We start from the raw sequence: 144179 nt of genomic DNA, 5'->3' as shown, positions 1-144179 counted from the left end.
GTGCAATGGTAAGTGGCATCACTTACTTGCCCTAGTTAAATCTTTCTCCCTCTCTTCTTTCGCTTTCCTCCCACAACCCCACCCAACCATCTATATGGTTGACCTTTAAACAACATGGGGATTAGGGGGACTGACCCATGTGCAGTCAAAAATCCATGGATAACTTTTGACTCCCCCAAAACTTAACTACCAATAGCCTATTGTTGACCAGAAGCCTTACTGATAACATAAACAGTCAATGCATATTTTGTATGTTGTATTACATAGTATATTCTTATAATAAAGTAAATTAGAGAAAAGGAAACATTATGAAGAAAATCACAAGGAAGAGAAAACATATCTACTATTCATTAAGTGGAAGTGAATCATCACAAAGGTCTTCATCCTCGTCATCTTCACATTGAGTGGGAGGAAGAGGGGTAGTTGGTCTTGCTGTCTCAGGGGTGACAGAGGTGGAAGAAAATCTACAAGTTTATAAGTAAACCTGTGCAGTTCAAACACATGTTGTTTAAGAGTCAACTGTAGTTAGATACATTTGTATAGGTACAACTCACATATCATGCAATCCACTTTATCCCACTGTGAAGACCCAAAGATGAGTAAGACACACTTCTCATTGAATTCCCAGGTAAATGGAAGAAAAAACGATGTAAACAAATATGTACTAGGTCCTCTAGTAAAAAGTAAGCATAAAGTCTCATGGAAGTACAAAGGATGTAATGGTCGTTACCCGCAGAAGACAGAGGAAAGAGGAAACTTCCCAAGAAAAGCAAAATGGCCAATCCCAGGCCCATCATCCCAAACAGGCAGTACCAACGTCCTAGAGCAGCCATCTCTTCTCTTCCTTCTTGGTTAAACTTGGAAAACCACTTCTTAACATTTATAGCAACAAAAATAATAGCTTTTATTTACAAAGATTTACAAGTAGTTTATTAAACCCTTTCAGGGGATTAGGTGAGAAAATTTCAAAAAGTGGTGTCTTATACAAAGATATTAAAGTTGGCAAGTTTTGGAATTCAGACTAGATCCGAGTTACCTAACCCCCGATTCAGGGATTTACACTCACTGCTTCTGAAACAGAGAGCCATTTATCAAAACTTTTAAAACTTATTACTCCTAGAATAGTATTTTCTTGACACTAACCATAAGCAGGTATTAACATAACGATAAATAGGCTTTTGAAAAGGAATTTGCAAAATTTCAAGAAATATAAGCTGTAAGTGGATACTAACAGGAGCATTAGGCTGAGGTCAAAGACAACATTAATATAGGAATTTCAGGCTTTTATTTATACCTTGATTCCAAGCTGCATGAACCAAGGGGAGAGGTACTGTGGCAACTCCTTTGCTCTCATGGAGCTGTTCCTCCAATAACCCCAGGTGCAGTTTTGCTCTCTGACTTCCTATATCCTTTAGGGTACACTTGTAGGATGTGATCCTAGGTTAGAATTCTCTGCTCCCAGTGGCAGTGTGGTATTGTAGGGCTCTGACTTGGAAGTCAGGAAATTTCAGTTCTAGTGCATTCGGCTAATTCCATGAACTAGCTGAGTGATTCATGCAACCTCTCTGCACCTCAATTTTATCATCCATAAAACTTAGTTAATAATCCCAGACTAAGCTTTATCTCAAGGTACTCTGAAATTCAGTCACTGCTTCTGTCCCCCAATATCTTCAGGTTCTTCACCTGCTGTTTTCAGGGACAGAAACTGGAATCTGACTAGGACTGTGCCAGCCTGAGAACAGCATTTCAGTACAAGCCCAATCAGTAGCCTGCAGTCTACAATGCAGGGGACAGCGCAGAGAAACACCCTTTTCCTTTACCAACTGGTAATTGGTAGAAAGGGCACTAGAAATCAGATCTTCCAACTCTGCATCAGTTGCTCTGCCCACTCCACCTCAAAGTTCTAGCCCTTCAGCATGGCATATAAGAATCCCCATTCATTGGCTTTGATTTTTTGTCTTGCTTCCAAACTATGTCGTTCTAATTCATAGTTTTTGGCTTCCATACATTGCCTCATTCCTCTTACACCTATATGCCTTTTTCTCCCCATTGCATGTGATGGCTTAATAGAACCCTCATTGTTCTTTATAGCTCTTTATAGCTGTTCAAATGGCAGCTTTTTAATGGAACATTTCCTGATAGATCCTAGGATGGGCCTTCTCTTTTCTGTAGTCCTCAAGCACTTTTTACTTTTCTCAGACATCCTACCATATTTTGCTTTGTGTCATAATTGAGTGTCAATATATTGTTAACTTCTTGAAGTCCTTGTCTCTACCTCAGTACCCATGACAAAGCCATCCACATTTTCAGCCTCAGGGACACATTGTAAAAGGCAGGAGAGATTAGGCTATGCTGGAATAAAAACACAATCCCCAATATTGCAGTAGTTTTACTCTATTAAGGTTTATCAGAATCTCACTAAATTTCCAGTGCAAGTTTTAAGGGGGTCAGGGTGCAGGGGGTGGAATTTGTCATCATAATCTCTCAGAAACCAAGGCAGATGGATGTTCTACCTCAACAAGAGCTTCTATGTTCCCTACAGCAAGGGATGTGAATATAGAGAATTGAACACTGGCTCTGACGTCTTCCACCCTAAGGTAACCCATGTCATTTCTTCTCACATTTCATGGCCAAAGTAAGTTGTATGGCCATGCTTACTTTTAGAGCAGGATACAGAAGTGTGGTACAACAGTGTGGCTGGAAGGAGGAGGAAAATCAAAGTATTGATGCACATAATAATGATATCACAACACCATGCTGTATCTCACCCTGGACTGTGGACCATTTTGTTTCTTCTGACTGGGACACACTGCCCAACTTGTCCCTTCATCTGAATAGCTCCTTCTCATCCAAATGTTTTCACTTAGAGTTCCTTTAAAGGTTTTGTTGACCTTAACTTGCAATCACCACTACCACCAAAGCTGGATAAAGTGTCCCTCCAATATGCCCAAATGGTACCCTATAGCCATACGAGATCACAGTCACACTGGTTTGTAGTTTGGCTTATTTGACTCTTTATCATTAGGTCAGGAATTGGTAAACTGTAGCCCAAGAACTAAATCCAGCCTGCCATTGGTTTTATAAATAAAGTTTTATTGGAACACAGTCATAGCCGTTCATTTCCATATTGCCCATGGCTACTTTCACCCTAAACCCGTTAAGACCATAAACCCCTTGAAGGCAAGAGTTATATTCCCGGTACCTTCTGTATCACAGCACCTCACAGAGTAATTGGCTCATACTAGACATTGAACAACTATCTGTTAAATAAATGAAGAGATGTGAGTGTTTATTGAATTAAAATCATCTTCAAGAAAAAAAGGACAGAAAAACAGGGAACAGGGAGTATCAGAATTTCAAATTTTGGCAAGACAAACTCTCTCAGATTCTCTGTTCCAGCTACATATCCTACCACTTTTTTAAAAATGAGTAAACATAGGGAACCAACATTAATCTTTTAAGGGTCAAGGCAACTAGAATTTGCCACAGCCTAGTTAGAACAAATTAAGCAACTGTGACACTTACGAAATGTTTTAAAATTACAGAATTGCTAAATCCACATCAATTTGCACTGTAGAATATTTCATTCTCTTTGATTAACAAATCTGACTTAAAAGAAGTGTGGACGCTTCAACACAGTATTGTAAGCCTACAAAAGTCCCGCAATTGATATGAATTGCTTTCAAGCTGGGTATCTACAAGGTAACATCAGTATACTTGCTCAGAGCTTCCAGAAGTAAACACACAGTGCTGTATCTGGGCTCTGGTGATTTTACAGCATAGGTAAAAAAATATTAAAATACAAGTAAACCTGATAAGTACAGCATCCCAGCTTGTTTATAACAGCAATTTCAGCTAGTACAGATCCACAATTTATTTGCAAACAGATTAATTAATGTTTCAGCAGCTGTTTGCAGCCAGTTTGTGATCTCACTGAGCACAGATGACACTTTTTTCCTCTTCTATTCCATAGGGGTAATTTCAGCAATGCTTAGATTAGGTTTTTACTGTATCAGCTCACACGATAAAATAAGTTGAGTCCTGAAGCAGCCATGATGGCTTTACAAGATCCCCAGGCTGCCAAGTCTCAGGTGATTCCCCTGTGCCACTGTTCCTGGGCTTCCTTTTAATTATGGCCTCAAAATGCCAGTTTGCAAACAGATCTGCAAGATGAAAACCTGACATTTAAAAAAATTGTTTTTTCCTTCTACTTTTAGGTCCCTCAGGGTTGGTATTCAGCAATGTGTACCACTGGGTGTAATAAAAGCAAATGCTTGAATATTTTTCAGTAACCGGCCAGAGAATAAACAAATGGAAGAACAAATGCTGAAGAGCCTACAAGTAATGCACTGTCTAAGCTAGGTGGATCGCTACTGATAAAGCAAGGCAGCTCTTCGGATTTCATTTCTCTTCTTGAAAGAAAAAGAAACAAGGAAGACGAGACAAAATCCCCAAAGCCTCACTAGGCTAAATTTCCTTACTCTCCTTTGAACAGACTACACAGATTTTGTTGACTAATTGAGATCAATCCCAGTTGTAAATCACCTAGCTATCCTACAGCTTTAATTAAGCTAGCAGAGGGAGCTGTTTATCAATTAACACTTGTTACAAATTATTAGTAATTATATGGACTTTGTGTATGTACTATAGCTTGCAAGACCAGAACTGCCTTTCCCAGTTGTTAGGGAGCAAATTGAGTAGTTAATGGGCTATTTGGATGAAGGCATCAGTCATCACCATAATTACAGAATTTCTTCTTTGGCAGAAAGATTTAAGGTGAGTTCCAGCACTATTAGCAGTAGTTGAATAAACATCACTTTAAGTGTTTCTTTTGCCAGGGCTTTGCAAGACCGTATTAACTGGTGGACTTTCTAATATGGACTTCAGATCTGTATTTACTTTTTGAGTAACAGACATAATGAAGATGGGAATATTAGGTAAAAGTTGATAATGTATTCAAGCATTAAGGCTACCTATTGCAGTATGCACTGCATTCTGTGATAATTTTAATTGGCTTAATTGAGATGCACAAGCCTGATTAATGTTTAATTCCTTTATATTAAAAAAAGCGTCAAGTAGTTCGACATTTCTTCAATTATGTTAGATCTTTCTAGACTTCAAAGGAATGTTACATTAGACAGCTAGATACGGGGTGAACTGATTAAAGAATAAAGACTGCTCATTATAATCTAAGAGTACAAAATTGGTTTGTGTAGCCTTTGAAAGTCAAAATTATGAGCTAAAACTTGAGCTACAGTAATTAACCCAATTTATAGTCATTCTTGCTTATCTATTTGCTTATGATTAGTAATTTAAAATGATCCATGAGATTGATTTACAGATCTAAAGCCCGTTCAGGGACCCAAAATGTTTTGTCTATGATTTTTTACAAACACTGGAGGATTGTATTTAGTAGCATTAGTAAACACCTAATTATCAGTCAAAAATATCAGTACAAAAAAGATGTGGTAGTTAACTTCATTACTCGACATGCATAAAATACTAAAATATTTGTGAAATGTAATCTACTTGCAAAAATTTTTAAGTTTAACTTGCATTTGCTGTGGCTGTCTGGAAAAAATGAAATCAATTAAAAGTGCAGATATCTTAAGGTGATCAACTCTTAATTACTCTTAATAAATAAGTTTTTTAAGAATACAGCCAGGCACAGTGTCTCACGCCTGTAATCTCAGAACTTTGGGAGGCTGAGGTGGGCGGATCACGAGAGAAGTTCCAGGCCAGCCTGACCACCACGGTGAAACCCCATCTCTACTAAACAAAAATTAGCCAGGCATGGTGGCATGCACCTGTAATCCCAGCTACTCAGGAGGCTGAGGCAGGAGAATTACTTGAACCCGGGAGGCGGAGGTTGCAGTGAACCGAGATTGCACCCCTGCACTCCAGCCTGGGCAACAGAGCAAGACTCTGTCTCAAAAAAAAAAGAGTGCAGATGAAAATGTCATCTGCAGTGTAATTTAACTATGTGTACTCGTTCTAATCCTATGAGAGCCACCCCTCTCTCACACATGCATTTTCCAAAGTGTTCTAAATTCACTTCAGGGAATCATGACAGAGTTTGGTGGAGGATGAGTATGAACCATTAGAAAATCAGGAGATATTAGAGATGTAGAGTGATTAGCACACTTGCTAAATAAATGTTTCCAGGACCTCACTAATACAGCACTATGAAAACTCAAAGCCTTTCATTTGATGAGGGACACATAAAAAGTGAAGAGAGAGAGAAAATGAATCACAGAAAACATTAGGACTGCATTCAAGAGAGTCGTGAGGCTCAGAGCAAATCAGGTTTTCTGGAACCTTTATAACATCATGACTCTATGTTACTTACCATATGAGCGAGAGTGTGTGTGTAACCAACCTCAGAGTTGGTTTCATGGGACAAAAATTCATCCAGTGCTCCATGAAAAGGGGATTCCATGGATAGGTAAGTTTGGGACATTTTGTAGTATATCCCTCTCTTGAAGAGCCATAAGACCCATTAGTATAGTAAATGCTCTACTTATTTTACCACAGAACTTTTTTTTAATCGAATACCAACTAATATTAGTCAACAATCTCAGACCACAGCAGTGTCATCATATGAATCCAAATGAAATAGTGGCACTTGTTTTTCCCAGAGTAATGTTGATCTCTTATGTACAAATCAATGAACTCTTCCCATCTCACCTGATTCATTGAAGGAATGAGTTTACATGCCCCAGCATGGACGTAGTTTAGCCCCCATAGCCTTCTGCAAACAAGCATAGAAGAGCAGTGAGGCTTTCATACTCCTATTATTTCTAGCCATTTGCACTGATCAGCACTTGATACTCTGTGTAATACATATGCTAGAGTTTGCAACCTTAAAAGAGATGGGGAAACTGTGACCTGAAACTGGGTAGGAAAAGATGAGCCATTTTAAACTTGATGAAAATGTAAGTCCTACAAAAATTATTTTAAAGTACTAACCAAACACAAAGTGACAATAATTCCTTTCTCATTGCCTGTGAGATAAATAATCAAAAGCTAGGGTCCCATAGATTGATATGGAAATTACATATAGATGTGTGAATTCGTATGTATGTGTGGGAGAACTAGAAGCAATGATACCTCAGTATTGATGAACACACCTAGCATCCAGCTCTTGCTTTCTAAATGCCACTCCTCACCAAAAGGAATTAGGGCTCTATGACCAAATGACTGGTTCCAGCTCTGTGGTAGGATGTGTACAAGATAAGCCTGGAGCATCTTGCTGGACTAGAAAGTAAGGAAGTATTCAAAAACTGATGGGGGCATGTCAGAAGGACAGAGAATCCGGATTCAGAGGACTCCTCACTAGCTAAATCTGAGTCAATCTGAGCATCAAAATAACTCATTATAGTAACAAATTACAACCCATAGAATATAATAAAATCCTGTGAGCCTATGCAGAAGGAAGGAAGATAAAAAGGAAGGAAGGAAAGGAGGAAGGAAGAAAAGAGGGAGGAAGGAAGGAAGGAAGAAAAGAGGGAGGAAGGAAGGAAGGAAACATTTTCTGAAAGTAAAATGGCAACTAATAAATAATAAATACAGAAGAAATTACGAAACTCAAAATCGACTTTGACAACCACCATAGTAATAATTGTTTCAGTCAAAAATCACTAATAGATGTTAAAATTAGTGGGTGTATCTTGATGAAAAGTAAGATATTTGCATAGTCTCAAAGTATCTCTCCACAAAATACTTAATTACCAAAGGTAACTTTTTAATGGGAAAATCTGGCAGACACCACATTGACCAAGCGATCAAAGTTAGCATGATGGCTAATGAGACTTATTGGCGTCACATGCCTCCTAATGCAATGCACCAAGAGGGATGCAAGATCACTTCTGTATTTCCCCTGCCAAAAATGTACAGTCTGAATCTAACCATGAGGAAATATTAAAGAAACTAACCTGAAGGACTGTCTTTAAAATGACTAGCCTATACTGTTCAAAAATACCAAGTTCATGACAAAGAAAAACTGAGGTACTCTCCCAGGTTAAAGAAGACTAAAAAGATATGCCAACTAAATGCAAAAAATAAGGCTGGATTCGATCTTGAACCAGAATTATTTTTTCTTTTGTCATAAAAAACATTAATATGATAACTGGCAAAATTCAAGTAAGAGTCGTAGATGTTAAATTAAGTTTAACCTAAAACCACCTCCTTTCATATTTTAAGTTCAGCCTAAAGGTTTCTCCGTGAACTGTAACGTATTCTTGTGTCAATCAACAAGTTTTGGCTAATCAGTGGCAGCCAACTGTTCAAACCATGTTCAAATAAGGGAAACAACTACCTGTAACCAATCCAGCTGTTTCTGTACCTCACTTCGGTTTTCTGTCGCTTTCCTTTTTGTGTCCAAAAATCTTCCACCACGCAGCTGTGCTAGAGTCTCTATGAGCCTATTCTGGTGCAGGAGGCTCCCCACTTGATGAATGCCTCTTTGCTCAATACAACTCCGTTAAATTTAATTCAACTCAGGGTTTACTTTTAACATAGATTAGATATGAATTAACACTGTATCCATGTTAATTTCCTGATTTTGACAATTATACTATAGTTATACTATAGTTATATGGGATAGTGTCATTGTTTTTAGGAAATACACACTGAAATGCAAGACAGTAAAGTTGTATGTCTGCAACTTAGTCTCAAATGATTCAGAGAAAGGGCATTTTATATATATATCTGTCCGTATATACATATACGCATAAATATAAGCATTTTATATGTGTGCATATATATATATATAGAGAGAGAGAGAGAGAGACAGAGAAAATTATAGGGCATCCCACTAAGAACACATTTTGGTAAAAAATATGAACATTTGGGGAATCTAGATGAAGGATATATAAGAACATACTATAGGCTGAGCACAGGAGCTCATGCCTGAAATCCCAGCACTTTGGCAGGCCAAGGTGGACAGAATTGCTTGAGCCCAGCAGTTCAAGACCAGCCTGGACAACATGGCAAAACCCCATCTCTACCAAAAAATAAATTAGTCAGGTATGGTAGTGTGTGCTTGTAGTTTCAGCTATTTATGGGGGCTAAGGTGGAAGAATCGCTTGAGCCTGGGAGGTTGAGGCTGCAGTGAGCCCAGATCATGCCACTGCACTCCAGCCTGGGTGACCAAGTGAGATCCTCTCTCAAAAAAAAAAAAAAAAGTACTACGTTTTGCAATTTTAAAAGTGAATTTGAAATTATTTCAAAATTAAAAATAAAAGGAAATAGAAAAGAAAAAGCTATGATCGTGGAGAGGAAGCATGCTAGGGAAATAGCCCTGAGATGTGTATGCTTAGCTAGTTATATACAAGCTTTTCAGTTAGATTCTCCAGGGCTGTGTTGCCTTCTACTTCTTTGAAAGTAGTCCCAGCTGCTTGGCCCCTAACACTGCCTGCCTGTCTGCCCTCTCACTCATGCCCCTGCCAAAACCCAGGTTTGGGGAACTGCCCACAGGACCTGAAGTCTAGAAATAATTCTGTACCTTCTTGAAAGAATACTCACTTATAGCTATGTATACCATTGTGGTGTCAGGGTCACATGGCAAACCCCAGTTTCTACCTCTGGGAGAAGGGAAATGGAGATGGTATAAAATTGCAGGTAAGCATAGAGCAAAGGTCTTAGAGTTACAGCTAGAGGAAAGAAGGAGGAAAGTTTTTGAGTCTTTTGGTCTTTGAAACCAAAAATTATTCTCTCTCTTTCAAAAACCCATTGTTTTTGAAAGGAACAAGTTGTGTTGGGATGGGGTGTGTGAGGGGAGGAACTGCCACAAGGAAAACAAAATGGCAGCTGCATGAAGCAGCTAAGAAATGGGTACCAAGAATAAAAGAAAAAAAAAAGAAATGGAAGAGTTCTTCCATTGGGATATCTGAATGTTCAGTGAAACAAGCTAACAATATTAGGTAATTAATGATAAAGACATCTGCTATGAACAAATTATGATAGATATCATAGACTCCTGGAATTGAACAACCTTCCCACTTGGGTCTTCAGAGATTGAGTTCATAAAAAAAATACTCATTGAAAATAAAATATTCAGCCTTAATATGCATTCTCCATATTCAAGGTTTATTACATATTTTTCTGTCAATGAAATCTCTTTCTCTCACTGAAAGTGGTTACTAGGTAGGATGTTGCTTATTAAGAAAAGCAGATACTTTCAGAACCATAAGGAGAGAGTAATAGTATTATCTCTAGGATCTGTGCGAAGACCTCAAGGAAAACACAGCTAAAATTAGAATACTGTTGTTAAGTGAAGAGACTTAAGAGTGAATCAGAATCAAATGGAATTTAATCAGGATAGGTTTGGGGCTAAACAGCATTCCACTATTATAAAAGAAGAAAGTAGTTCCTAAAACATGGTTTCTCATTCTGTTTCACTACTAAGCCATTGTAAGGCTTTAAACAAGCCACAAGAACACTCTAGAGTTCAATTTCTCTGGCTGCTGAGTGCAGAACTATGTAAAGAAGGACAAGAAGAGAGTAAGGGAGACAAGTCAGGAGTCTATTGCTGTAACCCAGGCCAGGACTAATAGTAACCTGGGTCAGGGTGGTGACCATGTAGGTGTGAAGTGAGGGAGGTGAACCAAAGAGTTCACTCTCACTGAAAGCCTATAAACTTACCTGTAGGTAAGTTTATGTAAATCTTACCTGTAGGACTTTCTTCCCAACTACAGCTGAAGGGAGAAATCAAGGCTATGCTTTTGGCTCTCTAAGCTGTTAACTATCAATCTGACTCATTTATTGAATACACACTAGATGCAAAGACCTGTGCTAGGTGCTAGAACATTTACAGTGTAAATAAGATAGGTATCATCTCTGCACCCAGGACCTTAGAGCCTAGTTGAATGCAGAGACAAGCAAATCAGCAATTACAGTGCAATGGAAGAGTTCACAAGCTAAAGGATCACAAATGAGGTCCAAGTTACCCAATTATGGGAGGATCAGAGAAAACTTGTTGCAAAAGATGGCATCTAGGCTGAGATCTAAAGAATAAAATGAATTCCTTGGTTAAAGAAAAGTGGGCAAGGTAGGGGAAGAGATGATGCCTGCACAGGTAGAATAGCAGGTATGAAGTTTCAGCAACGAGAAATGGTAAACTGGATGAGCTGAAAGTAGTCTAGTATGGAGCAGAACACGTAAGAGATGAGTGAGTAGGCAGGGCAATTATAACCCCCTATTTAAAAGTTTGGTCTGTATCCTGAAAGCAGTGAGAAGGGTTTGAAAAGTTTTAGCAGAGAGTAACAGTTACTAACTCAGTTAATAAATAATTACTGGGCATATACTATGTGCCAAAGATTTTTCTAAGTGCAAGGGAAATAGCAGTTAGACATGATCAGATATTTATACAGGAACAAAAAGTCAAGCTACTTAATAAAAAACTGTGTATAGAAGGGCAAGAAGAGCGAGAGGGAGACCAGTTAGGAGTTTATTACTGTAACCCAAGGGAGGATTAATTGTTGCTTGGGTCAGTGTGGTGTCCACATAGGCAGAAAAAAAGTCTTGGAGAGGCATTGGCTCCCTTAGCCAAGAGTTTCATTGCTGTGTCCAACAATAGGAAAAGAAAGTTTGGTGATAAATAGCATTTAGCATAGTACATACTTCATCTTTGGGAAGAGCAGGCTTCTGAAGCCACCTACTGAAACATTATTGCTTTGACATCAAGCCTTTTTTTTAATTATACTTTAAGTTTTAGGGTACATGTGCACAACGTGCAGGTTTGTTACATGTGTATACACGTGCAATGCTGGTGTGCTGCACCCATTAACTCGTCATTTACATTAGGTATATCTCCTAATGCTATCCCTACCCCCTACCCCCACCCCACAACAGTCCCCAGAGTGTGATGTTCCCCTTCCTGTGTCCATGTGTTCTCATTGTTCAATTCCCATCTATGAGTGAGAACATGCAGTGTTTGGTTTTTTGTCCTTGTGACAGTTTGCTGAGAATGATGGTTTCTAGCTTCATCCATGTCCCTACAAAGGACATGAACTCATCATTTTTTATGGCCACATGGTATTCCATGGTGTATATGTGCCACATTTTCTTAATCCAGTCTATCATTGTTGGACATTTGGCTTGGTTCCAAGTCTTTGCTATTGTGAATAGTGCCGCAATAGATATACGTGTGCATGTGTCTTTATAGCAGCATGATTTATAATCCTTTGGGTTTATACCCAGTAATGGGATGGCTGGGTCAAATGGTATTTCTAGTTCTAGATCCCTGAGGAATCGCCACACTGTCTTCCACAATGGTTGAACTAGTTTACAGTCCCACCAACAGTGTAAAAGTGTTCCTATTTATCCACATCCTCTCCAGCACCTGTTGTTTCCTGACTTTTTAATGATCGCCATTCTAACTGGTGTGAGATGGTATCTCATTATGGTTTTGATTTGCATTTCTCTGATGGCCAATGATGATGAGCATTTTTTCATGTGTCTTTTGGCTGTAACATCAAGCATTTTATTAAGTACTTTATTAGATCTGTCCATGCCTACCTAGACAAACCATTATTAAAAGTACATAAACCAGGCCAGCCACAGTGGCTCACGCCTGTAATCCCAACACTTTGAACAGCCGAGGCAAGCAGATTGCTTGAGAGCAAGAATTTGAGACCAGCCTGGGCAACATAGCGAGACTCCATCTCTACAAAAAAAATGCAAAAATTAGCCAGGTGTGGTGGTGTGCATTTTGAGTCCCAGCTACTCAGGAGGCTGAGGTGGGAGGATTGCTTGAGCTCTGGAGGCAGAGTCTTCAGTAAGCTGAGATCATGCCATTGCACTCCAGCATGGGTGTCAGACCCAGACCCTGTCTCAAAAAGAAAATAAAAGTACAAAAGCCAATAAGAAATAAGAGATTGAACAAGTAATTTAAAATATTCCAACAAAGAAAAGCCCAGGACAAAATGCCTTCACAGCTGAAGTCTACCAAACATTCATAGAAGAATTGTTACCAATACTTCTCAAACTCTTCCAAAAATAGAGCTACAGGAAATACTTTCAAACACATTTCACATTTCACATTTCACAATGCCAGCACCACCTTGATAGCTAAGCCAGACAAAATACCACAGGAAAAGAAAACTACAGGCCAATACCCCTAATGAACACTGATGCAAAAATCCTCAATAAAATATTAGCAAAAAATTCAACAACACATCAAAAAGATTATACATCATGACCAAGTGGGATTTATCCCTGACATGCAAGGCTGGTTTAACATACACAAATCAATCAATGTGACATATCACATTAACAGAATGAAAGATTAAAACCACATGATCATGTCAATTGACTCAGAAAAAACATTTGACAAAGTTCAGCATTGCTTCTTGATAAAAACTCATATTAGTTTAGGTACAGTAGGAAAACTCCTCAACCATAATAAAGGCCTTTTATGAAAAACCCACAGCTAACATTATAATCAACAAAGAAAAGCTGAAAGCTTTTCCACTAAAATCCAACATAAAACAAGGATGCCCACTCTAACCACTTCTATTCAACATAGTACTGAAAGTACTAGCATGAGCAATCAGGAAAGAGAAAGAAATAAAAGGTATCCATCCAAATGAGAAAGAAAGAAGTGAAAATATCTCTATTGGCAGATGACATGTCTCATACATAGAAAAGTCCAAAAATTCAATTAAAACCTGTTATAACTAATAAATGAATGCAGTAAAGTTGCTAAATATAAAATCAACATGCAAAGATAAGTAGCATTTCTACACATAAGTAACAGCCTAGCTGAAAAAGAAGTCAAAAAACAATCTCATTTATGATAGCATCAAATACCTAAGAACAACTTTAACCAAGGAGATGAAAGATTTGTATACTGAAAACTATAAAACATTGATAAAAGGAATTGAAGAAGCCACACATAAATAAAAATATATCCCACTTTCATGGATGGAATAATTAATACTGTTGAAATGTCCATACTGCCCATAGCAATGTAGAAATTTAACACAATCACTACCAAAATTCCAAAGGCATTTTTCACAGAAATAGAAAAAAATTGCTAAAGTTTGTGTGGAGCCACAAAAACTCATGAATAGCCAAAGCAATAGTGAGAAAGAAAAACAAAGTTGCAAGCCACATATCTGATAAGGAGTTAATAACTAAAATCTACAAAGAATTCTTACAACTCAAAAGAAGAAAAACAATTCCATTTTAAAAATAAACAGAGGACCTGAACGACATTTCTTCAAAGAAAACATAAAAATAGCCAACAGGTATATGAAAAGGTGCTCAACATCACTAATCATCAAGAAAAAGGCAAATTAAAGCCACTATAAGATATCACCTCACACCCGTAAGGGTGACTATTATCAAAAAGACAAGAGATAACAGATGGCGGCAAGGATGTGAAGAAAAGGGAACCCTAGTATACTGTTGATGAGAATGTAGATTGGTAGAGCATTATGGAAAACAGGTTTCTAAAGAAATTAAAAATAGAACTACCACATGACCCAGTGATCCCTCTTCTGAGTATATACCCAAAGGTGATGAAATCACCACATAATAAAGATGTCTGCTCTCCCATGTTCACTGTGGCATTATTCAAAATAGTCATGATGTGAAAACAATGTAATGTCCATCAGTAGACAAATGGATTTTTTTAAGTGTGGTATATATACAGAATGGAATATTTTTTTAAAAGCAACTTTCCTTTATTGGATCTTTCCAAAACATTCTAATTAGTTTCTCTAGTGACACAACTCTCTATTTTCACACAGATATTTCATCAGTTTATATTACATTTCATTAAATTTGTAATTATAATAACAAGTAACTGACTTAAACAGACTTGGAAACAAATGGCCTAACAGACTCTTGGTAAACATTCAGTTCAACTGGTGGAAATAAAAGTATGTAAGTCACCACAGAGTTTCTTCCTAGGTATCCAAATTCAGTATGTTAGGAAACCAACTGCCTGAGTTGATCCAGGAATGATGAGTTCTTGGGATTCAGGACTTTTTATTATTATTATTATTATACTTTAAGTTCTGGGTTACATGTGCAGAACGTGCAGTTTTGTTACATAGATATACACGTGCCATGGTGGTTTGCTGCACCCATCAACCCGTCACCTACAATAGGTATTTCTCCTAATGCTATCCCTCCCCTAGCCCCCCACCCCACAACAGGCTTCAGTGTGTGATGTTCCCCACCCTGTGTCCATGTGTTCTCATTGTTCAACTCCCACCTATGAGTGAGAACATGAGGTGTTGGTTTTCTGATCTTGTGATAGTTTGCTGAGAATGATGGTTTCCAGCTTCATCCATGTCCCTGCAAAGGACATGAACTTATCCTTTTTTATGGCTGCATAGTATTCCATGGTGTATATATGCCACTTTTTTTTTTTTTTTTTTTGAGACGGAGTCTTGCTCAGTCGCCCAGGCTGGAGTGCAGTGGCGCGATCTCGGCTCACTGCAAGCTCTGCCTCCCGGGTTCACGCCATTCTCCTGCCTCAGCCTCCCAAGTAGCTGGGACTACAGGAGCCCACCACTATGCCTGGCTAATTTTTTTGTATTTTTAGTTGAGACAGGGTTTCACCATGTTAGCCAGGATGGTCTAGATCTCCTGACCTCGTCATCCACCCGTCTTGGCCTCCCAAAGTGCTGGGATTACAGGCATGAGCCACCATGCCCGGCCGTGCCACATTTTCTTAATCCAGTCTATCATTGATAGACATTTGGGTTTGTTCCAAGTCTTTGCTATTGTGAATAGTGCTGCAATAAACATACGAGTGCATGTGTCTTTATCGTAGAATGATTTATTATCTTTTGGGTATATGCCCAGTAATGGGATTGCTGGGTCAAATGGTATTTCTAGTTCTAGATCCTTGAGGAATCGCCACACTGTCTTCCACAATGGTTGAATTAGTTTACATTCCCACCAACAGTGTAAAAGCGTTCCTATTTTTCCACAACCCCTCCAGCATCTGTTGTTTCCTGACTTTTTAATGATCACCATTCTAACTGGCGTGAGATGGTATCCCATTGTGGTTTTGATTTGCCTTTCTCTAATGACCAGTGATGATAAGCATTTTTTCATATGACTGTTGGTTGCATAAATATCTTCTTTTGAGAAATGTCTGTTCATATCCTTTGCCCATTTTTTGATGGGGTTGCTTTTTTCTTGCAAATTTGTTTAAGTTTTTGGAGACTCTGGATATTAGCCCTTTGTCAGATGGGTAGATTGCAAAAATTTTCTCCCAAGAATGGAATATTATACAGACTTAAAAAGGGAGATCCTGCCATTGGCCACAACATGGATGGACCTTGAAGACATTATGCTAAGTGAGTAATAAGCCAAATCGAAATATATATATGTGTGTATACATATTTATGTGTGTGTGAACTATATACACACACATATCTTTTATATATAATATGTATATATGTATATAATATGTATATATTACATATGTGTATATAATATGTTATATATTTATATGTATATGTAATACATATTATTATATATACATTTATAAAATTCTGCATATTATATATTTACATGTATATATAATATATATTATATATATTATATATAATATATATTATATATATATTATATATATTATATATATTATATATATATATTCCACATGCTTGTGAATGGGGAGGAAATAAGAAAATGTAGAGCAAAAGATACAAAATAGCACATATGTGGGATGAACAAGTTTATAGATCCAATGTACGGCATGAGGACTAAAGTTAATAGAATTGTATTGTTAGGGATTTTTAAAACAGGTATAATGGATTTTAGCTGCTCTTGTCACCAAAAAGAAGTAACTATGTGAGATGATAGATATGTTAATCTGCTTCACACTACAGTAACTATTTTATTATGTGTACAAAACCCAAAACATCATGTTGTAAAACTCAAATATACATAATAAAATTTATTCCAAAAAAAAGTACATGAAATCAAAAAGAAAGTCACTCTGCCAGCATACCTGGCCTCCCTCCATGCACAAAAGTAAATATAACTCTGAAAATGTCTGCTAAACATAACCTTTTGTCACCAGAAATATCGTTGGCAGCTGCTGGTGACAACTTATTTCATTACATTCTAATGATGTAAACTGCTCCCTCAGGATGATTTAGCTTGCTGCAGACAAAATGCTTATTGCTTCTTTACTCATGCAGAACACAAATGATTGCTGAGAACCTCAAACCCAATATTCAGGATTTTAAGCTAACCTAACAGATCAGCAGCATTCTATGAATAAAGGCGATTTAACAAGAACATATTTTACAGCTTGAATTACTGCCATGTTGCATTCTATGTGTGCATCTATTAATCCAGGTTTTATTCTGAAGCCTGGAATTTGGGAAGCCAAGGGAATTTCTTGGCATAGTTTCAACCCTTCCCCTGCCAGAACTGGGTAATTAACAGATTCTTTAGCTAGGGCTACCATTGCTAACTTGTCAGAATGCTACATAAAGACCACATATTGCCTCCAGCTGTGGGTGGCTTTAATGGAATACTTTCTAAATATAAGCCAGGGGACCAGGTGATTCAGAATTATCTGGGGTGATTGTTAAAAACATGGATTTGGTGCACCTATCTGAGACCTACTGCATAAGCATATGCGCGAATGCAGCCTAGGAATCTGTACATTGACAAGCTCCCAGGGAAATGTGATGTGCAGCCAGGTTTGTCAGCTTCCTTAAGGGATCACCTGAGCAGGAGCAGGCACATAAACTCATCAGTACAACCCACAGAAACAACAGTGTCTTCCACAGCGGTGTTCGACAGAGCATCATGTTCAAGCAGCTTATTACCTCTACTTCCAGCTCTGTTCCTGCACTCCTGATATGCTCTCCTTTTGATTCCATCTGTGAGATTTTGGGCAAGTGACTTACCCTTTCTAAGCCTCAGTTTCTTCAAATACGAAACAGGAATAATATCACAATTGACTAGGTTGTTATAAAGAAATAATTTAATGTACATAAGCACCTGACACATACTAACCAATCAATCACTATAACCTATCTAAAAGTTTTTTTGGCTTCATTTAGGTTTTACTTCTCCTTCCTTACTGGACAACCCTACTTTCGTTTTCCCGTCTAAGCACAACATACCTTCCTCCACTCCTCTCTCAAATTTGCATCTCCAGATTCTGAGCAGGAACTCGCCCACGGGCTCCAATGCTACCCAGTCTGGCCTCTTTAGAACCACACCAACACTCTATAAGGCTGAATTCTTCCCTCAAGTATAGTCATGCAGGAGGGAACCTGAGGGGTCTGGAACTCCACACCTGTCTGCACAAGTTAATCAGCAATAGCAACTTCCAAGATGACATTCGTTACTTGCCCCCAGGAAACAGGAACCCCTGAGTCTGTCGTGTGTCCTGCATAGTGGTGTACTGACTGATAGCACAGGGATGATGATGATCATAATAATATCTACCACTGATTAATCACCAAATCTGTGCCAAGCTCTATATTAAGCACTTTCTTTGAAGGCACCTGTGAGATAGGTACTACTGTTCTCATTTTCCCTTTGAGAAAACCAAGGCTTAGAGAAGTTATAAAACTTGCCCAAGCTCACAAGAGGTAACATACAGGGTTCTAATATATGCAGCCTGATTCTAGCCCTAGCATTTCTGTACTTTTCTTTTCTTTTCTTCTTTTTTTTACCATTACACTAAGAAACTTCCAGAGAAGATTCATTGTCAGGTAGATAATACTTGGAAGCATGAAAGAGTATCAAGAAACAATATGATCAAAATCAAAAGCACTTTATGGAGACCTTGCAGCCTCAAGCCAGTGAAAGCCCAGGACAAATTTCCTTGGAAAGACAACATGCTGTGAGATAAATACCAAAAAAAGTGAGATTTCCCACTCTGCCACTTATGGGTGGATGATTTGGATAAAACCACTTAAATGTTTTGAGCCCCATTTTTCTTCATCAGTAAAATAAAAATGTAATGGCACCATGTTCACAGTTGTATATGTAGATTAAATAAGATAACAAATGTGGAAATGCCCTAAAGTGGTATACAAATATTATAAATTATAATTATTCATTCCACTAATATTTATTCAACATTTGCTATGTTCCAGGCACTGGAATGAAACTGTGAAGTAGGCACAGTCCCTGCCTATCAACATAGAGTTCAGAGTCTAGTAAAAAGGCAATAGAAAATAAAGTAATAAATGCTAAAATAGAGGAAAAACAGCCCTGACTTGTGGGCTAGGAGGGGCTAAAGACGCCTCCTAGAGAAGAGGGAAATCTAAGTCAAGACCTGGAATTAACCAAGGAAAGAAAGTAGGAGGAGATAAGGAAAGGTGAAGGAGAGTCAGAGATCTCTACTAAGATTCTAGTTGGCTAACAGTGCCTTTTCCTGGTACATGAAACATAGGGGAAAAAAAGCATGTTTGGAAGAAACAATAATTGTCTCTGTTTTGAATCTGATGTGCCTGAGGTGCCTGTAGATAGCCAGTGAGTACTGTCCAACAGGCAGCTGGATAAAAAGGTGTGGAGCTCAAGAGACTGATTTTGCACAAAGGTCTAGATTTGGAAGTCATTGTCAGGTAGATGATACTTGGAAGCATGAAAGAGTTATACAGAGTAAAAAGAAGAATCTAGTACAGGTAGAAAAAGAGGAGCCGGCTGGGCGCGTTGACTCATGCCTGTAATTCCAGCACTTTAGGAGGCTGAGGCAGGCGGATCACGAGGTCAGGAGATCGCGACCATCCTGGCTAACAGGGTGAAACCCCGTCTCTACTAAAAATACAAAATATTAGCCGGGCATGGTGGTGGTCGCCTGTAGTCCCAGCTACTTGGGAAACTGAGGCAGGAGAATGGCGTGAACCCGGAAGGCGGAGCTCGCAGTGAGCCGAGATTCCACCACTGCACTCCAGCCTGGGCGACAGAGCAAGACTCTGTCTTAAAAAAAAAAAAAAAGAAAAAGAAGAAGAGGAGCCTACAAGAAGCTTTTTATTTTCTTCTTTCCTGCTTTCACACAGACCTTAGTCTATCAAATATTTATTTATCCTTTTCCATGGGCATTTAAGTATACTAAGTCTCTATCATCAAAACAATAAATAGCTTTTGCCTACCCCATAACTCTGTCCAGTTACAGCTCTGTCTATCTACCTCCTCCCCATCAGAGCTGAACTTTTTTTTTCTTTTTTTTTTTGTTTTTTGAGATGGAGTCTCGCTGTCACCAGGCTGGAATGCAGTGGTGCAATCTCAGCTCACTGCAACCTCCACCTCCTGGGTTCAAGCGATTCTCATGTCTCAGCCTCCCAAGTAGCTGGGATTACAGGCACGTGCCACCACACCCAGCTAATTTTTTTTTTTTATAGTAAACACGGGGCTTCACTATGTTGGCCAGGATGGTCTCGATCTCCTGATCTCGTGATCCACCCGCCTTGGCCTCCCAAAGTGCTGGGGTTACAAGTGTGAGCCACCGCACCTGGCCAGAGCTGAACTTCTTAAAATATAAATCTACAACTGGAATCTCCATGTCCACACTTGCCATTCACTTCTCAAACTACTCCAGTCTGTCTGCCTTCCCTGTCTCTCCATTGAAGTACTCTTATCAAAGTCCTCAGTGGCCCATCTGTTTTTGTTTTTGTTTTTTTTGTCCAAAGTTTTAGAGATTGGTAATGTCAGTTCTCCCCCTTCCTTGAAGTGCATTCTACCTTTGGCCCCCTTGACTTCACACTTTCTGACTTTACCTCCCCTCTCCCTGAATGCTCCTTCTGAGTCCCCGTGGTGCTCTCTTCCTTCTGCATCTACCTCTTTCATATTGCTATTCCTCAGGATTCTTTCTTAGGCCTTTTTCTTACTGAATAAACATATTTTCTCTCCTTCCGCTAACCTGATATTTTAATACATACCCAAGTTGTTTGCCTAGGATAGACAGAAGCCCAACTCTGGTTTTAATAGGACAGAAGGAGAAATACTATAGCCACCAGTAATTTTTTAGGTTTGATTGCAGGAAGTTAAAGAATTACCAATCTGATGGTTTCCATTTTCTCTAAAAAGTAGCAAGCAAGATGATCTGCTAAACACATGAGTAGAAGGTGGTAGAGTCCAAGAATATTAGGAAAGAAAAGAATATTGAAATAGTCATCATGGAGGACTGGCAAGAACATTAAGTAGGAAAACATAAAAGGATTACTGAGAGATGTTAAAATCCTAGTTGAAATTGGGAATGATGGTTTTTAAATGTCCCCAATCTGCCTGTGATTTTTCTCTAGTAGTCTAAACACGAGCATGGAGAAGGCCACAGGTGGTTTGATCTAAGGTGGGATTTTCCCAAAAAAAACAATTAAGGAGTAAAGAAATTAAGAACTACAGCAAGAGAGCGGCCAAAGTCCTGGTTTATGGAGGTCTGTGCTGGGGGAGAGAAAAGCGTAAATAGGAGGGGTCTGAGAGTGAAAGTCTTGGTAAGTTCCAAGGAAGGGCTGTCGTTGGCCATAACTGAATAAGCAAACTGGGAAGACCAGTCAGTTTGGTCAGAGCATAGGATCATGGATTTTGTTGCATGAGAGTTTGTATAGTCCGGATGATGAGAAAGCCCAGAATACGGCCATGGTAGTTGCTGAAGATAAATATAGGTGATGGTCATTGGAAATAAAAGGTGAGTTTATACAGTGGAGGGGCCCAGTTAAAAAGTCACTTCTGTGAATTCATCATCCCCCAACTCAAAAGTAATAAAGCCTTTTTCTATACTCTTCCCCAAGAGCTTTTCTGTTATTGCTCTTATTCCACTGTATTCTAATTAGCCTGGTCTCTGTTTATTTCTACTTAACGGTGAGCTCTTCTTCCCACCCACCACAGTACACACAAGGTCAGTGAGCATCCAATGTTGAATAAATGAATGAATGAATAGCAATAGTTGTTTTCATGTGACTTCATATTACAGGCCTTTTACTCCAGTTCCTGGAACATTTTACTGTTGTTATTTATCCACAAATAAAAGATAAGTATGCATTTTATTTCTTGTGTGTGTATATATATATATATATACACACACACACATAATATATATAATATACATTATATATATAATATACAATTATATATATAATTACCTTTCAATCATAAAACATTTTCTTTTTTCTAAAGAAATTATTTTCTAAAGTTTAGATACAGAACCATTATCATTTTTCATCTCAAATAATTTTTTTTATCACTTTATCTCACATCAGAGCCATGCCAAGGGTTCTACTACTGTGGAAATTAAATCTTCAGATAGATCCTTCCTTGATGTAGAATCATTATTTCATTGCATGAATGATTTATTAGTTGCCTTCCATATGTCAGACAGTCCCATAACAAGGCTCTGGGGATAGAATGATGAACAAGACAATTGTTTTCTTCAGTCACACCTATAGACAGATAAGGAAGCAAGCCAATGGCCCAGCAGTGACTGTATCAGTGGTTGCAGTAACCAACAACCCCAAAAATCTCACTAGCTAAAAGGCAGCAAAGCCATGTCTCTCACACATGCAATGCCTATTGTGTGTTTCAGTAACTCTCCATGGCAGCTGCCCTCCGTACATTGATTCACCATTACTCCTCCATATCAACACAAGCTTTCAGAATTGCCAAGGCGGAGGAAGAGAGAGAGGGACTTGAATGCAGAAATTACATATGTCCTTTCTGCTCACAAATTATCAGCCACATCAAACCGTGGCCAAACCTAAATTCAAGAAGGTGTGAAGGTGCAATCCTCTCATATGCTCAGAAGTAAAGAAACAGATATGGGGCCAGGCGCAGTGGCTCACACCTGTAATCTCAGCATTTTGGGAGGCCAAGGCGGGTGGATTGCTTGAGCTCAGGAGTTTAAGACCAGCCTGGGCAAACACGGCAAAACCCAGTGTCTGCTAAAAATACAAAAATTAGTTGGGCATGATGTCACACGCCTGTAGTCCCAGACACTTGGGAGGCTGAGGTGGGAGGATGGCTTGAGCCCAGGCCGAGGTTGCAGTGAGCCAAGATCATGCCACTGCTCTCCAGCCTGGGTGACAGAGCCAGACCCTGTCTCAGAAAAAAAGGGGAGAGAGAGAGAGAAAAAAAAAAAGAATGAAAGAAAGAAAGAAAGGAAAGAAAGGAAAGAAAGAAAAAGAAAGAAAGAAAGAAAGAAAGAAAGAAAGAAAGAAAGAAAGAAAGAAAGAGAAAGAAAGAAAGAAAGAAAGAAAAAGAAAAAGAAAGAAAGAGAGAGAGATACTTCTTGAATTTAGGTGTGGCCATGGTTTGATGTGGCTGATAATTTGTGAGCAGAATGGATGGACGTAATTTTTGTGTTCAAGTCCCTCTCTCTCTTCCTCTGCCTTGGCAATTCTGAAAGCTTTTGTTGACATGGAAGCGTAATGGTGAATCAATGTATGGAGGGCAGCTGCCATGTAGAGTCGCTGAAACACACAACAGACTTTGCATGTGTGAGATACATGGCTTTGCTGCCTTTTAGCTAGTGAGAGAGAGAGAGAAAGAAAGGAAGGAAGGAAGGAAGGAAGGAAGGAAGGAAGGAAGGAAGGAAGGAAGGAGGAAGGAAGGAAAAGGAGGGAGGGAGGAAGGAAGGAAGGGAGGGATACTGGTAAACAGTAAAAATGACTATTACAATGACATTGTAAATTGCTGGAGGACATAATACTTAACCTGAGACTCAAAAGATGAATGGAATTTAATAAATTAAATAGATGGTTAAGGATGACAGTCCTAGTCAGAAGGAGCAGTATATATAAGGAAAGCACGGAAAGTTTATCCTCTTGACTGGTTCTGCTAGCGTTATAGAAGTTGCAGCCAGCAACATGAGTGCAAGTGGTGAGGTAAAGAACCAGGGCTGTAGGAATCAATAATATGCCCATACACACACAGAAATATATGTGTATATATATGTATATGCATATGTACATACGTACTACATAAATATTAAAATGGAGAAATGACAATAGCTGTCCCTGGAAATTTGATGGTAGTGCCTGCCCCACTACCATCCTAGGGGACATGACCACCCAGATGTGCTGAGGATTTCCAAAGTTTCAGCACCAAGCTTCGTGGGTTCCACTGACAAGGACAAAGTTACTTCCCTAGCAATTAAGTCCTGGAGACATAAGTAACAAGTACCTGGCATGGTGACTTCATGCCTGTAATCTAAGCACTTTGGGAGGCTAAGGTAAGAGGATTGCTTGAGCACAGGTGTTTGAAAAATAACAGGTTGGTTACGTATTTTGACCTATTTCTCCTAATATCCCCCAACCTCAGAGCATTCTTTGTACTATACTATTGTACCTACATTATATGGTTACTGTGAGGATCTAGCAGTTTAAAGGCCTTAGCATAGCTGTTTAGCACATAGTAAGACCTCATTTAAACCAGCTATTACTCCTTGGTTCAGAATGAATAAAACGCTTCTCCTGAGCTACATACTTCCAAACCTCCCCAGTCCATAGGAACTTCACCCTCATTTTGCAGATGAGATAGCTGTGAATAATAGCATAACATCCCCAAGGACAGGGTGTTCCACCACAGCTAGCCGTGGTGGGAACAGAGATTTAAACCTAGGACTATCTTAATGTAAATCCTGCTTAAACTGTTTAACTAAATTACCACCAACAGAAGATAAACAGCCAAGCTCATTTAGAATGAGGATGATTTTATATTTGTCTGGAAATTTCTTCATACAGGTTCATATATATTAGGCAAGTACAAACCACGAGCCAATCGTAAAGCATAATCAACACAGTCTGTAGCAATGGCAACCCTCTGGCACAGACCTCAAAGAGATGAAGCTAAAGTCATCCAGTTTAATTTTAAAGTTTCTTTCTCATACTTTTATGACCCCTCCAAATTTTCTTAGTTGGCTGGAAGCAACTCTATTCTCAGAATCACATATCTCTTTCACTCATCTTGAACACACTTGTTAGTGCAGATTAGAACTTGTTAAAGATTAATTCTTAAAGCATCCTCAAGCTTTCTTTTCCAACAAAGGAAACATCAATTATAGGCTCACACATAAACTTTGCCCCTTTCTTGAATACTTGCTGCCCTTTATAAATCTTAGATTTCTTCCCCTTGAGTATTCGTTCAAAGGAGAGATTTTATTGCCTCCAGGGGTTGTTAAACTGATTGCAATACTGCCTATTTAGAGCAGTTCAGTGGGAATTAAGCTGGTTCAATGCTGTCAGACCTAGAATATAGCTGTCAAATAGCATTACAAGTAAAACACCCTTGATAAGAAATAATGACCAAATGTCAATCTGTTTTTCACTACCCTTGCTACAGACTTCTCCTGCCACACACAAAAAAGCAAGGCTTTACGCTTTATAGTAATAGGACATTCTGATATTTCCATTAAAATTATAGCAGTGTTTTCAATAATAAAAAACATAATTCTAAAAGCAATCTGGGCTCAAACAGTGATGGAAACATTATTTTCCCTTTCATAAAGTATTTGGCAATCTGTTTCAAAACTAACAAATTTTATTAATGCAAGTAAGTGCAGAATTGTCTTTAAACCATTTTTAAGTTTTATCATTCATTCATTCCACTAATACTCATTGACCCTCTATGAGTTTGATACTGTGCTAGATATTAGGGTTCAAACATACGGTTACTTGTGAGCAATTTTAAATAGTCTAGATTTAATCCTGCAGGCAATTGGAAATAAATGCAAGATTTAAAGCATAGTCAGATTTATCTTTAGAAAGATTAATGTGGCTACACTGTGTTCCCCCTCATCCCCGTCTTTTCCTAGCATTGATTACATTTCATAATCATTTTTAAGTTTATACCCATATTCCCACTAAATTATAAATCTATGAAAGCAGGGATGCTGTCTACTTTTTTTGTTATGGTATACCCAGAACCCAACACAGTACCTGGTATAGAAGCCATTTGTTAATTTTGTGCATGATTAAATGAATTAACCAATACATATCAAAGGGTATTGAGATGGTATTTTAAAAGATCAATTAGAAAGCTGTTACAGTTTATACGCAATTTATGATTACCTAAAATAAGGCAGTGATATTGTGGCAAAGTAGGACTTTATTGTATATTTAATGTGGATGGCATAGAAAAGTAAAGTGTTTAGAATAACTCAGAAGTTTCTAATTCAACCAAGTGAATGTCGATGCTCTCAGAAAGAAAAAAAAGTTCAGGGTAAAAGACCACTCAACTAATCACTAATAAAACATTATTTCTAAATTTTAGGCATTATAGAAAATACACCAAGATACAAATAAGATAAAATATATAGTCCCCTTTAAAAGGTGTTGTGCACCATTTTAAAAGAATTCTTAAAGTATTAATTACTGAATAATTTAACTGGTGATTTAATCAATTAATGACCCACGGTCACACTGATTAATCCTTCTTTTCCCCTCTCCCACTTCTGTCCTCTCCATCAAGGCAAATTTTTTCTACCCTAAAAGAATAGAATAGCAGTTTACTAATAAATCACGCCAAATCATTTCCTTTTCCTGACAAGAGTTATTATGTCAGTACATTGTAAGAAAATCATAATGTCCTAGATCTCAAAAAGACATTTGAGTTGGTTTTTCACACACTATTCACTTCCCCTACTTTCATTATTATTATATATGTCATTCCACTGCCCAAAAACCTTTAAATAATCTCCCATTGCATTTAAAATTATATTCAAAGTCATTTGCTTTGCAATGCAAACCTCTATAATTTGAATTCTACCTGCCTTTCTAATTTGTCTCACATACAAAACCAACATAACCATCGCAGGCAGTTTTGGTTTTTTTCCAATGTAAGAAAATTTGTCTTATTGCACTGTGGTCATGCTTCCTATCTTTGACCATGAATAGTTTGTTTGCTGTTTCAATGGACCTGTTTCTGAAGGACTTTTACTATTTCTAAAAATCAAACTCATCCCTCCACAGAGGAAGATATTTTCCATTACTGAAAACATTACCAAAAAACAAAAGTGCAATAGCATCCAGAAGAAATTCTAAAACAAGTGTTTTATAAATAATGTGAGTAAGGATAACATCATTACAACAAGTGCTTACCTTTCCAAGGTGACCATTTTGAAGGGACTCTCTCATTTGAAGCAAAGTTTCTCTTACAGCTGCTAAAAAATTGGTCTTTCTTTAGCATCTCCAGATGGATTCTTAGTCTTCACTTTCTTTTACACAAAGCTTATGTAAAATAGATGGTTGGCTCCAGTTTCTGCATTCTTCTTTTTTCCATTTCAATTAATTTTTACGTTTTCTATTTTGCATTTAAAATACAAAATCAATACATTAAGCAAAAGATTTTAATGTGTTTTGTTTCCTCTATTGTAGGAACAAATAAATTAAAATGGAACATAAATTTTATCACAATTTTTACAGGATTTTTCATCGGTTTATTAACAAGTAAATTGTTTTTAACTCACTGGTGTCAAATGGTGAATTTATTTTCTAAAACTAAAACGCCAGTTATTCCTAAGATTTTTGTGTTTTATTACTTTTAATCAAAAGACAAATAAATAAGAGCACTTCCAAATAGGAAAAAATTCTATTTAACTGCTAAATATAGCATAAAATTAGGAGATTTTGCTGTTTGTAAGTGATTATGCTCTTCCCTACCCTAAAACTTAGAGTATAATAAGAAGAAGAAGAAAAAGAAAAAGAAAAAATAAGATATGCCAGGCTTCCGTCACCTTCTCTAGGCACTCTTGAACATTCTATATAGCTGAGAACTAAAAGAACAAATACAGAACTGAAACAAGGAGGACATAAGGCATAAAACCTCCCAAGAATTTTTTTAAGATGAAAGCTTTTAAACATGATATAGAAAAAGAATGTTACCATTGATTAAGCACCTTTCTCTTTTTTTATTATACTTTAAGCTCTGGGATACATGTGCAGAACGTGCAGGTTTGTTACATAGGTATACACGTGCCATGGTGGTTTGCTGCACCCATCAACCCGTCAACTACATTAGATATTTATCTTAATGCTATCCCTCCCCTAGCCCCCCAACCCTCCGACAGGCCCCAGTGTGTGATGTTCCCCTCCCTGTGTCCATGTGTTCTCACTGTTCAACTACGACTTACTAGTGAGAACATGTGGTGTTTGGTTTTCTGTTCCTGTGTTAGTTTGCTGAGAATGATAGTTTCCAGTTTCACCCATGTCTCTGCAAAGACATGAACTCATCATTTTTTATGGCTGCATAGTATTCCATGGTGTATATGCTTACTTTCTTCACAGGAAATGAATTGCGTAGCTTACACACACACACACACACACACGCACACGCTTCCAGGTCAGTCTCTTTTAACTGCTCTCCTGAGTTCAACTCGCAGTTGCTCTTAGCTGTTCACCTCTTTTCTCACTTTGGGTGTGTTGGCTTTATTACAACTGAGTGGTTTCTGACCACTAGATCCCCTAGACCTGCTCTGCAGTCCTTTCCTCATCTCTACTCAGCAACCTTACCATACTCCACACCAGCTTTTATACACCTTCATACTCTTAAGCACAAAGCCCATAAATCATCCCTGCCCTCAACATTTTTGGGAGATGGGGGTTGGAGAGGGGGGAGAAGCCAGCAAAAGTTGAAAGTCCTTCATGTCCTTTTCCTTTTTCCTCTAATTTATCTAAATTTGAGCCCATTGTGCCCATCAACCCTGGTCTGAGACGAATCCCTCCAAGTTCTCCATTTTCTTCCATCCTGTGTTGTCTAAGACCTCATGTCCTCCATCATCCTCTCTCCTCTCCTCTCAACCCCTCCCTTTCCACCAGATTCTTGCCTTCTGCTTATAAGTACATTCATTTTTTTCTTCATTTTCTTCTTGATCCTGTTACTCCCTTTGTCTACCAGTTATTTCCCTTTACTGCCAAATAAATAGTTGACTTCCTTATTTGCATGCCCTCTATTGGATTCACTTCTCATCTCACTCTAATCCAGATTTTGCCTCCACCTTCACCCCTAAAATAGGGACTCTCTAACATAATTATTGTAATGGCAGCCAAATCTGATGTCTCCTTTGCAGTCCTCATCTCACTTGACCTTTCGTTAGTATCTGACCTACAGATCACTTCCTCTTTCTCAGAATTTCTGAACCTTGTTTTAGTGCCATGGACCCCTTTGATAGTCTGATAGAGCGTATGGACTACTCAAAACATTGCCCTTAAATAATAAAATAATATAGTTGAGTGGCAGGAGCCAAGATGGCCGAATAGGAACAGCTCCAGTCTACAGCTCCCAGCCTGAGCAACGCAGAAGACGGGTGATTTCTGCATTTCCATCTGAGGTACCGGGTTCATCTCACTAGGGAGTGCCAGACAGTGGGCACAGGACAGTGTGTGCGCGCATCGTGCACGAGCCGAAGCAGGGCGAAGCATTGCCTCACTCGGGAAGTGCAAGGGGTCAGGGAGTTCCCTTTCCTAATCAAAGAAAGGGGTGACGGACCGCACCTGGAGAATCGGGTCACTCCCACCCGAATACTGCGCTTTTCCGACGGGCTTAAAAAACGGCGCACCACGAGATTATATCCCTCACCTGGCTCCGAGGGTCCTACCCCATGGAGTCTCGCTGATTGCTAGCACAGCAGTCTAAGATCAAACTGCAAGGCGGCAGCGAGGCTGGGGGAGGGGCGCCCGCCATTGCCCAGGCTTGCTTAGGTAAACAAAGCAGCCGGGAAGCTCGAACTGGGTGGAGCCCACCACAGCTCAAGGAGGCCTGCCTGCCTCTGTAGGCTCCACCTCTGGGGGCAGGGCACAGACAAACAAAAAGACAGCAGTAACCTCTGCAGACTTAAATGTCCCTGTCTGACAGCTTTGAAGAGAGCAGTGGTTCTCCCAGTATGCAGCTGGAGACGTGAGAAGGGGCAGACTGCCTCCTCAAGTGGGTCCCTGACCCCTGACCCCCGAGCAGACTAACTGGGAGGCACCCTCCAGCAGGGGCACACTGACACCTCACACTGCAGGGTACTCCAACAGACCTGCAGCTGAGGGTCCTGTCTGTTAGAAGGAAAACTAACAAACAGAAAGGACATCCACACCAAAAACCCATCCGTACATCACCATCATCAAAGACCAAAAGTAGATAAAACCACAAAGATGGGGAAAAAACAGAATAGAAAAACTGGAAACTCTAAAAATCAGAGCGCCTCTCCTCCTCCAAAGGAATGCAGCTCCTCACCAGCAACGGAACAAAGCTGGATGGAGAATGACTTTGACGAGCTGAGAGAAGAAGGCTTCAGACGATCAAATTACTCTGAGCTATGGGAGGACATTCAAACCAAAGGCAAAGAAGTTGAAAACTTTGAAAAAAATTTAGAAGAATGTATAACTAGAATAACCAATACAGAGAAGTGCTTAAAGAAGCTGATGGAGCTGAAAACCAAGGCTCGAGAACTACGTGAAGAATGCAGAAGCCTCAGGAGCCGATGTGATCAACTGGAAGAAAGGGTATCAGCAATGGAAGATGAAATGAATGAAATGAAGCGAGAAGGAAAGTTTAGAGAAAAAAGAATAAAAGGAAATGAGCAAAGCCTCCAAGAAATATGGGACTATGTGAAAAGACCAAATCTACGTCTGATTGGTGTACCTGAAAGTGATGGGGAGAATGGAACCAAGTTGGAAAACACTCTGCAGGATATTATCCAGGAGAATTTCCCCAATCTAGCAAGGCAGGCCAACGTTCAGATTCAGGAAATACAGAGAACACCACAAAGATACTCCTCAAGAAGAGCAACACCAAGACACATAATTGTCAGATTCACCAAAGTTGAAATGAAGGAAAAAATGTTAAGGGCAGCCAGAGAGAAAGGTCGGGATACCCTCAAAGGGAAGCCCATCAGACTAACAACGGATCTCTCGGCAGAAACCCTATAAGCCAGAAGAGAGTGGGGGCCAATATTCAACATTCTTAAAGAAAAGAATTTTCAACCCAGAATTTCATATCCAGCCAAACTAAGCTTCATAAGTGAAGGAGAAATAAAATACTTTACAGACAAGCAAATGCTGAGAGATTTTGTCACCACCAGGCCTGCCCTAAAAGAGCTCCTGAAGGAAGCGCTAAACGTGGAAAGGAACAACCGGTACCAGCCGCTGCAAAGTCATGCCAAAATGTAACGACCATCGAGACTAGGAAGAAACTGCATCAACTAACGAGCAAAATAACCAGCTAACATCATAATGACAGGATCAAATTCACACAGAACAATATTAACTTTAAATGTAAATGGACTAAATGCTCCAATTAAAAGACACAGACTGGCAAATTGGATAAAGACTCAAGACCCATCGGTGTGCTGTATTCAGGAAACGCATCTCACGTGCAGAGACACACATAGGCTCAAAATAAAAGGATGGAGGAAGATCTACCAAGCAAATGGAAAACAAAAAAAGGCAGGGGTTGCAATCCCAGTCTCTGATAAAACAGACTTTAAACCAATAAAGATCAAAAGAGACAAAGAAGGCCATTACATAATGGTAAAGGGATCAATTCAACAAGAAGAGCTAACTATCCTAAATATATATGCACCCAATGCAGGAGCACCCAGATTCATAAAGCAAGTCCTGAGTGACCTACAAAGAGACATAGACTCCCACACATTAATAATGGGAGACTTTAACATCCCACTGTCAACATTAGACAGATCAACGAGACAGAAAGTCAACAAGGATACCCAGGAATTGAACTCAGCTCTGCACCAAGCAGACCTAATAGACATCTACAGAACTCTCCACCCCAAATCAACAGAATATACATTTTTTTCAGCACCACACCACACCTATTCCAAAATTGACCACATACTTGGAAGTAAAGCTCTCCTCAGCAAATGTAAAAGAACAGAAATTATAACAAACTATCTCTCAGACCACAGTGCAACCAAACTAGAACTCAGGATTAAGAATCTCACTCAAAACCGCTCAACTACATGGAAACTGAACAACATGCTCCTGAATGACTACTGGGTACATAACGAAATGAAGGCAGAAATAAAGATGTTCTTTGAAACCAACGAGAACAAAGACACAACATACCAGAATCTCTGGGACGCATTCAAAGCAGTGTGTAGAGGGAAATTTATAGCACTAAATACCCACAAGAGAAAGCAGGAAAGATCCAAAATTGACACCCTAACATCACAATTAAAAGAACTAGAAAAGCAACAGCAAACACATTCAAAAGCTAGCAGAAGGCAAGAAATAACTAAATCAGAGCAGAACTGAAGGAAATAGAGACACAAAAAACCCTTCAAAAAATTAATGAATCCAGGAGCTGGTTTTTTGAAAGGATCAACAAAATTGATAGACCTCTAGCAAGACTAATAAAGAAAAAAAGAGAGAAGAATCAAATAGACGCAATAAAAAATGATAAAGGGGATATCACCACCGATCCCACAGAAATACAAACTACCATCAGAGAATACTACAAACACCTCTACGCAGATAAACTAGAAAATCTAGAAGAAATGGATAAATTCCTTGACACATACACTCTCCCAAGACTAAACCAGGAAGAAGTTGAATCTCTGAATAGACCAATAACAGGATCTGAAATTGTGGCAATAATCAATAGCTTACCAACCAAAAAGAGTCCAGGACCAGATGGATTCACAGCCAAATTCTACCAGAGGTACAAGGAGGAGCTGGTACCATTCCTTCTGAAACTATTCCAATCAATAGAAAAAGAGGGAATCCTCCCTAACTCATTTTATGAGGCCAGCATCATTCTGATACCAAAGCCGGGCAGAGACACAACCAAAAAAGAGAATTTTAGACCAATATCCTTGATGAACATTGATGCAAAAATCCTCAATAAAATACTGGCAAACCGAATCCAGCAGCACATCAAAAAGCTTATCCACCATGATCAAGTGGCTTCATCCCTGGGATGCAAGGCTGGTTCAATATATACAAATCAATAAATGTAATCCAGCATATAAACAGAGCCAAAGACAAAAACCACATGATTATCTCAATAAATGCAGAAAAGGCCTTTGACAAAATTCAACAACCCTTCATGCTAAAAACTCTCAATAAATTAGGTATTGATGGGACATATTTCAAAATAATAAGAGCTATCTATGACAAACCCACAGCCAATATCATACTGAATGGGCAAAAACTGGAAGCATTCCCTTTGAAAACTGGCACAAGACAGGGATGCCCTCTCTCACCACTCCTATTCAACATAGTGTTGGAAGTTCTGGCCAGGGCAATTAGGCAGGAGAAGGAAATAAAGGGTATTCAATTAGGAAAACAAGAAGTCAAATTGTCCCTGTTTGCAGATGACATGATTGTATATTTAGAAAACCCATTGTCTCAGCCCAAAATCTCCTTAAGCTGATAAGCGACTTCAGCAAAGTCTCAGGATACAAAATCAGTGTGCAAAAATCACAAGAATTCCTATACACCAACAACAGACAAACAGAGAGCCAAATCATGAGTGAACTCCCATTCACAATTACTTCAAAGAGAATAAAATACCTAGGAATCCAACTTACAAGGGATGTGAAGGACCTCTTCAAGGAGAACTACAAACCGCTGCTCAAGGAAATAAAAGAGGATACAAACAAATGGAAGAACATTCCATGCTCATGGGTAGGAAGAATCAATATCGTGAAAATGGCCATACTGCCCAAGGTAATTTACAGATTCATTGCCAGCCCCATCAAGCTACCAATGATTTTCTTCAGAGAATTGGAAAAAACTACTTTAAAGTTCATATGGAACCAAAAAAGAGCCCGCATCGCCAAGTCAATCCTAAGCCAAAAGAACAAAGCTGGAGGCATCACACTACCTGACTTCAAACTATACTACGAGGCTACAGTAACCAAAACAGCATGGTACTGGTACCAAAACAGAGATATAGATCAATGGAACAGAACAGAGCCCTCAGAAATAACGCCGCATATCTACAACTATCTGATCTTTGACAAACCTGAGAAAAACAAGCAATGGGGAAAGGATTCCCTATTTAATAAATGGTGCTGGGAAAACTGGCTAGCCATATGTAGAAAGCTGAAACTGGATCCCTTCCTTACACCTTGTACAAAAATCAATTCAAGATGGATTAAAGACTTAAATGTTAGACCTAAAACCATAAAAACCCTAGAAGAAAACCTAGGCAATACCATTCAGGACATAGGCATGGGCAAGGACTTCATGTCTAAAACACCAAAAGCAATGGCAACAAAGGACAAAATTGACAAATGGGATCTAATTAAACTAAAGAGCTTCTGCACAGCAAAAGAAACTACCATCAGAGTGAACAGGCAACCTACAGAATGGGAGAAAATTTTTGCAACCTACTCATCTGACAAAGGGCTAATATCCAGAATCTACAATGAACTCAAACAAATTTAGAAGAAAAAAACAAACAACCCCATCAAAAAGTGGGCGAAGGACATGAACAGACACTTCTCAAAAGAAGACATTTATGCAGCCAAAAAACACATGAAAAAATGCTCACCATCACTGGCCATCAGAGAAATGCAAATCAAAACCACAATGAGATACCATCTCACACCAGTTAGAATGGCAATCATTAAAAAGTCAGGAAACAACAGGTGCTGGAGAGGATGTGGATAAATAGGAACACTTTTACACTGTTGGTGGGACTGTAAACTAGTTCAACCATTGTGGAAGTCAGTGTGGCGATTCCTCAGGGATCTAGAACTAGAAATACCATTTGACCCAGCCATCCCATTACTGGGTATATACCCAAAGCACTATAAATCATGCTGCTATAAAGACACATGCACACGTATGTTTATTGTGGCATTATTCACAATAGCAAAGACTTGGAACCAAGCCAAATGTCCAACAATGATAGACTGGATTAAGAAAATGTGGCACATATACACCATGGAATACTATGCAGCCATAAAAAATGATGAGTTCATGTCCTTTGTAGGAACATGGATGAAATTGGAAATCATAATTCTCAGCAAACTATCGCAAGAACAAAAAACCAAACACCGCATATTCTCACTCATAGGTGGGAATTGAACAATGAGATCACATGGACACAGGAAGGGGAACATCACACTCTGGGGACTGTTGTGGGGTGGGGGGAGGGGGAAGGGATAGCATTGGGAGATATACCTAATGCTAGATGACTAGTTAGTGGGTGCAGCACACCAGCATGGCACATGTATATGTATGTAACTAACCTGCACAATGTGCACATGTACCCTAAAACTTAAAGTATAATAATAAAGAAATAAAAAAATTTTTAAAAAAAGTTAACAATAAAAAAATAAAATAAATAAAATAAAATAGTTGGAATTACAAAGAAAACCAATTTATTGAAAGACTGTTATCAAAATATTTTTATTTGCGACATAACAATACATGTACTACTTTATCAAAGCATTCAATGAGAAGACAAGTCAGTAGATCTAATAATTACCATAATCTCAAAGTATTAATGACATACCTTCAACAATTTAATGTGGCATGAAAATGTCTATAATTTCTACTAATGAAATTCACAGGTACTATAAATACCACTATCATTTGTTACCAATATTCATAATAAATTCTATTTGATATGTTGTTCCACATTCACCTTTAGGTCTTTAATCTATCTTTGGTTCAACTGTGTACATAATGTAAAATAAAGATCCAACAGTATTGGAGATACAGTTGGTGAAAGAGTAAACCAATGCTATATAATGTTCCAAACACACTGTAGTGAACAATCTATCATTTTCCATCCAATTTATGACACCACCATGTATCCATGGCTCTGTCTGCAATATTAATTTTGTTTCTTTTTTTCCATTTGTTCTTATGTGTGTTCTACATTGCACATGTTTCTTCTCCTTATTATTCCTTTTCAAAAAAATAACTCTTCATGAATATTCATTCCAGGTAAATTTTTTAAACCTTGAGTTCTTGAAAAAAATCCTACTAGAATTTTTATTAATATTGTATAATGTATAGATAAATATAGAAAGAAGTTGATATTTTTATAAGTAATGACATCCATGAACTTTATTTATTCTGATCTTTTTGTGCCCCTTAAAAAAGTTTAAAACTTTTCTCTTTAAAAGTCCTATGTGTTCTTCACTAGGTAATTCCTAGATACTTAATTGTTTTTTGTTAATATTGTAAATAATATCTTCTTTTTCATCATACTCTAGTGGGTTATTGTTGGTATAGAAAGTGCACTATCGATGTATGTAAGTTTATCTTGTATCAAATAACACTGTTGAATTCTCATTTAAGCTCTAATTGACTGCTAAACTCTGCTAGATTTTCCATGTTGATAATTATATCATCTGTAAGTTATGACTGTTATGTCTCTTCCCTTCCAATTTCTATATCTTATTTATTTTTCTTATTATACTGGCTAGAATCCCCAGTACAATGTTGAATCATTATTAAATTAAAGATAAAGGACATCCTCAAATTTTCCTGAATTTCAAAAGGAATTCGTCATTGTTAAGTATTGTATTTCTTGAAGATTATTGAATGTGGTCTATATTGTATTATGCCCTTTCTATGGCCAGTTTTCTGGGTTTGTTTTTCAAGATATATATGCTAAACTACATCAAAATTTTTCATATGGATTAAAATCATCACATAATTTTTCTCCTTTAGTCTGTTAATGTGGTGAATTACTCTGACAAATTTTCAGATACTAAACAATCTTTGCATTCAATAGATAAACCCTACTTGATTGTAATGTATCATTTCATAGTATAACATCAGAGTTTTGTTAGTTTATATTTCCATTTAGCATCTTTTCATAGTTTATAAATGGGCTCATAAGTAAAATGCATCACTAATTTTCTTTCTCCCCCATACTATTTTGATCCAGTTTTGAAGTCATTGACAATTTAACTCTATAAAATAAATTGAGCACTTTAAAATGTTTAATTTTATGTTATGTAAATTTCATCTTAATTTTTAAAAATATTTTGGGCAGTTGCCTTTAATTTTCTATTTTGTTGTACAACTTGTTTAAGATAGAGGTGTCCTCTTTCTTGAAAAACTGAATAGAAGTCACCTATAAAACCACCTAGGCCTGGGGCTTTTTGAGGGGAGGGATATCTTTATAACATCAGACTCCTTATTGGTCTTTGACTTATTCAAATTTTCTTTATTCTTTAAACAAGTTTGACATTTTATATTATTGCAGAAATTTATTCATTTCTTTCTTGTTTTCAACATTTTGGTCAACATTCGGTCATGATAGTCTTCAAAAGTTTCATAATATCTTTGTACATGCAACTGTTTCCTTTACACTCTCTATTTTGCAAAATTTAATATGCCTCTTCTGCTTTATTTCCTCATCTGTAAAATGGAGATAATAGTACCTACCTCATAGGGTTGTCATGAGGATAAAATGCAGTAGTAGATGTAAAGAGTTTAGAGTAATATACAAGTACTACACAAGTGTAACAATGTAGTAAGCACTATATAGGTGTTAGCTGTTACTGCCTATCTTAAAATTTTCAGACAATGAGCTTTTCAACTTACTAGTCTTCTCTAATTTGAAGTAATTCTATAGTTTATTATTTTGTCTTGGTTTTCTTTTGTTTTGTTTCTTTTTCCTTCCTTCTGGTTACTTTTTCTTAGTGTATTCAATTTATCTTTTTCCAGCTTTCTAAATTGAAAATTAGTTTATTTGATTATATTCTCATACGTTCTATCAGAGCTATACATTTATTTCTAAGCTCTATTTTGGCTACGTGAAGATACTACATAGTCTTTTCATTGTCTTTCCCTTCTATGTACTTCCCAATTTCCCTTACAACTTTTCTCTGTGATATTTTTATTCAAAAAATGATATCTTATTTTTTTTGCCCTTTGGTCGGAGAACATTGTCTAAATAGTGCTGATTACCTTTACTGAGACTTCTTTGTGCTTGGTAGGTAGTAAAGTTTTTAAATGTTCTACCTGTGCTAGAAAATAATTTATACTCTCTGTTGAGAGTAAGGTTATATTGTTTACATGTGTATGTGTATATGTTAGTTCAAGCCTATTAATTATATTACTTCTACCAGATATTATTTGCTTTTTGTTTGCTCAATTAGTTCTCGAAAGCAATACAACAATATCTCCAACTATAATTTTTAATTTATCCATTTTTTCTCCATAGTTTGTCAGTTTTGTCTTTTATAATTATGTCTTCTTGATTTGTTGTTCCTTTTACCAGTATACCATGTCCTCCACCTTAAATTCTATTATTTAAATAGTGCTTTCATTAAGGTCTCTTTAAAATTCCAGCTTAATGTGTTCGTTCTCTCTTGCCTGCAGGGACCCTGACTGATACACCGATGTAGAAAGCTCTATGCCAATCCTGCAAATCTCTTAACATTCACTTTATAGTTTCTATCTTTTTATCCTTCTTAATGCCTTCCAAAAGAGTTCCTTGTCCTCATCTTCCAATTCACTAATTCATTCTGTGGCTATATTCACTCTGCTATTTAATCAATTTATTTAATTCTTATTTTCAATAATTACAATTTCATACCCAATATTTGCACTATGTTCTTCCTAACTTCTTGCTACTGCTTCATATCTCCAACTTATTTCCTATCAACCTATTAGATGACAGTATGCTTATTTTAAATTCTTATTCTATGGTTTCACTAATCCTGCATTAAACCTGGTAAAGGTTGTTCCATTTGTTTTCTTTCTGTAACAGTAGTTTTACTCCCCTGGTATTTCTTTCCTTCTAGTATGCAGGTTCCTCTAGGAAACAGACCCCCTAGAGAACACTGATCAGTGTTATGTACCTGAAAGTGGGGCACGAAAGCCCAGGCCCTTATTCTCCTTTGCGTGACCTTAGGGAGTATAAAACGGGAGATGTGCCTTCTAGTGGAGAGTGCCTGGCATTAAAATCTAGGTTTGACCACTTCCCACTGGGGTTTCCTGCACCAGAGAACTATGCTTCCTAGAGAACCCCCATCCTGGTCTTTCTTATGGCCTAGCCCTTGTGGTATGGGTAGATGTGGGCCGGGATGAAGACCTCTGGCTTTCATCTGCTCCCATCCCCAACCTGACTCAAGTAGAAGCCTGATGTTACTCCCTTACTCCCACCAGTTGCTGGGCTAGTGCTACCATTTTTCTTTCTTGACACTTCAGGTCATGACCTACTCAGAACAATGGGGAGGAGGAAAAGAAATGGCACAACTGAAAAGTTATCCATTGCCTACTGCTGTCCTAGGCACATGGCCTTCTTCTGCTCTGAGCACCCCACTGATTTCCAATAAAGGGGCTCATCAAATTTCTCTCTCTTCAGGGACTTGTCACAATTCTTTGTCCTTCTCTCAGAGTCAACAACCTTCTTCGTGCTCTGTCACAGCTTCTGTGTTGAGTTCAGGGGAGGTAACTCATGTTACCTCACAACTAGTTAACTGTAAAGAATAATCATCTCTAAAAAGGTGGTGGGGGGCATCTTACAGAAAAGCAAGGATTATTTGGATAATCTTAACTAGCATAATCAATGCATACCTGAGGTTCAGAGCATAGCTGAACACCAGCCCAAGGTAATTTCCACTTAGGGCAATTCATGGTAAGTGCAATTACCAAGACTATCATTCCCTTATGTATGAGAAAGCTACTGAGTGAATTCTCAAGTATTCAAAAGATGTAGGCTGGAAAAAATAAGAAGAACCAAAGAAATCTCCATCTATCTGGAGTACCTTCTGTTAAAATTCCTACTTTCAAGATCCGATTCTACCATTTGACCTTGCATAAGTTATTTAACACTGCATGCTTTAGTTTCTGCATTTGTAAAATAGTATAATAATAGTACCCACTTCGTGGGGCTGTTGTGAGAGTAAAATGATTAATAAATGTAAAGAGTATTAATAACATCTGGAATGTAATATGTAGTCAATAAATGTTGGATATTATTTAAATATTTTCCAATATAATAGCTAGAACAGCAAAAGAGCCCCAGATTAAGAGTCAGAAGATCTGAGTTCTAAATCCAACCCTGGGATTAACTCACTCTATGAACTTAGGCAAGTCACTTCTCTTTGGCTCAATTTCCTTATGCATAAAATGAGGTGTTTGGACTAAAATTTCTCTAATTTCCTTCAATTGTATAATTCCAGTTGTAACATGTTCTTAATTCTTCACTAAATGAACATATATGAATATATAAACATATATTAAGTGGGAATCAGGCTTTTTGTTCTATGAACATTTACCAAGGCAGTGTGCAAAAATAAATAAAAGACCCATGTTGCCATATGGGAATTCAGTAAACTTAAATTTTGTGATTATCTCTGTACCTGGGGGTTGGCCACAAAAGAACAAAAGGTGTGAGTATATTCTGTGGGTGGGAGAAGTTGTTCCATAGCTTCTGCTTCCAAATTTAACTACAGTGTGTACTGCACCACTCCCAGTGAAATAAGACAAATGACAATTAGAAAATTAACCCACTTAGAAAAAAATGTGCCACTCACTGCCAGCACTCATTTAATTTTACATAAGCACGCTCTTTGAGGCTGAAGCAAATCTGACAGATTTTCAATGTGAAAATAAAAGATAAAAACTATTTGTATTAGTCCGTTCTCACACTTCTAAGAAGTTCCCTAAGACTGGGTAATTTATAAAGAAAATAGGCTTAATTGACTCAGTTCTGCATGGCTGGGGAGGCCTCAGGAAACTTATAATTATGGCGGAAGGGGAAGCAGGCACCTTCTTCACAAGGTGGTAGGAGAGGGAAGAGCAGGGAAACTGCTACTTATAAAACCATCAAGTCTCATGAGAACTTACTCACTATCATGAGAAGAGCATGGGGGAACCATCTGCATGATCCAATCACCTCCCTCCCTCAACACATGGGGATTACAATATAAGATGAGATTTTGGTGGGGACACAGATCCAAACCATATTGCCGTTCTTGGAGTTATTTCTAAACAGCGCTAATATCAGAATTGTCTATTTCAGAAAAATCGGATTCATCAAATCAATCTTCAGGCAACAACTGTTCAAGGACAATGTTAGCATCACACATAGGAATGCTATGTTTTCTAAGATCTGACATTTTCAGCAATCAAGAATTACTGTATTTTGTAAGCCAGAATACCACTACTAAAAGCAGAATGCTATAAATAGAATGATGTTTTTCATTTCCAAAGTTGATATACTAGAGCAATGCAAAAATAATAATAAAAGTGAGATATTTTGTGGCAAGGTTATCTCGGGGTCTTGCAGCCACAAGCACCACTGGTGAGTATTCTCAAGGCAAATCCGAAAAGGGTTAACATACATTTCCTCTGGCCAGAGGTATGAATGGCCATGGAGACACAATGCACGCTTGTAACAGAAATAACAACATATTTCAAAGTATGCAGAGGAGGGATGAAGAAGGATTTACGACATGTTTTTGGATAGGACAAACAGTCATCCTACCCAACTTCCAAAATTAGAGCTTTCTTCCTTTGGCTACAGCATTAAATCTCTATTAAAATGCAGTTGACCCTGAGAGGGGCAGCAGGCATTTGTGCCTTAGTATAAATGAATTTAGTCAGTTCTTTGCCCCAAACAAAGGGAAGCAAGCACAAGGAAAGAGTGCCCTCATTAGAGAGAAAAGGCAAGGCAAGGAGATAACTGTAAAAGTCCTCCAATCTCTTCATACTCACACTCTATTTAAATAATATTTAATTGAATTATGTAATTACAATGACAAACAGATTTAGGAACAAGCACAGGGATGCACTACAAATGCACACCTTACAAGGTGGGCTGATGCACATGGGAGCAGTGAGTGGCCAACTAGTAGGAGCACCCAGCCAGCAGGGGCATCCAAAGGCAAGACTGCTGTAGAAATGGAGCATGTGGGCTGGTCAAGAGCTTCAACTGTACTTCACGATTTTTCTCAGGGTTGGGTCTGACTGTATACTATGACCAAACTCTACTGCTGAGAATTCAGAAATACAAAATAACACATAACCCAAATAAGTAAATGTCATCCCATTTTTGAGCCACAGGGTATGACAAGTACATCTACCATGTGCCAAATGCTAGGCAGTGTTAGGTGCTTTATGTTTATTATCTTATTTGCTCCTCACCATAACACTATGATATAGGTACTATTTTTCTATTTTATAAATGAGGAAACTGGGGCATGGACAGGTTAAGTCATTTTCCCAAAGACAGAACAGCGATCAAGATGTGGAACCAGGATTCAAACCCATGTCCACTGACTCTAAAGTCTACGTTCCTTGTTACTACATTTTGCTAAATTTTATATGTGTTACTGTAAAATATTGTCAACAACACATATTAAAAGTTTAAAATTTTGTGGCTGGGTGCGGTGGCTCACGTCTGTAATCCCAGCACTTTGGGAGGCTGAGGCAGGTGGATCATGAGGTCAGGAGATCAAGACCATCCTGGCTAACACGGTGAAACCCCGTCTCTAGTAAAAATACAAAAAAATTAGCTGGGTGTGGTGGCAGGCACCTGTAGTCCCAGCTACTAGGGAGGCTGAGGCAGGAGAATGGTGAGAACCCAGGAGGTGGAGCTTGCAGTGAGCCAAGATTGAGCCACTGCACTCCAGCCTGGGCGACAGAGCGAGACTCCGTCTCCAAGAAAATAATAATAATAAATTAAAAATTTTGCTTAGTCCAGGCGTGATGACTCATACCTGTAATCCCAGCATTTTGGGAGGCCAAGGTGGGTGGATCGCGTGAGCCCAGGAGCTCAAGACCAGCCTGGGCAACATGGTGAAGCCCAGAATCTACAAAAAACATGAAAATTAGCTGTAGCATGGTGGCGCACACCTGTAGTCCCAGCTACTCGGGAGGCTGAGGTGGGAGAATTGATTGTGCCTGGGATCAAGGCTACAGTGAGCTGTGATCACACACACTGCACTCCAGCCTGGGCAAAAGAGCAAGACCCAGTTCAGCACTAGATGCCAGGCCCTGTGCTGTACACAGGGAATATGAACATGAGGCCAGGCACGGTGGCTCATGCCTGTAATCCCAGCACTTTGGGAGGCTGAGGCAGGAGGATCACCTGAGGTCAGGAGTTCGAGACCAGCCTGGGCAACATGATAAAACCCTGTATCTAGTAAAAAAAACACAAAAACTAACCAGGTGAGGTGGCGGGCACCTGTAATCCCAGCTAGTAAGGAGGCTGAGGCAGAAGAATCATTTGAACCTGGGAGGCAGAGGTTGCAGTGAGCTGACATCGCACCACTGCACTCCAGCCAGGGTGACGGAGTGAGACTCTGTCTCAGAAAAAAAAAGGAATATGAACACGAATTCCTAAGGAAATCTGAATCTATTAAAGAATAAAATATGGTAAGACCACCTGGGTTCAAACACTAACTCTATTTCTAACTGGTTGGAAACCTCAGGAAAGTTATTTATGTCTTTGAACTTGAGTTTTCCTAGGTGCAAAATGGGATAAGAAGAGTTCCTACCACATAGGATTGTTGGGCACAGGCAAATATATTAATATTTAGCAGAGTGGCTGAAAAACAGTGGACACACAATAAACATCAGCGAACACGATTATTGTCACTGACACTGTGAGTACTCATGGGAGGTAATCACACAGCATGACTATTTCTGACTCCCACTGTCCCTTTTAAAATTTATGTAGTGGGGGAAGTACTTCCCCCGACCCTGGACAAAATCTCAGACATCATCACAACATTTCTGATTATTCCTAGGTAATAATAATTTTTTTAAAAAAGCGTTCAGGTCACTTTAGGCCATAAAAGCTCTTAATTCAGAAATCAGAAAGTCCAGTCCCTCATAAGAAGTATAACTTGTAACCTGATTTAATGTTAAATTGTCTCCCAGGAGGGTTTTGCTGCAGGCTGGCAGCATTTAGTAAGAAAAAGAGGCCTCTCCCTTGCCCCATCCCCACACACCTTTCCAGCCCTCAGCATTTCTTCTCTCCCCCAGCTTGTTGTCTAGCTTCTGACCCTGCCAGAGGCAAAGAAAGTGGGATGGAGGAGAGGTAAAAGTGGGCAGAAAGTTCTTATTTTAACTGATTCTCTTTTGGGCCAGCTTCTTGCTCTGAGGGCCTGATAGATGTTTAAAGATGACTTTTTCTAACAATTCTCTGGGTTCTTCAGGGCACTCCCCCAACCAAAAAAAAAAAAATTAGAAATATTTGAATACTCTTCATCTGAGAGAAATAATGTATCTTACCCCTGCGAGCCACCTCCTTTCTCTGCCGTCCCCTGTCTCTCCCCCAGGCAGCAATCTTGGGAAGGATTTTAAATGACTCCTGCCTGGCTCAGGCTCCCACATGGCTCACATTTGCTCTAAGGGAAACTCTCACCCAGCTAACTCTGGGAGCGTCTCCTTACTCCTGTCATTAGAGCAGCTGGCCAGCCTGTCTCTTCGCCTTTTAAATTTTCCAAGTAGGATTCAGAAAGCAGCTGTGTCTTCCTCACTTCCAGAGACACACATCTCCATGAGGTCCCTTCGGAAGCTGTCTCTGGACTTCATCTGAAGGGAAAAGCAGTCTCTGTGCTCTTCCTGGCAGGGGCAGGGTACTCACAACCACGCTTTCTCAAAAGAAATCCTATCAAACTTCCCCTCATCTCCACTTTCTTGATCCTTCAGTATCTTTAATGTGGGTGGGGTTTTTTAAGAGTCGAGAAACTCATGAAAACTTGCATTTTTGGATGGCAAACCACTTTGGAATTTCATACTTGTTGCAACTTGGCACCTCAGTTAAAATGTCCAAGTTAATATTTTATTACATTATCATTTTTATTGAAATATGAATTAACTCTTTATGATAGACTTAACTGCTGTGATACAAATATAAACAAAGTACAATGGTAATATAGGAGAATAAACAAATTTTATCCAGGTTTGAGAGTAGGGTGCTGAGGCAATAACATTTGAGTTGCACCTTCAAGGATCCGCTTGGTCATTTAACAAACATTTACTGAATACCTATTATATTCAAAGTAGTATTCTAGGTGCTTGAGATAGATCAGTGAACAAAAAAACAAAGATCCCTGCACTCATGGATCTTTTATATTCTAGTAGGAGGATGGGAGAACAGACAATAAACATAATAAATTATATAATGTGTTCAAAAGTGGTAAGTGCTATGGGGGAAAAAGAAAACTAAGGCAGGAAAGAAAAGCTGATGAAACAGAAAAGAGGAAACAGATTACCAGGGGAAAAGTACTATGAACAAAGGCCTGAAAGTTTAAGGGGAATGCCATAATCAAAGAACTGAAGATAGGGTGGTGTGGCCAGAGTCAAAAGCAATATTAAAGATGTATGTGTGTGCAGCCCCTACCTCAGGCCTCATCTCAACTCAACGATTTGCGCTAAGCACCGTTATTTGCACATTGCCCCCACCTTTTTTCTGGAACTCATGACAGTTTGCTTTTTGTTCTTATCCCTATGGATACATGTCTGAAACCTAGAAAGAAAAAGTACAAGAACTAATTTAACAATTTTTAATTTGAAATTCCATGAGATGGAGCTGAAAAGTCTTTGGTGCCTAACAACAATCAAAAAGAATTGTCAAACACCTATACATCGTAGGGAATCAGATGTGAAAATGCACAGTAGATACGGTCCTTGTCCATCAAACAAAGTATGGCAGAAAAGGGAGAAGCAAGCCCCCCACCTCTGCACAGTCCAGCATGGCTCTGCAACAGTAGGACCCACTGCTCAGGGCCCAGCAGTGACATCACCTGGTGGAAGACACCACAGCCAAGCACTAGAAACAGAAAGAAGAAGCCTCGTGCCACTTGCTTCACAGGCAGTCTAGACAGCAGGCAAAGACTGAGAGGTAAAACAACAGAGATGAGAAAGAACTAGAGGTTCTGCAATAGTGAGTTAGGTTTAAAAAAAAAAAAAAGCAATATGAGTTATTATTGTAACCATGGCTTCATTTCCCACCCTTATCCCAGGTTAACCTGTCTTGAGGAAAAGCCGCCAATAGCAGCAAGGACTGTGGACTGTATTCACTACTGTAACTATAATAGCAAATGTATCTTAAAAGTGCTGCTGTGATGAATCTAATTCTCTTTCCTTTAAATACAAACCAAAGTCTTCAGGACAGAGTTAGCCTTCAGGCTAAAAATTCCCCATTGAAATTCTAATCCCAGCTCTTTCATTGAAATAGCATCAATCAGACCAACACCAGTAAATAAGTTCTTTAAGTTCTTAACTCACTTCTTTAAAAGAGGTTTCCATAATCAGTTTGGAGATAGGTTCCCCGAAAGTTAAGCTCCAGATCCATATGCTGTGCCCAAAGACAGCAACTTAGAAATTATTTTCTCCAACTTTAAGAAGGGGATATGGTTTAATTGACAACAACAAAAAAAGATGCAGAAAAATGTGATTTTATGGGCTGAATCCCTTTTGAAAGGTGGGACTCTGCTGCCCCCTGCTTCCCACTATAAAAACTGCTTAGGGCAGAACTGGCAATCACTAAATCATTGAAGAACCAGTCTCTGTCTGTCTGTCTCTCTCTCTCTCTGACACACACACACACACACACACACACACACGCACATATACACATGCACACATACCCCCAAACCAAAATTACTGACAATACTTTAGCTTAGGGTCTCCAAAGACATCCTCTGTTACCCAAACCCCTTTATTATGTAAACACTGGTTACCTAGACACAGTGATAAGGGCCCAGGATGGCTTCAGCAAGCTGAAGGGCACCATAGATCTGTCTTTAGAATCTTCCGTCTGTGCTCTTCCTGGAATACTCCTTGGATTTTGACCATCATTTCCTTGCTGACAGAGAATCTCCAACACTTACCACCCAAACTTTATTCATACTTGAATATCCGAAAAGGCCTTCAAACTCAAATGACCAAAACGAAGCTTAACATTTCTCCTCACAAACCAACAAATATGAGGCTTTCCTTCAGTGAGCTTGATTTATTTTCATGGTACCACTATTCTTCAGTCACTCTAGTTAAAAAATCGTATTCCATCTTTGATATTTTTCCATCTCACTGACCTCCTGCTTCAAATGAATGGCAGGTACTGCCTTCTTCTATGCACATCTTTTAAACCTGTTGCCTCCTCTCCAGCTACCCATGTTTAGGCCTTCCTTGGGGCGTCACCTTTTCTGTCTGGAATGTTACACTAGCCTTCTAACTGCACTCTCCACCTCATACCAGCTTGTCTTCATTCCAATACATCTTAAAATTGCTGGCAGGTTCATCCTCCTGAAGTACAGCTCTGCTCATTTCACCCCATTGTCTCCCTCATGCCTCAGACAAAAATCCAAACCCTCTAGGCTAGCATCCAAGGCTCTCCATGACCTGCCACCCACTGATTCTTCTACTGCATTCAAGTGACCTGCATATAAGGCACATATTGTTCCCTAGAGACAGTGCATGATTTTCTTCTGTGCCTTGCTCCTGCTGATACTTCTTCCGTGAATGCTGTTCTTCTACCACTCCCATCATCTTCAGTTCTTTAGCTCCAAATCATTTGCATCATTCAAGTCCTAGGTTAAATACCACTTCCATTGCAAAGCCTTGCCTAATTCCTTCCATTGGAATATATCTTTCCTTCTCTGAAGTCTAATCACATTCTATCTGTTCCTTTCTTTTGTTCAAATGAACAAATATGTGCTCAATTTCTGCTGTGTACAGGAATATGCCTGGTAAGGGCAAAATTGGGGCAAACCAAAACAGACATAATCCCTATCCTCGTGGATCTAACAGTCTAATATCTGCCACTTTCCAATTTGTATTCTCTTTCTGTGCAAGTCTTACTTTTCCTTCCAGACTGAAAATTTCATAAATGCAGTATGAAATTTTACATTTATGTGTATTTCATTCATTTTATGCCCCTCTCATACATAATATCTAGCAGAATACACTGCATGTGTTTTAATACATATTTGAATAAATTAATACATGTGTTAAATGTTACTAGATAGATGAGCTTCAGGGTCATTACTCACTTCCCAAGCAAAAGTAACTGATTAACTTTTTTTTTTTCTTTTTCGAGACAGTCTCACTCTGTTGCACAGGCTGGAGTGCAGTGGTGTGATCTCAGCTCACAGCAACCTGCGCCTCCTGGGTTCAAGCAATTCTCGCACCTCAGCCTGTCAAGTAGCTGGGATTACAGGCACGGCCATCACATTCGGCTGATTTTTGTATTTTCAGTAGAGATGAGGTTTCACCATGTTGGCCAGGCTGGTCTCAAACTCCTGACCTCAAGTGATCTGCCTGCTTTGGCCTCTCAAAGTGCTGGGATTACAGGCGTGAGCCACCGCGCTCGGCAACTGATTAACTTCTGGGTCTAATTTTATGGATTCCCTGGTTTTAAAAATTATTAGCCATTTTAAGTGTACTCAGAAAAGAGTTAAGTGCTCAGTCACTGGAATCAGAACCAGGCATGAATTCCGCCACTGCTCCTTACCAGCTGTGTGAGCTGGGGTGGGACTGGAAGTTACTTCACCTCTCTGAGCCTCAGTTTCCTTATCTGAGTTTGGGTGAGCACTAAGTAACATACTAAATGCAAGGCAACTAATGCAATCATGGTACATTCATGTTCAACAATTTGAAGCTATCATTATTTATTTCTGTTGTCTTCCTTTGAATCATAGCATGTTGATACTATTTCCCAGAGCGTGTTGCTATTCCAGTGGTATGCTTGCTTCTTCAGCTTCTCTGACAGATTCCGTTGGAAAACTGACACGACAGTAATTCCCAACCCCTTTCTTTCTTCCCATCTTTTACTATAGACAGATAGGAATGGCCATGTGACCCAGTTCTAATCAAAGAGACAGAGGCAAAGGTCTGTTAGAGAATTCCCAGGAAAATATTTGCTTTCCTGATAAAGGAGACAGATAGGTCTAGGGACAACCTTCCCTACTATCCCTTCTTTCTATCTTTAATGTAGATACATTACCTGGAGTTGCAACTGCATCTTGAGATTTTGTGGGGAAGGCCAAAAAAATTGAGACGCTGACTCAGACAACACTGAGCAGCTGATCCGATACAAATAGTCATCTAACTCCAGACTTCTTGTTACGTGAGAAAAGTAAACCCTGTTTCTTTAAGCCAACATACATAGACTTTTGTTGCTTGCAGCCAAATACAACCAAGATGATTCTCAAGCTCTCAAGGTAGTTTAGGGTATATGTAAGAGAACATTTTTAAAAGATAATGTAGCTCTGTTATTCAAAGACTCTTCAGTGCATAAAAGTCAAATATCTTATCAAAACATCATATAGGAAGAGTCTTACACATCTAGAAGGGATTCAAATTAAGAGTCATTGTGAAACTAATCCTGAGGGAAAAAGCTGTAACGACCCATTGAGAAAACCTTGGTTGTGTTCATTGAGTGCCTGCCATTCTAAGTGCTGAGGTACCAGTGCCGAATTAAACGACAAAATTATTGTTCTCATGGGGCTTACATTCCAGTGAAGGAGACATGTGATAAGCAAATAAATAAAATAATTTTAGATAGTGGTGAGTGGTAACAGAGTGATGGGATAGAGAATGACTATATGAGAAGTCCTCTCTGAGGAAGCTGCAATTTAACATAGCTGAATGATGAAAGGGAACCAGTTATGCAAAGGTTTGGGAAAAGAGCATTCTGGGCAAAGAAAACAATAACCACAATGGCTAAAAGACAGAAACAAGTGTTGTATATCAGAGGAGTAAAAAGGCCAGTGTACCTGTGGCATAATGGGTAAGGGGAAGAGTGGCAAGAGATTAGAAAGACAGGGGCAGGATCACATATGATATTGCTGGCATAGTACCAAATTTAGATTCACAGGAAGCTTTTAGAGAGGGCACGCAGAAAGACCTCAGTGTTTGGCAGTGGCCACATGTAGTGTGAACAAATATTCATGTGGACACTCCTTGGGGTATATGGAAAGCTGGTATAAGGAGTGGTAACTTCAGGGAAATTAAAGAAAGTAAGCAAGCAGGTAGAGGTAAGGACAGGAGAGTTTGACCTATTTTTGTTACCGGACAAAAGAGCTTGACCTGTTTTCCTTACTATACTCCATGAGTACTCAGACAGCTGATGGATCCTAATGAAACTTAGGGATACATTTGTAACTAGAGGAGAAAGAAAGCTATTCAACACCTTTTCTCCCTCTCTCAAAATCTTCCTTGGAATATTGCCTCTCTTAGTTCCTGGGAGGCTCCTTCATGGGAAGCGACCGATTGAAGAACAGGGCACTGTCTCTGTGTTACATACAGTTAAATCCTCACTGAACATCATAGATGGTTGCTTGGAAACTGCAACTTTAAGGGAAACAACTATAACAAAATTAATTTTACCACAGGCTAATTAATATAAACAAAATTAAGTTCCTATTTCATATATCTACTCACAAACCACCACCAAATATCTAAATAAAGACAAAAAACACTAAAGACATTAAACACAAAATAAATATGAGTATACATATGTTTAAGAAAGATTAATAAAAACAAGTAAGATAATTATTTACCCAATTTTTGGTGAATCAGTGAGTGACCCATAGTGTTGGTGGATTAAATCAAGGAACACATTTGCAGAGCAAAAATTGTTAAGGACTACCTCCTCCCACCATGCAGTTCAAAAACAATCACAAATATGGCAGGCTCGCTGAGTACTTCCATACCGCATCATTTATTGTTGTGCATTTGTATGATTATTGTCTACTTTACAAATTTTGACTTTGATAGAAATTTATATTTGTTCATTTATTCATTCGTTTGTCCAACCCACTTATTCCAATTCAGGGTGGTGGGTGAATGGAGTCCATCCGGGCAGCTCAGGACACAAGGCAGGAACTCATCCTGCACAGGACGCCATTCCCTTGCAAGGCACACTCACACACACGCATTCATTCACTCAGACTGGGACCATTTAGACACTCCAATTCAACTAGTATGCACAGCTTTGGGATGCAAGAGGGAACTGGAGTGCCAAGAGAAAACCAACACAGACATGGGGAGACCATGCAAACTCCACACAAACAGTGGCCCAGCCAGGAATCAGTGTTTGTTTTCTCATCAATACTATAACAAAACAATATTATTTGAAGATGTGTTGTACTTCCTAACAATCATACACCACCACCGTTAACTATGAATTTTCTCCTGTGGGGTTTTAAGCATGGATGAAGTTAGAAGAAATAATCTGCGATCTCTGAAGCATGAGGGAAACCCATGAAGTCTACAGGGCATGTTTCTTATGTACAGTGTATCTAGAGGCAGTTTCTAGGCCTTATACAATTTTGTTTGGAAATCAGTGTCGTCAGATAGACTTGGGTAAGTAGGTCATTCCTGAATTGTAGTTGCCTCCTAATTGTCTTTAAGATTCCTAAGGACAAGGATTGTATCTGTTTTGTTCATAACCATATACTTAGCCGCAAGCATCAGTATCTGGCAGATAGTAAGCACCCAATATCAGTAAGATGAATAAATAATGCTTCAAGAAAACAAAGTCATACAAGTTTATACAAATTAAAGAGATACCAGAAAGCAAAATAAAAGTCCCTACACACATTTTTTTAAAGTCTATATATTTATAGATGATACATCTAAAAGAAAAAAAATAGCTGTAGCATTCACTCATCCAACAAATTCCTTTCTGGGGCATGTATTATGTGGCATGCACTGTGCTAGAAGCTGGAGATAGAAAAAAGAGTGACACAAGAACTTTCTGGGAAGCAGAGGCCCACAGTGCAGAGTGGAGAAAGAAACATCTCCACATTTTTGTGCACGTTCTGATGAAGTAAGCAGGGGGTCAGGGGGCTCAGAGTTACTGGTGAATATAGAGAAAGAAGGCTGAGAAAACCCAGGAATACTTCCTAGGGAACAGCTGAATCTAAACTGCATTGTTTTGTTTTTAGGAAAATCTTACTACCTTTAACAGAACATTTAGAATTTTGCTCTAAGTTAGTTCAAACTCCACACCTAATTTCCTTTAATATATCTAGACCAGTGGTTCTCAACTAGGAGTGATTTTACCTCCCATTTGGCACTGTCTGGGAACATTTTTGATGGTCACACTGCTGCATGCTATTGGAATCTATTAAGCAGAAACCAGGGATGTTGCTAAACATCCTACAATGCACAGGACAACCTCCCACAACAAAGAATTAATCCAGTTTTGGCCACATAGTGCCAAGACTGAGAATCCCTGATCTAGAATGAGAGAAGAATTAGGAAGTACCATGCAAATAAAAACATATATATGGTTTAATCAAGGTTTCTCCAATGTAATTAATGTGACCACGGAAATCATTTAATTAGATGCCTCAACTGTAAGTCAATAAAGTACAAATAATAAAACAATCAGTTAAATTTTTTGTGATGACTATGAATAAAGTACTTAAATATCGTAAGTACAATTCATATGTTTATATTAATCAGTTATATTCCTAACATTATGTATGAAGCCCAGGGTCTCAGGAAAACATTGCTTAATTAGAATTCCAAATTGAAGAATGTCATACTTAGACAGGATTTTTTATGTATAGCTTTCAGTTTCTAGGATAGAAAAGGCTTAGCCCACTCCTTTTGAGTTTAAAATTACATTATATAGTCACATGTTCAGCATTTTTTAGCTGGATACGTTTGTTCCCCATAGGAAGTTTACAACTTGTAAAGGGAGTTTTATGCAGAATACAAATTGGGAGTATTACATGACTATCTCTTGAGGGCACTGAGTTGTGCAAACAACATCATTTTATCTGACGTAGTGGCTTTGGATTGGTTTATCTGTTCATCCTAGGGCTGTCTGGAATTATAGATCAGGGACATCACTGTCATACCCCAGCTGCTGCAGAAAGCTACTGGAAGAAAAGGAGATTTATGAGTATTCTGGTTATACTGAACTAGGGACACAGGAGTTATACAACAAGGAGCCCGGTGGCTCTAAATTGTAGGCATTATGCAAAAAGAAAATGCAGAGTTGGGTGTCAAGGGAGTCCTCCAGGAGCAATAGGACATCTTTGTAAAGTCTCTAAAGAGTAAATTTAACAGTTATTAAAGAACAGCACCCTGTTGTTGCAGACACTGAACTTTATATCACCAGAAAGGATACAAGGGATTTTCAGGAAAACATCTGTCATTTAACCGTGATAGTGACCCTCAGCACTGACAAGCAATTCAAACCCCACTTGAGTACAGTGATTTAACCCTTTGGGGTGGCTAAGTTTGAAGCTCTATTAGCAGGTTATTAATGTCCTTGTAAGTTGAGGATCTTTGATGCCAAATGAAAAAAAAAATCATTGGGAATAAGTGTGATTAATTCTTTTATGAGAACTTCATAAATTATTTCCTTTCAATTATACCAAATTATCAGGTCATGATTTTGTTAATTTTGACCAAAGGTCTGTGCAAACCTTAAAGAGAAACAAATGGATATAACGTAATCTTCAAAACATGTTATGAAAGATCAAAACAAGGTCAAAATGAATTTAAAAAATGTTTTTGCCTTAACTTCATGTAAGGATTTACCAGGCCAATACTTCTTTTTGTCTTAATTAAAAATGAACAAACAAATAAGCTGTTTTGTTGTTGTTGTTGTTGTTGTTTAAGTAACAATAGGAAAACTAAAATGTTAAGGGGCCAACCAGGCACCCTAGACAGTGCTAGGTGTTTATTTATATTCATTTAATCTTTTTAACAATCTAGCAAGGAAGATAACATTATCTTCATGTGATAGATGAGAAAACAGAGGCTTTTCTTAAATGTTTTTCCCAAGATGGACAGAACTAAAAGATGGTACAGCTGGGGTAGGAGTGGGGAACAGCAGGTAAGGAAGGTTCGTTAAATCCCAAGGCTAATAAGCTGTGTTACACTATGCTGCCCCAAGGAATTACATTTTTATTTGTGTCAGACACGTGAATGTTAAAAATCTTTACTTGAAAGAGAAATCATTAATACTCTAAGCTGATCATGAGCTCCCCTAAGCGCCATACCCATATATCCGATTGCTTGATAACACAATTTCAGCGTCCCACAGGCAATGCCAATTTAACATGTCCCAAAATTGATTTATCATCTCCCTCATGTAAACCTGCTCTTCTTGTTTCTCTTGGCTCAAGAAACAGTATCAATATGTGTCTCCTTGCAAAGGAAAATGGATCATAAGGAAATGTACAAAAACTATTAATAGCGCTATTTATCTTGGTGGTTAAATTCTAGTTATTTTTATTTTATTCTTTATACTTCTCTACATTTTCCAGATTTAACATTTACATTATAATGTACCATATCATTATAACCTACTGTTTTAAAAATAAAGAAAAAAGAAATTCGTAGAGTAAAAAAAAAAAGTCCACACTCTCCCAGTTCAACTTCCCTCTTCATACGTAAACACTATTTATATATCCTTTCAGACATTTTTTCTAGGCAAATGTATTTTTATTTCTATGCATCCTGTAGGAACAGTTTGGAATTTGTATACTTGCATATATACATATATATCTCTTTTCCTAAGTGAAACTCTAATATATACTATATATTATATTGTAACTTGCTTTTTTCCTCTTAACAATGTATCTTGGAGATTTTTCCAAGTCAAAACAGAGAGATCTCTCTCATTCTTCCTAATGGCTAGAGTATTCAATTTTGATGCCCGTACCATAATTATTCCCTTTATTGTTAAATTTGTTTCCTATTTCTCATTATTACAAATAATGCTGCAAAGACCATTCTTATAGCTATATCCTGTTTCATCAATTCTTAAACGAAAAAAACTTAAAGCAGCCACATGAATACAACTAGCTTCCAGGATGGGAATTGTGTTTATTCTATATGGCCATGTTCCTAGGCAAAAAAGCAGGGCTTCTATTAGAGAAAAAGGGGAGAATGGATGTTAGCGTATATTAGTGTATTACTAGAAGTATATACCACTTAAATTTATTCAGAAACTCATATGCAAAGTAAATAACCAAGAAATTTGTTTTACATGAGGAACATTTGACTTACATTTCTTACTACAAACATACAACAAAACTACAATAAGTATATCAAAGATAAATACAAATTTTATCATTTTTGGTGTTTGGATGCATCTTACAACTGATGGCTTGTTACCATCACTGTCATCCAGGTGGTATTTGTTTTGTAAACTCTTTGTTTTTGACGTTTTCCTACAGGAATAAAAAAAAGCATTAGCCTTAATGCATTTTACATTTTATGAAATAAGTATCTTTTCATTCGTGTGTATTTCAGACATTTGTGATTTCTGGCAAATACATAGCTATTTACAGGTGGGATTGCTAGATTAAGGGGTATGTACACTTTCAATTTTACTAGATACTTCCAAATTGTCCTCCAACTTATACAGCCATGGATCATCTTGGAAAGGGCTTTTGTTTTCCTCACCAACAATGACTATTATAATTCTTTTCATATTTACCAAGGTAATGGTTGATAAATTGGAGCTGTTGACTTAATTTACTCTTTTGACTCTTATACGTATTGCAAATATTCCCCCCACCCCATCACTCTTCTTTCAACTTTGTTAGTGGTATCTTTCACCCTTCGGTTTTTTTCTTCATGTACCAAATTTGTCAAACCTTTTCCTTATGGCTTCTGGGGTTTATATCTCGCTTAGAAAGACCTCCACTCTGAAATTAGAAAAGATTTTTCCTACATTTTGTTTTCGTACTTGGGTAGTTGTGTTTTTTGTTTTTGTTTTTCTTTTTTTAATCATTCATAGGCTCCTTTTCTTTTACCCATGATTTTTTTTTTCTTTTTTCCTTTTTTAAGACAGGTTCTCACTCTGTCGCCCAGGCTGGAGTGTAGTGGTGCGATCTCAGCTCACTGCAACCTCCGCCTCCTGAGTTCAAGCGATTCTCCTGCCTCAGCCTCCCAAGTAGCTGGGATTACAGGCTCGCACCACCACCCCCGGCTAATTTTTGTGTCTTTAGTAAAGAGGGAGTTTCACCATGTTGGCCAGGCTGGTCTCAAACTCTTGACCTCAAGTGATCTGCCTGCCTTGGCCTCCTAAAGTGCTAGGATTACAGGCATGAGCCACTGTGCCTGGGCTTTTACCCATGATTTTAACATATAACTATGTATCTACATATTACTTGAGTTTGTTTCTTTAATGTTTCACCGATGTATTTATCTTTGATATACTTATTGTAGTTTTGTTGTATGTTCGTAGTAAGAAATGTAAGTCAAATATTCCTCATGTAAAACAAATTTCTTGGTTATTTACTTTGCATATGAGTTTCTGAATAAACTTAAGTGGTATATACTTCTAGTAATACACTAATATATGCTAACATCCATTCTCCCCTTTTTCTCTAATAGAAACCCTGCTTTTTTGCCTAGGAACATGGCCATATAGAATAAACACAATTCCCATCCTGGAAGCTAGTTGTATTCATGTGGCTGCTTTAAGCAATGAGATTCATGTAGAAAAGTAGGTACAATTTCTGGGAACAGTCCTTTTCTCCCTCTCCATTGGCTGGAATATACACAGGATGACTGAACATAAGGTTTGTTTGTTTGCTTGTTTGTTTGCTTTGAGATGGTGTCTCCCTCTATCGCCCAGTCTGGAGTGCAGTGGCATGATCTCGGCTCACTGCAAGCTCTGCCTCCCGGGTTCACACCATTCTACCTCAGCCTCCCGAGTAGCTGGGACTACAGGCGCCCGCCACCACGCCCAGCTAATTTTTTGTATTTTTAGTAGAGACGGGGTTTCACCGTGTTAGCCAGAATGGTCTCGATGTCCTGATCTCATGATCTGCCCGCCTTGGCCTCCCAAAGTGCTGGGATTACAGGCATGAGCCACCACGCCCGGCCAAAGATAAGGTTTTAAAGACAGCAAAGTAACAAGATAGAGGGAGCCTCAGTCTCTGACACCTTGAAGGGTGACACCAGCCCTGCCTTGTCTATCTGAACTTATATATATGAGAAAGACACTTCAATATTCCTGAAGCTGGTATTTTTAACTTTCTCTCGCCACCACTACTAACTCTAAGTAACAATTGGAATGGTAATTTATGAATTATCTGAAGATAACTGGCATACAGACAATATTTTTCAGACAGGAACACAGTGTTTATTCAGGCATTTTATTTCCTCCATTAAAATGTATCATTTTCCTCATAAGGATTTTGCATTTTTCCCATTGTTTATTCTTAGACAGTATACAGTTCCAAGTTTTGCTGCAAATGGGATTTTCAAATTACATTTCCAATTGGCCAATGCTATATTCTATATACAGATTTTCTATATAGTACAGATTTTCATGGTGAACTATTAAACAAAACTACCTTTTGTCATTTCTAATAGTTTTTCAACTGTTTCTCTTGGATGTTTGTCTCTACAATCACACTGCTCAAAATAAGGACTATGTTTTCTCTTCCTAATACTTCTATTTCTTAGGGTTAAATGATTGTTGCATAGGCAACAGTCATTATTGTCTTAATCCTGACTTGAATGCAGATGTTTGATGAAGCTTTCTGGAAGACCTTCCTAGTCCTTAGCCAAGTTACAAAGGCTTTATTCTATTCTCAGCCTGAAAAATTTAAATCTGGAATGTGTTCAATCTTAGGAAATGTTTTTCGAGCATCTATCAAGCTTATGGTATTTTTTTTTAAGTTAAAGTAATAAATTTCCTAAAGGATTGAGTTACATAATCGTCATGTTGCAGTTTTCAGATAAACCCTACTCTACCATGACACATTATTTTGGGATATTTAATTGGTCATGTTTTTTCAACATGACCAGTTTCAACAAATTACATTTGTTCGTAAGTGAGACTGGTCTATAGCTATCTTTGATGAACAATTTTCTGGAATAAGGATTATGCTAGCCTCAGAGACCAAATTGAGATGTTTCAACATTTTGTATAATCTAGAACTGCTTAAATAAAATAAAGATTCTCTTTCATAAGTTTTTATTTCCTTTTAAATGCAAGCATTACAAGGACAGTGTTTTCTTTTGTCTGATTTTTAAAAATTGATTTATTGCTATCCACTTGCTAATTTTTTGTTTCATTGCATTGTGATGACAGGATGGACCCTGAATTCCTACCTATCAACAAACAAAAAAATATTGTGGTTTTTGCTTCATGGTCATTTTTTCATGGCATTTGAAAACAAATATTCTATAGCTATTAAAATTTGTGCACTATATAATTCAAAATGTTTCCTCTATTTTGAACTCTTTATCTGACAATTTCTAAGCGCTGTGTTCAAATACGTAGCTATGATTATAAATTTGACAATTTCTTGTTTACCAAGTTTTTCTTTACATAATTTGATACCATGCCGTGCAGGTTGTGTTTTATGAGTTAATTTCTGAAATCCTTGCATGTTCTAAAATTGGTAGAATGTCCTTGCTGTGCCCTTACTCTTGACAGTTTCACTCAAGATAGAAGTCTAAATTCAAAACAGTTCTCCCTCAGAACTTCAAAAATAGCAGTATGTTGTAGCACTCCAACGAACAGATGACAAGTCTGAGACCAATGTGATTCTTTTCCCCTTATAGGTACACTGTTTCTCTTTAGACATTTTGAGATTTTTCTAAGCTTGGGATTACACATATTTTGTCAGTATTCATCCTGCATGACTTTTTCATTGTTTTTGCTCAGCACTGGAGACTTCTAATATGAATCTTTCATCAGAAGATTTTTTTTTTTTTCCTATTCTTCACTTCTTTTTTCACTTTCTGGAACTCCTCTATATATTTATACTGTAACATACATACATACATTCAAAAATATTTATTGCATAGTATTTACCTGGCACTGTGATATATGCAGGGTATTCAATGGTGAATTCTCTATACATATGGCTCTTAATCTCATGAAGTTTAATTTTTAAACAGATGGTGTTCTGGGTTTTCTATGTCTTTAAGAGATACATCTATGTCTTTTACTGTAACTTCCATCTTTTTTATCTTTTCTTGTAAGCTCTGGAAGTATCTTCAGCTCAAAATTCTAGCTCAGTAATTTGATTCTCAGCCATGTTTATTCAACTAATCAGCCTAAAACAGAGTTTATTTTCACAACTGTTTATTTCCAAGATACTTCTTTATAGCAACTTGCATTTTTAAAATTAGTACAATAACCTCTAAAATATTTGAAGATTATGACATATAATATGATGAGGATTACATATGAAACTATTATAAGTAGTAGTAATTATTATTCCATATAATACTAATTATACTTGGTCATTTTTTCCCCCTGAATTGTTTCCCCAGGAATTCTTTCTGCTTGTTAAGTTTGCTGTGTATTTTTCATGTTGCTCTTTTCCTTAAATATTTGCTGTTTCTCATTTGTCTACTTGCAAATGAGAGCCTAGGAGTCAACAAACTTTTTATATAAAGGGTAGGCTTTAAGGCCCAAACACAGTATCTGTCATATATTGTTTTGGTGTTCTACAACCCTTTAAAAATGTAAAATCTACTAAGAAATAGGTAGTGGAAGGCCTGTAGATAGCAGTTTTCCAACCAATAAATTTCTCAGTATCATTATCTGGAGTTTATTTTCTGGGCTTGAGTGAAAAATTCCCTGAAGATTGCGATTACAGGAAACCTAGCATTTTAATTGTGTGAGGAAGGAGAAAGGAACAGTCAGAAGGAAAATTGGGAAATAGACAGCTGGCAGATTTTTCTTTGTGTGCTTGTTTTCTAAGTATGAGGAATAAAGCTCCTTGTGGTAATCACAATATACCTAGGGCATTGCCACACTTCGATGGCCCCTATTTGTATGCTCTGCATTATATGCTCTGCACATATACTCTGTGAGTCTCACCTTATTTGGCAAACATCAAATTGTGTTACAGCTTTAGCTTAGAGGAATTCTGTGGACCAGCAGCTCTGAGTCAGAGACCAGAATAACTATCTAGTCCTTCAAAAATCTGGCTTAGCACACTACAGACACCCCATCTCAGAGCTGTCTCTACAACTGGAGGTAATTCTTTAATTATCATCGGCATGTGGCTGTCAGTTCCTTGGCTCTCTTGGTTTCACCAAGATCTAATTCCTTGTTTTGTATCTTCTAGAAATATTTCACAGCACCCTTCTTGTCTTCCTAGTGTGATTATAAATCTATCCTTATTGCTGAAATTTGTATTATTGTATCTCCTCTACAATTTTAATAGAACTTTAGAATTTAATGACTTGAATCAAGCATGCCATTTTAATCTAACTCTCTTAAATCTATACTTTATACTGATCTAATAAATAAGCTACCCATAGTACCCTTCCACACTCCATGCTATTTCATACTTCCCTGTCGCCAAGGGGGCCATCTGTCACCATCAACAGCACCTCACCCTGACCCCTAATATAATATTTTTCAACTTTGTTTTAAAACAAAAACTGGGAAATTTTATCATTGTGGGATTCTCCGTAATATTTTCTGAAAGCATTAGAATTCACAACAGACCTCTGGGAATTAGAGGACTGGGAAAGAAGAAGGGAAAGTCAAGAAGAGATTAGACTAGTATGGCTGTCTCCGAGGAGGCCTCAAATGGTGGCAGGACCTACTGAATTTACCATTGCCAAGAATCTGCCCTTCAGCCTTGCAGATTCCCTGGATTTGTTTGAATACCAAATAGAGATACAGCACTGAGGGTAGGGACCATAACTACCAAAAAAAGTCAATTGTTTATTTATAAAATGAACTGTAACTGTCACACAGACTAGAACATTCCTGCCTGGACGGTTACTCCATTTTCTGTCCATCAACAGGTGTCAAACTGTAATCAAAAGTTTGTATGCCAGACGCGGTGGCTCATGCCTATAATCCCAGCACTTTGGGAGGCCAAGGCAGGCAGATCACTTGAGGTCAGGAGTTCAAGACCAACCTAACCAATATAATGAAACCCCATCTCTATTAAAAATACAAAAAAATTAGCTGGGCATGGTGGTGTGTGCCTGTAATCCCAGTTACTCGGGAGGGCTGAGGCACAAGAATCGCTTGAACCCAGGAAGCAGAGATTGCAGTGAGCTGAGATAGTGCCACTGAACTCCAGCCTGGGTGACAGAGTGAGGCTATGTCTCAAAAAAAAAAAAAAAAGGTTGCTTGTAATTAATGCCACTAAATGGTACATTAAAAAATGATTAGAATGGTAATTTTATGCTATGTATACTTTACCACAATAAAAAAGTTTGCTTATATTCAAAGTAAGGACAATTTGGTAAATAAATCAAATGTTGAATAACATCTAAAATAATCTGATAATATCCACTTCTACAATAAGAACAATCTTGCCAACAAAAACAGAGTTCTTAAATACATTTCAACATGCACTAACATTTACCTTTGTAGTTCTTTTCTCTGTTTCTACATGTACAAGAGTGGGCTTATTATATGGGAAAATTACTACTCCTACTAACTTACCAATATAGTTGTAAGTATTAAATGAGGGGGGAAAAGTCCCCATTTTCTGACTCCCACAGGTCTGTTATAGATTCCAGTGCTTTCAGAAAGTATTATGAAGAATCCCCCAAACCTATGTTTATATTCAAAAGGGCGGAAACTCCTGCCTTGATAGGGGAAGAGTTACAGGCACCAGAAATTTGTATGAGGGCCCTATGAATGTCCTCAAAGTGCAATCACTGACCACTACCTTCAAAATCATGTGAGATATTTGTTAAAAATATATCACCTCCAGGATAGGCGTGGTGGCTCATGCCTGTAATTCTAGCACTTTGGGAAGCTGAGGTGGGAGGACTGCTTGTGTCCAGGAGTTCAAGACTAGCCTGGGCAACAAAGCAAGACCCCATCTCTACAAAAAAAATATTAGCTGAGTGTGATGGTGCACGTCTGTGGTCCCAGCTACTTGGGAGGCTAAGGCGGGACGACCGCTTGAGCCCAGGAGGTCAAAGCTGCAGTAAGCCATGATCGTGCCACTGAATTCCAGCCTGCATGACAAAGACAGAACCTAAAGAAAAAAAAAAAAAAAGTAGAAAAAAAGAACACCTCCAAAGAATATGCTCTAGTAAAATCTAGGTTGGTACCCCCAAATCCTCGTTTCTACAAACATTTTAGAACTACTCCCCTTTTCTAACATTTAAGGTGACCTGAAGGATGAAGAATCAGCCAAGGAAAGCTGATGGGTATAGGCTATAGAATAAGAAAATGCAAAGGTCTTTGTAGGAAAGAACTCATCAAAAAAGTAACAAAAGGCCATTATGGCTGGTAAGAATGGTATATGATATAAAGTTGTAAAGCTAGGCCAGTCTGATCAACATGATAAGGAGTTCTAACTGTATAGGTACAAAAAAAAAAAAAGCATGAGATTAACATCATCTGAATTACATTTTTAAAAGCTTATACTTGTGTAGAAAACTGAATCTATCATGGTAAGGGTGGAATCAAGATTAGTTAACAAGAAATTATCATGACTTGAACTGGGTTGGTTGCAGTGGAGGTAGAAGAGTCGGCAGATAAATTTTGGAAGTAGAACAGACAGACTTTTTGGTAGACTGTAGGTAGAAAGTGATAAAAAGCGAATAATACAGGATAGTCCCTAGGCATGGAGCTGAAACAACTGTGTAGGTTATAAATAAATTTCTTTGGTTATTTAGAACTATGTATCTCACTTTGTAATAGAGAAAACAAGTGATACTTGAAAACAGAAGTTGAAAGGCGTTTAAGATCTTATATACATCCTTATTACAAAAGCAATGCAAATATAAACACTAAGGATCACAAAAACTAACCTGACTATAAAGTAAACTGCCCGCCTACAAATTATCCAATAGGAAATACATGAATTTGAATTTCTGAATTAAGCACAGTAACAAAATACACTTTTATTTATCATTACCTTGCAAATTAGCTAGGCTGTATAAAGGCTCATGCGTCCCACAAAAAAGTACTATTTAGATGTTCTTTCCTATCTCTCATTCTAAAACATTTACCCAGTTGTTACATAGGATTCTTGTTACATAATGGTTTTCTTCCCAAAAGTTTCATATCTCAATCAGACTACCAGAGACATTGTTTTAAAAAAAATCACTCAGCTTAGTATCAGAAGAACCAAATACTAATAACCTAGAGGAATTTATTATTCTTTTACCTTAGCCCTTCCACAAATATTTTTAAAAATAAAGGAGAAATAAGAGGGTAACAAGTCCTATTATCCTTAAAATTTGAACTCCTAAGCAAAACGGCTTTCAAAAGCCTGCTAAGTAAATACAGACTCCTAGATAGTATCCAAATTTATCTAGTCTTCAACTACCCTTCTCTTATTTGGCACCAAATCCCTAAAATTAGATGCAAGTATCTATCAGATATTGCTAGCTTAAAGCTAGGCAAACCTAGTTCACCTCAAAAAAAAAAAACTGTATTGGTTCAGAAAGTCTAGTTTTAAAAGCCTTATTTTACACAAAAAGATAAATTATCTGTGGGATTCTACAAATGTCCATACATTCACCCACTTAATACCTTACAATTTGATATATCCATCCATTTATCCATTCGATGCCTCAAAACTTTTCTAATTTCACTGAAATACAGCCCCCTATGCCAGGCATGGTGGCTCACACCTGCAATCCCAGCACTGTGGGAGGCCAAGACAGACAGGTCACTTGAGCCCAGGAGTTCAAAACCAGCCTGGACAACATGGTAAAACCCTGTCTCTACAAAAACTACAAAAATTAGCTGGGCATGGTGGCTCACACTTAACAGTCCCAGCTACTTGGGAGGCTAAGTTGGAGGATCGCTTGAGCCCAGGAGGTTGAGGCTACACTGCACTCCAGCCTGGGTGACAGAGTGAAACCCTGTCCCAAAAAAGAAAAAAAAAAAAAACTACGGACCCTACTCTCAAAAGAGGCCACAGTAAAGATTGAAAAAAATAAGAGCACTACTTTTTAGTGACATAGACGGTTGTTTGAAAATAAATTATTTAAGAATAGATCCTCTATCAAGCTCATGTTCTCTTTTTAAATATGTAGGTATATAAGCCATAAAAAGGAATTTTTTAAAAAGGATAGAAATATTTGAAAGAGAAATAATTCTTTTAAAAGAAAAGTCTGCTTCTTGGTTCTTCAGCCAAAAACAGACATGACAAAAGAACTAACACAACTACAGAAAACTTTGTATCAAATGTATTTTCAGCAAGACTTGAAGATTTGACACAGGCACAGGGAAAAGGAACAAACTTAAAAAGAGTATAAATAAGGTCAGTTCAAACTCACTTCTATTTGAAATGTGTTTTAAAAACAATTTTAGTCTTATATTTTAAAAATATGATTGAGAATTTTTTTTTCTTTAATTCAAGTCTTCTCAATCATCTTAAAATACTTGTGAGCTGAACTGATACATTAAGGCAAATTTTTATTTTAAATACTCATTTCATTGATGAACTCTGTTTCATTTAAACTGCTAATCCAGGGAGAAAGTTTTCGTAAAAAACATTTTATTGCTACAAAGGGAAACATGGTCACAAAGAGCCTTTAAGCGTATCTTAACGCAAATTACTATTCAATGTCTAATGCAGTAAAAAAATACACAGAGCACAAAATACTTGCCCAGTTTATATCTTCCAGGGTAAGTATTCAAAAAATTGATGCACACTTGAATATTCACTCCCAAGAGCAGCATTTAAGATAAAATGATTAGAATAGATATACTAACAATACACATTTGTTATCCTTAACACCAATAAAGTAATAAAAATTAAGCTTAAAAATTATACAAACAATTTATCGGATCTAAGTCTGGTAGCTATAAAAACTAAACTAAAATAGTTTTGCCTTCATTTTATTAAACAAATGTTAAACATTTAGAAATTATATAAAACAAATTTTAATATGTGGAATGCATGCAACATGGGTGTTAATTCATATTTTAAGCTATTAAATTTCTTACCCTTTTTTACATTAGAACCGAAATGTAAAGCTCCTTTTAAATCTAATACCTTATATTTAATTTTCTTCAGGTTGCTCAACAGGGAAGTCAGCAGGTTCTTCCTTTGCTGTCTCTTCCTCTAATTCCTCTACTTCCTCTACTTCCCCCACTCCCTCTACTTCTCCCACTACCCCTACTTCCCCTCCTTCCCCTACTCCCTGTATATTTCCCTCGCCCTCTATTCCTCCTTCTCTCACTTCCTCTACTTCTTCCACTTCCTCTACTTCCCCCACTTCCTCTGCTTCTTCTTCCTCATCTTCATCCTCCTCTTCTTCAATAGGTTCATCAATCTTCTCTTCATCCTCCTCATCTCCTTCTATTTGCTGATCCTGAGAATGGTCTTGAATTTCAAAAGGATTCTCACCCTAAAAACATAAGAAATGGCTTTCAAAATCAGCACATTCATTATTACATGATCTGGCAAGTGAAATTTTTACTTGCCATATCATGAGAAATAAATGCCATTTTGAAACTTTTCATTGTAAATTATAACAAATTCATTAAGTATTTGTTGACTGTCCATTCCATACCAATGTGAGCATATAATTTACTGAAGCCATTACTTTATCCTCCATAACTGAAATGCTTAAAGGTCATATTTTCCCCTTAACTGTATTTCTAAATAATCATACACACACACACACACACACACATATATACACATGACAAAGACAAGTGTGGTTTTTGGTAGAAACAAAGGGATGATGCAAAGATTTACATTTTGCTTAATTATATGAGTATTAATGTTACAGAATCTCTTTAAAACTCAAATGAAAATCAGGTACCTCGCTTAATCTACTAGATACCATGCCTTACTTCTACTTTTAAAAAGTAGACAAACCTCTCAGTAAACATTCACAGGAACAACTTTAATATTTTATTTTAATACTTCAATTATATATCTGGATCAAATCTCATATAAATTTGACCATATCAGAAGGCTATATTAATGTAGTAAGAAATGAAGTAACAGTGAAGGTTATTAAGCAGGAAAATATTAAGATTGGCACTACCCTTTAAGATGAATGACACAGGAATGTGTAGGATGAAGCAGAGAACCAAAAGAAGGAATACTAGTGAGGAGGCTACTCTAATATCCCAGACCAGGGAAATGTAAAAGATGTGGTGACATTATTCACAGAACAGGTAAATTACAATCACTATTCCAACGGAAAGGAAAAGGGGAGGAAGTGTATATATGCTATTAATATATATAATTATAACTTCAGATATCTAGATGTCTAATAGGCAGCTATAAATTTGCAACTCAAAAGAGAGGAGAGTTCAGAATAAGATATTTACATTTACGAATTGCCTGCTTGCAGAGAGTGCATTGGTGAAGCCAGGGTCTTAAATGGGAAGGCCCTGGGATGGGACTGGTGGATTAAGTAGAAAAAAGGGCTGCAATAAAAACCCTATGAAGATGCCTACACTATACATGGGAGCAGCAGAAGTTAGAAGTGAAGGAACACAGCTGGGTGCGGTGGCTCATACCTGCAAGGCTGAGGCGGGTGGATCACAAGGTCAGGAGATTGAGATCATCCTGGCTAACACGGTGAAACCCCGACTCCACTAAACATACAAAATATTAGCCAGGCCTGGTAGCAGGCACCTGTAGTCCCAGCTACTCAGGAAACTGAGACAGGAGAATGGCGTGAACCCAGGAGGTGGAGCCTGCAGTGAGCCAAGATCGCGCCACTGCATGGCCTGGGCGACACAGCGAGACTCTGTCTCGAAAAAAAAAAAAAAAGTGAAGGAACACTTGGTGCAGGAGGAAACCCAGGACAGTAAAAAGACTACCTGATAAAAGAGAGTTTCAAGAATAAGTGATAGATCAACAGTGTCAAATGATACATATAAAAAAGCAGAAAGCAATTGAAAAAGGTCACTAGAGTTAATCATCAATACAGAATGGGGGTTCTTGAGGATTTATTGTACTATCCCCTTATTTTCATACATTTAATATGTTATAATTTTTTAAAGACCACTAGATTTGATAATGACAACATTAGTAATCTTAGGAAGAGCAGTTTCAAAAGTATGATGTGACAGTTAGACAGCAGCAGTTGTCCAAGAATGTATCTTTAAAATTTCCTATGAAGCTGTCAAAAACCACAGGCCCTGATTCCAGCACCCTGAGATTTTCATTTAGTCTGTACTGGAACTCTTGCTGAAAACACAAATTCCTGGATCAATCTCAGACTGCCTGAATCAAAATTTCCAGGGGAGACGCTCAGTAACTTGCATATTTAAGAAGCATTTCGGGCAAAAATTAGCTGGGTGTGGCCTAGCTACTCAGGAGGCTGAGCCAGGAGAATCGTTTGAACCCGGGAGGTGGAGTATGCAGTAAGCCCAGATCACACCACTGCACTCCAGCCTGGGCAACAGAGTGAGACTCTGTCTCAAAATAAGAGAAGCATTTTTGGAGATATTTATCAGTGAAGTTTGGGAAACCCTAATTCAGAAAGCCTAAAAAAGGGCTTAGGCAGCTTTTTGTTTATCTTAGCCTCACGGGTGATTGAACACATTCCTCTGGTTGAGAACTACTAGTTTAAAGAGTGAATAATAGAGAGGAAGCAAAGAGCACGTGCAAAGTAAACTACCATTTCAAGTATGCTGGGAAGAGACAAGATGATAAAATAGGGTGGGCCAAAGTCTAGGAAAAGTTAAGTCATTTTTGGTTTAGGGAACTCATAAGCATGTCTATTTGAGGAAGATTAGAAAAAAAAAAAAAAAAACAGGAAAAAAATCAGATGCAAGTAAGGGAAGAAATAATGATGGAATTAGAACAAAGATGAAAGGCAAAGAAGATTTTTCCTCACAAATAATAAAGGTGAAGGAAAGATATATCTAAGGCAGAAATGAGAACACTTACTGAATTTACATCTAATGGTCTCAATCTCCCTAATGCAGGAGAAGAAATAAGCATATGGGAAGTGGCTGAGTGTGGTGGTGTGTGCCTGTAATCCCAGCTACTAGAGAGGCCGAGGTGGGAGAATGGCTTTAAACCCAGGAGTTCAAGGCTGCAGTGAGCTATTATCGCACCACTGAACTCTGGCCTGGGCAACACAAAAAGATTCTGTCTTAAAATATATATATATAAGAAAAAGAATATGGGAAGCAAAGAGAGCAAGAATGAAATCTGAGACATGAGGTTATTAAAGGTTGGAAGAGTCACTACAGGAAACACATTACACTGGTAGTTAATAAGTAAAATTATTGTGAATTGAGTGAAAATCTGGGAAACACAGGACTGGCACGCACAATTCCACATTTTTTAGCAAGACAAACATTAAAGCTAACCGTAGAGCTAGAACTAATAAGGAATTTGAGAGCGGCAACATTCCCTACTGAAAGGGGTGATTATCAATGCCCAGAGCAGGGAGTGAAGGCAGAACAAGATGATACAGTTGGAGAATTAAGAGAAATTGATGTACTGATTATCTCAATGAGGACAAAGTTGTTTTGTTTTGTTTTTTTGTCTTCTCTGCCGTGTCTCTAAGGGACAAAGATTTAAAAGGGCATTTTATCAGACTGAGAGCACTTGACAGTGGAGGGACAGTGGAGGAGTTTTAAGCCATGACCAGAGCTGACCATGAGCAGAAGATGTTCTGGGGAATGACAACAGGGAACACAGCAGACAGGCATGCTGAATAAAGGGCCATCATTGAGTAATGTGACCCCAGTGCTTCTTGAATTTTCACATGCATACAAATCAACAGGAATCTTGTTAAAATGAAGATTCTTATTCAGTAGGCCTGGGTATGACCTGAAATTCTGCATTTCTAATGAGCTCCCAAGTGATGCCAATACTGCTGATCCACAGATCACATTCTGAGTAACAAAGTTCTAGAGGAGTTCTCAGTTCAGGTGTGTTCTCTACAACATGTGCATGAGCAGGATACTCCCACCAGTGACATCTCTCATTCCATGAAGTGACTCGATTGTGTAACTTGAAAACACTATATAGAAATTCTAATTTTGCATTCTTCCCTCATTAAAAATTATCTTCATACATCAATAGAAACCACTTTCTCAGAAGTTTGTGACAATGCAAGAATAAAAATCTAATTTTTCCTTCTTTAGCTATGATGCTTCTTTTTGATGCCATACCTCTCATAAAATTGGATTTCAATTGAGGGCTGCATTCATTTTTTTAAAGTAGTGTCAAGAATGTAGTAAATGGCGACAAATATTAACGAATATTAGATTAACAAATTAGAAAATAGGCCCCTAAGGAACGAGCTGCAAGAACTAATATTATTTAGCTTGGAAAGGACTGGTAGAGGGACAATTTAATGGTCACTAAATATGTATCAGGTTTTCTTCACAGAGTAGCTGTTAAGAGTCACAATAGACAAAATAAACAAAACTTCTTTAATCTATACTTACTAATGTAAATAACACACTGTTGTAAATCCTCAACACAACAGCTCTCTTCAGTGTAGAATAATGATTTTAAGGTAGGTATTATTTTGTAAAGACTGAAAAATAACTTCTATCAGACCAGTCTGGGTATTATAAGAGAAGTAAAAACACAACAAAACCAAAAGACTAACCTCTAAAATTTATTCCCAAATCACAGTAAGCTCTTATTTGTATAGTAAGTGTTTATCATAAATTTTATGTAAAGATGGATTCAAGCCATAACATATGGCAAAAACCCTGAGGAGTAAAGAGTATATATCCAATTGTTCACATCTGAGTTTCATAATATTAGAAGCAAACCTCTCTTCTCCCGCCCGCCAAATTCCATGAGATTCCTTCTTCTGGAGAAACATCTGACCTTCCTGCTACCCTCCAACTTTTATGCAGGGAAAAGGAATGATTTATGCAATTAGTATGCTTGGAAGAAAAAACTAGGTGGACACAACACAGTCCCTTGTGGGTCCCCTCTTTTGGGTCTTCCTAGTGACAGAAAAGGTACATCCTAGTCTGTTCTATGCCATGTGGTAAACTAGGAGAAGCCTGTTGCTGTCCATCTGGGCTGGTAACAGAAATTGGGAGGATCTAAGTCTACCTAATTCAGAAATGAAATATTAAAAGTCCACAGCAACTACATAGCTAAGATATATTCTCCAAGTCAATTTTTTCTTAAATCAAGAATAAAGCTGACATTTTGATTTTCTATCTAATGCTTGTGTATTTCTCATTGATTCAGAGCTACAAAGGTGATAAGAGAGGAATCACTGCTCCCATCTTGACCAACCCAACAATTAGGAAAAAAGATGTTTTACCTATATGCAAGATACTGAGTAAAATTCTTCTTAATATGTTATACTATATTCAAGTATCACAAAAGGTTACTATGTCACCAGTTAATTATTGCAATACTACAATATTATTGAAAAGGTTTTTGCCCTAAAATCTTACCTTAACAAAACGTTCATATCGCGCCTTCACTATTGGATTATTTAAAATGCTTGTAGCAGTCAAGACACTCTCTCTTTTTATTTGTTCCTTATAAGCCTATAAAAAACAGAACACACTGAGGGTTCTTGAAAACCATGCCATGAAAAATATTTCCATAATTAAAACAGCATTTCATGCTCAAACCCTTAGATTTAAATGACTTATCTTCTTACAAACTATAGAGCAATAGCAACTACTATAACCACAGTCTAAATCTATGAATTCAAACAATGAAGATTCAAGCCAATCAGCTTCAAAAGAAAACACTCAGTCCCACAAATCTACAAGTCTAGATTCTACTAGATAGCTGCCTTCTCTTCTTTCCACTCCACATCTGCCTCCCCAGCCCCCAACTATTAATTTTCACGCTGTCAAAAAATAAAGAATAATTTTTCATACTACAAGAGTATCTAGTCTTCCTCTAGGCTGTAGTTATTTCAAGACTATTATACAGAGGAAGAAAGTTACCAGTATAGAAAATTGCCAAAATGGTGTCAAGGGAATATCAAGAGAAGAAAAAGACATAGATTAAGAAAAGATTGTATGTGTTCAAAAATGCTTGAAGAAATCTGAATTAAATGAGGTTCACTTCAATACAAAATAAAAGTTTAACACTTGGGTATGTTCTATTTAAAACTTAAGGCTTTAATATCTGAATCTTTAAATATGCTTTTCAAACAAACTGATTTCCCACAATATAAACATTTGTATTGTCTGAAGTAAATCTGACTAAATAAAACCAGCCAAGCCAATAGAGAAGCAGAAATATACTGACCAAAAAGAAGACAGTAAATTTTTCAGGGATATTCTACTAAAAAATGTAAGAATAGATGCTAGCTGATAATGCTGTTTTTAAATGTATTTTTCCCAACCATCAGAAAAATGTATCAGTAATAATCAAATCTTTACTTTCTTTTTTATTCTAAAACACAGACACACACAACACACACACACTCTCTCACAAAACTGTTTTGTACTGACTTTTTAAAAAGTTAACAGTTCAACAAAAGCTACGATTTCCTGAATGCTTACCATTACCAGGCACTATTTTAAATGCCTTATACGTTTTAATTAATTTAATTCTTAAAAAAAATCAGATAAGAGTAGAATGATCATCTACCCTCATTTTACAGATAAGGAAACTTAGACAAAGAAAGGTTAACTTGCTTGCGTAACACATGTTATAGATTGAACAACTCAGGGAGTCTTACTTTAGAGCTCAGTCTTAACCACTATATACTGCCTCTCTGAGTATACTTACAGTTATTTCCATATGAGATTGATAAATTGATAAAATTGCAGATAGGTGTGAAGCTATGGCCAAAGAACAATAAAAGATTGATGGATAATCTGGCAACTTTATTAAGACAGATGAAAATTTTACCTGCTTCCCTTTGATATGATCAGGAGATTTTAAGTGCTGCTGAACTGAACTATGTAAAGCAGGGATATAAACACTGCAAGCGCTGCAATGAACTGTCTCTACCTTCATCATGTGATCATCTACAGTAACACCTACAAAAGACATCCAATTATTAAAGAAATAATTCATATGTTATTTCTGACCAATGAAGTTTTTACTACTTAATTTCCATGATTATTTATACCCCTTCTTCCAAAATAAAGATCAGAGTGCATAGGTTTATGCTGAGTATTTCTACCACATCTCATAAATCTACATATGTAGATTTACTATATTGCTAACTAAAATTATTAAGGTACAATTACATTATAGTTCCTAATCATGTTAAACAACCATGCTCTGAGGCCTGTACATTCATCCTCCCAAAACTATAATATAAAGGAAAACAAATATTGATTTTGTAGTAAAATAAGAATTTCCATGATTATGAATGTGGATGAGTAAGAAAAGGGGAAAGGATGTCAAAACTGGATTCATAAGGAACAAAGGTATTCTGGATCTTGCAAATGGTGACCGGGGTTTATTACAGGTGAAGGTATAAACATATGCAAGGGAAGGGTGTAAGAGAATGGTACTTTCTGCAAGTTAGTACGACTGGAACAGAGAAGAAGAGACTAAAGATGAAAATAGAAAAAAAGAAGGGCCTAAATAATAAAGAGCTGTATGTGCCACGCCTAGGAATTTGAACTTGATCCTGGAGAGGATGAAGAGCCACTGAAAGTTCCTGAAATAATGAGATCATGTAATAAAATCGTAAGATAAGAAAAACTGGAAGTAATGAAACTACTTCGGAAATACTACAATTGTCAAGACAACAGAAAAGGATTTGAACAAATACAGTATTTAAAGGAGAGGTAAAGAAACAGATTTGATAAATGTTTAAAAGAGAATTGATGTTATCAACTGATCAGTACTATAGATACAGTAAGGAAAAAGTACCTAGTATATAACTCTCTACTTCTGGCTTTGGTAGATGGTGCAGGCCCTTCTCAAGATACGTGAAGGAAAAAACTGTGAGGTTTTGTTTTGCTTTCTTTGTAAGGTAGGATATGCTCAAGGAGACGATAACTTTTTTGGATATGTTGATTTTGTGTGACTGCTGTAAAGAGATGTCAGTAGGCAGTTAGATGTGTAAGACTAGAGTTCAGAAGAAAGATCTGTGCTAGAAACATAGATGTATAAGCAATGAACATCTAGATACTAACTTAAGCTCTGTAAGTGAATTTATTAGGAAGGAATATAAAAAGAGATGGTAATGGGGCTAATGACAAGGTACTGAGAAACATCAAATTCTAAAAGAGTGGCAGAGAAACCATAAAGACTTAAAAAATGACAAAAGGATAAAGAAAACATTAGGCCAGTGAAGTGCCACAGAAACAAAGGAAGAAAAATGATTCATGAATCATATAGTTAGTAAAAAATGTTACGGAAGATAATGATTCCAAAGAACCTAGAGAAGTTGGTGTTGGTAACTTCTGTCACAGCAGTTTCAGTAGACTAACAGTAGTAGAAAGTTGTTTAATTAGCTTAATGTAATACATGGGAGATGAAGAAGCAGAGAATAGTGTGGGTTATGCTTAAAGAAGCATGGTTATTTAAAAAGAAAAAGAAGACAGGTTATTTAGGAGAACTAGTGTCTGTTTTTCTTTCCTTTTCTTTTATTCCTTTTGTTGGCTGTTTTTTGTTTGGTTAGTTCTTGTTTTTGTTCTTGTTTTGTTTTGTTTTTTTTAAGTAAAAGCATATTTACAGACTCCAGAGATGGAATCAAAAGAGAAGGAAAGACTAAAAAACAGAAGATTTCATAACTTGAATTTTGGGAGAAGGAATAACAGAAACAGAGAACAGAGAGAAGTATCTTTCATCTAGAGGAAAAGGTAACTTTTCCTCTCAAACTGAAGTGAAGAAAGTAATGGCAGGTAATGATAAATTTGTAAGCATTAGAACAGGAAGACAAAGAAGTTCATTTCTGGTAACTCACTCAGAGCTACTGTATATATGACTGTACTATATCACTCTAGTGGCTATCATTTACATTTAAACAGGTTATGATATATAAAAATACATGTAGAATTTTAAAATAATTTGTTTTAAATACTTACCTTCCATAACATCTTTTTCAATTATTTTAACTACTTCTGTTTGATTATTTGTCTGTTGCTTACGAATAGATGTTTTCTTGAATTTATTCACCATACACTCCTAGAAAACAAAATAGAAAGAATCTAAATAGCTTTCAATGAGCACTCAAGTATAATGCTTAGCACTATGTTCATTCTATGGAAGATACAGTATCTGCTACATAAGAATTAACATCTTTTCTCAAGGAGTTTATAATTTAATTGAAAAGATAATCATAAAATATTAGGAACCTACAAAAATTATTCATTTTTCAAAGTATATTTTAAGCATATAGAGAAAGGGATCAAAGGGAGCTAGAATATTTAAGAGGTCTTCCAGAGTAGGTGGGTATTTAAGTTATAAAGGACACACAGAAACCCATTAAGGAAATAAATTACAGAAGATTGTTAATTAAGGGTCACAGTTCTATGAGAATTACAGTGGTCTGAAAGGTCACTTTTTTTTTTTTTTTTTGAGATGGAGTCTCGCTCTGTCACCCAGGCTGGAGTCCAGTGGTGCGATCTCTGCTCACTGCAACCTCTGCCTCCCGGGTTTAAGCAATTCTCCTGCCTCAGCCTCCCAAGTAGCTGGGATTACAGGCACGCGCCACCACGCCTGGCTAATTTTTATATTTTTAGTAAAGACGGGGTTTCACCATGTTGCTCAGGCTGGTCTTGAACCCCTGACCTCGTGATCCACCCGCTTCAGCCTCCCAAAGTGCTGTGATTACAGGCGTGAGCCACTGCGCCCGGCCTGATCATTGTATTTTTAACTTTCTAATAATTCCACCTCTTCTGTCCAAATTAATTGTACGTACAATCAACAGTCCAGCTCAAGCCCCTTCTTTAAGCATTCCTTAACATTCCCAACTGTCTTTCCCTTTGCTAAACTCCTACATTATTTCTGAATTCCTGGCATTGTCACTTAACAGTCATTTAACTGCTCTGAGCATAATCTTTCATGATAAAAATGAATTGTTACAGGGCTCAACTGAAATAACGAATGAATGTAACCAGCACAACTCCAGTTAATGGATGATAGCTGACTCCACATCAATACAGTTGTTAAAGGACACCTCCCGCAGAAACTGTGAAAAATGTAATAATTTCTGAAATAACAAATACAAATTCTATTATAGAGGAATTCACAAGTAATTCTGAGTTAATTTTAAAACAACTCTTTCTTTAAATAGTAAATTAAAATTTTAGAAACATAAATGTGAGAGATGGGGAGAGTGAAAAATGAAATCATAAGAAATTCATATCAATAAAATGCTTCTCACTTCAAAAACAGCTACTCACATGCAAAAACTCCATAACTACTTTATCAAATTTAGTTTGTTTCTGTATATGATCTAATGTTTCCTGATGTGAAGAACTTTCCAGATGCAGTTCAATATCTTTTTCTTCAAATGTTCGAAATTTACAAAATGAACATGTAAATGCCATTCTGTAAGAGAAAAAAAAGTTTTCCTTTAAATATTACTTTATTCAACTATAAAGAGTTCATAAGAATATAACATTGAAACTAATTTTACCAACATAAATGATTTCCTTTCTTCCTCTTTATGACTGAATTAAACTTAGCTTAAATCCAAAAAAAACAGTATTTAAGTACATATTTGGACAGTACCCATATACCACTTTGCATTTCTAGCCCACCTTGGAGCTTCCGGGTAGGAAAAATTGAATCAGGGGATCTATAAGTTATCCACTTCAAGCCTGGACCAATTAAAAAGGCAAAACAAACCTCAAGAAGTATCAAGTTCCAAAGTTCTGCAACTTATTTTACATGTTGTTCCATCCTCAAGCTTCTAAACCAATGGTAGTATCAATAAAGCAAGGTGGCACACCACCAGACAATCATAATTCACTCCTGTGGAATTCTTGGGTGATAAAAGTCTTGCCTTCTAAAGACTACTTCACTTAGGGATAACTAATAGGCCTGGACTGGACAAATGCATACATCTGTAAGCTCAAGAGCCACTCCATAATGAACAGTCCCACCTAATTGCTTCTTTTTTTCTTTTTCTTTTTCTTTTTTTTTTTTGAGATGGAGCCTCGCTCTGCTGCCCAGGCTGGAGTGCAGTGGTGCGATCTCAGCTCACTGCAACCTCCACCTCCCCAGTTCAAGCAATTCTCCCACATCAGCCTCCCAAGTACCTGGGACTACAGGCATGCGCCACCACACCTGGCTAATTTTTATATTTTTAGTAGAGACAGGGTTTTTGCCACCTTGGCCAGGCTGGTCTTGAACTCCTGACCTCAGGTGATCTGCCTGCCTCGGCCTCCCAAAGTGCTGGGATTACAAGTGTGAGCCACCGTGACCAGAATAACTGTTTCTATTTTACATTATTTTCTTTTCCTTGAATTATGCCAGCAGTCACATAACTGGTTTCTGTCTCCAGTCTCCATTTTCCAATTAATTCTTTGCAATGCTATTAGATTTATTTTCCTGGTTGAGAGTATGAGCTCTGGAGCCAACTGCTGAGTTCATATCCTAATTCCATTTTGTGATCTTGGGCAAGTTACTTGACTTGGTTTTCTGGGCCTTGGTTTTCTTACATTGAGATGAGAACGCTCACAGAGGTGTCTGAGGATTTTTAAAAATTAATGCAGACAAAGCCCTTAGAACATTTCCTAAAACACAATAATTATTCAATTAATTATTGCTACTTCCTATAGGAGGTAAGAGCACATTACTGCTCAAAGGGCTTCATTAGCTCCATAAGCTCCAAAAACAAAGACAAAAATGTTTTCAGCTGCCATCCAGGAAATTTCCTAATCTCTTCTTTTTGGCTTTACTCACCAATACCTTTAACATTATCTGGCACAGCATTTCTTCATTAAATGTTTAAATTAGATTATACCTTTCACCCATTAGAGTCACTTCAATCTACACTGCTTTCAATTTTCTAAATAACAATAACACATTCCTGTTTGCTTTGATGGCAAGCCATGGCCTCTACCTGGGCTGCCTCTCACAACTCCTCCTGTAACCCTACCATTCCCAGATCAATTCAAATACTACTTCCATCATTGCAGCCTCCCCTGATTTCCATGCACCCTTATTTATTTATTTTTTGAGACAGAGTCTTGCTCTGTTGCCCAGGCTATGGAGTGCAGTGGCGCGATCTCAACTCACTGCAACCTCCACCTCCCAAGCTCAAGCTATCCTCCTACCTCAGCCTCCCAAGTGGCTGGGACCACAGGCACGTGCCACCACACCTGGCTAATTTTTGTATTTTTTGTAGAAATGAGGTTTCACCATGTTGCCCAAGCTGGTTTTGAACTCCTAGGCTCAAGCAATCCGCCTGCCTTGGCCTCCCAAGGTACTGGAATTACAGGCATGAGCTACCATGCTTGGTCTCCTATACCCTTATTTAGAAGTTATATCTCATGAGACTACATTGTACTCCTGGTATCCTTCACCATACACTATTATTTATGTACATCTCTCACACATCCATCTCTTTCTCCCTAGGTTCCCTTAAGGGTAGATATAAACCTTTCCATGTGCTTTATTATGTGGGAAGCATTCAAATATCCAAGGGAAGGAACCTATCACAAGAATAGTGATTTACTCAATCTCGAATCCTCATAACTCAAAGTAAAACTGCTCTGATAAATGAAAATAACTTAGACTACTTTAAATAAATTATATCCTAAAATGATAATTTATGAGTTAACATTCTTTTGGTTATATCATCAGATTTATATTTAGAGTTACAGAGAAAATAGCTAAATGAAAGTTCAATTCTTTCATTTTCTCTATATCACAATTTTATATATTATATTAACATGAACATAATCCATATCTAAAATTTTTCATGAGAAAAGTACTCATAGGGCAATTAAATTTAAAAAATTGCATCTTATAATGTAAAATGATTTTTACACTCCAAGACGCTGATAATTTAAAGTCATTTCTACACCAAAATATTAACTATGCCTGTTACTTCTACCAAAAGAAGGAATCACAAGAGATAATGAATGGGACAGAGAACTCACAAGGACTAAAAATAGCAGTAGTTCTTGAAACTAGAACTACTCTTCTTTTTATGGATTGTTTTGTTTTGTTTAGAGATGAGGTCTTGCCACGTTGCCCAGGCTGGCCTCAAAATTCTGGGCTCAAGGCTTTAAGAAAAATTTAGACATTTTTAAAAAACTGCTAAATTGCTAATAGTTATAATATACTGTCACCAACAAATTTTAAGCGTCCTTTGACCATTCCTTAATTAGCAAATCAAATTTCTCCTTAGTAATAAAATGGCATACTATTATTTAAATTTTTAGTTTAATGAAATTACTGTTAAGTTTAAACAATTTCCTTAAAATTATTACTAGCTGTTTTTTGTTTCCTCATCATATTAAACAGCTTAGTTTTCTTACTTTTTAAAATAATTTGGGTGATGTTTTAATCTAACTTGGACATTAATCATTTCTCATGTTTATATTTTCCAAGTCTGTTTGCACTCCTTTCAAATTTTAAGTTTTTATTTAGCCAAATCTGCTCATAATTTCCTTTGTAATTTATTCTATAACTTTTAAGCCTGGGAAAAAAATCTCCTTGCAGAACATTTTGTTTTTCTGTAATTTCATTTTTTTTTTACTACATTCATTCCAGGTGTCATATGAGGAGGCTCTAAACTGATTTTTGTTGTTATTTCATTGTTCAACCAATTCCCCTCTTTTTTTTTTTGAGACAGAGTCTCGCTCTGTTGCCCAGGCTGGAGTGCAGTGGCTCAATCTCATCTCACTGCAAGCTCCGACTCCCGGGTTCACGCCATCGTCCCGCCTCAGCCTCCCGAGTAGCTGGGACTACAGGCACCCACCACACCTGGCTAATTTTTTTTTGTATTTTTTTAGTAGAGACGGGGTTTCACCGTGTTAGCCAGGATGGTCTTGATCTCCTGACCTCGTGATCTGCCCGCCTCGGCCTCCCAAAGTGCTGGGATTACAGGCATGAGCCACTGTGCCTAGCCCAATTCCCCTCTTATTTCTAATATCCTCTTTATTAAATATTACATTCTTCCTTACAGTCTGTTCACAGGCTAATCTGGTATAATAATTAGCTTTGTGTATTACCACATATTTTTAACTATTATAGCTTTTTAATGATTGATTATCTATAAAAGCCAGTACCTACTCATTTACTCTTCTTCAGAATTTCCTTTGGGATCTGGATTGGAAAGAACTTACATATTTGTAATATTTAATTCCTGCCCATGAAAATCACTATGACTCCATACAGTCAAATCTCAATGACAAGTGTTTCTTTTTAAGAATACTGTTATTTCTGAATATTTGATATCTTTTGGATTGCCAATATGAATAGAATGCCTTTTTTCTTATGTTTTCTAAGTAGTGATTACATATAAATATCAAAAACCAAAAGCATTCCTCTGTATCTTTGAACAAGTCTTTTCATTTGAATCTTAAGAACTTTTTAATATTACAATTGATGTGTTGGCTTTTTCTAGGAAATCATTTTTTAATGAACCTAATTTTCTGACTCTAAGTACAAACCTGTATCCATCTCCGTATTTCTCACTGTTTTTTTCTCTTCTGCGCCTTTGTTTCTCTCGCCGAGCCTCAATTCGCCGCTTTTCTTCCTCTTCATTTTTAGGATCAGTTTTTGCTAGGATATTACACAAAAAAGTAAAAGCTAAAATTCATTTTTCCATTCTCTCTTTCCAATCATCAGTTCGTAAAGTACATACTTATGAGGTATACTTAGTGATTGTAATCTAAAATTGAACTCACCAAAAAAATCGGAGTTTGAGACTATCCAGTATTTCTGAAACTTCACTAAATGAACTTCATTCATTTGAATACCATCATCATGAATTCTGTCATATCTGCTTGTCATCTATGTGATTATTTGCTACATATTTTTCTTTAAATGTGCTCATTTGTCCTATCCTTATTCTAAGCAATAATATCCTTATCACCTAAAATCATCTTGGGCATCACATACTTTGGGAAAAACACTAAAGTAACCTGACCGAGCATGAAAATGGAAGTCCAGTAAACACTGCAGAGCCCTGGATGCAAGAACTCATGTTCATATTGTAGGAGCTCTCAGAAAGTTTCTTAAAATTTGTAACCTCCAAAATAAAAGCAAATTTGTTCTCTTTTTTAAAAAATATTCTCTATTGTGATAAAATACACAAAACATAAGATTTACTAGTTTAACCATTTTAAAATGTGCAATTCAATGGCATTAAGTACATTCACAAAGTTACGCAACCATCTCCACTATCTAGTTACAGAACTGTTCATCATCCCATAAAGCAGTCACTCCCCATTTCAACCCTACCCTAAGGCCCTGGTAACCACTAATCTGCTTTCTGATCTACGGATTTGCCTATTCTAAGTATTTCATATACCTAGAATCATCCTGTCTGTTGCCTTTTTGGTCTGACTTTTATTTAGCATGTTTTCACAGTTCACCCATGTTGTACCATGTATTAGTAAGTACTTCCTTTTTTATGGTTTAATAATATTCCATTGTATGAATAACCCACATTTTTTAAACCATTCTTCTGTTGATGTATATTTCAATTGTTTCTACCTTTTGGCAATTATGAATAATGCTACTATAAACATTCATATATAAATTTTTGTTTGGACCAGGCACAGTGGCTCATGCCTGTAATCTTAGCACTTTGGAAGGCTGAGGCGGATGGATCACTTGAGGCCAGGGGTTCAAGACAGCCTGGCCAACATGGCGAAACCATCTCTACTCAAGATACAACAATTAGCTGGGCGTGGTGGTGCACATCTGTAGTCCCAGCTACTCAGGAGGCTGAGGAACGAGAATCGCTTGAACCCAGGGGCAGAGGTTGCAGTGAGCCAAGACTGCACCACTGCACTCCAGCCTGGGCAACAGAGTAAGATCCTGTCTCAAAAATAAAAATAAATAAATAAATAAATTTTTGTTGGAATACTACTTTAAATTCTTTGGAATAGAAGAATACCTAGAAGTGGAATTGCTGGATCATATGGACAGTCTATGTTTAATTGTTTCAGGAAGCACCAATCTGCTTCCCACAGTGGCTTCACTGCTTTACATTCCCATCAGTAATGTGTGAGGGTTTCAATTTCTCCATATCCTTGTCAACATTTGTTATTTTCCTTTTTTTATTATGACCATCCAAGTGGGTATGGAGTGGTAACTCACTGTGAGCAGGTTCTTTCTTATAATACATTTAACTTTATACTTAAAAAAAAAAAAAAAAAAAAAACTTAACTATTTGCCCTTAAATTTTTCCTTTTATGCACTGCTTATCCTTTTGGATGGCCTTTGAAAAATCTACTTATTTATATATTACCTCAAATAAGTAATTTAATCTTCCTTTCATATGCTAAAACTATGACATGTTGTACTTCTAGCCAAGTGACAGAATAGGGTTCCTTTCCTACTAATTTTCTATAAAGTCACATAGTCTATACTATAGCATAGCAAGACCTTGTATTGAGGAAAATTCAGCAATCATCTTTTTAAATGCCCATTTTACACCTGACAGAGAAGGCATAATTTAAAGAATTTTAGTTTCATTCTTAGCTACACAACACTTTTCTCAAGTTTTGTTATATAAAAAGGGGGTATGGGGGAGGGATACATATATATCTGCTTTAAGGGCAAATCAGTTTCTTTATCAAACTTTTGCAATATTTAACCATACGTGCAAAATATATCTTTGAAATAGGTCCCAAGAGAATCAACTGAATTTTCTATTATAGTAATGTCTAATAAAATGTCAAATTTGATACATAACAGTCTATCAATTGACACACTGTTAAAGGTATCCCCACAACACATACTCTGCTTAGTATCAGGTTTCCAGAACTCCAGAAATTCCAGAATATTGTTTCTTATTAAACAATAAGGCCTGATGAGAAAGTAATTTAAGTACACCTTTTAAACCTTTTTCAAATTTTATATTATAGAAAATATATTTTGAGGAAAGAATCTAACATTGCAATTTCAGTTTTTTCAAATATTACATATTAAAATGTCTATAATGTCATAATTAGGGAAAAAGTTATTTTAAAATAAAAGGGAAAAATGAATACAAAGCAAATTTCTGTTACAATCATATGGAGGTTTAAGAACAGGACTTCTAGAGCATGACTTGCTCTGGAATAAATACTGGCATTACCATTCACTGGTTGTTTGACTTAGGCAGCAAATTATTTATCTATTCTGTGCCTGTTTTCTCAGCTGTAGAGGGTTTGATACACAACCACAAGGATTCAGGAAAAAGGAATGGACCAGGTTATGTACATTTTAAAAGTATCTTTGGGTATTCATGACCAATTATTAACTGCAATAGGGGATTTACAGATCTAACTTCTACAATCATAATTGTTATGTAGTTTCTGTATATAAACATGAAAAAATTACCAAAAAGTATGGAATTTTAAAAAATAAAAAGTATCCTGAATCATAGCAATTATGTTTTCTTACTTACTGGGTGATTTGCTGAGGCTTATCTTCTCCATAGGTTTTGCTAGTTTGGGTTTCTTGATAAAGGTTCCACTGGGCTTATTAAATGGCTGCATCATTTTTCTCTTTATTCCTCTTGCAGCAGCAACTGTCACATTGGTGGATTTGTTTTGATAGTCAACAACAATTCCGGGTCTATGAATGCTTCCAAAATCACCCATATGCTGTAAATTTGTGAAATCAATAAATATTAGCATATTGTCCAAGAAAAAATATGAATTCATATAAAATTTTCATGTTAACTATCTACTAATTTTCACCTGAAAATTCCCTGGAATGTAACTAAATTTTACATGTCCATTCTGAAAAAACACATTGAAAAACTCTGTAAATTATTACATAAACTCAAATCCATTGAATTAGTATTTTTATTTCCAGTAGAACAAATAATGAATATTTGCTAACTATGTTTTTACTTTTACATTTCAAAATTACTTGAGATTATAGACAACATATGTGCCTGTCCAAATGTTACCACTTGTACAACTCTCTGACAACTCCTCTTCAGAGTTCCTAATTGATGTTTTCCCATGAAAAGACCCTAAAAGAAATCTTTATTTTACTAAAACTAAGATACACAAAGAAGACCATATTTGTAGTTTGAAGTAAAAAAGATCCAGAAATCATTTAGTATTCTCCCTGTTGAAAAAGGGAATGAGAAGGCGAGATGGAACATTAGTATGAAATAGGAGAGTTAAAGCATAACCATGCATCAACTTCCAAGACACACTTCAGATAAAGAATTGCATCTGACGTTCCATTCACATTCTTACCTAGAGAAACATTTTCTGACCCAGAAGCCCAAGAAACAAAAGTTTACAGATGAAGAGTCATGCAACCAAACGACTCTTTGTGTCCCTTCCTCTTCTCTTGTCATTATCCAAATCTACTACACCAAGAGGCCACATGTCCACAGAAATTTATTCTGCTAATCTTACTTTTAGAAGATAAAGATGGAGGAGTAATCTGAAGAGAAGGACCCAAGGGGAATTGTACAAGTGAAGATTTAAAATGTAGGTCCTATTGGCTCATCTACTTCACTAACAGGAGGAAAGAAAGAAAAGTCCATTCAGACTAGAATGGTAAATACAAAGTACAGGAATACTTGTTTATTATGAAAACGAAATTTACTTTTGAAGCCTCATTAAGAAAACACACTTTGTCTAAAATAATATACAGCATGGAAAATATTAAGTGTTTTCCAAATTTTCAAACTAGAATGGATTTTCAATTCAAAACCCAAAGCCTATCATCCCAACTATTTTCAATTAACCTATGATCATGAAGTATAGTGGAACTGTAATGTATCAGTTGCTTACATTTGTATACTATGCTCAGGAATGCCTATCTAACCTAGTTGTGTTTCCAGGTAATTTAAAAAGTCACAACAGGAAAATCTTCCTTAATTACGCATTAAAGGTGCAATGCATTTTTACATAAGTAAAGAGTAACTGTTAAAAATGCAAAATTTCTACACAAGTATAACAAGCTACACTGACATATCAAAAGCTAATAACCAGTCAAAAACGTGTACCCTACTACCTTTTTTACTAGAAATACTTTCCTCTGCAAATAAAATATTAAGAGCAGCTGACTTAAAAGGATTCTTACATTATAACAAAAATACAATACTCTTTAAATGATCAAACTATATAATAACCCCACAATCTGCATACACTTACTAGGTAAATTTTCATGTCAATCAAGTGACCTAAGAACATAAAGCATAATGTTTACACTATGTACCCTAAACTTAAACAACTGTGGACTAGTATATTTACTCATTTAAGCAATAATTTACAAAATATTACTTCCTAAGAAGAAACCATAAACATATCTGTACAGGTGGAAATTATTTCTCAAGAGTAAAACTAGTAACACGAGGGAAAATAAAACAACCAGCAACTGGACATATTGTAAGCGTGAGTTAGCAAAATTACACTGACCACAAATCATTGTACAATCTATTATACACATCAACTTCTTCACCACATAAACATGGCTAAGCTATCCTGATCTATCATCAACTTTTAGTCTCCTGTGTTTAATGTGAAACATGGAGCTTTGAAGAAATTCTACTTGCTAGAGTTTAGCCACAAAGTATAAACATTTTATCATACATTGCACCTTTAACCTACTCAAAAACTCAAAAAGGGTTCAGTGACCTTTCACAATAATCCACAAACTATTCCACCAGCAAAACTGCTAGTGTTTACAAGGAAAATGCAACTCCTTTTAACCCCTTTTAGACCAAACCAGTAGCCTCACCTTTTTAATAAAGGGAGATTTGGCACAACTTTATGATCATCTCAAACTGCCACTTATTTTCTGAGGTGCTAGAAAAACTTTTACAGTCAACCTAAAAATTATGTTTATGACTCAGCTTTTGCTTCAAAATACACCGGGATGAACAGTGTTTATTCTAGTTGAAAACGATGGTCTTGAAAGGGTTTAAAAGAGTGACTAGTGAAAAGAATCTGAAAAGATTCTGTTGTACTTACTCCTCGGCCTCGGCCTCTGCCTGTTGATGGTCCTCCAAAAGCATCATAGTTTCTGCTTCCAAACGTACTTTCAGGATAAGCAGGCGTTCCTCTCCCCCGAGAGCCTACAGGTGCAGGCTTCATATGGGGTGAAGAAAAACTGCTGTAGGAAGAGTAATTCTCTCTTCCTCTGTCCTCCATAAACCCAGGCCTCAATTTTGAACGGGAGTAAGGTGCTTCCCAGCTAGACCCGCCCTGGTTTCTACCTCCGAAAGAGTCAAGGCTATTCCGGTAGGAGCTCTCAAATCGACCACCATAACTACCTCCGAAGCGGCTTTGTTCGGGTTCATTAAAACCATAGCCAGATCTGTACAGATCTCGCCCACCCAGAGAAGACCTGGAGTCGTAAGACTCATAAGGTCCAAACCTGGAAAAGTTGCACAGTGAGGGAAAAAACAAAAGTAAGCTTACTAATGTTAGACAATTCAAAAGACAAATTATCAGATGACATTTATCAACTAAAATTCATTTATACCATACTGGTTTGCACAGTTCTACTTTTGTTCACATTTGATTAGGGCTGGGCAGTTCAACGTGAGACCAGATAGAAAGCTATCTGAGTCAGATTATAAATATGAATTGAGTTTAGTAAAACTTAGCTTTAAAATCTGCTTCTTAGCAGCTTTTCTATTTTATGAAGAAGAAAAGATTTGTCTGTCATTATTTAAGCCCAGCCCTAGTCTTGGAAAAGGTCATTTGCTAAAGTTCACAAACTATTCAAACTTTTTTGAATCTATCCCTAATATTAAAAATTACAAAACATTTACAATATTTTGGCTTTCAATAGGGACACAAATTGAAGTCTACTTAGATGTAGGTTATTTGTGACACAGAGAGATCCTTTTGCACTCCCAATAATCTATATCACAAACTGCTTCATTGTGTCTGTAGGAGTCAAAATTTGGGGAATTATCTCTGGTTATAAAAATTTAACAATCTGCCAAACTTCAGCCAAGGTCAATTAATCAATCCTCAATCACTTTTTACTTGTAGACTAGAAAATCTAACAAATCTAGAAGGATAAACAGATAAAACATAAAAGATCACCAACATATACCCTCTGCATATGAATTTTCAAGGCAGATGAGAAAGAATACATCTTATAATATATTCAATTATTTGCAAAATTATTTCCTTCAGGAAATTATCACATAAAACTACCCTAAAAAAGGGAGCACACAGTCTCCTCGAGGTTTTAAGAGAGTTAACAGAAGAAATAAATCATCTTCCTTCTCACAAACCCAAAGCATGGATTACAAAAGTTGCTTGATATCTTACAACACAATTTTATAAAGGCCCACAATTACACATGAGATAAAACAATAACATCTACGGATATAGCTTATGCACATTACATTCACAATATAAAAGGGCAATAACTGACATATTAAAACATTAAGTGTTACATTACTTCAATTATTTACAGATCACTAAATAGATTTACTTCTGAATCCTAGTAACCATATAAAAATTATTCCTATTTCCAACTACATTTTTCAAAACATCTATCACATAAGCAAAATAGTTGCAACTGTTCACTTTCTTAATTTTTCTTTACTATAAACCATAGTGGTACACTGGAAGCAGAAAGAAGGAAAGTAAGCATCATTCAGTCCATCATTAAGGAATCCGGATCCTTCAATTTATGCAGAAGGATGACTGTTTCACATGTCTACTAACTAGTTTTACTTATATTCAGCAGGAACCTTTGTGCCTCAAAAAGTAGACACCCCTTCTCCTGAAATATGGTCAACCTTAAAGCTTGTAGTTGTTTAAGTAGGTTTAAGCTTTATACAGTAGTAACAGGAAAATATAAATACAATCTCGACTAGTCAAAGGTATAGTATTCATGGCTTTAATACAATGCTTCTAGCCTAGAGCACAAGTGCTTTGGTGTAAGTAGTACCTGTCAATAAATAACCTGAACATAATTTTAAAAATATTTTTATTATTGCAATATGCTCTTCCTTTAAAATTAGAATTAAAGGAATATGTCCTGAATGTTTCTTGGAAAGTAAATGTTAGACTGGTTCAGTAAAATCCATTCTAGTTAGACTGCTTTGCTAATTTACATAGCACCCCACATTAGAAAAGATTTTTTTTAATTATTAAGAAAAAGCTTCATAAATAATATTTTCAATAACATTTTTATATCATTTTTCAGGATACTTTGATTGACAAGAAGTTAAAAGTAAAAGAATTTTTTAAAAGTTCACTGCTAAAAAGTGTATCTTACTCTATTATATTGACATGATATAGTTATCTGGTGTTTTCCTAAAATAACGTCTGCCAGTAATACTGATTTAAATTTTATACCCATTAATTAACACCTTTAAATATTTAAGGTGATGATTCAATAGCAAACAGTGAAGTTCAAGTATCATAACATGCCTAAAGAGTACTTAAAATAATATATCCAAAATCTTATAGTTGTCTAATTATTTGGCCAAATGATTAAGCAATTTACCTGCTACCCCCACCACCACCACTGTGATTGTCCATGCCATATGACTGGTTTAGGTAGGAATCCATGGATCTCTGACCCCCATAGGATCCATGGCCATAGTCACGATCCATCCCTATAAGAGTTTAAAAAGAAAAAAGTTATATGATGCTCACCTTTACTGGCACTCAAAAGAAGAATTTTTAGATAAATATCCTTGAATGTCAGACCTCCATAAGATCCAGGGCCATAATCACGATCCATTCCTAAAAGAGAGTCAATAAGAAATTGTCAGTAAAATACACCATTCTCTTCAGGGATCTTTGCACAAAACACAAGATATTCCTATCTATCACCTGAGATAATTTACCATTAACATTTAAACTAAATTCACACTAAATGCTGAAGGGAAAAACACAAAGATGAGAAGCTACTAAATCAAATTTGCTAAAAAAAAAAAAAAAAAAAAAGCCCTGATATTTCAAAGAAAAACATATTTTCAACTAAAAAGTTCTATATTAGAATTATTTTTATTTTCTTTTGAGACTGGGTTATGAGACTGGCTAATTTTTGTATTTTTGATAGAGATGGGCTTTCACCGTGTTGCCCAGGCTGGTCTCGAACTCCTGGGCTCAAGCAATCCACCTGCCTTGGCCTCCCAAAGTGCTGGGATTACAGGCATGAGTCACTGCACCTGGCCACAGAATTATTTTCAATTTAACCAATATTTGTTGGACTAGGGGACTACTATAAGGCCTTGTATTAAGTACTATAGCATATATAATTAATGATACATAATTCCTATTCTTAAAAGAAGTCAGCATTTAATAAAGTCAAAGGGGAAATTTTTGTCCTATATGACAGCAGTAGACTATACTTGTTTTCTGCATCTAACTGCTCTTTAAATGTCTGAAAACTCAGAAGCAGCCACATTTCCAATTAGCCTTGTTCACAGTAATTGAAACAGATATTTTTAAAAAGTAAAATCACAGATTGAGACCAATCTATGGCACTGTGCCTATAAATTATGACTCAACAAATGAATGCAAATTCTAGCAATGTGAACACTAAAAAAAAAAAACTAATACAATAAGCATATTAAGTCTATTTTATTACACTGCAATTCTGCCTATATACCAACCTCTGATATGAAAAATAAAACAAAAGAGGTAACAAAATCAATTTAGGATGACTACAAAAATCAGAAAGTAAAACAAACATTTAGAATTTGTTTTCTATAAAGTCCTTTAAAAATCCCTCATTACTCTCCCCAAATGTCATACACAAATAAATACAATAGTACACACAGAGTAAATATCTTAATTTTATATTTTTTAAAACATTAAATTTTATATAATCATATAATATCTCTAGTCCCAACAATAATGACAACAATAACAACTTTATAAAAATAGTACTCAAAGTCATCCAACTTTAAACCTGGTAGCAACCTGAATGTTCAAAATCAATCCTCTCATTTTATAGATCTGGGGAACTGACGTCCAAAGAGATGAAATGATTTTCCCAAAATTCTATACATATCCTCTTGTCTAGTCTCATGCTATTGCTTCTACATGAAACATTTTCCTCTGCTACCCTAAATATCAGCTTATTGAAACTTTCTAATCTTTTAAAGTCCATTTCAAATCCTAATGCATTCAAGAAAACTTTTACTGATACTCTCTCAGCTGAGTGTCATCCTTCTTCTGAATATTTACAAAAGCCTGTAACTCTCACGTGGTGCTTGTGATACTCTGCCTTACTCTGCCATTTGTGGCCTCATCTTAAATTTACTAGTCCTGTGGTAAAGGTCCAAATTTTATCTTAGAACAGCAGTTGCTGGGCGCGGTGGCTCACGCCTGTAATCCCAGCACTTTGGGAGGTCGAGGCAGGTAGATCACGAGGTCAGGAGATCAAGACCATCCTGGCTAACACAGTGAAACCCCGTCTCTACTAAAAATACAAAAAAAATTAGCTGGGTGTGGTGGCAGGTGCCTGTAGTCCCAGCTACTCGGCAGGCTGAGGCAGGAGAATGGCATGAACCCAGGAGGTGGAGCTTGCAGTGAGCCAAGATCGTGCCACTGCACTCCAGCCTGGGCGACAGAGTGAGACCCGTCTCAAAGAAAAAAAAAAAAAAAAAGAACTAAGTGAAAACATTGTTTTAACGAAAACGACCGACATTATTTGTTGTCAAGGATAAAATTCATGCTTTCAAGTGAACATTAGAATTTTTTAAAAGTTGTATCTACCACCTTGAGCTTGACACCTTCCCAATACTTAAAGGCTTTCTGAAAGGTTGGTGGTGGTATCACTGAATATGATTTTTTAAATATTGTGCCATAAAACTGATCAATATTTGGAAAATCTGCATTTTATATAAAAACTAGTATTTTCCAAATAATGCCGATATTACAAAATAATATATGGTAAAAAAGATCCATTCAAAGTGCAAGACATACTAATGGGTTTTAATATAACAGTACAAAAAGTTTATCAATATACAAAACATATGGAGATATGTTACTGCTTTTTTCATTTGAAGACTTCAAATCTGGTGTGTAATTTACACTTACAGAGCACTTCAATTCAAACTATCCATGTTTTAAGTGCTCAACAGTAACATGTAGCTAGTAGCTACCAAACTGGACAACACAGTCCCAGATTAATAAAATAGTTAATTTTTTGTGATACAGTTGGTAAGTATATAGTAAAATTTATGCTCATATCTCTCAGAGGATAATTCTGAGATTAAAATAAAGTTTTCAAAATGAAAAGTTTTCCTCTAAGGCCTCATATTAAAAAATAAGATTATGTTTAGTCAGGTACACAGAGAAAAAAATCTTATGTTTTATTTCTGCTAGTTTCTATTTTGAGTTAGCACTGGCTGCCTTTGAATATTAAAACCTTTAGTTTTTTGTTCTATTTATTTCACTATAATCATAAAATTATTAACATTTATTGTACACTAACCATGTATGTGTTAGGCACTGTGAAATGTACAAAAATTAATAAAGCTACTTTTATATAGCAATGATTCTGTTTGATTGTTCATAGTAATGTTACTACTCATTTAAACAGGAGGAAAAGTCTTTATATTGTATACAATCAGTGTAGTTATAGGGCTACAGATAATGTAAGATGACTGCTTTTTTATAAATTTTTCTTCCAGGTCACCAAAATGAATTTTAAAATCACTTTTAAAAATAAAACCATGAGAACATAGTAGTATATCTTAAATGATAGTAATTTACCCAGAAAAATAAAACTGACCTAATAATTTAAATCAAATATATTCTATCACTTGGATCACTCTATCATACAAATAATACGCTCAAAAATGCTAAAACTCATTTTTAATTAAAACACAAAGCAGCAGCTGTGACATACTGGGGGAAAAAAAACTGACCTATGGGCTGGGCAAGGTGGCTTACACCTGTAATCCCAATCCTTTGGGAGGCCAAGGCGGGTGGATCACCTGAGGTCAGGAGTTCAAGACCAGCCTGACCAACATGGTAAAACTCCGTCTCTACTAAAAAACACAAAAAAAATTAGCCAGGCATGGTGGTGGGTGCCTGTAATCCCAGCTACTCAGGAGGCTGAGGCAAAAGAATTGCTTGAACCCAGGAGGCGGAAGTTGCAGTGAGCTGAGATCACACCATTGCACTCTAGCCTGGGCGACAAGAGAGAAACTCCACCTCAAAAAAAAAAAAAAATTAAAAACTGACCTATGACCAAAATAACTAACTATGTGACATTAAGTCTTGAGTGGGACTACTTTTTAGCAACTCTACACTACCAGCACCCTACTACAAGATACCAACATCTACCACCTAGGTTATTGCAAAAGTCTCCTAACTGGTTTTCCTGCTCCACTTTTGCTCCTTTGCTGTTTTTTCTGAAGACAACAGCCACAATAATTCTGACAAAATGTTAAGTTCAATCATGTTCAATGCTCAGTAACCTCCAATGGGTTCCTCTTATTCCAAGTAAAAGCCAAAGCTTAAAATAACATCTAAGAACCTATACCAGTGGTTCTTAACTAGGGGAGATTTTGCACCCCCTGGGGACATTGGCAATGTCTGAAACATTTTTGGTTGTCACAACTAGGGGGCAGATGCTACTGACATCTGGCATATTATAGAGGCCAAGGAGGCTGCTAAATGTTCCACAATGCACAGGACATCCCCCTACAACAAAAAATTACCCAGTCCAAAATGTAAGAAATTTGAGAAACCCTGCCCTACATGATATGCCCCATCACCTCTTAACTTCATTATCAATTACATACACCCCTGTTCACTCCACTACTACAACACCAGGCCCCTTGATGTCTCTAGAACACAAGGTGTATACCCATTTTAGCAGCTGCTGTTCCCTCTGCCTGGAATGCTCATTCCCCTGAACCTGCACTGTTTACTCCCTCAACTTTTTCAGGTCTTCACTTGTATTGCTTCTGATATATAAGCAAATTATCTTTGATTTTCAATGCTTTCTGGCTCCACCTCACCACTCTAACCTTGTCTTAAGATTGCTCAGCAAAAAATCATCTGTTCTAGTCAAGCCAGCGTTAAGGTCTTGCTCTGTCACCCATGCTGGACTGCAGTGGCACAATCATAGCTCACTGCAGCCTCCACCTCCTGGGCTCAATCGATCCTCCCATCTCAGCCTCTGGAGTAACTGGAACTATAGGGGGGCACCACCACGCCTGGCTAATGTTTTTAAAAAATTTTTTTGTAGAGACAGGGTCTCACTATGTTGCCCAAGCTAGTTTCAATCACCTGGCCTCAAGCAGTGCTCCTACCTCAGGCTCCCAAAGCACTAGGATTATAGGCATGAGCTACCACACCCTTTTCTCTCCCCTTTTCTATATGCTATTTATGTAAAAGGTATTATGAAGCAAGAAGGAAAACATGGAGACACTGGAAATACATTTTCCTTCCAAGAAATAGTGTGGGGAAAATCTGTATCTTGCCATGTTTTCCAATGCCTTCTACTTCATTTCACTTCCTAGAAAATACAGTGCTAACAATAAAATATATTTTTGGCTTTTTGGTACCTACACACTGTTTATTTCTTAAAGCCCGTAAGTCTTCTTCTAAATGGCTTCATGGCTTGCATACTCACTCATCTTAAATCTATGCTCAAATGTCATCTTTTTGGTGAGTCTTTCCCCAGAGACTCTAAAATTGCAACACATACAAGCACACACACACATTTATCCTCCTTCTCTATGTTACTCTCCCTCGCAATGATCATCATCTAACATACAATAAATATTACTCCCTTTTTCCCCTGTGGACTAAATTATGACATATATATTATTTCTTATCTTGTTTACTATTTCATCCCACTAGACGGAAAGCCTCACAAAGGCAGGAATATTTGTCCATTTTGTTCACTGCTATATTCCCACCTCCTAGAACGATATCTGATGCCCAGCAGGCACTAAATAAATATTTGCTGAACAAAGTCAAATTGAATCCCTGAAATTAAGTTCCTCATTTGTAAAATATAGATAATCTAGACCTAGAAGTACTGTCAAGCATTGGTCTTTAATCAGAGGTGCCTTCCAAAATCATTCAGAGTAGTTTTGCACAACATACACAGCCAAAGACCACTTGCCCTGAAATTAAGATTCAAGAGGTATAGGCTATGTGTGAAAAGAGAGACTTTGAAAAAGCTCCCCAAGAGATTCCAACAATCACCCTCAGATGAGAACCAGTTATAACTAAAATTAAGAGAAAAAATAAAAGTCATATTAGATCTTTTTGCAACACTGTATACTAATTAATAAATAAACATCTGGCCCTGCATGAGTCTGCATTTCAAGTCCTATGTTTAGACATTAAATCCAACTATCCAGTAAATCCTAGATGGCCTTTTATCATTACAAACTCTCTCCCTCTCCCCCTCCCTCTTCCCCTCCCCCTCTCCCTTGTAAAAGCACTAGTCATACATTCCAGTTTAAAATCCTGGATTCATTTTTATTCAACCCTCTCAATTTTCTACCCATTACTAGTCAGCCTGCAAGTTCTGCTAATTTGCTCTTTATTTTTAAGATTACTACTACTATCACCTCCCAAGTTCAAGGCCTTAAAATCTTTATATCAAAACTTATGAAATGGCTTTCTCGTTAATTTTCCAGTTTTCAATATAACTTACATGTGGATGCAAATTAAACTTCCTTTGGTAATTTTCAATTTCCAGCTCACAAATACATTCTTCAGTACTAACTCCCTATATGTTAAGCCTTTTTAGCCCACATGAAATCCAAAGTTTATCTTAATCTTTAAAGATAATGAAATAAAAATTAACTGTTCAGTAATTATTCCCATAAATGGCATAGTCTTTAGTATACATTTGCTTCAGTTTTACTTTGTGAATATATTCTATTCTGTACGAAAGTTGGATTTTACATTTCTCTGGCAATCATGATATTTAATGCCTCAAGTCCTTCATATGTTTTTTAACCTGCATTAATTGTTCTGTGTTCTTTTTTTGTATTATTATCTTGTGTGGCAGGGCCCTAACTCTAATAACTATCAAAATGACATCCAATTGTATTCTACATACCTCTCATGATTCTATCTAGTTCTATAGTCACAAGTCTAATGTCATGCTCATGTCAATAAACAATCAAGCTTCTTCATGTGCTCCTCTAGACAGCTCTTTATATACTAACACATTTGGACACACTGAAGAAAATGACCTCAAAAACAAGGTCAAAATGCATTACAATACAAGCTATATAGAACCAAGCCAATAATCCACTTAGTCTACATTACTCAATACCAAAGCCTCTAATTCAACCAAAATAACTCAGCCAGTGTCTTGTGATTCATCACTCAGAATGTAGTTAGGCCCTTTGGAACACATTAAAATAATCATAATTCAAACAAAATGGACCAAAAAAAAAATCAAACTAATGTGAATAACCCCTAACATTTTCTGATAGCACATTCCCCAATTCAAATACTATATATAGTAAGACAATATTAACACATAAATGATATATCAAGAACCAAAACAAGGACTGAAATAGGTAGAACTGGCCTTTTACATTGATACTATATTTTTATGCGCATGAAGAGAAAAGCTGAAAGAGGATACTTACCATTAAAGCCCTGATAAGTATTCCTGCAGGCGGAGTGTGTGTAATCTATGAAGACACATTTAACAAAAAGGAATTAGTGTGATATTAGCAATAATTCAAAATTATATGCCGATCCAGTAAAAAACAAGCACAATTTTTAAAATGACATTAACCCAATTATCTGCAAAACTGAGAATAGTTAAAACAAATAATTACCAATACTCCATTCCAGAAAATGTATCTCTTTTTTCTTCACTATCTCCCCAAATGGTAGGTTTATTATCCAAATTATGGTAAACATTAGTTTACAACACCTGATACATAATAACAGCCAAAAGAGGGGATTCAGCACTGATTTGTACCAAGTAACACAAAGGCAGATAGATTAAATTATGTATCAAATAATGCAAAAGCAAAGACATCTGAGAATTGTACGTAACATGAAATTTTTGCTAAGTTAATTTCTTTTACCATTTAATTTGCTCTTTAAAGATTTCAAGATCTTGGCCGGGCACGGTGGCTCACGCCTGTAATCCCAGCACTTGGGAAGGTGAGGTGGGCGGGTCACGAGGTCAGGAGTTCGAGACCAGCCCGTCCAATATGGTGAAACCCTTTCTCTACTGGAAATATAAAAATTAGCCGGGCCTGGTGGTGCGTGCCTGTAGTCCCAGCTACTAGGGAGGCTGAGGCAGAAGAATCACTTGAATCCAGGAGGCAGAGGCTGCAGTGAGCCAAGACTGCACCACTGCACTCCAGCCTGGGCGACAGAACGAGACTCTGTCTCAAAAAAAAAAAGATTTCAAGATCTTATCTGAGACATGCATATGCATATACATATATGACTGTGTTCTATATTCAAGCAGAATGTGTCATCACTGAAAACCATATTGCCAATTTCCTCATCAAAACTAATTTAACAACTGTTAAATTCTTTAGTTAATTTTACAAATATATACTGAAAGAACAGAATTTAATATAGTGGTCATCTGGATACAACAGAATCCTGCTACACTATACAGGAATAGATTCATATATGGTGTTAGTCAAACTCCATCTTCCAAATACAGCAGTGGTATATTTGGGCAGTGAGACAGGGCGTATTTCATCACTAATATTGTTTAGAATTTCTATCACTGACACTGTTTAGAATTCTGGCATATGGCAATAACAGAAAGCAGACATACTACATTTTATTATTGTTTTTCAATTCTCCATAGAAATGGATTCCCTTATTGCCTTGGGTGGGGAGTGGAAAGAACTGTTTCTACTGCCCCACCTCCACTTTGTTAGCCTCTGCTATACCTTGGGTGTTGGCATTATCATCAAACTACAGCATGAAAATACAATAATATATTTTTTATTTTCACTCCCAACTCTGGCCACTTCAAATATTCATAGTTTTTTGTTTTGTTGTTGGTTTTTTGTTTTTTTTTTTTCAGACGAAGTTTGGCTCTTGTTGCCCAGGCTAGAGTGCAATGGCACGATCTCGGCTCACTGCAACCTTCGCCTCCCGGGTTCAAGGGATTCTTCTGCCTCCGCCTCCCAAAGTGCTGAGATTACAGGTGTGAGCCATCGTGCCCAGCCCAAATATTCATAGTTTAAAGGTATCTACATCAAAATGAGTTAAAGTCCAACCAAAACAAACAAAACCACGAGAGTGTGCTACTCTTAAGAGCTGAACTTACTATTTCAAAGTAACTGAAAAGTATCTACAAGAGGGCTATTCCAGTCCCCTTTCACAAATCTGTACCTAGATATGAAAGCTTTAATTCTTTGTTGCATGAAATGTTATGAAAAATCAAAAGCTCATCGAGTAAGACATATGCTGAGATCACACCTCATTTAAAGATCATTTTTTTGGTGGGGTTAAAAGTTTACAGCCTACTTAGTGAACTGGTTTTACTTAAGCATGCCTGGTTACTCAGGATTAAATCCAGTTTAATCACATAAGTCCTTTCCCATGTCTCCCTAATGTTGTCACTACATACCACTTTATCTTGACACCAATTCCAAGCAAGGTTTGAAAACAAAAGTGAAGACCAAATTAATATTACTTTGTGACCCTGTAAAAGTGGTTTAAAGAATTAGTATCTGAGACAACTGAAAAGTATTGCTAAAATACAGTTTATTTAATCCGTAAGTCAAACACTTACAAGGCTGTGTACAGGTCTAAATGTGAAGGACATTTGATGCTTGCTGTGCCAAAATTCTGATTAACTTAAATCCTACCTACACACGATCCAAAGAAAAGTGCTTTGGTTCACATAAATATTTCAAGTTAGGGATTAATAAGCAGGTAATTTTTGGTGATAAACACCCCAGTTTACTAACCAGGAAACATCTTGCTTTCCATTTTGCATAGATATTTATCTATACATATCACTTACAGACACCCTTTCAACTCATCTTAAACCGGGACAAACAGAAACATCACTGTGAACAAGCCTCTGAAAATTCTATCTGGCAAGAAGTAACCCGAGGCTGAGGATTAACTAAACGGACGGTCTGGGTCGCTGCCCTGTGGGGCGAATGCGAGACTAGGTGGGTGAGGCCGCACTCGCCCGTTTGCCCGAGACCGGGAAGTTGGAGACGTCGGGGCAATTTCCACTACCAGGGGCCAAGGCGAGTCTGGGGCTCCAGCCCGGAGGCTCTCGCGCTCTAGGCGCGTCCTACCGGACACCGAGTTCTCTTGTCTCCGCCGGCAGCGGGCGCCGAGCGGGCCGAATCGGGGCGCGTGGGTCCCCAAAGAGGCCGACTCCGGGCGCTGGGCCCGGGGCGGGCGGGCGGCCTCCGGGCCCGCAGAACAAAGCCCACACGGCCATCTTGAGACGGTAAACAGACCCCCTGCGTAGGCCACCCCGCCTCCTGCCAGCTGCGCCGACCAGCCAGAGGCAGCGCTTACCGTCCTCGAAGTCCATGGCAGAGGCTGAGGGCCGTCGGCCTTGGCGGCGCTAGGCTGAGCTATGGCCGGCGGCGAGCGTCCGCGACCCGCGATTCCACACGATCACTCCGCGCGACCGAGAGCGGCGCGCTACCAGCCCGGGAGCCGCAGGCCACAGCGAGGCTGGGGAGGCGGGGCCGACCGGCGCTACCAGCCCCATCGGCGCGGCCTGCTATTGGCTGACGCGGGCTGGTGGGCGGGCCCTCGCGTGGGGGGCGGGAAGCAGGTCCGCTGTCACGCTCGGAGGTGCTGACCCTCTGGAGCCGCTGACGGGGAAGGAAGGTAAAAAAGGAGCGCTAAAGATTGGCGGGGGTTGTGGGAAAGCAAGCCGAGTGTACGGGAAGGGCCGGCTGCGGCCCGCCATGTTTGAACCTGGCAAGAGCGAAAGAAGCCGGTTGGAATGCCTTCTTCCTGCCCAAACTAATAAAACCGCATGCCTACCTTTTGCTTAGTATTGGCTAGGGATGACTAATCATAACATTTGTAAGTACTTACGGGGTTTCCTCCATGGAGACACAGAAGTCTGGGACGTTTCTAGAAGCCTGTGGCAAATTTGAAAAGCAAGATACAAAATAGCGTATGGAGTCTGATTATCGCTATGTCAATAAATTTTCTTAAAGGACAAAGCACTGAAATAAAATGGAAATAATAATTCTTTTAAAAAATTTTTAAATTATTTTTATAGAGATGGGGGTTTTGCCATGTTGCCCAAGCAGGTCTCCAACTCCTGGACTCAAGCGATCCCCCCACCCCCAGCCCCGTCTCCGCCTCCCAAAGTGTTAGGATCACAGGCGTGAGCCAATGCGACCCGCCTGGAAAGAATTCTAAAACATGGCCTGCTTGGCCACCGCCCAGGATCTGCAAGCTGCGCGCCCACAAGTTTCGGCACCCATTTGGACTTTCACAATCGGAGATGGCAGTGGTGAAGGCATCAACATCAAAAGCTACCAGGCCTTGGTATTCTCATCCAGTATATGCAAGATACTGGCAACATTATCATCAAGCAATGGCTTGGATGCAAAGCCACCACAATGCCTACAGGAAGGCGGTGGAATCCTGTTTCAGTCTTCCATGGTTCTTCCTTCCTGCGCTTCTTCCCCAAAGCTCTTACGATAACCAGGCTGCGTATCCTCAGTCCTTCTATGACCATCATGTGGCCTAGCAGGACTCCCCCTGCAGTTCTTCACATTTCAGAGGGTCTGGGCAACATCCACATGGCAGCAGTAGGATCCAGGCATCCACAAGAGAAGACCAAGCCTTATCCAAGGAGGAAGAGATGGAGACCGAGTCAGATGCAGAGGTAGCATGTGACCTGAGCAATATGGAAATCACCGAAGAGCTCCGCCAGTACTTTGCAGAGACAGAGAGGCACAGAGAAGAACTACTGCGGCGGCAACAGCTGGATGCGGAGCGCCTGAACAGCTACGTGAACGCTGAACACGACCTGTACTGCAACACCCGCCGGTCGGTAGAGGCCCCAGCTGAGAGGCCTGGTGAGCGGCGCCAGGCCGAAATGAAGCGTTTGTACTGGGACAGCGCCGCCAAGATCCAGGCCATGGAGGCTAACGTGCAGCTGAGCTTTGACAAGCACTGTGATCCAAAGCAGCCTAATTACTGGCCGGTCATCCCCCCGAAGTTCTGAGCTCGGGGCACAGGGCACCCAGCCTCTTCCTCTTCCTTTTGGATACGCGCTCTTCATCTCTCCTTCTGTACATTTCTCAGGGAAAGGGGACTTTGTACTGAGGTACAGGCACGTTCACCACAGTCCCAGTGGGCCTGTCACGGGGTGGATGTACTGTGCCAGCCACTTGGAGGTCGGCAGGACATATTCTGTTGCCAACATGATAAATTTTATCCTGACATAAAATGATAATTTTGTATATATTATACTGGTTTTTTATGTTGTCAGTAACAGTTCAATTCATTAAAGTTCTTGCCTAGAAAAAAAAAAAAGAATTCTAAAACATGAACGATGATTCTTTTTGTGATGACTTTTTATATACACATGATTATGTGTTCTTCTATATCTCCAAATTCTTGAGCACTTTCATAATGTAAAATATATATTTGGCCTAAAACAAGATTTATTATTTATTAATGATTAGTGTTTGTTAAAAGTTCTCTTTAGCCAAATATTATGTTTCATTTTCTTTGAAGATATACTTAGTGATGCGGAGGTGGGGGGCTCTCTTGGCCATTTAAGTCAGTGGTTCTTGATTGTGACTCTACTCTGGAATCCTCCAGGGCACTTTTAGTAAGTGCCAATACTCAGGTTTCACTTCAGGGGTTCTGATTTGATAATGAACCAAAACTGTCACCAATGTTTATTTTCAAGACATTTAAAAGAGATGTTATTGGACTAATTTCTCTTCTGTTTCAGTAACCTGTACTCCTTGAGAAAATGTCAAGTCTAGAAAAAATAACTTTAGAGACAGGCTATGATCCAGTTCTGAATTTTAAGGTGCAAATAAAAGAGCTGTAACAGTTCACAGATGGGTAAGATTTGTGGCAGAAGAGTCATCCAGAGCTTGAAGGATGACCTATAGAAACACACACACACATACTGGATTGTATTATTGCCACTTTGGAAACAGTGTTTGAGACATGGACAAAGTTATTCAAACATTCAGGAATCTGGAAAAAGACAAACTGACATTGGAGCAGTTTGAACCACAGATTAAAAAACTTTTTTTTTTTCATAGAGCAAACGGTGGCAACAATGAGTTGATCACCAGATAGGAAACCATGAATCAAATTATTTACCTTTTTTCAGGGTCCACCCAGTTGCTGGAACCAAGTTTCAAGGAGGCAACCTCTGGAAATACAACTACAAGAAAAGCTCACAGATACACTATGTGTATTACTGTTGCCCCGGAAATGGGCAGAGCATTTTTTCCTCCTCCATCCTGATTGATTCACCCTGTTCTCCACCCTTTTCTTGTTTCCTCCTTTTTTCCCTTCTATGCAGATACTTCTCCACTTACTTGAGGTTACATCCCAATAAGCCCTTCATAAACTGAAAATATCACAAGTCAAAAATGCATTTAATATGCCTAACCTATTGAACATCATAACTTCACCTAACCTACCTTAAATGTGCTTAGAACATTTACATTAGCCTACAGTTGGGCAAAGTCATCTGGCAGCACAGTACATTGTAGAATATCAGTTGTTTACCCTTGTGATTACATCGCTGACTGGGAGACGCTGCCCAGCCTTGGAAAAGAGTATCCTACTTCATGTCACTAGCCTGCAAAAAGATCAAAATTCAAAATTGGATTATAGTTTCTACTAAATGCACGTCACTTTCACACAGCTATAAAGTCAAACCATAGTAAGTCAGAGACCATCTATACATGTTTTATATTCACCTAAGCTGAACATTTTGAAAACTGAACTCATAATTTCAAACCTGTTCGTCCTCCTGTATCCTTTCATCTCTGTTAGTGGCATCATGAACAGCCACACACTAATCCCAGCTTACGAGTCATCTAGTCAAAACTCAGCCCTCCCTCATCCTCCCACCTCCAATCCATTCTGAAGTCTTTCATCTGTTTATTAGTGCCTAAAATATCTTAAACCTGCCCCCTCCTCTTCATCCCCACTGCCACAACCTAAGTTTAGACTCTCATTATCTCTCTCCAAAACTATTGCCTCAGCTTCCTAATTAATCTCTCTGTCTTTCAGCCTCCTCAGGGTTGCAGTGATCTAAATGCAAATCTCAACATGTCATCATGCGTCTCTGTCAAGGATTAGGTGTAGTCAAATCTCCTTACCCTAGAACACATGCAGCAGGATCTGGCCACTGCCTGAACTGCGTCATCTCTCTGCATTTCCCTTGCCTCCTCTCTCCCACACTCTCTCTTTTGATTACCAATTTTAGGCGACAGGTTCCCAAAACACCCCTGTGCTTTTTCATACCACTGAACTTTTGCTTATGTTGTTTCCTCTGCTTGGAACACCACCTGGTTAACCGTACTCATCTTCAAAACACAGCTCAGGATTTATTTCCTGTAAGAATCAGTCCCAGATCCCAACCCCACCCCCTGGGTCAGTACTTCTCAAATATTTAGCATGCAAATGATTCACCTAGGGACTTGTTAAGACAAAAATCACATTCAGTCAGTCTTGGGTGGAACTGGACAGTCTGTATTTCTAACAAACTTCCAGGAGATGCTGCCGCTGGTGGAGCCACACGTGGAGTAGGAAGGCCTTGGGTTCTGTGACTGCACTATCTCCCATGCATTAAATACCCTGGCTTTATGTCTTCCCACATTAAAAGCTCTTTGGGATTAGAATCAAGACTTCTTTGCATCTTAAGTGCCAAATATATATGTTTACCAAGAAAACTGAGTTCTCACTGAATGTTTTTAGCTTTTTTTTCTTATAATTTTCCCCCCGTTTTCCTCTGGCAAAGAAATGATTTTGTAGCCTGAGGTCTTTAGGTGTTGGCATGACTAGAAGGGAATAAATATTGGGTCATTGTATTTGTGTGTCATGTGTGTATGTGTGTGCACACACACATACACACACACGCCCCTCTTCCCTAAAAGAGAAGACTGCCAGACAAGGAATTCCTAACTTAGAAACAAACCTGACCTTGGCACAAATGCATGGAAAGCCACAATACACATATATTTTCTCCCTTTCCTTCCTGTTTCCCTCCTCTTTCCCAAATAGGAGGTGCTGTTCCAGAGGCAGATGGCCATACCGCAGAGATATCTCACAATACATGAGACTATCCAGCTGTCTCCTAATTCATTTATTAAACGAATATTGACTGAACACCAACTATGTACCAAGCATCATTTTCTCACTTCACAGTTATCTCTCTCCCACCCCCTACCCCCCACAGTCTAGCTAGGCTGCCTGTCCTGTTCTTACTTTGTTAGGCGCAGATTTTTATCTTAAAGGGCCAATGCTTTGTACAAAGTCTCATGCCATTTCATCTTCCATATATTTTACAACAGATGGCAGGTAAATAATGCCAGACCGGCAAAGTCCGAAGTAAAATAAAAAAGAATAGGGCTTTTTATGTGAAGATGTAAAAGGATATAGGGCTGAAGTCAAGAGAAGACTTCTGGGAGAAGGAGGAAATGTGAGGTTACACCTAGGACCTGATCCTGAGGGAGTTGTCAGAGAAGCCCCACCCTGGAACCTGAGAAGAACTAAGTGAGTGGACTCCCTGAGGAGCCAGGGACCTTTGTTCCTCATCTCCTAACCACCTGCCTACATTCCTTCTGCTCTAACAACACAGGCCCATCTGCTGTTCCCCGAACAAGCTGTGTATTTTCACTTTCCCGGACTTTGCTCATGTTGAACTCTCTGCCTCTATCATGTTTCCTCTCTTCCTTTGCCATTCTTCAGGCTCAGTATAAATGTTGCTTCTTTGTAAACCTCTCCCGAAGTTCTTAATCAGAATCCCCTTCACTCTCTGTAACCTTATAAGTGGTTATCACAGCTGGATTTTTGCTATAATTAGTGAGTGAATTAGTTATATCCTTGCCTTGCTTCTTGTTCACACTCTTTGAGTGTGGAGACCCTTCTTTGCAACCCTTTGTATGGCCTGTACATAGCACATTGTCACTATGTATGTTGAAGGGGAGGAGCATCAACCAAATGATGAAAAAACTTAGACTGAAATGAGGTCTCAGAGCTTCTTCTGCAGAAAATCACTGTTGTACAATTACTTTGGAGAGAAGGTGACAATAGCATTGCAAAGGAGAGTCTTGATTACACGATGCTTTCCTAATTTGCCGCCAAATAATTCTTCCTCCGTGTTCTTTTTTTGTTCTTGTTTTGTTTTGTTTGTTTGTTTGTTTTTCTCTGCAGCCCAAGCTGGAGTGCGTGGCGCGCTCTCCGCTCACTGCAAGCTCAGCCTCCCGGGTTCACGCCAGTCTCCTGCCTCAGCCCCCTCCCCGAGTAGCTGGGACTACAGGCGCCCGCCGCCACGCCCAGCTAATTTTTTGTATTATTCGTAGGGACGAGGTTTCACTGTGTTAGCCAGGATGGTCTCGATCTCCTGACCTCATGATCCTCCCGCCTCGGCCTCCTAAAGTGCTGAGATTACGGGCTTGAGCCACCGCGCCCGGCCATCTTCCTCCATGTTCTTTAGGGAATCCATAGAGGCTTAGAGAAGGAAGTCAAGAGCTAACAATTACAATTACTATGGTACAGCCAAGCAGCCAAACTTAAAGTAATTTCTACTGAGGATCTGAGGTCATATCAAAGAAGAGCTAGTTACAGGGCCACAATAGTGGAAAACTGCTGAAAACAGCTGGTATGACAGCATTGAATGAAATGTTATTTTATACACGGGAAGATGTCTCTCCCTGGTTTTAATATAGAACTACAAAAAGATGCAAGTGTCTCTAAAAGCTGAAAGGAATAGCAATATAAATTACAATTAACCTTTATTAAGGCCTATATGTTCATAAATGTTCCGAAGCACTTTACAGGTGTTAACTCATTTTATCTGCTCAACAATGCTATGATTGTAGGTATTATAATCATCCTTAATTTATCAATGAGGAAACTGACCCAGAAAAGTAAAGATTTGTTCAAAGTCACAAAGCTAATGAAGTGTAGCACCAAGATTCAAACCCAGTCAGCCTGGCTCCAGGGCTTAAGCTTGCATCTCTGTCATTTTGATGTACCTACTGTGCTCTACTGAGGAATTCTGATGGATACTTTACAAGCCCATTTCTTTACAATAAGGTAGGTTATACCCTTTCCCAAACAAGGAAAACTGAAGAGAAGTTAAGTAACTCACTCAAGACCATACAACCAGCAATTGCTGGCTTCATATTTATGATAAATATTGTTTAGTCATGCTTAGGTCTATTGGTGTATGGAGCCAACCTTGTAGAGCCAATACCATCATCAGAGTCCTCAGGTTTGAAAAAAAAGACTTTGCTAATCTATAGAGGATTTTTATATAATTGTGCATAATGCGGTCAAACAGAACTATTAATACATATAAGGTAACTATGTAAGTGATCAAATGCTTTGTCCTATGCTCCAGGTCTTCCTCAGATTAAAAAAAAAAAACTGGTTCATTTTATATGAATTTCTTTTCCCAGAAAGCAAGGTAAAGTTCCAAATACAAAGTGCTTTCAAAATGTAATTGATACCTTCCTTCATTGGTTACATATTATATAAAGTACACTTTTCTGGAAAATGAAGTATATTCCCTTATAGGAACTCAGTTACAACTCTGAATTATTGCCATTCATTTTATCTTACTTTTGTGTTACACTCCATCATAAATTTTAATTTACCAAGTATATTGACAGCAAGCTGGCTGTGACATGTCAACCCCACTGATTGCCAGAACTGATTTGCTGGATCTGCCCTGTTAAGATGGTGTCCCATTTCTTCCTGGCTCTGCCACATGTGTTTTTCCAAAATCTGGACACTTTACTGGAGAGGATGATTTCTCTAGATGGAGAAAGACCATGGTCTACAGAGAATCAAGTTCTTCTGCTGGAATACTCAAGGCATGTTGAGTAGGTTCCCCTGCCTGACTGTGTCTCTCCCAGTAGTTAAGATAATGAGCCACTTGAAGGTGGAGATTTCATCTTTGTGTCTCCAGCCTCCTAGCACCATACCTGGCATGTGTTAGATTTTTTAAAATGTTTCTTGAATGAAAAAAAAGGAAACAGACACACAGCCGGCTCCTGTATTCATATAGCTTCAATTCTACATGAAGGCAACACCTATAAATAAAAATACAGACACAGAACATTCAAACATGCATGGACACAATCTAAACCCCCTTCTTTAGAGTCCTTACACAGTTTACAAACGGAAAAGGCACCATCCTAGAATAGCCAGTAGAGGGCATCACACACCAAATGTAGTCAGAATGTGGCTACAGAAATTGAGTTCAAGTTCTAGTTCCTGCTGATCTGAAGGATTCTAAATGGACACCAAAGCAGAGAATATTGTTGGCCTGTGCTCTGCAAGTACCTGTATTTCTATTTTGGTGTAATCACGGATAGAAATGTTCCTGTTTGCCTCATTTCATTTTCAGAGATGACTTTTAAAGCATGAAACAGTGAAAAATGCTTATTATAATGGCAAATTTGAAAAGCAAGATACAAAACTGCTTAGGTCTATTGGTGTATGGAGCCAATATGAAATCTGATAACTGCTATGTCAATAAATTTTCTTAAAAGACAAAGCAAACCTGGCATGATGGTGTGTGCCCAGCTATCCTACTTGGGAAGCTAAGGCGGGAGGATCGCTTGAGTCTGTGAGCTCGAGGTTGTAGTGAACTGTGAATGCGCAGCTGCACTCCAGCCTGGATAACAGAGTGAGACCCTGTCTCAAAAAAAAAAAAAAGAAAGAAAAGAAAAGAAAAAGAAAAGACAAAGCATTGAAATAAAATGGAAAGAAGAAACATGAACAGTGATTCTCTTTGTGATGACTTTTTAGATATACATGCATTTTTATTTTTCTGTATCCTCCAAATTTCTTGAGCACTTTGATAATGTAAAATATATATTTGGCACAAAACAAGATTTAATATTTATTAATGGGTAGCGTTTATGAAAAGTTCTCTGTAGCCACATATTGTGTTTCATTCTTTTTGGAGATATAGTTATTGATGGTGGGTGTGGGGAACCTCTATTGGCCATTTAAGTCCGTGGTTCTTGATAGTGGCTCTTCATTGGAATCACCCAGGGCACATCTCCATCGCCAAACTCAGGCCTCACTTCAGGGATTCTGATTTGATGATGAACCTAAAACTATCAACAATGTTTATTTTCAAGACACTTAGGAGAGGTGCTATTAGAATAAGTGCTCTTCTGTTTCAGTAACTTGTACCTCTTGAGAAGAAAATGTCAAGTCTAGAAAAAGAACTTCAGAGATTGAATAACCACACACTAACTGATTGATCTATGTGTGGGAAATGGTGTAACAACTACACCCTGAATCAGGGCTGCCACAGTTGTATGTGTGTATACAACTTACAGCTCTAAAAACTGGCTTGATTCCAACATTTCCTCTAACTACCCTGCAGCCCTTGGGAGATAATTAGCTAATGACAGTAAAGGGCTTTTAAACTTGAAACATGTTATATAAATGCTAAACACAGGAAACACACAGAGGATTTCCACTGATTGCCAATACTTTGCAACCAGAGACAATTGGACACCTCTTTCAGCCAATTTCTTTTTTTTTTTTTTTTTTTTTTGCAACTGAAATCTTCCTAATCTTTAATCCCAGGGAAACAAAGGAAGTTCTTTTTTTAATGCCTTTCCTACAAATCAAAGACCTAAGAGGGTTGCTCCTTTGACTATCTCACAAGTGAGGTTCCAACAAAACACCACGTTGTAATGTGGTTTGTATGGATGAAGGTTTTGCAGTTCGCTGGTTTGCTTGTATAACTGAAGCTGGGTGCTACCCAAAAAAAGGGTCATACCAGGTTGTCCAGTAGGAGTCCTGGTACTACCCTATACATCATCTCTTGTTTAAAGCAAATAATTTGTGCATGTGGTAATAAATCACATTGTATAAAATAATTTCCATTGAAAAGCAATAGCCTTTCCTCCCTCCCCTTCTTGCTCAGCTCCAGTTCTTCTGCAGAGAAAAACTTCCTTGTTTCATCTGGTATGAGATCACTTGGTGTTTACTTCCATTGCACTCTATATTGCTCTTCTTGGTTTACCAACTTTAATCAATAGCGTTAATTTCACAGTATAAAAATGAGCACGTCTCATATTACCCTCCTCTTCCCAATGTTTAAAACAGTAATCATATATTTTATTTCCTCTTTTGGAACTAAACTTTTATATTTTTAAATAAGTACTCAAATTTCTATTGATTTTTAATAGCATATCTCTGGCTTTCTGTTCTATAAAATGTAGTGGCTCCCCTTCCCATTCCTGCACTTTTCTTCTCTCTTACATTTTTGTCAGCTATACTTTACAACTAACAAAATGGTTAATATTTGTATTGTGTACTGCCATCATAAAAAACTATTTTCTACTTTTTTTATAGGTTGACTTTAGAAGTTAAAAATCTACATAATTCCTTCCAAAAAGTGAGAGGTGACAGCGTGCTGGCAGTCCTCACAGCCATCGCTTGCTCTCTGCGCCTCCTCTGCCTGGGCTCCCACTTTGGCGGCACTTGAGGAGCCCTTCAGCCCGCTGCTGCACTGTGGGAGCCCCTTTCTGGGCTGGCCAAGGCCGGAGCCGGCTCCCTCAGCTTGCAGGGAGGTGTGGAGGGAGAGGCGCGGGCGGGAACCAGGGCTGCGCGTGGTGCTTGCGGGCCAGCGCGAGTTCCGGGTGGGCGTGGGCTAGGCGGACCCCGCACTCGGAGCCGCCAGCCGGACCCACCGGCCCGGGCAGTGAGGGGCTTAGCACCTGGGCCAGCAGCTGCTGTGCTCAATTTCTCGCAGGGCCTTAGCTGCCTTCCCACCAGGCAGGGCTTGGGACCTGCAGCCCGCCATGCCTGAGCCTCCCCAAGCTCCGTGGGCTCCTGTGCGGACCGAGCCTCCCCGAGGAGCGCAGCCCCCTGCTCTATGGCACCCAGTCCCATCAACCACCCAAGGGCTGAGGAGTGCGGGCGCACGTTGCGGGACGGGCAGGCAGCTCCACCTGCAGCCCCCCACTGCAGGATCCACTGGGTGAAGCCAGCTAGGCTCCTGACTCTGGTGGGGACTTGGAGAACCTTTATGTCTAGCTAAGGGATTGTAAATACACCAATCAGCACTCTGTATCTAGCTCAAGGTTTGTAAACACACCAATCAGCACCCTGTGTCTAGCTCAGGGTTTGTGAATGCACCAATCCACACTCTGTATCTAGCTACTCTGGTGGGGACTTGGAGAACCTTTTTGTCCACACTCTGTATCTAGCTAATCTAGTGGGGACGTGGAGAACCTTTGTGTCTAGCTCAGGGATTGTAAACGCACCAATCAGCACCCTGTCAAAACAGACCACTCCGCTCTCTGTAAAATGGACCAATCAGCAGGATGTGGGTGGGGCCAGATAAGAGAATAAAAGCAGGCTGCCCGAGCCAGCAGTGGCAACCCGCTGGGGTTGCCTTCCACACTGTGGACTCTTTGTTCTTTCACTCTTTGCAATAAATCCAGCTGCTGCTCCCTCTTTGGGTCCACACTGCCTTTATGAGCTGTCACACTCACCGCGAAGGTCTGCAGCTTCACTCCTGAGCCAGCGAGACCACGAACCCACCAGAAGGAAGAAACTCCGAACACATCCTAACATCAGAAGGAACAAACTCCAGACGCACCACCTCAAGAGCTGTAACACTCACCGTGAGGGTCCGCAGCTTGATTCTTGAAGTCAGTGAGACCAAGAACCCACCAATTCCGGACACAAAAGTATAATAAGGAAAGGGGGAGAGGACAAGTGATCATACATTGGAGAAACCTGGTAAACTCTAGCTCAATCAGGTGATTGAAGTCAGGGTCAACAGTCATACTGATAGTATGTACTATCTATACATAGTATGAATGTGCTCTTGACTTCATGTGATAAAAATGGCACCTTACCTTTGCGGTCCTCTTCACGAAACCAATCACCCCAGTCTAATAATGAGAAAAAAATAAAAATAAAAAAATCCCAAGTGAGAGACAGTCTACAAAACCGTAATTAGTACTCCTCAAAATTCAAAATCATCGAAAACAAGAAAAGCCTGAGAAACTGCTATAGCCTAGAGGAGCCTAAGAAGACGCGGCAACGAAATGAAATGTGATAACCTGGATGCGATGAGATTCTAGAAGAAAGACATGAGGGAGAAAATAAAAAAAACTGCATAAGTTATGAACTTCAGTTATTAATAACATCAGTACTCATTCATTAATTGTAACAACTGGACTATACTAATGTAAGATGTTAATACGGGAAACTGACTGCAGGGTATATAGCAACTCTCTGTACTATTTTGCAATTTTTCTGTAAATTTAAAACAGTCCTAAAAAATAAAGTTATTTAAAATGTTTTTTAAAAAATAGAAACAGGCTGGGCACGGTGGCTCACTCCTGTAATCCTAGCACTTTGGGAGGCTGAGGTGGGCAACTGCCTGTGCTCAGGAGTTTGAGATCAGCCTGGGCAACATGGTGAAACCCTGCCTCTACTAAAAATACAAAAAATTAGCTGCGCATGGTGCTGTGTGCTTGTAGTCCCAGCTACTTGGAAGGCTGAGGCAAGAGAATCCTTGAACCTGGGAGGTGGAGATTGCCATGAGCCAAGATTGTGCCACTGCACTCCAACCTGGGTGACAGAGAGAGACTCTGTCTCCAAAAGAAAAAGAAAAAAAGAATCCAATATACTGCACATACTCAATTATGAATAATATAAACATTGTTTAATGTTAATGTGCTAGGATATTTTCTTTTCCATGGACTTAATGTTATAACCCCTGGGTCTCTCAAATGAGGCTATTTCTAGCATGAAGGTCAAATGAATTGCCTTTTCGTACACTCTGTTAACTGCTTATTTTCCTGTCCAGTTGTAGTTTGCTTCATGTGTGGTCTGTGACTTTATTGTTCAGAATTTTGTTTCTCTCAAGTTTCCAATTGTCATTTTATCTTGTGTATTCTAGCCCGTGGCATTTTCTACCCATTTTAACCATTAACCCTCCCCTTTCACTTTATTTTAGGATTTGTTGAAATTTCCAGTTTATTGCTTTCTACCTCTCCCTACTACATGTTTTGTTTGTTTGTTTGTTTTGGTTTTTTTTTTCCCCTGTGCTTATTTACTTTTATTTCAGTGAGGTCATGGGGGAAGGTGAGTGCATATAGGTTCACTCTCCTGTCTCAAAAGAGAAACTTACTTCACCTTTCATACAATTTCATCAATACTTACTAGAGTATACTAGCTGAGATCTGACTCAAAGAAAGGAACAGTGTATGCAGTGTTATACTGGGCTAGTTCTAGTACTCAAGGAAAAAGAAATAGTACTTTCCATCAATTAGTGACCTTCCTGCCCCAGGTATTTCTAGAAGCAAGTTATTCTGATCAATACAATTCTCTTACTTGTTTTTAAAGAGCACATGATGGTAGGAAAATGAGTTATTTTAACAGAAAGGTTGAAGGTACTTGTCCAAGGTCATTCAGCTAATAAAATAAGTGAAAGCATTACCACTAGAAAACAAACTAGGGTAGCCGGGCACGGTGGCTCACGCCTATAATCCCAGCACTTTGGGAGGCCGAGGCGGGTGGGTCACCAGCCTGGCCAAGATGATGAAACCCCGTCTCTACCAAAAATACAAAAAAAATTAGCCGGGCATGGTGGCACGTGCCTGTAATCCCAGCTACTCTGGAGGCTGAGGCAGAGAATTGCTTGCAGTGAGCCGAGATCGCGCCACTGCACTCCAGCCTGGGCCACAGAGCGAGATTCGGTCTCAAAAAAAAAAAAAAAAAAAACAAGGGTGGCCAGAGGAGTTTTCTGACACACACCCCATCCTGAACCTGGAATCGCTGTTTCCCACTTGTTTCTCTCCGGTCTTCTCCTCTCTGACCATATCCTTTTCAGAAATTCTGAAAAGAGGCCTAGAGAGAGGGCGGGGTACGTACGGTGGGAGGCTAAGAGTACTCGCCGGGAAAGTGTCTCCTGCTTTTTCCAGGGATCTATTTGCTGTGGCTGAGATAAGAGAACTCTGGGGACTTGCCTTCCCTCTTCACTCCCTCCCTTATCCCAAACCTGCCTAGGTGGGGCTGATACAGACAGCAGGCCTGGCTCTACTTGTTTTGACAAAATATATGCCCTGGCTTTAGAATTAAATATCTCTCATTGGGTGGATAGCAGATGTTCATATTTACATAATAAATCTTTCTCCTCAAAGTTTTCTTATTCCTAAATATTCATGCTGATATGAATTACTGAAAAAAGGAAGGTCATAAGTGTATGATGTTTAGTTCAGTAAATTAGTATTAGGCAAAAGGGGCCAGGTGCGGTGGCTCACGCCTGTAATCCTATCACTTTGGGAGGCTGAGGCGGGTGGATTGCCTGAGCTCAGGAATTTGAGGCCAGCCTGGGCAACATGGTGAGTAAAATACAAAAAAAATTAGCCAGGCGTGGCGCCTGTAGTCCAGCTACTCGGGAGGCTGAGGCAGGAGAATTGCTTGAACCTGGGAGGCTGAGGTTGCAGTGAGCTGAGATTGCGCCACTGCACTCCAGCCCGGGAGACAGAGTGAGACTCCGTCAAAAAAAAAAAAAAGAAAAAAACACCATATATATTAAGCAAAATGAATTTTTTCCTGTACTTTTTAATTCTTTGTTGTTTTTTGCTTCCAGAAACTGGAGAAGAGAAAGAAAAATGCTAACAGTACACTTGACTGTTTATTTAATTGTTAAAGCATAAAGTAATGAGGGAGAAGTCCTTCCTCCTCCATATCCTACAATTGCCTTCTGTAACTCTACTCAGATATTATTCCCCCAGGGCAACAGTGATTGTATCCTCTAGAGGATGTAACTGGAGAGTCGAATAACAAAGCCGTATTCAACCTTCAAAAACCAAGGCACTAATGTGCTATAAACCATTTCTTTGGATCCCGTGTTGAAAATACACCCCTTCCTAGGAGGCAACCCTGTGCTGCACTGAGAGCTTCCATTGATTCTTATTAATTTATCTGAAAACGAAGGACAGCTGTGACTTAGCAAAATTTCTTATTTATGAGGGACACACCTCGTCTCCCTTAGCAGCTTCTCTCCATCCTCCCAGATTTTTGTTTTGGGAGCTGTACATCGCCAGTGAACTAAATGGTTCAATACTAGAATCTTCTAATTTTTTACTTGAGAATATTGGCAAATATGAATTTAAAACTCCAGTCTCTACATTGAGAAAATTCTTATTGAGGCTAAAATGAAATATTTTAAAAATCTCAAAATAGTTTGCCCTCAAAATCAATGAATGCCTAGATAAGGATAATGAGATATCCACATAAAAACTATTTAAAAATAAAAAATGTGGTTAAGATGAACTATCTGGTTATTATACATCTATTAATAGCATAAAACATTGGCATTAAAAAAATATTGGAGGCTGGGTGTAATCTTAGCACGTTGAGAGGCTAATATTGGAGGTTCACGCCTGTAATCCCAGCACTTTGGGAGGCCAAGGTGGGCGGATCATGAGGTCAGGAGTTCAAGACCAGCCTGGCCAACATAGTGAAACCCCATCTCTACTAAAAATACAAAAAAATTAGTCGGGCATGGTGGCAGGCACCTGTAATCCCAGCTACTTGGGAGGCTGAGGCAAGGAGAAATGCTTGAACCTGGGAGGCGGAGGTTGCACTGAGCCAAGATAGCACCACTGCACTCCAGCCCAGGCAATAGTGTGAGACTCCATCTTAAAACAAACAAAAAAAGGTTTAAGATAGCATTTAAATTTCAGAGTCACTACATGAGGACACATAAATACAGCAAATTATGTTATCAAAGGCAATAAGAAAAAGGCATGTTTTGATTGATCCAACACTTTAATTAATACATAGTTGACAATTTTCAAGGAATTGAAATTTTGTATGAGTTCAGTATTAAAACTAGACTGACCTAATTTAACCTATCATGCTCTCTCTCTTTTTTTTTTAGATGTTTCCAAAAATAATTCATGGACCTTATTAAAATTGAAAACGTTGCTCTTTGGAAAACATTGTTAAGAAAATTAAGAGGCAAGCCACAGATTGAGAAAAACATTTGCAATGCACTCATTTGACAAGGTACTTGTATCTAGATTATATAAAGACCTCTTTCCACCTGGAGAAAAACTATAAACGAAAATCATATGGGCCGGGCGCAGTAGCTCACAGCTGTAATCCTAGCAGTTTGGGAGGCCAAGGCTGGTGGATCACCTGAGGTCAGGAGTTCGAGACCAGCCTGGCCAACATGGTGAAACCCTGTCTCTGCTAAAAATACAAAAATTAACCAGGCGTGGTGGTGTGCACCTATAATCCCAGCTACTCAGGGGGCTGAGGCAGGAGAATCGCTTGAACCCAGGGGCAGAGGTTGCCGTGAGCCGAAATCGTGCCACTTCACTCCAGCCTGGGCGAAAGAGTGAAACTCCGTCTCAAAAATAAATAAATAAATAAAATAAAGAAAATCATACTAATAAAAGTCAAATATTAAAAGAAAATATAAAAGACAAAAAAGAACCCTTACTACTCAGTAATAAGATGACAACAACCTACTGTTTTTAAATGGCAACATATTTGAACAGATACATCATAAAATAAGACATACCAATGGTCAAAAGCTCTTGAAGAGACACTCAACATCATTAGTCATCATTGATATGCAAACTAAAGCCACAATCATATATTACCATCCATCCAATAGAATGACTAAAACTAGAAATATATAATAGCTGGAACTCTAACACACTGCTGATAGGAATGTAAATGGTACGACCACATTGGAAAACAATTTGTCAGTTTCTTATAAAGTTCATAGGGAAGACAAATTAACACATATGTCTACATAAAGACTTCTGCACAAATGTTCATAGCAACTTTATATGTTACCAAAATGGAAACAATATACATATCCATCAATGAGTGAATGGATAAATAAATAGTGATTCATCTGTACAAGATAATACTATGCAGCATTCAAAAGAAATGAACCGGACCTACACGGTGGTTCACACCGGTAATCCCAGCACTTTGGTAGGTTAAGGCAGGCCAATTGCTTGAGCTCAAGAGTTCGTGACCAGCCCAGGCAACATAGTAAAACCCAGTCTCTACAAAAGATACAAAAAACAAAAAAATTAGCTGGGCCTAATGGGCGAGCTTGTAGTCCCAACTACTCGGGAGGCTGAGGTGAGATGATTGCTTGAGTTCAGGAGGTTGAGCCACTGCACTACAGCCTGGGTGACAAAGTGAGACCTTGTCAAAAAAAAAAAAAAAAAAAAAACTATTGATAAAAGCAACTGCATGGACAAATCTGAAAAACATTAAGCTGAGTGAGAGAAGCCAAACTCAAAAAAGCACATACTATATAATTTTTCTTACATGAAATTCTCAAAAATGTAAACTAGCCTATAGTAACACAAAGTGGAGCAACAGCTACGTGGGGCTGAGGATGGGTGTGATGTTGACTGTAAAGGGGAACGAGGGAACTTTTTAAGGTGATGGAAATTTTCTATAGTTTGACTGCAGTAGAGGTTAAATGAGTGCATACATTTGTCAAAACTCATCAAACTACAGCTGTTCATGGTTTCAGTTTATTGTACATAAGCTATATTTCAACAAAGTTAACTTTCTAAAAAGCAATAATAGTTACCTTTTTTCTTTTTTGGTGGGGGGGCGGGGGTGGAGTTTTGCTCTTGTCACCCAGGCTGGAGTGCAATGGCGTGATCTCGGCTCACCGCAACCGCCGCCTCCCGGGTTCAAGCGATTCTCCTGCCTCAGCCTCCCGAGTAGCTGGGATTACAGGCATGCGCCACCACGCCCAGCTAATTTTGTATTTTTAGTAGAGACGGGGTTTCTTCATGTGGGTCAGGCTGGTCTCGAACTCCCGACCTCAGGTGATCCACCCGCCTCAGCCTCCCAAAGTGCTGGGATGACAGGCGTGAGCCACCGCACCAGGCCAATAGTTAGCTTTTTTTAAAAAAAAAAATCAGAGAACTGTGAAGCAATAATAGTTATCTTTTAAAAAAGAATCAGAGGGCTGGGCGCAGTGGCTCCCACCTGTAATCCCAGCACTTCGGGAGGCCGAGGCAGGCCGATCACGGGGTCAGGAATTCCAGACCAGCCTGGCCAACATGGTGAAACCCCGACTCTACTAAAAATACAAAATATTAGCTGGGCGTGGTGGCGTGAGCCTGTAATCCCACCTACTCAGGAGGCTGAGGCACGAGAATCACTTGAACCCAGGAGGCGGAGGTTGCCATGAGCCGAGATCACGCCATTGCACTCCAGCTTGGGCAACAAGAGTGAAACTCCATCTCAAAAAAAAAAAAACACAACAACAACAAATACAACAAAAAAAGAATCAGAGAACTGCGATGTCATTGAAGAATTGATTACAGTAGCAAAAATGGAAAGCAAACGAAATATTCATTATCAGATGCTTAGTAAAATCAACTAGAAGAATCTATACTAGGCAGAGAGTGGATCACACCTGTAATCCCAGCACTTTGGGAAGCCATGGTGAGAGGATCACTTGAGGTCAAGAGTTCAAGACCAGCCTGGACAACATAGCAAGACCCCATCTCTACAAAAAATAAATTAGCAGGCATGGTGGCATGTGCCTATAGTCCCAGCTACTCAGGAAGCTGAGGCAGGAGAATCACTTGAGCCCAGGAGGTTGAGGCTGCAGTGAGCCATAATCATGCCACTGCACTCCAGCCTGGGTGACAGAGTGAGACCCTGTCTCAAAAAAAAAAAAAAAAAAAAAAAAGTGTAACCACTGAAAAGGTTGAGGTATATGTTTGAAATGTATGTTCATAACATATAAAGTGAAAAGGCAGCTTACTCACAGGATGTGTATGAACTCATTTGCATATAGTCTACATTATATATACATGTGTGTATTTATGTGCATGAAAATTTCCAAGGGGTCTAATCTATAGAGTGGTTAACTGGAAGGTCAGCTATGAGGTGAAACATTTGCAAAGGGATTTTTCACCACCCCAGTTTTCAATGTTGAATTTTTATAATAAGCTAGTTTTATATCCATCATCAGCACAAACAACAGTGATAATTCCATTTGGAGAAAATAAAAGGTAATTGGAGATGGCCTGGCACATTCCAGGCATCCTTATAAATACCAATCATTTTGTCTTCTCCTAGTTAATTGGATACCAATAAGCAAGGATTTACTATGTGTTGGAAAGGAAAACATTCTGCGCCATACTTCTACTAACCAACTGGAAAAAGCATACAATTGAATTGCGGGAGAGGAAATATGATGACCAAACTTGGCAAGGTAAGAGATTTCCCTGCCTGATCATTTTTCCTACCTCTCCAAAGGAATCAGCAGGTGTCTTTTAGTCTGGGCAAGAAACTCTGAGAGCATCCATCCCTACCTTTACAATGACAGACTCTGAGGGTAAAGCTGATAAACATCAGAGTACTGCAGCCCTGCTTTTTCTGCAGATCCTTAGTATCTTCTGGAGGAAATGGGAATTTTGAAAACCCTAAATGCTCAGAGAAAACACCAAAGAGTCCCCTTACATAAGAGGCAATGTCAGAGCACCTGTGAAACACAGCTCCGTGTGGCATTGTTCTAAGGAGAGACTTACACAATCATGTCATCTTCATGTGTCTTCTCAGCTCTGCAATTAAATATTCTCTTATTGCCTCCTGTAGTTCCCCTAGTCTAGACATTATAATTATCATGACAATTCTTCCAATGTCCTAATTAACAGAGAATGAAAAACCCTGGAAAAAGAAAGTCAGGACCCCGGAACTTGGAAGTCATATCTGCCAATGCCAATGAGGAAATTAGCCAAATATAGAGGAGAATGATTCATCGACTTCTTCACTTCCCTATCTCCCCTTGCTTGACCTTCCTATACTCTTCTCAAAGGAACATATCAAAAGTTTGCTTCTACTTTTCTTCCTCCCTATTTAATCTTCTCACACCACATGGCTCTGCAGAGGCCCATCTAGGCCATCGGAATTTAATAGCTAGTCTGTGCTGCACCAAAACATTCCAGTTTGCAGTATGTTTTTGAAAATGTGTTTTTATGAATAAATTATAAATTTCTGGAGCACACAGATCATTTTTACATGACAGCCTAGATATGAGCAACTTGAGCCTACTCAAACAGGACCTAGGTTTCAGATTTGGGACAGGGATCTTATTAAAGAAGTATCTCTCCAACCTCTTTTCCATCTTTCCCCTTGTGCAATGAGGGACTTGGTAAACTTAATTACAAAGCCACTGTACTCCGTCCAGTGCTCCACCCTCATTTAGCTACTTCAGCAGTGAGTCAGGGGGTCCAGGGGTGCTCAGATGGAGCTCTGCCCAAGGTCAGGGCCACATTTCATACAAAGGGGTTGCCATTTACTGGCAGCTGCAGGATGTTTAGTTGTGAGCCAAAATTCCCCAGCAATTCAGTTCTGTGAGCTGAACTGCCCAGCCCTTCTAGGGAACTCACACCCAGTATCTTATTACTTCTGCCTAGTCACCATCACCTCTCTCTTTTCAACTTTCATTTTCTTACTTCTCGTCTCCTTTTCTCTTTAAAGAAATTTGGAGGGGTTATCAATGAAAAGGGATGTGTCACTAGAGGCAAGGAGAAAAGGGGTCCTCTATTCCCCCTCATTTTATACATATACACATCAAGAACCCAGAGCCTTGTGATGCCCTGAGGCCCAAGACTCCCAGCTAGCTGTCCTTGGACATCCCTTAACAGAGGGTAACAAGAGATTCCCGGCCCCCTGACACTCCCCATTTGTTCCCTGCCATGTTCCTTTTTAAGATGAATGACTAGCCTGAGAACCCAAAGGGGTCAAAATGGCTTAAGAGGTTATCTCTTTTTGATAATAATATCATTCGTATAATATTTAATAGTTTACAAAGCCCTTTCACTAATATATTACCCTGTTGGAGCCTCACTACAACTTTGTGAAGTTGGTTTCATTATTATCCCCTATTTACAGAGGAAGAAATCTGAGCGCTGACTGGTCAAACAAATTAGGCATGTGATCGCATTGGGACTCAGACTAAATGCAGATCCTAGGCACTGTCATCCAACAGTTGCTTTTAGTATAAACTGCCACATCCATAATCCCCAGGATCAGGAAGTTACCTTAGGCTGGTGTCTACGCACAAGGGACCCTAAGTGGACCAGAGGTAGACACCTGGCCTGAGGCAGCCTTTCCATCAGTTGGTTAATGACTCATGAAGATGCCTTGGGCAAAGAGCTCTACCCAAAGGGTAGCCTCACGGAACAAAGGCAACTGGACTTGCTCTCTCAGGCATTTGGATTGAGGGATTGGCCTCTTTTTTTTTCTTTTTTTTTTCTTTTTTTTTTTTTGTTGAGATGAAGTCTCACTCTGTCGCAAGGCTGGAGTGCAGTGGCACATTCTCAGCTCACTGCAACCTCTGCCTCCCGGGTTCAAGCGATTCTCCTGCTTCAGCCTCCTGAGTAGCTGGGACTACAGGTGTGCACCCCCACACCCGGCTAATTTTTGTATTTTTTTTTTAGTAGAGATGGGGTTTCACCATGTTGTTCAGGATGGTCTCCATCTCTTGACCTCACGATCCGCCCAAAGTGCTGAGATTACAGGCCACCGCGCCCGGCCGGGATTGGCCTCTTGATAAAGAGGGAAGACAGAGCAGACACTTCATAGGAAAAAAGCAGAAAGATAACAAGAGGGAGATGATCCTGGCTATGAGAAAGATAAAGGAAACAGCCAGTCCCTAGAGCTCCCTCAATCCCCGAACAGTTTTCTGGTTCCAGTTTGTGTATCTATGATAAACACTCCCTTTCCTGGAGTGCCTCAGTGTTTCTCTCCTCCTTAAAACCAAAGGAGGCTTTCCATTCTCTACCTGGTAGTGATCTTCGCTGACTTATTCCAAAGCAGTGGCCCCTGTCAACTATCCAACAGGAAGAGATATGGGGCAAGGGAGTCTCTCAGATCTCACTAGGGGAGGTGGCTGATCCTATCTCCAGATTTTCTGCTGCTCTCATTTCCTCTCTACCCACAAAGAAAGGCTCTGGCCAAACCAAGAAATTCAGCTCATTGTGGTCTCTCCAATTCAACTGGTGAGGTAGGCAACACACAGGACACATTACTCAATCCAGGTGGTTAATCTGGCTCTTCAAAGATCAACTTTACAAAAATCAAAATTTTTGAATCAAACAATTTATTCTATGATAAGGTAAACAATGTAGTTTTGATTGACAAACTCTGATACTGTGTTCCAAGGGGAAAGATTCTTACGAATAAAAAGGTAGGTTTGTTTCAGTAAGAGAATAGTTTTGGCTGGGCATGGTGTCATACATTTGCAATCCCACCACATTAGGAGGCTGAGGCAGGAAGATGGCTTGTGCCCAGGAGTTGGAGACTAGCCTGAGGAACACAGCAAGATCCTCCTCTCTACAAAAAATTTAAAAACTAGCCAGGTGTGGTGGCACGTGCCTGTAGTCCTAGCTGCTCAGGAGGCTAAGGCAGGAGGATTGTTTGAGCAGGAGGTTGAAACTACACTGAGCCATGACCATGACACTGTCTGGGTGACAGAGTGAGACCTTGTCTCAAAAAATAAAAATTAAAAAGGAAAAAAAGAGACACTATTTTTTAAATTATACTGCAGAACAATGTGATGGCCTTACAAAATCTGTTTTCTAAACACCTCTCTGTGACTAAAAGATACAATAGTTGGAAGAAAGGAGTAATTTGAAGGAATTTTCTATCTCAAGCAAAGACTTTATCCAGGAGGCTGTATTTTCCACTCACCTAGATATTATAAAAGGAAGTATAATCTGACTCACCACCTAGAACTAGTTTTCATACCTTTGCCTTTTTTTCCTCTCTTCATTTTTCCCTTTTCCATTTTTCCTTTAGCTATACTTTTTTTCTTTTTGGAGACAGGGTCTCACTCTTTCATCCCGGCTGGAGTGCAGTGGCGTGATCTCAGCTCACTTCAGCCTCAACCTCCTGGACTCAATAGATCCTCCCACCGCAGCCTGCCCCGGGGTAGCTGGGACTACAGGTGTGCACTACCATGCCTAGCTAATCTTTGTATTCTTTGTAGAGATGATGTTTCGCTATGTTGCCCAGGCTGGTCTCAAACTCCTGGTGATCAGCCTGCCTCAGCCTTTCAAAGTGCTGGGATTACAAATGTGAGCCACCATGCTTGGCTATCTATACTTTTTAAAAGATAATCTGCATCATTTTTTATTGTGTTCAAACTTTTGGGAGGGGCCATATTCCCAAATACTTTTACCTGTTTTAACAAGAAGCATTAAATATGAGGGCCCCAGGTATCTAAATCAAAGCACTTCAAAAGGCAGCTGGCTCTGCAATCCTGAATATAATAGTCTAAACAAATATGATTCAGCTTGAATTTGTTGTAATGCCAAGAGCTTTCCAACCAGGAATATCCTGACATGAAACAGAATTAAGAAAGTATCTGGATTCTTTCAAAGCTTAGGTATAGTGGTTCAAGCCTCTGGTTTTTTTTGTTGTTGTTGTTACCAGAGAGGTAGGACAATGAATGAATCAATTGGGGGCATATTTTGCAAATAAAAACAAAAGGGAAAAACAAACAAAAACACCTAAGATTGACAGACTTAGTAGCCTCTCACAACATTTAAGTCAGGAGATAAATATTCTGGCTTTCTGGCTTCTATAGTAGAGGGCAATAAGGAAAAAGGTTTTGGATAAGCCAACCCCCAGCGTCTGCCACAAACAGAATAGTAAGGGAGAGGAAGCAATCTAAAGTCACCCTCTGAGGTGGGAAGCTCTCAGGCTTATGCCCTAAAAGGTAAAGTCCCATTCTAGACAAGACAGTACTGAAATAGCTCTCTGGTTAGTGTTCAGTATTCTAGCTGAGTAACATGTTTATGGGCAGGCAGAGCAAAGATGCCTTCAGAGAAAATGTACAGGGAGGAAAGCACTGTCTAAACAGGAGATGACCTCACTGAAGAAGGCTTCCAACACCTCTGTCAGGCTCACAGCTACCTGATTCTTCAGGTCACAGTATGCACAGTGATTCTTCCAGGAGGCCTACCTGGACTTCTTATGCTAAATTATATGCCTTTGCCAAATGCTCACACATAATCTTGAAGTTAAGCCTTGTAACATCTCTCTTTCATTTGTACGCCTTGTTTGATGTCTTCTTTTCCTTTTAGACATGGAAGTTCTATGAGGGAAGAGTCCATATCTGTCATGTTCCCTGATATTTCTCAAACACTTAGCACAATGTTTGGCATATAATAGGTGCTCACTAAATTTGTTTTGGGTGGAGCTAAGCTGATTTGGCTCTCCTACTAAAATGTTATGCTCCTTCATAAGTCATCACATTCACAGATACTTATTATAATTACATAATTACTTATTTAAAATCTGTTTTTCTTACTAATCCTTTAGCTCTATGAGGGCAGGGCAAAGTCAGTTTGATGTGACTCCAGCATCTCTCATAGTGCCTGCTATATAAATATCGTATAGATGTTCAATAAATACTTGTTGAATAAATGATTGCTTTAGACAAGATATATAACCTCCCTGACACTCGGATTCCCAATCTGCAATCAATCATAACCACCACCATAAGTACCATGATGATTAAATGCCATGCATGTTCCCCATGGTGAACCCACAGACTGAAGTTCTGGGGTTTGCCATGGAATGAAAAAGCAGAACAGAGAATTCAGAGAACTAATCTGGAATCTGGTCCCAGAAGCTTTAATCTACAAAAGGTATGTGACAAAAATAAGGGACCATTTTCATTTTCTAGGGCTGTCATAACCAAGTACCACAGACTGGGTAGCTTAAACAACAGAAATCTATTTTCTCACCATTCTGGAGGCAAGAAGCCCTGGATCAAGGTATTAGCAGCGTTCATTTCTTCTGGGGCCTCTCTTCTTGGCTTATAGATGGCCATCTTCTCTCTGTCTTTACATGGTCTTCCCTCTGTGTGTGTCTGCGTCCTAATCTCTTTTGATAAGGACACAAGACATTTTGGATTAGGGCCTACCCCAATGACCTCCTTTAGCCTTGTCTCTTTAAAGACTCTATCTTCAAATAATTCCTAAGGTACTGGGGTTTGGGGCTTCAACATATAAATTTGGGGGTGTCACAATGTAGCCCATAACAGGGGGCATTGGAAAATATACTCCTATTCTCTCTTCAATTCAAAAAATATCTCATACATAATCTTCTGGTGGAGGGTAATAAGTTTTAAAATACCTACAGCCTGCTAAGAGGGTGGTCTATTAGCAACTCACACCTCAATATGAATTGCTTCATTGAGTGGAATGCTTTCCTATAAGCCATAAGAAACCAGCGGCCCAGGTGAGAGAGGAGGTCAAGGAATGAGAAATGAATCATTTTGATTCACGAGTTACTACTGGGAAGGGTAGAGCTGGGTAGGCCTGGGAAGAATGATAAATAAAATATTTTAGACATCTACTGTGTGTTGTGCAAAGAATTAGTGACATTAGTCCATTGTATTCTTTACATTAACTCAGTGAGACAGATGCGTTAACATCATCCTCGTTTTACAGTAAGAGAAGCTTAGACACAGAATAATTAAGTCAGAGCAGGGATTGGAATCTGTCTCAAAAAAAAATAATAAAAATAAAATAAAGCCTACCTACTCATATAATTTCAGGAAAAAACCCAGCACTATCTAGAGTGACCAACAATCCTGGTTTTCCTTGGACTAAGGGATTTTTCTGGGACAGAGATTTTCAGCACTAAGCCTTAACCATAATAATAATAAAAAAGAACAATAAAAGGAGAGTAATTAAAAATAAATTATCATGTATTAGAAGACTTTGCTTGGGCCAGGTTACATGAGAAGACACATTGAAGTAGTCAGTTGCTTATACTTTTTTTTTTTTTTTAGACAGAGTCTTGCTCTGTCGCCCAGGCTGGAGTGCAATGGCGTGATGTTGGCTCACTGCAACTTCTGCCTTCCGGGTTCAAGTGATTCTCCTGCCTCAGCCTCCTGAGTAGCTGGGATTACAGGTGCATGCCACCACACTCGGCTAATTTTTATAATTTTAGTAGAGATGGGGTTTCACCATGTTAGTCAGGCTGGTCTTGAACTCCTGACCTCAGGAGATCCGCCCGCCTCAGCCTCCCAAAGTGCTGGGATTATAGGTGTGAGCCACCGCGCCCAGCCTGCTTACACTTTCTTATAATGAATGTTAGGATATAAATAAGCATATCTATACAAGAAATAAGAAAATGAAAGAACAAGGATGTGGGCTACACTAGAATAAAATATAGTTTAGAGAAATTTAAATTTATTCATGTGAGAATGGAAAAAGTGTCAATTTAATTGGAATAGGGATAACATGCAAAACAAATTACAATGTCAAAGTTGAAAACATGAGGACTCTGATATCCACAGCTGAGTTGTGTCTTGTCATAAACATAGGGTCTCTCTATATGTACAGATATATGCTACTTCATGGGACAGAGTAGTGTCTCTTTTCTTGAAATCCCTCTGTGCTTTGTGGCATCAAGTTAGGCACCAGTACTTAAAATGACCTTGGGGACCATGCTCTTGGATGGACAACAGGAACTTGATAATAAACTGTGTAAAGAAATAGTGGCCAGTCACGGTGGCTCATGCCTGTAATCACAGCACTTTGGGAGGCCAAAGCAGGCAGATCACCTGAGGTCGGGAGTTCGAGACCAGCCTGACCAACATGGAGAAGCCCTGTCTCTACTAAAAATACAAAATCAGCCAGGCATGGTGGCACATGCCTGTAATCCCAGCTACTCAGGAGGCGGAGGCAGGAGAATCACTTAAACCTGGGAGGTGGAGGTTGCGATGAGCCGAGATCGTGCCATTGCACTCCAGCCTGGGCAACAAGAGCAAAGCTCCATCCCAAAAAAAAAAAAAAAAAAGAAAAGAAAAGAAATTAGGAGTTACATGGAGGTTATGCGGCACAGATCAATTCTAAGTCTATTGAAAGATGTGTCAAAGCTTCTACGGTACGTATTTGCACCTGACAGCTACAATTGCAGACTGATACACGTGTGGCATTATAGTGAGTCAAATACCATGAGCAGTATTGCAATAGGTGATATATTTTCTGAAGTGGTGATCATTTTTTGAAAAGTCCAAACAAAACACAGTACAATCTTCCCTTTGTTTAGCTGGTGATTGCATTCCTAAATGGTTCATATTTGTATATAAAATGGAATTAGACCTTAGGCTTGGAAATATAAACAGGTTTTCCATGTACAAGAACCTTTATCTGTTGGGACATTAGAAGATCCCATATGATGACAGAAAATTCTTTGTTGTATGGGCTGTCTCACTATGGCAGCATGTCTCTCCTCCATGGTCTCAGTTCATTAAATGCTAGTAGAGCCCGCTCAAGAATGTCCAAATGCCATAGTTTAGATCCATTTCTTTGAGTGCCATCATAGAGGTGAGGGAATTCCAAGTGCTAATGGAACTGAAAGCAGGGCCAGGCATGGATGCAGTGGCTCACACCTGTAATCCCAGCATTTCGGGAAGCTGAAGCAGGAGAATTATTTGATGCCAGGAGTTCGAGACCAGCCTGGGCAAAAAAGCAAGGCCCCATCTCTACAAAAAGTAAAAAATTAAAATAATTAGCTGGGACCTGTAGTCCTAGCTACTCTGGAAACTGAGGTGGGAGCATAGTTTAAGCCCAGAAATTCAAGGCTGCTGTGAACTGTGAACACATCACTGCACTCCAGCCTGGGCAACAGAGTGAGACCCTGTCTCCCACCCCCAACCAAAAAAAAAAGAATTGAGACACAGCAAATATTACTGTGGGAAGAGAAACTGTAAAGGGGAAGGAGTTTGGATTCAGGTGGATAGAGGCTTGAACTTCACCCAACCTTAGACAATTTTTTTTTTAGACAGAGTTTTGCTCTTGTTGCCCAGGCTGGAGTGCAATGGCACCATCTCGGCTCACCACAACCTCCGCCTTCCGAGTTCAAGCGATTCTCCTGCCTCAGCCTCCCAAGTAGCTGGGACTTTACAGGCATGCACCACCACACCCAGCTGATTTTATATTTTTAGTAGAGATGGGGTTTCTCCATGTTGGTTAGGCTGGTCTCAAACTCCCGACCTCAGGCGATCTGCCCGCCTCGACCTCCTAAACTGTTGGGATTACAGGTGTGAGCCACCACGCCCGGCCTCTGCCTTAGACAATTTATATAACCTGCCACGGCTTCAGTTTCTCAGTTTTTTCTTCTTTCAGTTTCCCCACTTTTAAAATAGATCTATAATACTTCTGTTATGAGTTTGTATAAAGACTAAACAAGATTGCAATGTATATAAAATGTTTAACATTACCTTTCAGGGGCCACATTCCAAGTATTTTTTTCCTTGCCATTAAGTGAGAGAATCGCAGTTATCTCAAAGTAAGGGAATATCATGAGGGTAAGCGTCCCACAGCTCAGTTCTTGGAGAAAATAGAAAAGAAGAGAGACAAGAGGAGCATATAAAAGTGACTAATTCAGGAGGAGGTGACATCTGAGTTATCAAGTAGGATAAAATTACCTTGGTTCATAATCAGTAATAGGAGGTCTCAGTACAGCATAGTGACTCTGCTTGGGTTTTATACTCGGAAAACCTGGCTTCCTGTCTTAGCTCTGCTGCTTGCCAATGAGCTGGGGCAAGTCACTTCGCTTCTCAGGTTCTTTATAGGTAAAATGAGTTCAGTAATACCTGCCTTTCCATTTTATTGTGGAATTGAACTGAGATGTAGGATGGAAGGCACCTGGCTCGTAGCCAGACTCTTACACGCAGTAGCTCTTCCTCATCAGTTCAGAGCTGTGTAGCAGCCAAAGGAAAACTTCCCTTTTGCCCCCTAAAGGTTTGCTGAAAATCAGCTGACAAAAGGCAGATTAATAGGAGGAAAGCATATAAATTTATTAAAGTGCATGGAGGAAAATCCCAGATATTATCCCCTCTTTCTCCGTGAATTGGGGTCTAGATGTTTTTATGCCTTTCTTCTTAGAAGAAAGGGAGATGGGGAAGTATGAGTGATGTAAGGGGGTTAGTAAATGATTTTTAGGGGAATTTAATGGGCTCCAAGAACATATAATGGCCTGAGACAAAGCCTGTTGGGCTCACAAAGCAGACAATGTTTTGGGACAAAAGGCTGTCCAGGTTTGTTGACAGACTTGTCCTTTTTTTTTTTTTTTTTTTTTTTTTTTTTTTGAGACTGGGTCTCACTCTGTCGCCCAGGCTGGAGAGTGCAGTGGCGTGATCTCGGCTCACTGCAACCTCCACCTCACGGGTTCAAGCAATTCTCTGCCACAGCCTCCTGAGTAGCCCTGAGTAGCCAGGATTACAAGCGCCCACCACCACGCCCGGCTAACTTTTTTGCATTTTTATTTTAGTAGAGACAGGGTTTCACCATCTTGGCCAGGCTGGTCTTGAACTCCTGACCTCATGATCCACCTGCCTCGGCCTCCCAAAGTGCTGGAATTACAGGCGTGAGCCACCGCGCCTGGCCAACAGATTTGTCTTTCTTCCTGTGATATGAGTTTAGTTAATTAAAACTCAGGGAAGGGATGAGAGGGATTTGTTTTTTCCCTTGGCAGATCTGGACTGTAGGCAGATACGGGAACTTTAGATAACAATTTCATCCTGTGCTTTGGGAGAGATGGAGGATTAAGAGACGGGGTGCAGGGAGGTCAGAGAGAATTTTGAGGCTGCTTCCTCCATTCAGCATGTCAAAGCACCATATTTTGGAGTAGCCTTTTCTGAGCCCAACAGCTGCTAATCCAGCATCTGAAGAAACAGGACTGTTGAACATGAACTTCTGTTATTTATCAGTATTTCAGCCAGGCTAGGCTGGGCTACACTGCAGTTACAAGTAAATTCAAAATTTCCATGACTTAAACTTGAAGATATAGTTCTTATTCATTATACTCTCTATCATTGTCTGCTAGAAGCTTTATTCCACACCATTGTCATCCTTACTCCAGACCTGGGGCTGACAGAGCGACCACTATAGGAATATTGCTGGTTGCCATGACAACAAAAAGATAAGATGGTGAAGCATCTTGACTTTTACAGCTTCCACATACATTTCATTGGCCAAGTCACATGGCAGTGCCTCCAAGTATGGGGGAAATTACGATCCACCATATGTCAGGAAGGAAAGAGAACAAGAATGTTTGTGAACAGCCCTAATGACCACTGTAGTTAGGGAGCAAAGATTTCAAAAGATTTAATTATCTCTTTTCCCAGAGAAAGACTTGACGTGAATTAGCTTGTTGAGAATTGGCAGGTTACCAAGGATATGTTTTTCTTTTCTTGATGAAAATAAATTATTGGCAAATAGTCCTGCTGAGTTGTTGTACTTTTTGCAATGTTTTCCGTTGCCATGGCCCACTGCTGAATTTAACCACCCTAGGTTAATTTCAGTAGCTTTCTTTATTAGAGTTGGGAAGATTGTCTTTTCCTCACCTGTGGGTCTCTTCCTCTCTCCAATGTAATAAAAGTGTATCACTTTTTTTTTTTTTTTTTTTTTTTTTGAGACCGAGTCTCACTCTGTCGCCCAGGCTGGAGTGCAGTGGTGCCATCTCGGCTCACTGCAAGCTCCGCCTCCCGGGTTCACACCATTCTCCTGCCTCAGCCTCCCGAGTAGCTGGAACTACAGGCGCCTGCCACCATTATACTTTTCCTACTCACATTTTAAAGCCCCAAATTTCTGATGGCACCAAAAACAGAACTCTTGATTAGAAATGATGGGTTTGGAACGTCCAAGGTCTTTATGTATATTTTCCACTGAGTTGATTCTCTTTTCTTGTAACTCATAAGTGCTGGAAAATGTTGCTTCCTTTTCCATTTTTAATATTGAGGTGCTTCTCAGATGGTTCTTCTGTAGGGAACCTTCCTAAAACTCATGGGGTATGTCAATTATCTACTGCCACATAACAAATTACCCTAAATCTCAGTAGTGTAAAAGAATGATGGACAGCTGGGCGTGGTGGCTCACGGTTGTAATCCCAACACTTTGGGAGGCCAAGGTGGGCGGATCACTTGAGGTCAGGAGTTCGAGACCAGTCTGGCCAACATGGTAAAACCCTGTCTCTACTAAAAATACATAAATTAGCTGGGTGTGGTGGTCTGTGCCTGTAATCCCAGCTACTCAGGAGGCCGAGACAGGAGAATCACTTGAAACGGGAGGCAGAGGCTACAGTGAGCTGAGATCTCACCACTGCACTCCAGCCTGGGTGACAGAGCGAGACTCTGTCTCAAAAAAAAAAAAAGAAAAAGAAAAAGAAAAGAAAGAAAAAGAATGATGGACATTACTATTTCTCACAGTCGCTGAGGTTCAGGAATTTTGAAACAACCTAGCTGATAGTTTTCGCTTGGAGTCTCTCATGAGGCTGCAGTCAAGATGTTAGCTAGGGCTGCGGTCATCTGAAGGCTTGACAGAGGCTGGAGGACAACTCATGCACATGCTGGAGAGTGCTGACTGCTAACAGGAGATCCCAGTTCCTCCCAGCTTGTGGCTTCTGTAGGGCTGTTTGAGGGTCCTTTTCCCCAAGGAAGTGATGCAAGAACAGCAAAGACAGCTGCAGTGCTTTTTAAGACTAAAACTCAAAGTCACATACTGTCACTTCTACAGTATTCTGTTGCTTATGCAGAATGCATGGGCAGCATGGGAGGGCATTATACAGGGATGTGGTCACCAGGAGGCAAGGATCACTGGAGGCCATCTTAGATGCTGGCTATCACAAAAGTAGGGCAAGAATTCTCTCAATTCCCTTGAAGTCTACCCCAAATATAAACATAAGAATTACAAGGTAAGTTCTATGAAGGCAAGGATTTTTTTTTTTTTTTTCGAGACAGTCTTACACTGTTGCCGAGGCTGGAGTGCAGTGGTGTGATCTCAGCTCACTGCAACCTCCGCCTCCCAGGTTCAGGCAATTCTCCTTGCCTCAGCCTCCCAAATAGCTGGGATTACAGGTGCCCGCCACCACGCCCAGCTAATTTCTTTGTAGTTTAGTAGAGATGGGGTTTCACTATGTTGACCAGGTTGGTCTCGAGCTCCTGACCTCGTGATCCACCCACCTTGGTCTCCCAGAATGCTGGGATTACAGTCGTGAGCCACCATGCCTGGCCAAGGATTTTTTTTTTTTAATCTTTGTTCACTGCTTAGTACTTTGGACATTGCCTAGCACATAATAGCTTCTCAATAAATGTTTTTGCAATGAATAGGTAAGAAAAATCAAGAAAACTTTTTAAAAATCTCTCAGTTAAACATTACAAATACTGTTTTTCAGCTTCAAATAAGGTATATAAATGTCTTGGAAATGTGGTAGTGTCATCACACTGTAGATAGCCAACAAACATTGAGAAAATAGTAAGACTTGCCAAGTTCCCTCCAAATTGGTGTTTAGAAGTGTGATTTTATTAGGGAGGCAATGTAGCACAGTGAATAGATGCAAAAAAACTGAGATTTTTGTCTAGGTTCTACCACCAGTTAGCTTCGTGAATTTAAGCAAGACAGCCTCATTCTTCCTACTTACAAAACCAGAGACTTGTATTAAATGATATTAAAGGCACTTCTAGCATGAACATTCGGATATTGTTTATTTGATCTCAACTTGAATTTTGCCATACACTTAAAACTAGGCCTATAAGACAATTTCTGATGTAATCTATTTATTGGATAGTTCTTTCATGTGCATCAGGCTTCAGTCTAAAATGTGTGCATAGGTTTGGGTTTATTTCAAGACTGTGGGGTGAGTCACTAAGTCTATGTGTATAAAGATTCTAGAAGTCCCTTGGGAAATAATTTACTCTAATGGAAGTGACAATTTGGTTCAAAAACAGTGTCTCAAGAATTGGAAGGGAAAGGCAATTTTTAAAATAGCTCCATGTCTACCTATCAAATTATCTGATTTCATAGCCCCCATTTGCTCATGTTTGAGTACCCAAGAGATGGGGCTGGAAGTAAAATGGATGCATTAAAATCTACAGTAATTTGACACAGATAACTTTTTCATGTGTTATTTATAGCTGAACACAGTACTCTAAGAGTGGTCTAACCACAGGAAGAGAATGCAAACACTTTTCTATTTGGAACAGTATAAAGTTAGAATTTTATTTTGGAGGCAGTGCATCGTCCGAACTCTTGATTCACGGTCAATAATCAAAGCTTCAAATAGTGTAGTAACCACATCTTCATCTATACTTTTCATTAAATACCCTCTTGTCAGATTCATCCTGTTGTTCTCAGTCCAGGTCCTTTGGATCCTGCTTTATGTCACTTATGCACTGGCAGTGTTTTGGTTAGTGTTCCAACAGGAAACTGACCGGAGTGCCGGGAAACCACAAGGGGTTGTCCAGGGCTAGTAACTTCAGAGAAGCTGACAAGAAGAGTGAGGATCAAGGCAAAGCAGCCTTCTTGTCTCTCATAATGAGGGAGTCATAGGCTGGACTGCAGGGAGGGGATGTCCTCTATCCATTGCGTCTCCTGCTGGAACTCCCTGTGGCCAGACCCAGCTGTAAGCCACAGGAGCCTATTGGCATGGTTTGTATAAGCCAGCCTCCCTACAGAGAGCAGGGTAGAGAGTGGATCTGGGAGAGCAATGGACTTCTCTGGGACATTAATTAAAAGGTAGAACGTCCAAGACCATGAATGGAAATCCTTGGCATACCCACTAGACATTTTTTCATTTCATGTTGATTCATTAATCTGAAACATACTGACCATATGATATATCTTAACCAGGAAAATTACTCTACATTCTTTTTTTTTTTTTAATTATACTTTAAGTTTTAGGGTACAGGTGCACAATGTGCAGGTTAGTTACATATGTATACATGTGCCATGCTGGTGTGCTGCACCCATTAACTCATCATTTAGCATTAGGTATATCTCCTAATGCTATCCCTCCCTCCTCCCCCCACCCCACAACAGTCCCCAGAGTGTGATGTTCCCCTTCCTGTGTCCATGTGTTCTCATTGTTCAATTCCCACCTATGAGTGAGAACAGGCGGTGTTTGGTTTTTTGTCCTTGCAATAGATTACTGAGAATGATGATTTCCAATTTCATCCATGTCCCTACAAAGGACATGAACTCATCATTTTTTATGGCTGCATAGTATTCCATGGTGTATATGTGCCACATTTTCTTAATCCAGTCTATCATTGTTGGACATTTGGCTTGGTTCCAAGTCTTTGCTATTGTGAATAGTGCCGCAATAAACATACGTGTGCATGTGTCTTTATAGCAGCATGATTTATAGTCCTTTGGGTATATACCCAGTAATGGGATGGCTGGGTCAAATGGTATTTCTAGTTCTAGATCCCTGAGGAATCGCCACACTGACTTCCACAATGGTTGAACTTGTTTACAGTCCCACCAACAGTGTAAAAGTGTTCCTATTTCTCCACATCCTCTCCAGCACCTGTTGTTTCCTGACTTTTTAACGATTGCCATTCTAACTGGTGTGAGATGATATCTCATTGTGGTTTTGATTTGCATTTCTCTGATGGCCAGTGATGGTGAGCATTTTTTCATGTGTTTTTTGGCTGCATAAATGTCTTCTTTTGAGAAGTGTCTGTTCATGTCCTTCACCCACTTTTTGATGGGGTTGTTTGTTTTTTTTCTTGTAAATTTGTTTGAGTTCATTGTAGATTCTGGATATTAGCCCTTTGTCAGATGAGTAGGTTGCGAAAATTTTCTCCCATTTTGTAGGTTGCCTGTTCACTCTGATGGTAGTTTCTTTTGCTGTGCAGAAGCTCTTTAGTTTAATCAGATCCCATTTGTCAGTTTTGGCTTTTGTTGCCATTGCTTTTGGTGTTTTAGACATGAAGTCCTTGCCCATGCCTGTGTCCTGAATGGTAATGCCAGCAGCACATCAAAAAGCTTATCCACCATGATCAAGTGGGCTTCATCCCTGGGATGCAAGGCCGGTTCAATATACGCAAATCAATAAATGTAATCCAGCATATAAACAGAACCAAAGACAAAAACGACATGATTATCTCAATAGATGCAGAAAAGGCCTTTGACAAAATTCAACAACACTTCATGCTAAAAACTCTGAATAAATTAGGTATTGATGGGATGTATCTCAAAATAACAAGAGCTATCTACATTCTTAACATACTGATGTCTCCTTCTTCTAGTGCAAAAAAAAAAAAAGAAAACTAGCTTTATTGAGGTATTGAGATATAGTTCACCCATTACAGTGTACAAATCACTGTATTTGTATACTCTATCCTGTAATTGTATTAAAATAAAGTTTACCCATTTACAATGTACAAATCAATAGATTTTAGTGTATTCACAGTTATGCAACCATCGTAACAATCAATTTTAGAATATTTTCATTACCCTAAGAGACTCCATACTCATTATTATATTTTATAATATTTTCATTACTCTGCAAAGAAACTCCATACTCATTCTTATTTGCTCCTCATTCCTCTTCAATGCCGCCAGTCCCCGGCAGCCACTAGTCTACTTTCTGTCTCTGTGTATTTGTCTACTCTGGACATTTCATATAATTACATAAAAGGTGGTCTTTTGTGTTTGGTTTCTATAATATTGTAACACAGTAAGAAACATATATTTGGTCTCTGTCCTTGGTTCCTGGCACTACAGCTCCTGAAACCCTGGGAGTCTCTGGAGAGAAGAGAGTAGCTTTTGTATGCTAATGAGATGACTAGTGGTTGGAATCTCCTAGATAGCCTCAGGATTGTAGGGGTGTGTGGGGCTAGTTGCCAAGGAAACCAACCCAACCATATCATTAGAAGGTGTGAGCTTTCAAACCCCCCAACCTCTCAGGAAGGGAGAGGGGCTGAAGGTTAAGTTGATCACAAATGGCCAGTGATGTAATCGATCATGCCTACATAATGAGGCCTCCATAAAAGTCCCCGAAAACTGGATTGCTGAACATGTGGAGGTACCTGGGGGGTGGCACATCCAGAGAGGGTATGGAAGATCTGCATTCCCTCCCCGATACCTTGCCCTATGTATCTCTTCCATCTTTCTGTCAATCTGTATCTTTTGTAATATCCTTTTAATAAATGGGTAAATGTTTCAGGTGTTTCCCTGAGTTCTGTGAACCAGTCTAGCAAATTAAACCCAAGAAGGAGATCATGGGAACCCTAATTTATAGCCAATTGCAGTTAGAAATTGCAATTGGTATCAGAAGTGGGGGGCAGTCTTGTGGGAATGAGCCCTCGACCTGTGGGATCTGATGCTAAGTCCAGGTAAGTAGTGTCAGGGTGGAGTTAAATTGTAGGACACCCAGTTAGTATCTGCAAAAGAACTGTGTGGTGTGTGGAGAACCCCCCTACATATCTGGTGTCAGAAGTTCCTGTCGAGTGGTGTGTGAAAGTAGGAAAAACACTTTGTTTTTTCCTGTCCCTATCAGCTTCTTTCACTAAGTATAAAGTGTTTGAGGTTCACCCACGTTGCAGCACATATCAGTGCTTCATTTATTTTTACCGCCAAATGATATTTCACCGTATGGCTATCCCACAATTTGTTGATCTGTTCATCAGTCGATGAACATTTGGGTTGTTTCTTCTTTTTGGCTGTTATGTATAATGCAGCTATGAAATTCATGTACAATGTTTGTGTGAACATATGCTTTCCTTTCTCTTAGGTATATACATAGAAGTAGAATTTCTGGGTCATATGGTAAATTTATTTTAAACCTTTCAGGAACTGCCAGACTGTTTTTGGCTGCACCATTTTACATTCCTATCAGCAGAGTGTAAAGGTTCCAATTTCTTCTCCACATCCTTACCAACACTTTTTTTTATTTTTTTTTAAGACAGAATCTCACTCTGTTGCCAGGCTGGAGTGCAGTGGTGCGATCTCGGCTCACTGCAACCTCCACCTCCCAGGTTCAAGCAATTCTTCTGTCTCAGCTTCCTGAGTAGCTGGGCGCGTGCCACCACACCCAGCTAATTTTTGTATTTTCAGTAGAGATGGGGTTTCACCATGTTGGCCAGGCTGGTCTCGATCTCTTGACCTCGTGATCCACCCACCTCGGCCTCCCAAAGTGCTGAGATTACAGGCATGAGCCATCGCGCCCGGCACCAACACCTTTTATTATTTGTTGTTTTGATCATAGTTATCCTAGTGTGTGTGAAGATTTTGATTTGCATTTCTGTGGTGACTAAAGATGTTGAGCGTCTTTTCATGTGTTTATTGGTCATTTATATATCTTCTTTGGAGAAATGTTTGTTCAGGTCCTTTGCCTACTTTAAAATTGGGTTATGTATATTTTTATAATTGAATCATAAGAGTTCTTTTTTTTTCTTTTCTGTTTTTTTGTTTTGTTTTGTTTTTTATTGTTGTTGTTTTGGGACAGGGTCTCTCTCTGTTACTTAAGCTGGAATGCTGCAGCCTTGACCTCCCAGGCTCAATAAATCCTCCCATCTCATCTTCCTGAGTAGCTGGGACTACTGGTGCACATTACCATGCCTGGCTAATTTTTGTAATTTTTATAGAGATGGGGTCACACCATGTGAATACAATACAATACAATACAATCACAGGATAGAGTATACAAATACAGGCTCTTCTCAAAGTCCTGGGCTCAAGCAATCCCCCTGCCTCAGCCTCCCAAAGTGCTGGGATTACTGGTGTGAGCCACTGTGCCGGGCCAGAGTTCTTTATATGTTTTAGATACAAGCCTCTTGTTAGATATAATGATTTGCACAATTTTTCTCTCATTTTGTGCGTTGTCTTTTCACTTTCTTAATGATATCCTTTGAAGCACAAAGATTTTAATTTTGAAGATATCCAATTTAGCTATTTTTTTTCTTTAGTTGCTTATGCTTTTGGAATTTTATTCCAGTGTTGTTTTGAAAGCTATTTTTTTTTCCCAGCTTCCCGTTCAGGGTTAGAAAAATTGTCTGATTTCTCTTTCCTGCCCAAAATTACTTAGAATAGTATAAGCTAATATTTACCAACCACTTACTATGTCTCAGGCTCTTGTTAGAGTTCAGACAGCTTGGGTAATCAGTGCGGGATCTCAAGGCTAAGGATGAATTCAGCTAATCTCACTCTGGAGCCCATACTCTTCAATCGCTTCACTGTGCTACTGATCAGGTCTTCCTCATCTTGACTGTTTCATTTTTGCAGGAGGAAAATGGTGTATTTGCTGTTAGTGTTAGACAAGTTATTCTGCCTACTCTTTGTTCTCTTCCCTTTTCTGAGGTAAGTCCCCTGCCCCACCCTTTCTAGAATTGCCAGAATCTACAAACTGTCCAAAACACACATGTACTCATCCAAAAAGGCAAAACAACACCCTCATTCATGACACAGAATTCTCAAAGCCCTGGTGTCACAGCTGCAGTCTCTCCCTGACCCTTGCCTCACCCTAACTGTGCTGAGTCTTCTCTTTGGTTGTGATAGCCTAGGGTGTGACATCCAGGGACAGCTTTGACACCCTCGGATGTAAGTGCCATGCTGTGGCTTGCCTTGGAACCCACAAGAAGGGCCCAGGTTCAAAATCCTTTAACTGTCAGTTGAATCAAACATGATCATGTGGAGCAGTACACAACAAAAGCAAGTCAGACTGCCTTCTCAGGTGTTTCCTTTCACTTTGGCAATATCGATGTTTAAACTTCAAGTTTATTATTATTATTTTAAATAAGTGAGGTCAGAATTACCCAACAGGAGCCCAAGAACTTCTTACCCCGCACTGCAACCCCCCATTCTGCAGTATCCAATTACCTATGAAATCCATTTGCATCTACTTCAGAAATATCTCTCAGCCTCCCTCTCCCATTGAATCTTTCCTGCCACTGCATCAGTTCAGATCTCTATCATCTCTTAGGTGGACTAATTCATCTCATTTCTGTCTTTTTTTTTTTTTTTTTCTTTAGACAGGTCTCACTCTGTCACCCAGGCTGGAGTACAGTGGCCTGATCATGCTGATTGCAGCCTCAACCTCCTGGGCCCAAGCAATCCTCCTGCCTCAGTCTCCTGAGTAGCTGGGACTACAGATGCATGCCACCATAGCTGGCTAAATTTTTTGTAGAGACAGGGTCTCACTATGTTGCTGAGGCTGGTCTCAAACTCCTGGGCTCAAGCAATCCTCCTGCCTCAGCTTACCAAATAGCTGGGGCTACAGGTGCATACTGTTGTGCCTGGCTCATTTTTTTTTTTTAGTTTTTGTAGAGACGGGGTCTCACTATGTTGACCAGTCTTTGTTTCTCAGTCTTTTCTTCAATCCAATTGAATTAAATTGAATTATCTCTTCATGGTTGTCTTCCTCAGTAGATTATGAGATCTTTAAGGTCAGAGACCAAAAACAATTAATTTGCATAGAACTTGACATAGAGTCTGCCACCTACCAGCCTGACCAGTGTGGTGAAACCCCGTCTCTACCAAAAATACAAAAATTAGCCGGGCATGGTGGCACCTGCCTGTAATCCCAGCTACTCAGGAGGCTGAGGCAGGAGAATCACTTGAACCCGGGAGGCAGAGTTTGCAGTGAGCAGAGATCTTGCCACTGTACTACAGCCTGGGCGACAGAGTGAGACTCTGTCTCAAGAAGAAAAAAAAAAAGAAAAGAGTCTGCCACCTAAAGGCATTTAATTAGCATTTGTGAAAGAAATAGTAGTCCAGTTGGTAATTTCCCCACTGCTTGCAAGACCTCACAAAAGGCCTTGTAATAAAAACAATTAAATCTCATGTGACCCAGGTGTGTCAGGAATGCCTTCCTATTCTGCTATGTGGATGAGTTTTGCTAGTTTTCAAGGTTTAGTCAAGGCAAAGGAGATAGCTTGTCTCCTACGATTAGCGAGTCATCTGCTAGCCTGTGGAGGGACAAACAGGTACGATACTCCTTCGTCACTCATCACAATGGTCATGGCAGACACTTCTATAACAAAAGACAAGTTAGCAAGAGAAAAGCATGACAAATTTATTTAACAAAGTTTTAAATGACATGGGAGACTTCAGAAATGAAGAACCAAAGACCCAGGAAAAGCTGGGTATTCTTATGCTTAGGTTTGCTGACAAATGGACAGTCACGTAGAAATGAGATTGGACAACAAGGGTATGCTGCAATAATGGTAATCAACTGAGGGGAATGCAGCAAGGCCTGTCTGTTCTGCTTCTTCTTGGCCCCCTATGTAGCTCTGGGTATAGCACAAGACACTTGTCACATGAAGGTCTTCAGGGAAGAGGGGAGAATGTCAGAGAGTGACATTTCTAGGTTTTATGGCCTGCTTCAGGGGAGAGGAGTTAGAATTTCTATGACCCATCTTGAGGAAGACTTATTCTGGTTTTATGAGTTGCTTCAGGGGAGAAAGAGAGTCTGGAGATAGGAGGGTGGGAGAAGGTCGGAAATATGTTGCTTCTGAGGCCCTTGCAATCTCCTTCAGTTCAAAGTACTCAGCATGCCAAAGCACCACACTTTAGGGCACTGTGTTTTGAGCCCCAACACCAGTAAACTCCTCCTTATCTTAGTTATGGGGGGGAGTCTGGCCTGTAACCCTCTCGGACCCATCTCTGCTAGGGACCACCAACTGATCAGGATATTTGTTTCTCAAACACATATGCATCCATTTCCGCAAGCTCAAACACCCTCTGGACACTAATCTTTTCCAAAAAAATGTAGATAAGCATTGCAAAATCATTCGGAAGAGGAGGACCAACAGTTATAACCCTCTCTGAGTAACCTGCTCCCTACGACCATATGAGGAAAGGAGGTGAGCAGACGGGACAAGGACTCACAATTTAGACCTTTACAAGATATCCCAAATGGCTGTTACCTTGCTCTCTGTCTCCTCAGGTTTCTGCTGTCCTCCTCTTCGATCTTCCCTCTGAGATTCCTTTTCTAATGATCCCATCCCTTTGCCTCAGAAATCAGTCCCATTCTCAAAAAGAGAAAGTGGTCCCAGTTGCTGCTGTCTCTTCTTATGAAGTGCAAAGATGAATGCCTTGGGCTTCTGCTGAGTGTTAAAGGCAGATTCCCTTGGCTTATCCTTCTGCTGACTCTAAAGTGGGAGGAATGTGGCTACCCCTGTAGTGGAACTTCTTGAAATGCTTTTCCCCCTTGGGCAGTGAGGGCTGATGGCTGAGGCCAATTTCCTCCTGAAATACCTAAGGACAAATATTTCCCCATAATCAGTATTGCTCATCTTTCAAAGACAATGGGGGTCAGTAACACAGGAGCAAAGTATTTTTCAGGCTTTTTAAATTTTTGGAGCTGAAATATCACTATGTTGCCCAGAACGGCCTCCAACTCCTGGGCTCAAGTGATTCTCCTGCCTCAGCCTCCTGAGTAGCTGGGATGACAGGCATGTACTCTAGCCCCATGCCTGGGTTTTTTTTTTTTTTCCCAGCATATTAATATGTTCTTCACTTCACCCTATTATATCATTGTGGTAAAGGAGTTTCTGTTGTCTTCCTGGCCCTTTTCAGTTCAAAAGTCTGTCAGTTGAGAATGTTTGTTTACTTCCTACCACAGAGTTTTTTTTATCCTAAAAGCTCTCCCTAGATGGAGTGGGGGTGGGGAGGATCTCCCTTATCCTGCCAAGCAAACTAAATAGAAACTTGAAAGTTTACATATAACTGGAGTGGGGTGGCTCAGATGCCTGTAAACCCAGCACTTTGGGAGGCTGAGATGAGAGGATTGCTTGAAGCCAGGAGTTCAAAACCAGCCTATGCAACATAGCGAGACCCTGTTTTTTCCAAAAAAGACAGAAAGAAAGAAATTAGCTAGGTGTGGTGGCACACACCTGTAGTCCCAGCTCCTCAGGAGGCTAAGGCAGGTGGATCGCTTGAGTCCAGGAGTTCAAGGTTACAGTGAGCTATGATCATGCCACTGTACTCCAGCTTGGGTGACAGAACAAGATCCTGTCTTTCTCTAAAATAAAAATAAAATAAAGTAAAATAAAAACAATAAATAATTTTTAAAAAATTTTAAAGAAGTTTGCATACAGAATTAGCAAGATAATTATAAAGGCTATGTTTATGGATTTGTAATTGCCTAACAGGTTCTTACCCACTGCACAGGTAAATGCAATTCACTGAGACAGTATTATTGCAGTAAAGAGTTTAATTAACACAAGGCCAGCCAAGCAGAACTGAAGTTATTACTCAAATCAGTCTCCCCAGCAACTCAGAGGCCAGGGTTTTTATGGATAATTTGGTGGGTAGGGAGCAAGGGAAGGGGTGCTGCTCATAGGTTAGGAATGAAATCACAGGGGTGTGGAAAACAATTACGTGCACTGAGTCAGCCTCTGGGTGGGGCCACAGGACTGGCTGAAGCCTGAGCCTCAGGTCTGGGTGAGGTCAATCAGTTGCCAGAATGTAAAAATCTGAAAAGTATCTCAAAAGACCAATTTTAGGTTCTACATTAGTGATGTTATCTACATGAGCAACTGGGGAAGTCACAAATCTTGTGACCACATGACTCTGACCACATGACTCCTGAGCAGTAAGGATTATATAAAATATGCCTGTAGTTTAGCAGAATTCAGGCCCCTCCCATAATCTTAATCTTGTGGTCTCTCAGTCTTACAAAGGTGGTTTCAGTCTGTTAATAAAGAGATTACTTTTAGAAAAGGACTATTATCATCTTGCTTTAAAGTTAAACTATAGGCTGGGAGTGGTGGCTCATGCCTGTAATCTCAAGCACTTTGGGAGGCCGAGATGGGAGTATGGCTTGAGACCAGCAGTTTGAGACCAGCCTGGTCAACATAGCAAGACCTCATCCCTATTTAGTTAAAAAAAAAAAAAAAAAGGTAAACTATGACTATATGACTAAATTCCTCCCATGGTTAGCTTGGTCTATGCCCAGCAATGAGGAAAGACAGCCAGGCTGTGAGGCTAGAAGCAAGATGGAGTCAGCCATGCTAGACTGGTCTCGCTATCATAATCTCTGCAAAGGTGGTTTCAGATTCAGGGCCTTGCTCTACAAAATGTCCTTAAAAATATGATGCCTTCAATTTCAGAGGAAATAGTGAGATTTCTAAACAACATGTGACTTTTTGCCTAGGAGCTAAAAGCTTTCAACTCCTCTTCTTCCATCACGCTATCTGCAAGATGAAAGGAACCAATCTACGATTTCTAGCAGATTCTTGGAATTTGTAATTCAACTAATGCCTACCAAATATCTGCCATGTGCAGTACTGGGTGGTGAAAATGCAATTTTGTATCATTTAGGCATAATTCTCATGGTATCTACAACCTTGCTTTGAGCAATAACATACTAGGACAAAGGTTAACACAAATAATATTATTTCTTTTGCCATGTCAACCTAACAGCAAAAGAAGAAAACATTTCTCCAAAATGACTTATCCGAAAGACCCTAAGCCTTACTGGAGATTCTCAAGGAATAAGTCACTGTGGTTCAGAAGTTAATGGAAAAGCATTCCAAATTCCTTCTGTTCTTTCCTTCAATAGTGACTTCACTTAACCTTGATAGTGACAAAGAGACTTCGTCAAGGAAAAACAACTGTGAAAGGAAAAAGGAATTTGAAGAGTAATTCAATCTTAACCATCCTTTCAACTGGAAATTTGAGCTTATAAACAGTGCCAGAAAAATGTGTTAGAGACATAGCTGGAAAAAAAATGTAACTTTTTCTTAAACTCCTGCAAATGACAGAATTAGTCATAGGAATCAAAAAGGGAACAATCTCTGAGGGAGAAACACTGCTATTTCACTAGTGGGTCTTCAGAAATACCCTAACTTTCCACTCATCCCTGTTCTAAGAAATCATCTACCTCCACTGGAAAATTCCAGGCATAGGCAAAATAGTCTATTTAACTTGCATTATAATGTAAAACATCATTTGCCAGAGTAGTTACATCGCTTATCCAGATATTCTTTTCTTACCTAACACATTATTACCAAAAATATTCTAAAGTCTTAGATGCATTTGCCCTTCTCTCTTCATTTTAACGTCAGATTCTAAATGAAATTTGCATCAGCATACATACAAATGAATGTTTTAGAAGTTAAGTTATTCTTCATAATTTTCTATTTGTCTGAAATACAAGTTGTTATTTTTGTTGTTGCTGTTTTACCTCTCAGGAAATGGTGTCACCTGGTATGTGTTGATCAAAACATAAATCTAGTTGACATTCTTGATTTCTCTTTCTCACCTTCACTTGAACCTCCCAGGTTCCAGCGATTCTCCTGCCTCAGCCTCCCAAGTAGCTGGGACTACAGGCGCCTGCCATCATGCCCGGCTAATTTTTTTTGTATTTTTAGTAGAGATGGGGGGGTCTCACCATGTTGGCCAGGCTGGTCTCGAACTCCCAACCTTGTGATCCGCCCGCCTCAGCCTCCCAAAGTGCTGGGATTACAGGCGTGAGCCACCCTGCCTGGCCATATTTGCATTTTAAAAGAACATTGTATAATATACAGATAAGTGGTAAAATGTATGCTAATAATTAAAAAAATTTTTTTTTATTTAGAATGCTATTTGGTAACCAATTAAAAACACTGTGACAAGAGAAAGAATGAGGGAGAAAGGATAAAACTTTTTATTTTAGAAAATGGCTTATTTGGCTTGGTGCGGTAACACACACCTATAATCCCAGAGCTTTGGGAGGCAGAGGCAGAAGGATCGCTTGAGGCCAGGAGTTTGAGACCAGTCTGAGCAACATAGCAAGGCCCTGTCTCTACAAAAAAAAAAAAAAAAAAAAAAAAAAAATTAGCCCCTCGACATGCTGTTGCCTGCCTATAGTTCTAGCTATTGGGGAAGCTGAGGTGGGAGGATCCCTTGAGGGTAGGAGTTTGAGGCAGCAATGAGCTATGATTGCACACTGCACTCCAGCCTGGGCAACACAGCAAGACCTTGTCTCTTAAAAAAAAATTTTTTTTTAAAGAAAGAAACTGACTTCTCTAACCTCTAACTTGCTTCTAGCTATAGTCTGCAAGCTGTCCCAAGGGGCTTTCTTTAAAGGGACCAAAGCTTCTAACCACCTCCAAAATTATCAAAGTACATTCGGAATGTACTGTGTTGAGTATTTTCTCCAGTCTGGTATCACTTTTCTTTAATATTAAGATTGACTTGTTAACCAAACCTTCTCAAGGTGGAATAGCAGCACAAAGTTTGAGAGGAGATTGTTCTCTGCTTGCTCCAGGCTGAAACCAAGGATTATCCAGACCAGAACAACTTGGTAACCACAGGTTAGATATGCAAATTTAAAGTTTAACTTTATGCAAACAGTGCAACACAATCCAGGGACAAGGTCCATAAAGAAAGGTCCTGACACCTTTGCCTTTTTGTGTCTTGATGACTCTGGATCATTGAGACCTTTAGGTTTTGGCCTCCATGAAGAGATATCAGAAAAATAAAAAATGCTTTCTTTTCCTCTTGGCCCCATGGCACAAAGTTAGCCAGCCAACAAAAACGATTAACAGAGCTTCCTAAGCACAAAGCCCTGAGGAGGGAAATAGAATGGAGTGAGAAGGCATTTCACCTGGGGCTGCATGATGGCTGGTAGAAATCCTGGGATGTGAAGTCACAAGCTCACTTCATATCAGCTGTGTGACCTTAAGCAAATTCCCCTGTCTAGGCTTCAGTTTTTTCATTTATAAAGTGGGATCAATGATATTTGCCCTGCCTGCCTAGTAAGATTGTTGTAAAAATTAAGACAAGATCTTTTATGGGAAAGTGCTTTTTAACAGTAAAAACATGCAGAAAGGTATAAGATCTAGAATGATGCATTCTGGAAAGCATTTTCAAATTAATGCATTCAGTTATTTAACAGATGTTTATTAAGCACCTACAACAGGCCAGGTTCTATTCTAGGTGTTGGAGATAAATCTGGGAACAAAAATAAATAAATATCTCTCTTTTTATAGAGTTTGTAGTTAGCCAAGGAAAAAAATTATGGGAAAAAAGTAAGAGTGAGGCTGCAATTTTAAATAGGATGGTGTGGCAGATTGTTACAACAGTGGTCCCTCATAAATCATGCCTTCTTATGTCCGCACACCCTCAAAAATGGGCTCTGTTGTTCCTAACTTGCCAGTCAGGAGCCAAGGGCCTGAGAGATCTTGAAGCTTCCACTTTTTTTTTTAAGGTACAGGGTCAGCTGGGCACAGTGACTTATGCCTGTAATCCCAGCACTTTGGGAGGCCAAGGAGAGTGGATCACTTGAGGCCAGGAGTTCAAGACCAGCCTGGCCAATATGGTGAAACCCCGTCTCTACTAAAAAATACAAAAATTAGCCGGGTGTGCTGGTGCATGCCTGTAGTCCCAGCTACTCAGGAGCCTGAGGCAGGAGAATCGCTTGAACTCCAGGAGGCAGAGGTTGCAGTAAGCCGAGATCATGCCACTGTACTGCAGCCTGGGAGAAAGAGCGGGACTCCATCTCCAAAAAAAAAAAAAAAAAAAAAAGATATAGGGTCTCTCTCTGTTGCCCAGGAGTGCAATGGCATGATAAAAACTCACTGCAGCCTCAAACTCCTGGGCTCAAGAAATCCTCCTGCCTCAGCCTCTCAAGTGGCTAGGACCACAGGCACGCACCACCACGATTAGCTGATTTTTATTTTTTGTAGAGACTGGGTCTGGCTATGTTGGCCAGTCTGGTCATAAACTGAAGCTTCCACTTTTGAAAATTGTTGCTGTTGTGTAAGGAATCCCAGACTAGACTATAGAAGAATGGGATACCCATGAAAAGAAAGGCCCTGTCAACATCAGCACCAAGACTGCAGCCATGCAAGTGAGGTAATCTTATACCCTCGGGTCCCAATCCAGCTGTCAGACGACCGCAGCCTCCCTAGATGACCCCAGGAACCCAGCTGGCCCACAGAATTGTTAGAAATAATAAATCAGTGTTTTTAAGAAAGGCCAGAGAAAGCCTCTTTGGGAAGGTGATACTTAAGCAACAACTTGAAGAAGGAAGCTGTTGTGGATTTAATGTGTTCTCCCCAAATTTTTATTTTGAAGCCCTAATACCCTGTGTGGCTATATTTGGAGGTGGGGCCTATAAGGAAATAATAAAGATTAAATCAGGTCATAAGGACGGGCTGTTATCTGATAGGGTTAGTGTTCTTATGAGAAGAGACACTACAGAGCTCTCCCAAGTCCCTGGTCTTCCCAATGCACTCATGGAAAAAAGACCATGTTGGGGATATAGCAAGTAGGCAGCTGGTTGCAAGCCAGGAAGGGAGACTTCACCAGAAACCAAATTGATCATAACCTTGATCTTGGACTTCCAGCCTCTACAACTGTGAGAAAATAAATTTCTGTTGTTTAAGCCATCCAGTCTATGGTATTTTGTAATGGCAGCCAGGGCCTACTAATACAGAAACTGTGCCGAAGTTTACCTGAAGTTGCAAAGGCCAGCTGGAAGGCTGCGATACTGGAGCACAGTAAATA

General features: G+C 38.9%; 1 protein-coding gene, 1 long non-coding RNA gene and 2 pseudogenes across 9 annotated transcripts, besides 6 other annotated features; 2 read left to right on the top strand and 2 right to left on the bottom strand.

Annotated features, from left to right (window-relative positions):
- Positions 29375-29881: an enhancer, noted in NCBI's record as "NANOG-H3K27ac-H3K4me1 hESC enhancer chr1:90528154-90528660 (GRCh37/hg19 assembly coordinates)". NCBI's record gives its function as "activates a minimal SCP1, AML or CMV promoter by ChIP-STARR-seq in naive H9 embryonic stem cells {active_cell/tissue: H9 hESC(naive)}" and the evidence as "EXISTENCE:reporter gene assay evidence [ECO:0000049][PMID:30033119]".
- Positions 56944-97367, bottom strand: ZNF326 (zinc finger protein 326). 7 transcript variants are annotated; one of them, NM_182976.4, is made up of 12 exons: positions 97204-97367; positions 94323-94367; positions 87439-87474; positions 87233-87344; positions 84727-85132; positions 82191-82389; positions 79240-79351; positions 75013-75160; positions 73693-73792; positions 71555-71685; positions 70132-70227; positions 56944-65123 (listed from the first exon to the last, which is right to left on the bottom strand). In NM_182976.4, exons 1-12 carry the CDS (start codon positions 97217-97219, stop codon positions 64776-64778), a joined length of 1749 nt encoding a protein of 582 aa, NP_892021.1. In that variant the 5' UTR covers positions 97220-97367; the 3' UTR covers positions 56944-64775. The 7 variants fall into 7 exon arrangements, with proteins under 7 accessions (NP_892021.1, NP_001307114.1, XP_047274383.1 ...); NM_001320185.2 differs by having other exon boundaries at positions 84727-84865; XM_047418427.1 differs by lacking the exon at positions 70132-70227.
- Positions 96583-97148: an enhancer, noted in NCBI's record as "H3K27ac hESC enhancer chr1:90460888-90461453 (GRCh37/hg19 assembly coordinates)". NCBI's record gives its function as "activates a minimal SCP1, AML or CMV promoter by ChIP-STARR-seq in naive H9 embryonic stem cells {active_cell/tissue: H9 hESC(naive)}" and the evidence as "EXISTENCE:reporter gene assay evidence [ECO:0000049][PMID:30033119]".
- Positions 96583-97715: a biological region, named in NCBI's record as "H3K27ac hESC enhancers GRCh37_chr1:90460321-90460887 and GRCh37_chr1:90460888-90461453".
- Positions 96652-96701: an enhancer, noted in NCBI's record as "active region_1300". NCBI's record gives its function as "activates an Ori minimal core promoter by ATAC-STARR-seq in GM12878 lymphoblastoid cells {active_cell/tissue: GM12878}" and the evidence as "EXISTENCE:reporter gene assay evidence [ECO:0000049][PMID:35858748]".
- Positions 96922-97561: a silencer, noted in NCBI's record as "silent region_1061". NCBI's record gives its function as "represses an Ori minimal core promoter by ATAC-STARR-seq in GM12878 lymphoblastoid cells {active_cell/tissue: GM12878}" and the evidence as "EXISTENCE:reporter gene assay evidence [ECO:0000049][PMID:35858748]".
- Positions 97149-97715: an enhancer, noted in NCBI's record as "H3K27ac hESC enhancer chr1:90460321-90460887 (GRCh37/hg19 assembly coordinates)". NCBI's record gives its function as "activates a minimal SCP1, AML or CMV promoter by ChIP-STARR-seq in naive H9 embryonic stem cells {active_cell/tissue: H9 hESC(naive)}" and the evidence as "EXISTENCE:reporter gene assay evidence [ECO:0000049][PMID:30033119]".
- Positions 97511-99212, top strand: GEMIN8P4 (gem nuclear organelle associated protein 8 pseudogene 4; annotated as a pseudogene). The gene is given in 1 exon segment (NR_002830.1): positions 97511-99212. The product of NR_002830.1 is annotated as a gem nuclear organelle associated protein 8 pseudogene 4 (transcript).
- RN7SKP272 (RN7SK pseudogene 272) lies at positions 104533-104764 on the top strand (annotated as a pseudogene).
- Positions 105659-127320, bottom strand: LOC105378847 (uncharacterized). Its single transcript, XR_001738142.2, has 3 exons — positions 125180-127320; positions 121689-121827; positions 105659-108800 (listed from the first exon to the last, which is right to left on the bottom strand). It is a non-coding gene; the product is annotated as an uncharacterized LOC105378847 (long non-coding RNA).
- Between the last annotated feature and the right edge of the window lie 16859 nt (positions 127321-144179).

The sequence above is a fragment of the Homo sapiens genome, chromosome 1, assembly GCF_000001405.40.
Source record: "Homo sapiens chromosome 1, GRCh38.p14 Primary Assembly".
NCBI lineage: Eukaryota > Metazoa > Chordata > Mammalia > Primates > Hominidae > Homo > Homo sapiens.
Note: the sequence above shows the minus strand (reverse complement) of the source record. Positions and strands in the feature narration are given on the sequence as shown.

What these genes read in the sequence shown, in the direction of transcription:
- ZNF326 (NM_182976.4), bottom strand. An exon ending in TACTTATCAGGGCTTTAATG is followed by an intron (nt 87,475 to 94,322) that starts GTAAGTATCCTC and finishes ACTCTCTTTTAG; the next exon opens with GAATGGATCGTGATTATGGC. An exon ending in AAGCCTCAGCAAATCACCCA is followed by an intron (nt 79,352 to 82,190) that starts GTAAGTAAGAAA and finishes GTAATATCCTAG; the next exon opens with CAAAAACTGATCCTAAAAAT.